General features: G+C 30.8%; 1 protein-coding gene across 1 annotated transcript; it reads left to right on the forward strand.

Annotated features, from left to right (window-relative positions):
* The first annotated feature begins 26,307 nt into the window (after nt 1–26,307).
* Nucleotides 26,308–112,559, forward strand: LOC113515634 (RYamide receptor-like). The gene is made up of 7 exons (XM_026899894.3): nt 26,308–26,572; nt 87,207–87,910; nt 88,898–89,093; nt 93,176–93,244; nt 96,345–96,503; nt 97,197–97,284; nt 112,114–112,559. Exons 2-7 carry the CDS (start codon nt 87,264–87,266, stop codon nt 112,314–112,316), a joined length of 1,362 nt encoding a protein of 453 aa, XP_026755695.2. The 5' UTR covers nt 26,308–26,572; nt 87,207–87,263; the 3' UTR covers nt 112,317–112,559.
* Nucleotides 112,560–144,179: the final 31,620 nt, after the last annotated feature.

Consider the following 144,179-nt stretch of genomic DNA (forward strand, 5'->3'; position numbering starts at 1 on the left):
GAACGGGCATAATGCGGTCAGCTATTGATGAAAGGGATTCTTTTTTTTTAGTAATTCACAATCATGGATCATACTTCTTTTGCGATTGCTCAGGACTTGGTCACATGTCTAGGTATTAGAAAAAAAAATTACAACTAAATTATAAGCCTTGATATTATAAATGTTATTTTAGTTACTAAATACTATCCGTAAATTGCTGTTCAATTTAACTTTCTTTTTGCTATATAAATTTTGTGTAAAAATCCACAAATAGAAACTTCACCGTAGATATTTAGGCTCTATCTATTGAATTTTATTTTAATGTATTGAAGTTAACAAACACTAATACAATATATAATGATAATAATTTTACATCTAAGTATAATTTATTGTACCACTAACAACGTTAACTATAAACTATTATACAAAAAGAAAATATATCAACATGCAAGAAAAGAAGGAAGTATTTAAATATATAGCTGTTTTATAATTTACCAATTAGTTATATGTATAACTAAACTCGGGAGGAGGTGCCTAATTTAGGACTAAAAATTTTTACCTAAAGTATATGTAATAGTGGCATTTGTTTAAAGTCAAATCTACAGTCATATCTATGTTCATGACCAACCAATTTTATTATAATATTGTAAATATAAATTTAATTATAACTCCAGGATACGTAAATGTAACTAATGCTCGTGACAATCCTTTAACTCGGCTAATGTGTTTTCCCACAATATGGCGTTTAAACTAATTTCATTTTGTTTTAGGAATGAAAATAAAAAATTGTTACAAACTGCGGTAGTCAAGTTATATTTATAAATTGTATTCAGAGCAAGACTAGCTTATTATTTGACGTACTCATTTTCAAAACAATATACTTAATTACAAATATCACTACTATTACATTTATGTGTCTCCATCTAAGACAAACACAGCCGATGTAAATTTAGTTCAGGGATAAGATTTACATTTATGTATGTCGTGTACCTACTTATATTACACTTGTAGGTTACGGCATTTAATTTTAGGGATTCAATTATAAACGGGCTAAAATTTACACCGAAGCGAAGACAAATGACTAATATAGAAGGTTGTGGAACTTCTGGTAGTAATTAGCGTCATTATCATATCAGAGGGAGACTTTGTACGAAAGTGGATTGCTTGGGTACCTCTGTCCCATTCGTGTTTCAACCGTAAAGCAGTTGTGTTTGCATGGCTGTGTTTCAGTTTGAAGGGTGGGATATGGTGTGAATTTACTGGGTACAGAGGAATAACACCTGAGTCCTCAGGAAGGGCAACGCATGGGGGGTATCAATGGGAGAAACAGTATACTCTGTTATGTCCATGGTACTGCTTATGTCTGTAGGCGACGGTTACCACTTTCCATCAGGAGGCCGTCAGCTTGTTTGCCATTCTAACTTGCATAAAAAAAAAGGTTAACTGTCCACTGCTGAACATAAGCTTCCCACATAAGGGGTCTTGCTAATAGTGGTCATATTGGGCAGGCGGGTTGGCAACTACAGCTAGGTTTTGGTGATGTTTTAAAAGGGACGCTGCTGCCAATCCAATGTTCAAGTTGCCTTAGTCGCCTTCTACGACAACCACGAGAAAGGAAGGGATTTATAATTTATGTTATAATTTAAATGTATGACTCTTTTGTATGATATAAATATAGTTTAGATATCCGTTGCTTCTCCTTCTAATAATATGCAATAGATCACAATACTCTGAATATAGCAAAATTGGACAAGTTCAGCTGTTGCAACATCTGACAACTGTCTAATTCTTCTAACTGCATAAGTAGCAGAGCTAAGTCTACCAACTATCTTTGCTATATGGAGTCTCCACAGTAAATTGATATCTATAGTGATAGCAAGAAAGGCGGCATTGTTAACAAAGTCTAATATTCGTCCACCTAGTAATATAAAAAAAATGCTCGTATTACTCTTTGTTAAATTTGGAAGTGAGATTTTAATGCATTTTTTTTTATTTATATTTAATAATAAATTGTTTGCTGTAAACCATTTTAAGATATAAGGCATAGAGAAAAATGTATTCAAATGCCTGACATCCAAATATAAGTGAGCAATATTAGGCATAATATCTCAGCATTTAGAACCGGTAATTAAAACCATAATAGAGTTTGTTAATGTTATTTTTATCAATTGATTTTATTATAGAATATAATAAATCAGTAAACTAACTTTTGAATTAATGTTGATTTTTTTCTTATGAAGATTAAAAGTAATACTAGAAATATTTGACAATATTTAAAATAAAATATAAGCTTGTAAGACCGGCTAGCGACAATTTATACTCAAAATTGAAAGGCAAGTCCATAGATAAGTGTTAAATAACATTATTGATCTTATGAGATTAACAATTTATAAAGCTTATTGGTGACTCAATAAATAAATAGTGAATCCAATCATCGCATTCTGTGGGAAGTATATATAAATCTCTGATTAATAGATAGGAATGCCAATAGTCGAATAGTTTCACACTACACGAATACTGGCAATATAAATATTTTGTAAAATATAGATATATTGATATCTAAATCCTGATCTACTCTACGCCCACACAATGATAGATGGACTAACATTTTTAACAATATCATAATATTTGTTCAGTGCAACTAAATATCTGATTTTGAAAGAAAATAAGTAATACGGTTTTTAAACTCATAAACTACAATATCTTGACGTTTATACCTATATAGTTGCCATAAAGCAAATTAATGTGACACATTTATATGTGAATAAAAAACATTAATTCTAAAGTTTTATTCGCGAGGTAAAAAGTATATATATAAATTACTAATAATATAAGATCGTCATATTATCACACTTTAAAAATATCCAATAGAGTGTGTAGAATATATTCATAAAAATTAGATTTTTCGTGATCAGATTTTCTTCATTGTATCTATGTAAAAAGTGTATAATGGAAAGTCAATTAGGCCTACATCTCCGGGTACAGATTTTAGATATTTCCACCTTCACGTTTGTGTTTTGATCCCATAGATAAGATAGTTAATCTATATTTATAAAATCGTTTGTCCCGACTTACTATCAATACATGGCCAAAATTACTAAGTTTAGAAAGTGCCCATGAAAAGCCGTGAGCAATACCTAGTCTCAAATTTGAGTTTTAATAATTTTTTAAAATGCACAGAACTTGATCTCCTGGAGTGGCAACGCGATAGTGGTAGTAAAACATACGACAATTGTGAAGAGCTGAATGCTATTATATAATTTATTGACTTTCATATTTAATCTCAGTAACATATTTTTATACACATTGATGACAGCACAGACTCAGACTGAGTCACTAACCTCTAGTTGTTTGATCATAGAGTAAGTTCGAGTAAAATATTTTAATAACTAGAGAGTTATCAAATGCCCAGTAGAGACTGGGCATTTAATTTTGCAGGTCATTCTTATCTTGAAATTTGCGGAATCGATGATTTTTAATTTTTGATTTGGGCTTCGTAAATTATATTCGTAATACAAAATTCGCATGCAGATCTACCTGGGTAAATTTGTGTATGAGAATAAAGACAATTTCATCATCATCATCATATCTGCCGTCAACTATCCACTGCTGAACATAGGCCTCCCTCATTAGGGAAGTTTTGCTAATGCTTAGCGAGCGGGTTGGCAACCGCAGTTAGGCTTTTGATTTTAAGATGGATGCTGCTGTCCATTCCTCGACCAATAAATTTCATTAGTCATCTCTTATGATACACACGGGAAAGGAAAGGGTGGCCCTATCTATGCCGAGACCACACGGCAATTTATTATAATAAAAATATAGGTCTATTTATTACTTTTATTTATGAGAAAACTTTGTATTGTACATAAAAGAAAGCCTTCTTTTCCTGGGAATATTTTCGGAGAAAAAGTTTATTTTTGAATAGGATATAGTAGTTCTATATACATTTAAATCTTCTTATCCATGTAGTTTTAAATTTGAGATCCCACTAATCTCGCAGAATGTTATGTTCTGATTTGATAGACTCAGTCATTTTCCAATTAACGTGAAAATAATCAATACACTTTTCATAAGACTATTTAAACATGATATTTCTGTAATAGGCAACATCACTATAAATTAAATCTTATGGTTTAGACAGTTCGTAAGTATGTCGTTGTTAAATAATAAATTATTTGATTATTATATATAGTTATAATAATATAATATAATAAATGTAGAGCATATTTCTTGTTACACTTATAAATCTAGACAAGCTTATTTAACTTGTATAAAATTTTCGTGAAAATTTTAATAAATCTATTTAAGTACTTTAAGGGACAAAGATAGAGACTCGTCATATATCAAACTTTTTATTAATTTTTACACATAAGGTGTACAGTTATTATATATACATTTTCTAGTAACCATTAAATTTGAACGAATTCTACTCAGTACTTGTAAGGTTCGCTCTTTCTAATGAAACAATAATAAGATGAAATACAAAACGGAATATGGAGTTATAATGGCATCACCATTTTAACTTCACTTCATATTTCACAATAATATAGTTACCTATTTATTTTATTTTAACAAAGATAGCTTTAAGTAATTTTTATGTATTCATTAATATGATCCAATAAAATGAACACCATATTTAATTGCCTTGGTGTGTTTGTATTGTGAATCATTATTGTGTTACAAGTGAATTCAAATATAGGGATCGTAAATATAGGCAGAACATACTCATACGACCCTATATTTACTTACTAACTTCCTTAATAATATCGAATACTATAAATGAATGTGGGTTTCTGTGTATTTATTTGTCTTACAGATAAGTTACGAAACCAATTCGGAAGAAAATAATTGGTCTTATGTCATTGGCATCGTTGTTATTTATTACTTAGTTATTTATTCAGGTTCTTTATACAAAGTCTGATCCGATATGTATTAAAATTTATCTTTTAGATGTTTAGTAGGTAGGTAAATAATCTTTATTTTTTTTTGTTAAAATATATTTTTTTTATCTAACTAGCTTTTACCCGCAACTTTGTTCGTGTGACCTGAACATGTTTACTAACCGGAATAAAAATGAGTTTATCTTTTTCTTCATCTATAATAGGTGTATATTAGATTTAATAGGTATTGGTTAAGTCGTCAAGGCGTTGAAAGGTAACAAACAAACTCACTTTCATATTTGGAAAAATCTCATTCCATAACCATAATATTTCGTGGCTTCGTCTTCCCTATTTAATACAATAATTTAAAATAAGCTCTATTTGCATTTATAAATTCGTTCAGTGAATACAATCAATTTTATTACAATATTTGTAAGTAGGATAAAGGAATTCCTAGTAGTCATAATTTTAACATAACGTCTTATTTACAAGAACATATTGGCATTTATCTGTTCTAATTAAGATAGTTATCATCACGAATTCTGAAGTTGTATTGTAATAAATTCTAATTAATTTCTTGGATACTAATGTTAAAGACGTCGGTATTTATTGAGTCATTATTTATAGAGATTTCTGGAAATGTAAGGAAATAATGATTATGGATACCTTTTATGAAATATTAATTTATAAGAAGACTATTAAGAAGTTACAGTAAGGCATTAGAAAAACTGTAAAATATAGTTAGTACCTACGTGTATACATATATATATTTTTTTGCCTTGGATACCTATTAAAAGTCTATTTAAAAAGTAACTAATACGTTGAACATCAAACTAAAATTATAACTTTCTGCGTGCCGTGTTGGACAATGTTGTCCGGCATTAGCGTGTTCCGGTGGAAACGTGAGGGACAATGCTCTCAGATAGGCAGGCCAAAATTCAAATATTCAAATCTCTATGTGTACCACCGCTCATTAGTTTAAAGCACTTTTACATGTAACGTATTAAACTTATTAAACCATAGTAAAGTATTTTGATATTTAAATAGTCTATTTATTTCAAAGAAAATTATTGCGTTTTAGAATTTTTTTCTTAGAAAATTAATAATTTCATTTCAGATGTTTAAAATGCGTATCTCTTCTTCCTTTTAGTATATATATACTTGAAAAATAGAAAAAGCCATTTTTGAACATTTTTACATGCTCTGGTGAATTAAGTATCGGATAGTATTGCCCGACAAGGTATTTAATGTGTTAAGTAGACGTTATATATTTATATACATTTTATTATTGTAAAATAATACCATGTATATCTCGGCATGGACTTGGTTACCCCTTCCTTTCTTATGTTGTCGTAAGAGGCTACTAATAGAGCTTATGGTTGAGGGATGGGCAGCAACGCCCCTCTTAAAACACTTCTAAAAGCCTAACTGCGGTTGCCAGCCCGCCTGCCAAGCGTGACAACTACTGTAAAACTCTCCTTATGAGATAAGCTTATATACAGTAGTCGACAATTAATGGCTCAAATAAAAATAACAATAAAAAAAAATTTGTCTTTGCTTTTAGTAAATTTTGCTCTGTTAAACTCTATCGCTTTTTTAGTGAGTCTTGGTCATCTTGATGATGATATGGTACCTGCTCTTGTAAAAGCTTCTTTTTAATCAGCTTTGTAAAGATGACGATATGAGTACGTCATTCGACATCTTTGCTAATTCTGATGATTCGTGTAAGTTTTGGACTTTTGTAATTTGGGGTTTTATAAATTCATATTCATGTATTGGTCCTGTCGTAATTTTGTTCCAGTTTTTATGCCGAAGTTTTTCTAGAGCCAATCTTAAATTACATTGTTATTCTGTTGTGATATAAAGAATTAAAGTACAACAGAAAAAAGGTCAGAACGAGGCTAGATTTTCGAAGACTGAAGATTTTCGAGGAGCGAAACTTGTTTTTAAGTTTTCAACCATTATTATCCGAGCCTAGTTTAGTTATAACGGTCCATGAACTTTTCAAGTACCAGTAGCCTAATTTACACTCAACTTAATAATAAAGTACAAAAGCGAGACTTTTCTTTTACGTGTGTAATATTAAAAAAAAATGGCTTTACAGAATTAACTTTTGAATTTGCTTTTACGTTTTGAATAACAATAGTATTTATAGTGTGTGAACAATGACGGAATAAGCTATTGTTAGCTTTTTATAAGATTTCTTACTAAAAATTTCATAAGTATTAATATGCCAATTTTTTATTGGTGCTGTTAGTAAAGAGTGGTTTTGAAATTGTTAACTAATTTAACCATTTTAGGAAATAAATTTTATGAAGATATTTTGGGTTTGTGTTTGAGAAATATGTCTTCACTTAGTTTGTGTTATTATATATATATATATATATATATAAATAAATCGCCAAATTTTATCTACAGATACATCATCTAAGAGTTACCTACTGCTCAAATTCATGAAATGAATTTGCGGACAAAAACTAGATTCTTTAAGAAATTTATGAAGTAAAAATAATATTAACAAGAAATAGATAATATTATAAAGAAATATTGAAGTGTGAACACTTGTTTAATTCTTATATATATATATATATATATATATATATATATATATATATATATATATATATATATATAGTGTAGATCCTTTATTAGTATACCCAAAAGATGAAAGCTGTTCTAAGGAACAATTTAGGTATAGGCATCAAATAGATATGACCCTGTACTTTATGATTGAAAATTTATCTATCTAAACTTACTCTTTATTATTACAATTTACTAGAGAAATTCAGCAAAAGTGGTCCTGTCTGTATAGATTTATATCTATGTACATAGGTAATTATTCCATTTTTTCCCATCGTTAATGATATTTGCACTTGATTGAATTGTATAAAGATGATTTGCTACAACGCTCTCTAGAGGCGAGATGCAATAAGAGTGCGTGGAAGTATTCTCCGTACTTCAGTATTTTTTATATTAATATTCATGCCGTTCGAATGAACTTTACCTTTTGATACGCTGCAGCATCATTTAGAATTTATATCAACAAAATGAATAGTATAAAAATATTAATATAAAATACGTTATATGTTATTGTGATCGATCATACATTTTTAGAGTTTATTATTTAAAAAAATAAGTAATTAGTTACAGATACATATATTAATAGACTAACATCCATTTTTATACTCGTATTATATACATTTTTTAATCTTTATAATTTGTGAATCGATTTATGTAAATCGATACAGAATATGAAGGTATAGGCCTTTTTTTTTTTTTTTTACAACACAGGTGGCAAACGAGCATGCGGCTCACCTGATGGTAAGTGACTACCGCCGCCCATGATCACCCACAACACCAGCGGCATTGCAGGTGTGCTGCCGGCCTTTTAAAAAGGAATATACTCTTTTCTTGAAGGTTATGTTGTCGTATCGGTTCGGAAATACTGCTGCTGGAAGTTGATTCCAAAGAATGGTTGTGCGTGGAAGAAAGTGCCTTGAAAAACGCACGGTGGAAGACCGCCACTCGTCCAGATGATTGGGATGAAACTTTAGTTTGTGGCGGGTTGTACGGTGGTGAAAATCAGCAGCAGGTATCAATCCGAACAATTCCTCAGAACACTCCCCATGATAAATTCGGTAGAAGATGCACAGAGATGCAACATCTCTGCGCAGTTTCAGTGGGTCGAGTCGGACAGTAAGGCGTTGACTATCGATAATTCGAGCCGCCCGACTTTGAATGCGGTCTAACGGAAGGAGTTGGTACTGTGGCGCTCCTGCCCACAGGTGAGAACAGTATTCCATATGCGGCCTGACTTGGGCTTTATATAATTTCAGGCGGTGTTCTGGCATGAAATATCGTCTCACCCTATTGAGTACTCCTAACTTTTTGGAAGCTATCTTAGCCTTCTCCTCCAGATGACCGCAAAACTGGACGTCGCAAGATATATCAACGCCCAGAATTCCTAGACTCGACTTTTTATCAAGGGAAGTGCCCTGAAAGTGAGGAGATACGACAAACGGCGTCTTTTTTGCGGTAAACGCGCAGACTTGTGTCTTTTTGGGGTTAAATTGGACAAGATTTTGTTCACCCCAGATCGAAACTTGATGGAGTGAAGTTTCGATTTCAGACACAAGTCTATTCCGGCACTCATCGGTATGTGCCCGCGAGATCTTTGCATGACCGGTATATAATGTATCTCCTGTACTGTCGTCTGCATAGCAATGAATATTACTTATCTGTAACATATCATTGATATGCAGAAGAAACAGAGTCGGAGATAGTACACAGCCTTGCGGGACACCAGCATTCAAAGGTTTTAAATCAGAGCATGCTCCGTCGACTACGACCTTAATGCTACGTTCCTTGAGAAAACTGGCGACCCAAATGCACAGTCTCGCAGGCAACCCAAATGAAGGTAGCTTTGAAAGCAGCGCTCTATGCCACACCCGATCAAAGGCCTTCGCGATATCCAGACTAACTGCTAAGGCCTCTCCCTTACTCTCGATTGCCACTGCCCATCGGTGTGTTAAGTAAGCTAAAAGATCACCAGCCGAACGTCCCTGTCGAAAGCCGTACTGGCGATCACAGATCAGCTGGTGCTCTTCTAGGTACCGGAGCAGTTGACGGTTAATGATGGATTCCATAACTTTCGAGAATAAGGAAGTGATAGCTATGGGCCTATAGTTAGCTGGATCTGAGCGATCTCCCTTTTTAGGGATCGGATGCACCAGAGCAGTCTTCCAAAACTTTGGGACTATGCCCGATGAGTATGAGTAGCTAAGCCGAAAAAGACGCGTAAGAACCGGAGCCAACTCTGGTGCGCACGTCCTAAGCACAATTGGAGGAATACCATCGGGCCCACTCGACTTATGGATTTCGAGGGAGAAAAGTGCTCTACGCACTGAGCTATGCGTGAATTTAATATCAGGCATAGAGCTCCTACAACACGTGATGGTCGGTGGTGATTTCATCCCGTCATCCAATGTCGAGTTTGACGCAAAGATGGATCCAAGAAGATCGGCCTTTTCCTTAGCGTTCTGGGCCAACGAGTCATCCTCCCTGCGCAATGGTGGAAAAGATGACTTACAGAAATTCCCTTGTGCAGCTTTGGCAAGAGACCAGAAAGCTCGAGTCCCAGAGGGCAAACTAGCCAATCTCTTGCCAATTCTACTGATATGCTCTGACTTCGCTGTGGCTATAACTCTTTTGAAAGACCTAGAGGCAGAGTTATACTTCTTTTTGAGAGCACTGGTGTTAGGATCTCGCGACGCCACACCTTTAGCCCAGGTTAGGAAGCACTCCTGTTTCAGACGAGATGCTGTTCTACAAGAGGCTCCATACCAGGGCTGGGATTTCCCGCCGACGGGCACCACAGAGTTAGGAATAAATAATTCCATTCCCTGAAGCACCACATCAGCAATGGAATCGGCAATGGCGTCAGGATCATCCAGTGTGAAGCAAACCCGCCTCCATGGGTAAGATGCGAAAAAAATCCGCATCTCATCCCAGTCCGCTGACCTGTAGTGCCAGACACGACGTCTACCCGTGGAACGTGGTGGAATCGGACTCATGAGAGGCACCTCGCTCCGCACCAGACTGTGATCCGACGATCCAAGCGGAGCTTCGACGGAAATCACATAGTTGTCTGGGTGGGTGGTCAGCAGAAGGTCCAACAGTGAAGGTGAATGGTCCAACACATCAGGTATTCGCGTAGGCGAGGAAACAAGCTGCGTCAGACCATAAGCCAAAGCAAAGTCATGAACAGATCTTCCCGCATAGTCGGTCTATTACCTAGGTAACGAGTAATCGAGTGACACTCAAGAAAAATAGCTTTTATTTTGTAAAGGACCTGATATCTATCACCCACACAATAGTTTTATATCGCAAGGACCCACTAAGGATCCTTATCAAGATAGATTATATCGTGTATCTAAGTGAGGTAATAAAAAAAGGTTTTAGTTTTATTATAATTTGTACTGAGTCGCTCTTTTATTATGATTAACTCAATTTGTTGCTAACGATTGCAGATACAGAATATTATCCTTATTTGTAGTAATTAAGATTCTTTTATTTAGTATTTTCACTTTTACGAATTAGATTAATCACGAGCTACCTTTAAAAAGTTACCTAAGTCCAACTTCATTTACCTACAAACAAGATTGTAGGTATATCTTTAATTACCTTTTTTAATATTCCTTTGTCTTCGTTAGAAATGTGATATTTTTTATATATTATGTATAATAAGTTTATGTAAGTACCTAAATACCTTATTTATTTCTTCAGTTAAGCAACAATACGTGAATTTTACCGTTTCAATCTGTACGGTAAAAGGGTCTACCGCTAGCAAACTGTCATAAAGGTAAAATATTATTTCATATTATTATTTTTATGACAGTTATTGATCAGGAAACGCAGATGGAGATGCTGTTTCAACAGATTTTCAATTTGACTATATTTTTTATTGTTACCTGATATTTTCGCCCGATATTTCAGTTCTGCAATGATTTGAATGATTCGTCTCGCAATTGGTAAGATTTGTTCCTGTTAGGACTGTACCAACTTTGGATAATCTATTAAGATGGATACATTTCATTAGTTCTACAGAATTACCTTTTATTCATAAAAACAATAATCTTCTATAAATTTTAACTGCTTATTACAATGTGTTTGTTATCCTTTTTTTTTTAATACAAAAAAAAACAACACCTATAATATATTTGTATAGTATTTGTTTTTTGTATTTTATACGTTCTATACGTGTATGTTGCCTTATACAACTTAATACGTGATTAGAGTAAAACGATGTATGAGATAAAAGTATTGAATATGTAGATATGTAGTTATTACTGTAATAAAAGGAAATTATAAAATCGTTGCCGTATGGTCCCGGCATAGAATAGGCCATCCCTTTCCTGCTCGTAGACGTCGTAAGAGGTGCTAAGGGGATAGTCGAGAGACGAGCAACAGCGTCCTTTTTAAAATATTACTAAAAACCAAATCGATGTTACCAACCCACTTGCCAAACGTGACAATTACTGGCAAAATCTCCATTTTGGGCAGACCTATGTTTAGCAGAGGACGGTTAAGGGACAACATGATGATGATAAAATCGTTTATCATGACTGATTTATCAACGCACAGTCAAAACTACAAAGTCTAGTAAGTTGAAATTTCTAATATAGGTTTACTAATTTATTACGTAAGTATCCGCTAAGAAAGAATTTTTGAAAATTTTCACTTAAAAGAGACGACACCACTTGCGCATAGTAACAGGCTACAACAAAATTCAAACATAAATTGGTTATTGTAACAACTAATTTGTAACATCTTACATTTACGGATCATGTGGAGCTTCCAAATAAACAGCTCCTTTGTCTGGGGCACTTTGATAACTGGAATTGTTGGTGAAAATCCTACCTTGTGAAATTATAAACATATTTCTTCTTTACATATAGTTGAAAAGAATATATTATATAACTAAATAATATACTTTTTAACATTTTTCTCTATTTGTATGTTAGTGTATCACGTAAAAACAGATTGCCTAGCAATAACACTATCATCATTCTCACCATATCAGCCTTTACTGTCCACTGCTGAACATCAGCCTCCTCCTTGGAGGGTTTTGTCAGTAGTTGCCACGCTTGGCAAGTGGATTTCCAACCGCAGTTTGGTTTTAGATGTTTTAAGAGGGACGCTACTGCCCATCATTCGCCCTCCCTTAGTTGCTACATTTGACACTAACGGGAAAGGAAAGGGATTTTTTTATGCCGGGATCATATGGAGATACTATACACTATTTTATTGAAAATTCTTCAAGAAGTCCTATGATATTGGTTTTAACGAAATTTAATTGGATATTTGTATAGAGTATATTAAATATGGGTTAGTATAATATATAAAATAGTAAAGTATAAAAAATGAGGGTATTTTTTAAACTTTACAGTTTTATATATTAATAAGAGGTCTCATTAAAATTAATAACAATTTCAAGTATTAATTCTATATGACAATAGTTAAATAATATGTGTCAAAAACTGTGGTATATTGTTATGTAAGATTTAATTATTAGTCAACTTGATTAGTAGTATTAGGTTAGGTTAGGTTATTGTCCTGTCTTTTACTTATAGCTTATTATTATAATAATAAGCTATAGGTAAAAGACAGGTTATGGGTTTTCATCATTTTTTCTTATTTACAGTTGTTTTCGATTAAACTTATATTTTATAGATAAGCACAAGTACAAGGAAGATGTTCCGTGAAAACAGGCTGTCGAATGTGGTTCTCGAAACGATCTTAATATAAATTATCTCGTAACTGGATACACAGTGGAGTTATTTTTCTTGCAATTAAATTGGAATTATATCGGAATCACATCGAATTGACGTCAATTGAGCGTTACTTTATATTTGACGTATATTCGATACGATTGTGATTTAATCATCTATTCGATTGCATTGGAAGTGACTCCGTAGACTTGTAGTTCCACATTCTGTTTTAATTTTAGTATAAAAAGTATTTGACGGTTTAGGAATTGCTAGCATCGTAGGTCTATTTAAAGGGAACCGCGTGGGTCGTGCCCACATGGTGCCCACCCCAGAATGCAAGTGGAACTTTTATTTATACGCAAAGTCATGTCTATAAGTATATAATTATGCCTGTTTTGGAGCCAGGCCCTTCTTGGAAAATATCCTTAAATACGCCAATGCCTAGCACTGAAAACATTATTAATATTCCCTGAGGTAGTCATGGTTGTGTGGGAGATTAGATAAAACTGTATTTCACATTTCATGGTTAATATTGATAAAAAGCTAATTTCGTAATTTAAGACTTTGTTACGTTTCAAAATCAGTTTTATTCAAGAAATAAAAATAATATCTTGGGACCAGGAATACAGGAATATCTAAACTCTATCAATTGTACATGAACGCAAAAAGCAACCTAATTGAAAAATTCCAAATTTTTGAAGTCGGTTGAAATTAATAAAATTCTATCATCACTTTTGTTTCCAACAGCAAGTGAAACCTCACCATTGAAAATAATACTCAAATATTGACTTGAAAATTGTATTACATTCAATTTATGGGGCATGATCTATTTCATTGCGATTTGTAAATAGAAAATTACTTGGAATTAATTTTCAATAAGTTCTTGGAATAAATATACAAATCGAAGCTGTATACTTATAAAGCTTTTAGAATTTTATTTCAGTTGAAAATATCTACTACTAGGAATTTCATAAAATGTTGATTGTTCTAAAATATTGATGTCATAATTAAAATATACTTTTAAAGTGTCAGAAATTATGTGAAAAACAATCAATACAAAGACGGTACAATCAATAAACAGAAATTATACTCGTTATAATAATCTATCTATCTATCTTATTTAAGAGCTGTGCTCTTGTCGATAGAGCTCTTTCCACTTACTACGATTTTCTGCGAATCGATACTACCACTTGATACGACATGGCACCAACTTTTCCCTTGTTTTGCCTGATGTAACTATGCCTTGGTTTCCCTCTTCCCCTGTTTCCATCTATCTTACCTTCTATTATAATGTTCATAAGTTCGTCGTAAATCAAGTGTCCTAATATTTTTTCCCTTTTGACCTCAATAGTTCTTATAATTTGTCTCTTTTTCTTAACCCTAAGCAGAACCTCCTTATTATTAATTCGATCTCTCCAGCACCATATTTCACGTTATAATAATAGATAGTAAAATCTAAAGAGTTTACTTTTACATTGTGAGTTGTGAAATTAACAATAAATTACATACAATAGCATATATATTTTTGTAACCTATTCCATGCTATCGCTTGATATGGACCTTATTAGGGTGCTCTGCTTTTTGCATCCATTTTCTTTCGATATCTTTGGAAGACCGTTAGTTTATCCAAAGCGAGTCGTTCTGCAAGATAATGATGATATATATTACTTATGCAGAGCGGAATGAGCGTGTGTATGTGTGTGTGCGTGCGTGAGTGCATGCGTGTGTTTTATATGTGTGTGTAACACATATGTAAAGTAACAATAAAAATTACAAAACAAATGCAATTTACTTTACGCATTTAAAATAAATATTCAAACATAAAATAATATTACAATGTGGAAAGATTTTTTTGTTTGTAATGGATAAACTCTAAAAATACTTAACTAATTGTATAAACTCTTTCATCTTTAGAAAGCTACATTATTAGCAAATAACAGACTGTATTCTATTTTAAAAAAAAACATGCTATGGTGAGGCTGATCGTTTGTTTAAATGTAGGATAATAGGAACGATCAGAATAATTACTTAATTTTGTTTGAAATTTGATAAATAATACAGATGTTGGCAGCCTTAGGGCAGCTCCCTAATATTGTGGTAAGTTGGTATTGAAAATATTTGGTTCGTCATTTTGTAGTCATGCATTTGCATTTTATTAACTTTTAGCTAGAATGCGTTAAAAGTTATTTTTTTAAATTCCATATTGCGTAGTTTTTTCTCATTATTAAAAGATGGAGAGTAATGATATTAATGTGTATGTTTGTAAGTATGCATGTATGTATATGTTTGAATTTTTGGAACAAAATCTACCATAAACCGATTAATTAACTTTTATAGATCTGTAAAGACAACCACCGCGTAATATTGCATTTTTTTATACAATTTAGAATGGCAAACAAGCTGACGGCTCACCTGATGGAAAGTGGTAACCGTCACCTATAGACATAAGCAGTACCATGGACATAACAGAGTATACTGTTTCGCCCATGATACCTCCCATGCGTTGCCATTCCTGAGGACTCAGATGTTATTCCTCTGTACCCTGTAAATTCACGCCATATCTTACCCTTAAAACTGAAACACAGCCATGTAAACACAATTGCTTTACAGTTGAAACACGAATGGACAGAGGTACCCAAGCAAACGACTTTTGTACAAAGTCTCCCTCTGGCTACTACTATGGCTATCTGGGTTTCGGTCTTTCATTGTGCATTTTTCAAGACACTTTCTTTTACTTACAACCAGCAGAAGTATTTTCTTGCGATATCGTAACCTTTGAGGAAAGAGCAATTTCCTATTTAAAAGGCCGGCAAAACACTTATAATTCCTTCGGTGTTGCGGGTACTCGTGGGTGGCGGTAGTCACTTACCATTAGGTGAACCTCATGCTCGTTTGCCCAGTGTGTTATAAAAAAAATTCGCCACATTCTCTATCTGAAACAACAGTTGTGTAATTGTATAATTTGTGACTTCGTCACGTTAATAAATATCAACATAGTTTTTAAATTATCAGGCTCTTTTAAACATAGATGAAAAATACTTTAATAATATAGTATTACATTTTATTATAAAAGCTTATAAGCTTTCATATCAGATACATTGGAAAGCAAGCAGAAGGATGTTATTACGTTATATGATTTGATTTCTTAGAAAATAAGTTTCATATAAACTTACGCAATGTATTTCAAGAATATGAAGATGATTTTCTGCAAATTAAAAAAAAGGTGTTGATAATTTTTTATATTTAAAACTTTGAACCATAATAACCCTTTGTCAAAAAGAATATAATTTTGATAAACGTGTAACAAATTCGAATAAAATAGTCATTTGGAAAAACATGTTGACCTAGCAGCTCTTTTGTTTACATAATTCCTTGCTAACGTTGTGTATGTATCCTTGTAATAAATACGACTTTTCAAAACATCAAAATCTGCTAAAATTGAAAGCTACAGAGGGTTCTGATTACCAATCTTCCGACTTTGTTATTAGATTACAGTCATTGTCTTCCTTACAACGAAACACCACAATAATATATACTGTGGTGTCTTGTTACCACAGTTTATATTTGCAGTATCTATTGTTCCGATTTGAATAAAGGACTTTTCAAAGACAGTCTAATTAGAGATCATGCCTATAAATCATTAACTAGGTATACCATATACTCATATTAGGCCAGTTATGTGTAAGTTTTAGTAACAAATATATTTATAAGTATCTTAAGTTGATAAAATTATTGAATGAATAATATATTTATGTCTATGTACATGCAAAAACATTGAGGCATACAATACGAAAAAAAAATGGCACGCAACAACATGGCCGTGACGCCATAATAGTCCTGAAAATGTTTACTAAATGAAGAACATTTCGTTTAAAAACTAAATTAAAAGTTATATTACGATCATTTGGCTAAAATTTATTTGTCACTGACATTATACATTATAATTATACCAAGCAAATAAAAACAACCTCTTTTTATTTTATTTATTTTTTGTATGTGACATGAAACAAAACACAAAAAAAATTTAACTGAACGTAGTATAAATTCTACAGTATTATTTAATACCAATTTTGAATGACACTAAAGGAAAAAGCGGGATATTGACGCTGCTAAATAATTATCTTACTGAAAGCTGTCATTTTATTTTTCCATTGACATTATCGTATTTAAGTAAGTAAGTACCTAAGAAAAATTCCGAAATCTTTGATAAATATGCTGAACTGGCAGGAGATATATATATTTTTTATTTAATTTTCTTTTTTCATAATATACTCTCCGGTGGTTATTTAGTGCGATTTAAAGCTTACTAACACAATCGTGACCATGAGTTCCCTTTTTACTTCTTGGCGGTTTTAGTAGAATAACGTGTCATATTTACTATACTTGGACTTTCTATATATACTACACACTTACTATATATACTTGGAATGATACTGACAATGATATTATAATAAAACCAAAAAATAATTGTTCGAATTCCATTAATCCATCAAAATGCTTAACATTCGCCAGGGTCACGTTAGATTATAATATGCTCGGCTAAATGTAAGTATGTTGAGTGTTACGTCCACTGTAAATGCATCAGAATAATTCATTAGGGATTATAGTTGGAAAAAGTTTTTATAATGCTTAACTTTCGACAGTGAATGGCTGTAATTATGAAGATATTATCGAATAAGTTATCCTTTTTTTACGTAAAGCTTGGAACAGAACAACTTTTCTAATTGCTTTTTTTTATATTTAGACACTATGAAAATATATTTTGAAACTACTCATAAATTTGTTTGGCAGAATTTATATAGAGAATAGGGTCTGAGTATACCTACCACATGTCTACATGATATTTTTCTAAAGTAGACCGCACAACGAATAAGTATATATTGCATTACTTTCAAAATGATGTTAGTTAAAGTCTTTGTGACTTTGTAATGGCAAGACAAACTTAAGTTTGTCTAGTTATTAGGGGTCAGGGCTTCAGCTTTTCTAGCCTGAACCCACAGCTGCTTAGGTTAGATATTTGGAAACTGTCGCCCTTTAACTTTAACTTGCATATTTGGAAAAGTTGAACAATCATGTGTATGTATGCGAGAAAAATTCCAATTTGATATTTGAATAAACGATTGTGAATATAATATTGCGATTTTTATAAATTAGTAAAAATATTACGCAACATAAGCATAAAAAAAATATACACGAATAAAGACAAGAGATTCTTTATTTTTCTTATGTATTATTTTTTGTTATTCTTTGTATTTCCTGTTTTATAAAATATTTAATAAAAAGGTGTACAGGTTTAATCGCCTCTTACAACATAGTCGAGGTGAATCATTCAGTAATTGACAGTATAATGAATAGGTATGAAATTAGTTTTTTGTACAGACTAAAAAAGAAGAGACTAAAAAAGAACTATCTGTTTTACAACCACCAGTCTTTCACTCCCAAACAAGTTGTGTCGAAAATAAGTATACCTAATATTTTAGAAAGTGAAATTGAAACCATTAGTATCCTGTCAAGGGAGTATTAAACCAGTGAAACGGAACATTTTCTCCAAACAAACATGGATGGAGAATCGATTTTAGTCTCCATACTACGAGTAACACGGCTCGTCCAACTGTTTTTTAATGTATGATAATAAAATGGTTATCCCGCCTTCACTATCGGTATACATTTTCGCCCTAATCTATCATCCCTCGGGGTACCAGCCCCGCCAGTACCATCGAGGGATGATAGATGAAGGTGAAACAGGTCAGTTGGCCCATCGTGACGAATACAACAATAAATCAATTACTATAATTTCCAGGATGAACCACATAGAGGTCAACCTAATAGGGCATATTGCTAGCAATAGGATTGCTAATCTCCATTACTAATAATCCTTTCTCCTCCTCACGTCAAACAGTCAAGTTAGTATAGGGGGTTCTTGATTTTGATTAATGGAATTTCTATCATAATACATTCTACAGCATGGGTAGATAGCGTGGTGTTAATTTTATCTACAGCTAACATTCATCAATTTCATTTTTTATTGTAGAATAACCAAAAGCATCAACAAGATTTTTTTTTAAATTTTAGCTATTGCTTCTGTCGCTATAAACATAGAGTGAAAATATATTTATATATATCTGTACATATATCATTTTTTTAAAGTAATATTTAACTCGAATTGCTAACCTAAAGACATAAAATATATGTAGATTATCATATTTTTTCTGAATGGCAAAATTTTGCGCCAACAAACATAAAATAGTTTTATTGGCGATTGGTCTGTTTGATCTTATACACTAGGCTCGTCTCGTCCATTACGATCACATATAGCGATAATAAATAGCTATGTTTATACCCGTACACACGTACGTGGTTGCGGTACGTGAAATGTAATGCGCCCTTACCGAGTGGATATTTTTATAACTTGTATATTCAGATACCATTTTATCTTACCAGTTGCTATGCCTAACAAGGTGCATGTTGTGTTATGTACTCTTATTTTGTAACGCCTATAAATTGTATCATAATGTGTAATGCAATTGTAATAAATGAATAAAATAAATAAAATATCTACTTCTATTGTTAAGTAGCTGTTATTGTTAGAGTTGACATGAAGAATGACAGTCGGAGCTATCTCTGATATTGATGACAAAACAGCTACACCTAGCATTTTACTCCTCTAAAGTGGTGTTAGGGAAAGCGCAGTATATATGGAGGCGATGTTTATTTATATCTATAAGCAGTTATTAGTTCTTATCATGGAGTGTATACATATATATAAAAGTATAATAATAGAAGTAATAATGCAAGTCATCAACATCCTATTAAGAGAGATTTATAACAATGAAACCAATTATATGGTGTAATTGGTTGGCACTATATATTATTTTTCCCAATGAACATGGATCTAAAAATTACAAAAGTTATAAACTATGTATATTAGGTTCAGATTATAGTGTAATATATAAGTTTTACTATTAAAATAAATCTCTTTCTCTCTCCCCCTCTATATATATATGACGTGACATTAAAAAATATGCTACACCATATAATTAACAAAGTCAATATTTGATTTTGAGTGATTTATTACTTCCTGAATATTAGCAAACAAATGAGAATAATAGCAATCAAGATAATTAGATAATTATTGTAATAGTAATTAGTATGTAGTACGTTCTTATGTAGGTGTATGTTACAAGTTGCAACAAGTTTTAAGTTGTACTATGAGTATATAGAGGAAATATTTTATTGTTAGTTTGTAATGGATAAATTTAAAAAAATTCTCAACCGGTTTTAAACATTTTCACAAACCGATTTCACATAAATGAAAGAATTTTCAAATTATTTTTTTTTTCTATAGAGAAAGATAGATACTCTTTATTGTTTCCTCCAAAAGATCACAAAGAAAGCTATATTATTAGCAAATAATGTAGGCTATATAGTAATTTCTACAATTCTATCTATTTGTGCAAAACCGAGCTGGATCTCTAGTGATATTAAAAAGTAACAGCAAAAATTTCTTTACTCTGTAATGATAATCCCCAAGTTTTATTGGGAAATAAATTATAAATAATTACGACAAAAGCGTACGACAAAATTGTTTGGCATCTCACATTAAATAAATTACTTTACTAATATCTCCATAACCATGACTGACTACTCCATTATACCGGTAATTATTCTTTTGAGATTGAAGAAGATTGGTAAGCCAATTTTACATTATACGTGATTCCAACGACGGAAGTCTTCTTATTCAAAGCGTATCCTAAGTGTTAAATTAAAAAAAGACTTACGCTTTTAGAATTAACAAGTGGTTCCATTGCGTATTATGTCGAAAAATTTAAATAGACATAATAACTTTTAGAATAATGAGAAACTGGCAAGATATTTTTATTATTTTTGTGTAATTCATCATTATTTCAGGCCATTAACCGTCCACTGCTGGACATAGGCCTCCTCTATAGACTGCCATAAAGAACGCTCCTGAGCCACCTGCATTCACTGACTCCCTGCAATGCATTTCAGGTCGTCACTCCATCTAGTGGGGGTCGTCCTACACTACGTTTACCTGTACGCGGTCGCCACCATTTGCCATTTAAATGTAATTATGTATCATAATTTGTTATTAAGCACTATTTTTTATTCGAAAACTAAACAGTAATAGTGATCTATATATGAGAATAGTACTATGTGCTTTATAGAATACGGTGCATGGTACACTTATAGCTTTATTGTGTTGACTGCGTACTATGTAATTTCACTGAAACAAAATAATAGAACAATAGTTGTTCACGGTAAAAACGAGCAGAACGGAAAACACTTATTTATTCACACAATTTTATATAATGTCGAAATAACGATGTCATAAGAGGTGTATAGGGGAACAAAGTATACTCGTACACTAAAATACTCATTTGTAAGAAATTCGAAATATTTTTTTTTTCACTGATTAAATTTTTCGCCAATATGGTTGGTAGTGACGTGGTAGGCCAATATCATCTTATTGAGATACGTATGCTTAGCAGAGGCATCTTAACGAGTTATACAGATAAAGATGATGTTTCAATATCTAATCATATAAGTCAGATGACTTACGACCATTATTTATAATAGTCTACGTATGAAGCTTATGTTCAGCAGTGAATGATAAATGGTTGAAACGCTGATGAATCATTTGAGAGTCTCTTGTTTTTCTATTTTTGCGTAGAACGTTCGTTTATTTAGTAAAAAAAAAAACTTCATAACGTATATTTGCTTCAACGTTTGTGAACAACTCGTTCATTTTCAATAATGTGGCATATATTTGAGAGATAAAACGTTAAAGTGTTCCGCTTCATAAATTTTGCATACCAAAACAGATAAACTTTTGTTCATTCAATATAAAGTAAAAAAGGTCTACAAATTCAATTTCTTGAAGTAACATCGTTTTTATCTAACTAGTCTAATGCAGTGCATTTGGCGGTAGATGGTGTTCACAACTTCACCAAGTGCATACAGGGACGAACGTTGATGGCATTCGAAATCCGTGGAGAAATCTTACGGAGCAATTGAAGGTGGATTCTAGTTTCATGGATATGACATCTTTTCCACTTTGGGTTGGCTGGAAGAGAACTCTTTTATAGTTAAACTCGCCTTTGTACATTTTATTACCTCTGTCATATTTTTATGTATAATTAGTTTGTACAATAAAGTATAAATATGGTATATAAATATATACGAGGTCTGTCCGGAAAGTTCGTATAAAAGTGTTCTGGAATGCGAGAAAGAGGAGTGGGGAGGCCAGGTAAGCGCAGGACCCCTTCCTTATGTCCCTAACAATGCTTCAGTTCTGGTCTGACCGCCGTGCGGTGCGAACTGGCTTGTCACGCCATCTGTGAAGTTACCTCTTAACGAAACCCCGTCGGCATGGAGCCCGCTTCCGTTGAAGAGCAGCGCGTCGTAATCAAGTTTCTCTCGAAACTCGGCAAGAATGGCCGTGAAAGCAAAGAGTGGAAGACATCCGGGGAACCACGAACAAAAAAATCAAGAAAATCCCGCTCAAATGTCAAGACAATGTTGATTGTTTTTTTCGATGTTCGGGGGATTGTCCATCAAGAATTCGTCCCTCCAGGCCAGACAGTTGATGGAAAATTCTACGTCGATGTGCTCAGACGCCTCAAAGCTCGTGTGGCACGAGTTCGTCCAGAATTGGCGCGAGAGGGGCGTTGGATTCTTCACCACGACAATGCCCCTGCCCACACCTCTCTTGTTGTCCGTGAGTTTTTGAGTAAAATTTCCATTACGGTGACCGAACACCCCCTCTATTCGCCGGATTTGGCCCCGTGTGACTTCTTCTTGTTCCCAAAAACCAAATTGGTACTTCGGGGGCGGCATTTGGGGGACATAAATGAGATAAAAAAAGCTACGACGGGGCAGCTGAGAAACCTACAACCAGAGGACTTTCAAGGAGCCTTCTCACAGTGGAAACGGCGTTGGCACAAGTGCATTATGTCACAGGGGGAGTACTTTGAAGGGGATAAAATTGATTTACCTGAATAATTGTAAAATAAAATTTTTAAAAAACTTTTATACGTACTTTCCGGACAAACCTCGTATAATATATGTACGCTTATTACTTGCAGGTTTTAATGCAGGAAAAAATTTAAAGCACTAGACTTTGCGGCAGAACAGTAATGAAATAAATGGATCAAGAATGCTTTAGATAGATACTTTTTCCTTTTGTGAACGTATCTATATAATAGTAATAAGAAAGAAATGGAACATACAGCAAAGCATACTACAACGGCACAGCACAATCTTATTGAACAAGAAGCATGACTAAAAGCAAAAATGTAGCAATTGAGAGGATGTGATATTGTCTTGGTAAAGAATACTATCAAGTATTAAGTTTCCTTATATTCCTACGACCTTCCTAGTGGGTTACTATATATAACTACATATACGTATACCCGCCTCCCATGAGGTTAGATAGAAACAACGGAATGCCAAACCTTGCTGGTTGAAATATGTAAATATGTTAAAATTGAATTTATATATTGAATATTTTATCAAAAGACTATTACCTGCATACTTACAATTTTTACAATATCTAAAGGTCTCTTTGCTTAAATCGACAAGTTTAGTATCGGTTCGCATTACTAAAATATACGTTCAAGAATGTTTCAGTAGAAATATGTAAATGGTGTTTCGTAGGTAAGTATTTGCTTTAAACAGGATTTAACTCGTAAAACACTCGCGTTCAAATTATATCTAGCTGCTGAAGCGCATAATACGAGTTTTTTTAGTAATGTAAACCTGCTGTATATTTTCGGTAATTAAAGTTGAATGCCTAAACAAATTAGCAGCAGTTTCTTAGAATATTATAAAGTTAAGTGTTACGAAGACACAGCAAGAATATTTTAGTCACTTTAATTTATAGTATACCTTCTAGATATGACGACATAAAACTTCATAAAATTCCTATGTAATATAAAATGTACCTTTATATAGATATCATAGATTATATAGACAGAGTGTCTCCATATAAATGCTTTGGAGAAAAGCGAATTAACTTTTTCATACAATTTTGCGTGATTAGTGTTTCCTTTATAACTTCTTTATTTATTTTGTTTTATAGTTTTTGCATCTTTTAATACGTAAAAACACATTTTATATATTAAATAATTAAATATAGATACGTCAAGATATATTATGTGCGTAAGAACACATGTTGACCCGTTTTTGAGATTCTATCTATATAATTTAAGATAGATATATAGATACGGTACTAAAATATATAGATTTAGTGCCCATTAAAAACATGGCATGAAAAAAAAATAATTTAGTAATTTTTGATGTGCGACCCTTCCTACTTCTGGCAGGGAGTACAGATGTGAATGATGTGAAAAATTAGTGCATTGAATATAAACATTAGCACATTTTTTAATCGTCTAGATAAATGTTCGTAATATCATTTTATAGTTTTATATTACATTATGTTTGGTGTTATTAAATTATATTGTTGTGTTATTGTATATCATATTTAGTTAATTCTGAAGCAAGTTTAAGTGTTCTATTTGCAATCGGTAGGGTTTACTCCTGTTAGTTTAAATCTAGTTTTAACGTGATTGGAGTTATCGGTAAGTATTAGTAAAAACATTTTAATAAAAAAATTCTCCAAAATTGTCCGCGTGATATATAATGAAATAAATGAATAGCTAAGTACCAAATGATACTAATTGACTGTCTCATATGAGTAGAACTTATAAATTTAAAAGTTTGTAAAATTGTTTGTGCATTTGTTACTCAATTACACTTAAATAGTTGAACAGATTTGAACGAAATTTGGTACACCGGTAGATTATAATGTAACAAAACACATATGATACTTTACAGATTGATACACGGCGGTAAAGCCGCGGGTTATTTCTAGTTTAATAATAAATCAACGATTCAGTTTACAAAAACAATAGGAAATACCACCAAGAATTCAATTTCAACAATTAATTTCGCTGTAGAGCCATTAACACTATGACAACAAGACAAAGATAAGTTAGCTATCACAGAGTATCTATATAATAATAAGTAAATATCTCACGGCCTTGACTATCTGCAATATGGTAAATAAGTTTTAATTAAATACATTTAAATTAAATAATGGATGATAATCGAATGATAACCCCGCCTGCGCTATTTATATACGCTAGTTGGACATTGTTTCGGTCATTATACCTTCTATGCGTTGTCATTCGTGAGGACTCAGGTGTTATTCCTCTGCACCCTGTAAATTCACTGCCATATTCCACCCTTCAAACTAAAACACAGTTATGCAAACACAACTGATTCACAGTAGAAACACGAATGGGACAAAGGTGTCCAAGCAAACGACTTTTGTACAAAGTCTCTGGTGAAAATTTAATAATTTATTTTAATAATTTAAATTTAATATAAATTAATATTGTATAAACTCCCGTGTGGCCCCGGCATAGAATAGGCCACCCCTTCCTTTCCCGTGGGTGTCGTAAGACGCGACTAAGGTAGGGCGAGGGATGTGCAGTAGTATCCCTCTTAAAAATTTCCAAAGTTAGACTTTGCGATTGCCAATCCGCCTGCCAAGCGTCTCAGTTACTGGTAAAACCCCCCTAGGCACAGGCTTATGTTCAACAGTGGGCAGTTAAAAGCTGATATGATGATGATGATGAATGTTGTATAAAAATTGTGTGAGTCCTGATGACCTCATTAAAGAATTTATTTGTTATTATTATAAGTAAATAAAATACTTAATTGTGTCTAAATCATTGACTAAAAAAAATTTGTAAACAGATTGCAAACGTCAATTACTCATTTTCATTTATATCCATGATATGTTGAAATTTCGCCTTGATTGATTTATTTTTGTCTCGGATTAATTTCATTCAATTCAAATTCAATGAAAAGTTTTACAATCCATCAAACATGAAAGGAGCCATCGCTTGGAAGCAATCGCGGCTGTCTCGACCGTTTATAATTTGTTTAGTTCTATTCCTTAGCTTTAATTAATCAATATTTTGGCATGAGAATAATGTTAGTTGAATAGTGTTAAATGATTCAAAACTCGATTAACTATATACTAAGATAGTTACGGCGGCGCGGTCGGTTCACGTTGATTTTTCTCGGCACAATTTGTGTATAGGCACAAGCTCGAGTCGTCGAATCGCAGCGCGCCGACCGCCCGCCTCGCGGAAAAAGCTGCTACCACTTTCCAGCAATATCGCTGAAACTCTCGGTTAGCTGACACTAATACCGTCACTTTAATACCCAACTTATTCAGTCGGGAATTTGTGCAAATTGTGGACGTTTCGACACTATCGAATATATTACGTTTAAGTTGTATTTCAAGATTTAAGTGTTGAACATAAGTGAAAATTGTTTGAAAGTAGCAATGGACTGATAACATTTACAAAGTTTTGTTTAAAAAGTTGTGGCAAATATTTGTCTAAGGTAAGTGATTTTTTAAAGGTATATAATATTTGCTAATAAGTTGGTCTTTGGTTAAATTTTGACAGTTTTAATTTTAAAACACTTCCTCTTATTAATATGTAGTAATCGAGAATGTTTTAAGTTAATTAATGCAAATTTATATTCAATCTAATCTAATGAACATATATAATGTTTAGTTAAGCAAACAAAATGATTATGATATGTACACTATTAAAACAATTCAGTATTTATATATCTTTTTATTTAGGTACACAATTTATATGTAAATTTAGAATTAATATTTCCGAAATTAAATATCCATCTCAATCGTGAATTAAGCATAATACCCTACTGCAAAATAAGGAAAACTTGAAATAAAGTCATGCATCCAATCACCTGGCAGCATACCAACATCATAATAAAATAAATATGCTCACGGTTGTAATTCTTAATAGGGTCAGAGGCACTTCTTTATTGGCTGTTACCATTATACGGTGATCGTAACCTGGACATGACTACATTTAATTTCATTTATATTAGTAAAATATGCATAATTCATATATAAGTATATAATAACTAGTAGGTTAATATTTCCTCCTCTAAAGATCTCCGTGCTTGTACCATGCAGTATTTACATATGTACAATAAAAAGCCAAAAACCATTATTACTTATATATCACTAATGTATCTGGTTGTTAAGTTATGGTCTCAAGGAGGAGTCAATTTGACTGTTTTGTATGTATTTATATGTCATATGTGAATTATAATAATAAATCATGATTATTTTGGTCTTATTATAATTATATGAATATTTATCATATTAGTTTGAAATTATGGCGATTTAGACGTTTGTTACCCAAAATACACAATTACAGGACTTTAAATGAAAATGATAACAGATGCAGATCATAATTTAATATAGGATCTATGTTCCGAGCGTTACAGTTTAATATAATCTTATTTTTACAGCAGTAATACCTAAAGATCTTTATGAACCTTTGTAATATATAATATGTATTACGAGGTATCAGTAAGGTATTCGATAAGGTAATGTATATCAAATGTATGAACGAAAATAAGGTATTAGGAACGCTGATAGTAATATCTAATTGCCGCAGATAAAATTAAGGATAACCTTAATCTATGGTTGAATAAATCTTATCAAGTGCAAGAGTGCAAGTAAAAATGTCCCGCGAGTTTTTCTATAAAATTAAGCGTCACTTTTGCAAGTCACAAGCGGGTCCGAGTGTTCTTAAATTGAAAAAGTTTATCTGTCCCTCTCTTTGCTTTTTTTTAGAATGCACGTGAAAATTTAAATTAATTAAATCGTAATGGTAGCTTTGGTCGCTTTTATTTTTTAAAGAATACAAAGTGACTTCACTTTGTATTAATTATTCTAGAAAAATACTGTGAAATGAGTTTCCTACCGAGGTTTTCTCTTGAGACCGCAATACGCGGTTCTTCAAAAAAGCCGTTTAAAGGATTTTTCAGGGTCGGCAATACGCACGTGACTTTCATGCTATTCTAGGAATCCATAAACATCAGTAATCGTTTGCAATTGACAGGTTGTATGATTATTTGTCACTTTTGTGATACGAGTATAAAGTGCATGTTTTGTATTTGACGTAGATTCTGTGCTTTTCACAAATAGTAGTAAGTAATAAAATTTTTATCGGTTTTTTAAATATTTTTTATTAAGTTTTTGAGCTTGTGCCATATATATATATATATATATATATATATATATATATATATATATATATATATACTAGTTGGCTCGGTAAACGTTGTTTTACCATATACATTATTTCTAGAACTATACATGAAAATATATCGTACTACAATTATAATATTCGATTGCCACCCTATTGCGGAATATAAAAATCGCGATTAAACAACAGGGGTTGATCGTAAAAGCATGAAAATTTGAATTTGTATGTATTTTTCAATGCTAAATCATAACAAAATAAAAATGTATCTCAAAAAAATAAAAAAAAATACTTAGGGTGGGTCACCCTTATGATAGAGGAGTATGAAAAATAGATGTTGGCCGATTCTCAGACCTACTCGATATGCACACAAAATTTCATAAAGAGGTTTTGGTATATATATATATATATATATATATATATATATATATATATATATATATATATATATATATATATATATATATATATATATATATATATATATATATATATATATATATATATATATATATATATATATATATATATATATATATATATATATATAGAGCATCTAGTTAAAAAACGGGTCAACTTTTTGTCAGTTAATTATCAAATTAACTGACAAAAACTTGACTTTTTTTTTATCAGTGTTTTATATATTAACGCACATAATGTATTTTGACGTATCTATATTTAAATATATAATAAATAAAATGAGTTTTAAGCATTAAAAGGTTGCAAAAATTATAAAAAATTAAACATAGAAGTTATAAAGGACACACTCAACTTTTTATCACGCACAATTGTATGAAAAAGTTGATCCGCTTTTCTCGAAGCTTGTGATGGTCCCTCCCTTTTGCACCCCTCATATAATAACTACCCTCTAAACTAAGCTACACATGGAAAACCTACAAAGCCTAAGAAACACCTACGAAGGCTTTACCTAATGAAATCTATGAAAATATAATGAAAATCTACCCTAAAGAAAGGCCTAACACCCTCAATATAGCCCATACCTATATTACCTTATACACCCTAAACATCTTATAAATCTAAAAAAAACCTTACAATAAACACATAATATTGAACAGATCTTTAGTAGAACACTTGATCATCTGGCCAGATAAATAAATGTGTGATCGTCTAGTAATGTAGGACCCATTGTGTGTGTAATAACCAAAAGGTTCTTTAATTGGTATATGATAGGAATTAAATAATGAAGATGATTGATAAATATTTAAGGATTAAGAATAATTAATGAATTATACTCATAATTCATGTAACTAGGAAGTTATGTTAATTTAATAGTAAATTACAGAACAACTGTAATAATAAAAAAAAATGGGGGAGCGGTCGGGCCCCTCACACGCCCGGACCAGTGGAAGACTTTCCAACTATCTATAACTCTTCCTCCTAAAAGGTAGGGAAGGGTATTACTATTTATTAATGCACTCTGATGGTAATAAGGGAATGAGTATTCTCAGTTCCAAACCAAACATAAGTACATTTACTTCAACATTACAGTGGCTCCACCAGCCCCACGATGCTTCCAGTATAAATTAGTGTTTGCCAGAGGCAAACGGATCGGAACTGAAATCCCAGGATCACTCCGACACGAGAGCTTACTCATGGGCGATGACCCTTTCAGTCCTATATGGCGACATAGAGATCACCCACTAACAGTACGAAACTGTTTCCCAGCGTCACCCTGTTACGAGCTTACTCAATGGGGTTTCCCTTCGGCTCCACAAGAGATCAGACCAAGAAGCGAGATCACCCAGACACCAGAACTTACTTTGTTGGGACATAACCCTTCGGCCCTATAATGTGACATTAGAGATCACCTGTGAAGACAGTCCGATAGAGATGAAGATTTGTGTGATAGGGGATACCTTCCACACCCTGGAATTGGCCAAGCCATATAATGTTGATAATTGCTATATCATAACATAGCATTGTCAATTTAATATTATTTACTTAATACCAAGAATACTCAAGGATCAAGTTAAATCTGTTGATTAAGCCGGAGCCTAAGAACGAGTAGTCCAACCCATAGGTCGAGAGCTACTAAAAGTAATGAGTGCTATTGAATGAACTATAAGTCCAGTCAATTATATATAATATTATTGTTGATTAACCACATTGTGAATTAACCAATTATTTATTCAGAGAGATATATCTAAAGGAACTATAAGTCCTTTAAAAGACACTGATTAATCACAAGTTAACAACGTCTCGTGAAATAACCAGTTGGGTTTTCTATAAGTTTGAGGACACTAAATCCAACAAGCTATTATTGTGTTGAGAGTAATAGAGATCTTTTGTAATATTTGTAGAGGTTTGATTAATCACATTGTGAAATAATCAGATTAAATAATTATGTAGCTTTATAGAGAGGACTATAAGTCCTAATAGGTTGTTGTCATAAGTACTGATAAATTACACATTAAAGTGCCAGGTCAATTATTATATATAGGTATATAGGAAGGACAATAAGTCCTATTTGTGTATGTTGTAGTAGTAGAGGCAATATATTGCATAATTATAATGTGAAAGATATAGATTAAATATATATTTGTATAGAAAGGCCAGTAAGTCCCATACAATTATTGTAGCTGTACTATAGTTATACTATATCTACTTCCTTTTAGTGTCTTAGTAAACCTATTTACTAAGAGGATTTCTCAGATAAACAAGTGTTTTAGTGTTTAAATCATCATGATTAAATCCCTAAGAAATTAGGTCTTTAAATAATTATCATATCATTTAAGTGAAATTTCTCATATAAATAATTCCAATATTTCCCCTACAGTTATTATAAAATAACAGAAAATTATATAAATTTTCTATAGACTTTGATATAGAATCATAACGTGTATAATCTCCTTTTGTTTGACATCTGTCACATTAATGACGTATTGAATGACGTATTGATGTATTGAATTGAATTTTGATTATCTATCACAACTGTCAACGTAACAAATACTAGCAAGTTTGTTTATTTGTATTTGTTTAATATAATTAAATATAAAATCATCATATATCAACCGTAATATACAACTAAATTATCAGTGACATAAATAATCATGGTTTACACCAGAAATAATTAATAGTATCCAGTAATGCTGCAGTTTTATATTCATATCAGTAGCCAAGCTTACTTTCAAATTCAAGAATGAACAGAAGATTAGAAGTTTAACATTCTTATTGCAATTGTATTTGCAATAATATATACATACAGTACTAATTATCAAGAACATTCCTCAAATACATGTGTGGTGAAGATTTCCTAATATGCTATCTATTTGATTCCTAACCTCTAATGTAAATTTATTAAAGAAGTGAATAATCAGTGTTAGTGTTTGCTTTATTAATATTTAAAGTAATTGTCCTAACTTGATATTAATAGGATAATATCTCCTTGGATACAGTCGGACATAAACATATAACTCAATAATTAAATTTATAAAATACTAATATTATATTTTACTACTTGTATATCTCCATACTATTCCCATAAAATATTCAAAACATGTATATTAAATATAAATCCAGTAAATATTCACTAATATTAACCCTGTCCGAACTTGTCTAGTCAATATAACATGAACAAACAACATACATACAAACCCCATCGCCAGGACAACTTCCTTTCTAAATATGAGCAAAATACATAGCCTCACAAATGTCATACAGTACCAATTTTATACTGAACCTCATACCTAGTTAAGAGTAACTATAGTCAGAGAATCTTTTAGTACTTTTATTACCATTAGGAAATAAATCCACACCTATAATATCAGCATAATTAAATATTATTAGTAATCAGTAATACACACAGAATTGTTATTATCAGCTTGCTTACTACAACAAAATCAATATTAAAGTTTATAATAAATCAAGACAAAATATCTATTTAAACAATACAGGCTTGTTTACCATAAACACCCCACAGTCACATGAATTTATCTAGTAACACAATTAATAATGTATTAAAAGTATTACATTCACATAATATCACTTGCAACAGTTAAGCTGTCTCTTTGTACATCTGGTGTAAAACAAATTCCCACATGTAGTCATGGATAATCAAATATAGACTAAGAATCATTAATCTGGTCGACCGAGTAGTGGTATAAAAACACTTCACCATGAAGCGTTAAGTATGAACAGATATTCTAAACCAACACTGTAATAGTGTAATAAATACAAATATTTCATCATCATCATCGTCTCAACCATCACCAACCCACGACTGAACACAGGCAATTTCCACCGACTGACACAAGGAACGGCCCCACAATACACATAAAACAGTCACTCCAAACAATGGAGGTAGCCTACACCGCACTTGCATTTACAGGGTCGCCACTCAATAACCCCTCTCTCTCATCAATGGCTGTTTCCCCAGCAATGAGACCAGACCATAGTCACTTTAGTCTATTATCCTCAATAAATAAATACTTTATAATAACTAGGTATGAAACTAGTTAGTATTGTAATAGTTCAATAGTTGATTCAATAAGTATTTTCCAAAACTGGACAATTAGAACATTGAATCAAATTGATGAAGTTCTATCAAACGACCATATAATTGGATTTTGTATATGAGTAGAATAACGTAAGTACGTAAATTATATTGATGTAAACTTTGTTCAAATGTGATTGCATTTAACGATATACGCATTACCTAAAGGTATATGGACTCGACTAAATACGTATTTTAATAGTTGTTGGGAAAAATATTAAGTATAGACTTTGCCTGTGATCACAGTCAAAAATCTAACTACGTAGTAATAAATGGAACAAGCTCACCGGATTCTCCAGTCTTCTATTGATTAATTTCACACACTTAATCCATAGTGACACACTAAGATCTCAAACCCCTTCATCGAACCAGTCCCTCCTAAATCTATATCCTAGTTATTTTTTTATTTTATTGCGCAGTTCCTTAAAACACGACTCCCGCGCCATTTTCCGTCCTTTTTTTTTTTTTTTTTTTTTTTCTTTTTCTTGCGCAATCCCTAAAAAGCGACTCCCGCGCGCCCGCCGATCTGCCGTCTCTCCTCCTTTTTTTTTTTTTTCTATTCTTTCTCTAATAACGTCATAGATTATGTCACCGAAGGGTAGATATTTCAATAATCAGATTTAGCCTATTATTCGAACTGAACTTTTCTTTAAATTCAATTTAATTATATATTAACGTATTTTGGTATTTTATATTAAATTGATTATCGAATTTATAAAACTTTAAAGACTCTCATAAACCTTATTAAACTGTGTTGTATGTATCTTTTTTTTTACACCTGATGATAAAAAGGTAAACTATAATTTGGTTATATATAAAATATAATATATTTTTGTTTAATTTATTTAATTTTCTTGTGACATCCACTACACTTTGGAAACACATCAAAGGAGTTTCCCTTCTGTGTCAATATTTCATATATGGTAACGTCTTCTCTGTACGCTATTGTGAACCTTGACTTTAAAGTTTGTTTATATTAAATAGCTCAGCTTTCGCAGCGGTTACCTATAGGAATCCCTGTTTCTTTTATGTACTTTTGGTATTAAACCTATTGTACTATAGGCGAACCGTCACAAGCTTTTGTATGGAAACACTCTATCCATATAATCTAAGTATAAAACATAATTCGAGCTTCAATTAAAAAGAAGAATTATTCAATTTGAATGTTTTTTTTTTTATGTAATACAGTCTTATATACGTGGATGATTATGGAACCCTATTTGCGTGTACACGAACCACTCTCCGTCGGTTTTTATTCTTTTAATTCTTTATGGAAATACAAAGAAAGGTACTTTAGCACTGCGAGTGCCCCTGACATCTTACATTATATAAATCATATTTTAACAGGCAGATCCTGTCTTTCTTTTATTCCTAACCAGACAATATCGTGACATTTTATGGTTCTGTATTTGTGAATTATAAACGGTCGTTGTCATGGTAACCATGTCTTTTAGGCTCGTCCATTTGTCAGAGTCTTTTAATACTTAGAAATTATAATAATATGTAAATCTTTCAGGTAGAGATGAAACTTCAACAGAATTAAGAAAAAAATGCGCAAAGAGGGTGCTCTTTTACATTTTTTGCAAAGTTTATCGCCTTCGTGTTAAAACTTGTTGGGTACACATAATTATTAGTTTGTAAATTATTTATTTCTTTTATGTGTATATATTTACTATTAAAAAGAATAAACGACATACGATATATTTGTTTCATCTTTTTAGCTTCGAAGTATTATGATGGAGGTAGTCGAGAATCATCAGTATAGTATATATAGATACATAGTTTTCATTTTTCATTCTTTTTCATTATTCATTACTTATTGCTGTTTAAACGCCTCAAACAATATATATTTATATTAAGTGGTATAAAGAGGAATATATTTTTGTTGTCAATCAATATATTCTGTAAAAGTCTCCTTAAAGCAATATATAGGTATACCAGTGTGTGGCTACTTTTTCGAAGGACCTTTCCTCTCTATTAATTCGAATGACGTAATATCCGAGGACTCATTTGATTACAGAATCCTGAAAGCTTTTTGAATCATTATACAGTTATTCGATGTGCTACTTTAGCAAATTTTCCTCACAGTAGATAAAAGGTTATCAAATTCGTCATTATTTCTTTTTTGTATATGCTATTCGATATTTTTACTGATTGTGAATGATAAGTTTCTTGAAAAAGTGGATGGTACTTTTAAGATAGTTTCATAAACTCAAGTCGGTTTTTTAAACATGACATAAAAGTCGCTAACATCAAAAGTGTCGAGGAGAATCATGGCGCGGGCGAATGTAGGAATATACAATGTACAAAAGTGTTGAGACGGAGGCGATTAGGCTTTGTGCTTTGTTTAAATGCAGTCGAGTTATCCTCATTTGAAGACAAAGGTAAGCTTGCGTTTGTACAAGTAGTCGTTTTGAATAGAAGAAACCGATTAACGATTCATCCATATTTAAATAAGTACATTTTCCTCCGTAAACAGAGATTTCAAATGTGAACATACACACCGTTAAGGAACGTGATATTTCGTGGATGGGTGATTTTCAGCAAGTGAATTTTTTATCTAATTTCAGTGAACTTTGTTGGCTACGAGTCTCTAAAGAGTTTATATTATTTATTAAATTATAAGAAAGTTATATTTTTCTTTTGTTTTATGATTCTGTATGATTTGTATTTTATGGTTCCTTTTATATTTCGGGGACACTGGTTTTTCCGGGGATTGAAAAGTTAAAAACAGACATTCATACAAAGGTCCACCGAAATTGGACAGCGGTCGCACTTGCTGAAAAGGACCAAAGTTGTTTGCTCGACAAATCCGCAGATTTAAGAAGCGTACGTGCATTCGCCATATCAGCATCTAGTTCGCGCCTCGATACCTTTAATCAGTGCAGACAAGATAATTTTGGAAGATAGATTAAGAATAGTATTTGGTATTCACTTTCTGTTGTTGAGAGCGATACGTATGACAGTTATCACAGATGGGCTTAATTGGCAACTATCAGTATTTTCTTTTGGGTTTTGATATTTAAGGAGAGAAATTAGCAACATCAAATGTAAATTAAAACGATACTTCTTGCATGATTTTAATACAATATAAAATAATTTGAATGTATTAAGTATTTATATAAATCTACGTAGTTTCTGAATGCTAATGTAACATAATTTCTGTAGCTTTGTATTTTTATTGATAATAATAAAAAAAAATCGGTTGTTAAACTTTCACAACACCTTTATTTTCATTTCTATCTACATCAGGAGTTTTCAAAGTGAGACAGGCACTTGTATTTACAGATATTCAAAGAGGGTGCTTCTTTCCTTGTTTTTCTTTGTGCGGTTAAGGCGCATAGGACAAACATTTGTACTCAGACTGAGATCAATACTGGTGTCACAGATTGATGTAATTCAATTATAGTGGTGAGAAATTAAATTAATGTAAATATACTTAAAATTTGAAACTGTATTAGTTACAACATACTTATATATACAATGGAGTCGTAAGAATTCCGGATCTAGATAGACAGAGAATAGATATGTTATTATTCATAAGACAAATGCGAATAAAAATAGCGTAGTAAGAACTTATAACACTATCGTACTACGACCTTCATTCATACAGAGCAAACAAACTTAATAACAAAGTTGCTTTTGTAGATACTATTCTTAAAGATATAAATAAAGACAAAATTATATTTACCAACTTTTACTTACAAAATTACAAAACTTACAACACAGTTACAAAACAAACTTAATTCTATACTGTCAAATTTATATCAGATTTTATTTAAAAGGACTATTTGACTGAGTTATCAACGTACAATCGAATCTGCTGGGCCTAACAATACGAAATGTGCAACGTTTCTAGTAGTAAGAAAGAGTTTTGGAAATTATTATAGAAACGGAATATTTAAATTTGTGTGGATGGAACTACGAGAATAGTTAATTATTAGTATAAATTGCAATAATAATATTAAAAAGAATATTTATATTTTGCTAATATAATAAAATGGTAAGGAGACGATTGTTGCAAAAATGTGCATCAAAAATAACATTATATATATGTATAGATATAAATAATCTAAAGGAAAAGTTAATAAAAATAATAGATTTATTGTATTAAAAGTCTAATATTAAATGTTTTTAAATAAGAAATTGTTTTTCTCTAGAACATGTTACAAGTAATGTCTACGATGACAAAGTTGTGGGATAATAATCATATATTTTTTAGGAATTATACGCTGTAAAGACAAATAAACACTGTTTATACAACATTTATGTATCTATATTTTTATACGTACGTCATATAAATGTTCAGGGATCGGCTTGAATAAGGTCCTTAAAAATATATTTGGATAAATTAAAAAATATCGTAGCAGTGATTATAGAGTAGCAGATATTTAACTTATTTACATTGCGAAAAACTTCACATACAATTGTATTAAAGTGATTTCAGTCACTAAAACAGTTGTATGTAAATTTTTCGCAATAACGAAATCGCTTTTGTATTTTGACAAAAATATATTATTGTTATTTCAAACCCTCTCTTGGGTTCTATCCATCTGTTAGTGGGGTGATTGTCTGCGCTGGTGTCACGTCTATCTCAACTAAAATCCGAGTGCGCAGTAAATGGGATTCGTTTTCAAGCGGAGCTATTTCTAAAGTCGTCTATAACGATGACCAACTCAAATTGGTAGACAAAGTAACATAAGCTTCGATATACATTCATGCTATTTGATAAATTTTCTTTATTTTAGAACAATATTATAGTAATTTATATGAGATAATAAAACTTTTTCATTAACGAATGTAATCACAAAGGTTTCATATTAAAGAAAAAGAAAAAATAACAATTTCTACAATAAGGTGATTTGCATTTTTCATTAACAGCATCTTTAACAGGAATTACTAATAGAATATTATTTTGCCTGGACCTTCTGTTTCAAGTGATGCGGCGAATATTTTTCCACATCAATACATTAACAATAACAAGAGAGTTTTCGCAGTTGAAGTGAATAGAATATATTTTATCTACTGCTTTTGTAGTAACACAGGGATTCGTAGTAATAAAATATTTAAGGAAGAGACTTTTTAATAAATTACATCGGTCTGATGAAACTGACGAACTACATACAAAGTCGATGTATATAAACCGTTGTATATGTATATATAGATTTTAAAGAACATACTGTGACATTTATGCATAGTATACCATATGTTGCCATTTTTGAGAACTAGGATGTTATATCTCGATACCTAGTAATGTTACTACCATATATCAACCTTATAACTGATATGCATCAATTAAATATAATAATTATAGTGAGTTTAAATTTAGTCTGGCAATACCGAGGCTAATATGTGAGTAAAGCCGATATAAATAATTACAAAAGGAAATGTAAATACAACCTTAACTACTTAGATTGATTAAGACTTAATATGTTATTTAGATTATATTAATTTAATCGGATTATGTCAGATTACATTAAGATTAATTAAACTCTGGATGTATATTATATTACATCACACATTTCATAAACTTAGCGCTCTTCTCTCCTAATTTCTGTGCCTAACAACGTGTATAATCTCACAAAGGACTATTGTGATATTATATTGGATTTTTATTTTAAAAGACTAATAGGAAATTCAATTTATTTCAGTTAAAAAGGTATAGACGATAAATTTCAATTAACTCACCCCATAATCTACCAAAATAGATATAATTTGAATCTTGTAGTCAATCTAAATTAATTTTAATTTTCAAAACAGCTATATATTTATGTATTTAACTATTTTGTCTCCAATTTCTCGTGGGTTAGGCAAAGAGTACGTCGACTGTCACAGGCTATCTTTACAATACATGCACTCCGAGTGGAGACTATAGAGTTTAAATATTACTGTAGTAGACAATTATTACTATACATTAGAATTTTTTATGTCAAAAAGGTGGTCTAATGGTAAACGGTTACTGAAGCTTATGGGTGCCTACAACACTAACGTGCGCGTTACCGACCCTGAAGAACCCTTAATATATCTTTTTGAAAAACCCCATACTGTAGTCTCTAGGAAAAGTCTCGGAAGGTAGCGCATTCTATAGAAAATTCCTTTGAAACCGCACAGTACGTGACCGTTTAGATTCAAGTGAGGATATACTCCCAGTCGATGGCAAGCAGTGCGATGATAAAGGGTGGCTATGGGCATCATTTCAAACAATTTCTCAGAACACAATCTGTTATACAAGCCGTAGAACACACATAGGGAGGCAGTCTCGCCTTAGACTTAAGAGCTCGATACCGCCTGTGGGCTTATCTCGAATAACCTTATTTAAAATTATTTGTTGAAAACTTTAGTGAACATAATTTTGCTACGACACAATATAATCCCTGAAATCCCCGAATTTCAGAGTTTTTTCTGCTTTTTCTTTCAGAATTGTTACTTTGGAAGAACAAGTAGTTTTTAGATCTCCGAAAGAGTAAAAAGGAACTCTTATGGCATGACATCGTCCACCTGTTTACTTTTTTTGTTTCCATAAAAAAAGTTTTTAGATTTTAATCGTAGCAAAATTAATATGGGACTGTCCCTATGGACTGCAAAAACACCTGATCAGATTTATTCATTCGTACTTGATCGTTTTAAGGATTTCGTATTTTTCCACGAATTCTCAATAGAATTTTATATTTTTTTGTTCAATATTTTTAGTTTTAAGTAATTAATTTTTATATATTAAATAAATATCCATTTTTAACAGCGTTGTTGCGTCAAGACAAGGGTTACGTTGACTTTGAAATTACAGAGATACGATCGCTTAACTTAAAGAACCGATATCCCTATCGCATCTCTCTAGGAATTAAAACCAGATCTCGAGATTTTCCTGACGACAATTTAAGAAAGGAGAAAAAATTCAAGGGTAGATATTTTTAGCTATAAGTGTTAACGTAAGAATGATTATGTTCGATTTTCTAATCATGAAACTATTGGGTTAGAGAGTTTACTTGCGGATCTCCGGATATTTTTTTTATGCAACTTAGAATAGAAAACAAGCTAACGGCCCACCTCATGGAAAGTGGTAATCGTTGTCTATAGACATGAGCAGTACTATGGATATAACAGAGTATACTGTTTCGTCCATCATACCAACTATGCGTTGCCATTCCTGAGGACTTAGGTGTTATTCCTCTGTACCCTGTAAATTCACTGTCATATCCCACTCTTCAAACCGAAACACAGCCATGTAAACACGATTGCTTCACGGTAGAAATGGGACAGAGGTGCCTAAGCAAACGACTTTTGTACAATCTCCCTCTGGTTACACTCCAGATACTGCAGTCTTACGTAATTACTCTTCTCCATCCAAAGGTTCCCTGGAAGAGATCGCTCTTAGCGACAAGGCCACCTATTGTCTTCTCATAGTAATCTTTTCTTATAATTATTTCTATTTATAATAATTTTACTAATGTGATCTTTTGGAAGAAACGATAAAAAATATCTATCTATCTATTTTTGTGCATAAATAATACGAGTAGGACTCAATTTCATGGTTAGTCACTAGTGTCATTTTCCTCAGATAATTATATTGCCGGATTTTTTTTACTAAGAACCATACTCAATGTCTTGTATAAAACAATTTATTATAATGTTCTTGTTATAGTAAAACACTTGTCATCATCATTGTTATATCAACCATTAACTGTCCACTGCTGAACATAGGCTTCCCCTATTTGGGGGGTTTTGCCAATAGTTGCCACGCTTGGTAGGCGGGTTGGCAACCGCAGTTAGGCTTTGGTGATGTTTGACTCGTATGCTGCTGTCCGATCCCTGACCATTAAGTAAACACTTGTACCCGTCTATAAAAAAGAATTAAAATATGTAAGTTCTAATAATAACAATATGTGTACAAAGTTCCACCAAGTACCGAAAATCACGACGATCAACATAGTAAGTTACTTAGTTTATACAGTGTAAAGAGGTTTCACAACACAGTGTATGATGGAAATTATTGTTAAGAAAGTACCCTATGACTGTATTTGAACATTTGTCTAAAGTAGTACAAAATAAGTGGCAAAAAAATAAAAAAGTTTCTTATACTAATTGGACAGCTGAACATAACATGACAATGAATGTTTTCTTAAAGAAACAAAATGACACAAAATCTCAAGGCATAAGTAACAAAATATTTGTCGTTTTCAACTGGTGTTTCTTTTGGGAAATATTCAGTTTCGCTACGCGGAACATTCTCCTAAAAAGATGTTCATGTTTTTAATAACTTCCAGTATACGACCAAAACTGTGATTCGCCATATAAATATATGTTTTAGTACACAGAGAGACGCTGTTTTCTGTACTTAAAAGATATGTCCCGCCCTCATCAAAAATGAAGGCAACGAGCTTTCATATCAATATTTTATCTTAACTCTGCTAGCATCCCACAAAATCACATCATGTTGAAAATAATCTCGGTATTTTTTTACACCCGATGAATTTTCGCCCATTTACATTTAAATGTTCTTACTATCTGACTTTTATTGAAATTATCGTAGGGGCCTATTTTTTCGTAGATAAGTGCCTATTTCTCGGGTATCGGTGCTAAATGTCCAAAAACTATGCATTAACATTTTTTAATGCTCCATTTTATATCTATTAATACTTATATAAAAACTATTATGTATGAATTTAAAAAATCACGGAAAATTTATATTTAATATCGTGTGGAAGAAATTGCGCGGTGAAGATTACTTTTGAAGTTTTGGTTTATATATATTATTGATATTTACCGACGTGTTAAATGCTTAGATATTCATAAGAAATACACGATATTTCAATTTTCGACAGAGGGAGTGGATAAAGTTAGCTAGAGCGAGAGGCAGGGAGTGACTGTACATAGTACACTATTATATGCCACTTATTATATGCCATCAATTTAATTTTTTACTAGACAGAATTGCTCGCTTTATGTTTTAAGTTTGGAAATTAATTATTGTATGTCTAGTAACATAGTTATTTTACTAAGAATACAAATAATAAATCATATTTACTCTTTTTTTGTATTTTTTAATATCTACCTTGTATAGTGGGTTCTTATTTTGCTCGTTGTGACAGATAAAATTTCGCTTCATTATTTGCTGTTAGAGTTACAAGTAGAATTTTCTTTTTAATAATGCAAATAGATTAGATCTAATTTGCGCTCTTTCTAGTTTGGGCTATGTTATTTAGTTGGTATAATTGATATAAGGGTTATACTTCAACTCCATTCAAAACTTCCCTTTGCCCTTCCAAGATCTCCAGAATATGATAAGATTTATAAAGGAACCATACCTATGAACTTCCAGGAACTATGAACTGTTCAAAACTATTACTTACTGCATTGTGGTGAGGTAAGTTACTGATAATGTAAATTATTTTAACAGAAAAAAAAAGTATAACACAGGTTTACATTGTTGAATGCAATAACTTGGCGACTGTTAATATTGAATGTAATTACATATACAATATGGAAAATAATGTAAACTAGATAAAGGCAGATAATAAATAATCTCTTTTCCAAAAAATTTAATAGTGTATAAACTTTGAAATTATAACAGCTTTAATAATTTAAAATAAACAGAGTAAAATAAATTTAATTATATTTTTTCGTACGTGTTCGTAAAGCATCTTATGTACCACTTGGAGGAAAGTTCAAATTCTCTATTCAACTGATTCGAAAACTTGGCTTTCGACTTTGGGATCAAATATTATATTCGTAGTAATCGGTTATTTTATCTCGGTGAATATAAAAAAAAAAATATGACCACGACTATAATTCCTAAAGTAGTAGTCAATTGCATTTGTCGATTGATAGCGTTACGGTGAATAAAATACTCGCCCTCTTATTCATAAAAATGCCAAATCTCTCATAAATCTACTTTAACTATTGAAGTAGTTTGTCTTTTTCTTTTACAATATTTTTTCAATTTGAAAGATAGATAGATAGATACTCTTTATTGTTTCCTCTAAAAGATTACAATAGTAAACTTATTATAAATATAAAGAATTACAAGAAATAGTCACCATAAGAAAACAAGAGACGACTTTATTGCTAAAAGCGATCCCTTTCAGGTAACTTTTGGATGGAAAGGAATAAACAATTAAAGGAATAAAAAAATATAAACAATTTGGTGGGAGGCATCATAAAAAATTCTGTTAATTCTAAATATGGAAATGTAATACATACATAAAATAAATAGATACATAAAAATATATAAATAATGCTTACGTATACATACGTAAAATACTTATAAAATTTTAAATGTCTGAAAAAAGATAGTGACAAAACATTGTGTTCTACAAACTTGCTTTACCTATAGTGTTTGTTTTTATAAATAAGGAGGTTTGTTTACTCAGTAAACATTATAGGATCTATTGTATATCATAACAGAGTAAACCTTATTACCTACCTACCTACTATTATTAGTACTTACTATTGCATATCCACAATTGTCTTATAATATCAGAGAATTATTACCATTATCCCATTATCTAGGAGTGTACGCACATCTAGGTATTAATTAGTTACAGGAAATTGTATCAATATGACGCAGTATGTCTGTTATCAGCATATTCCAATAGTTCTATTAGTACGAGCATCGCTAAACCACATCAAAGAATGGTGTGTTATATATAATAGAATTACTGAACACACTCAAATGTACATAAAGATTACAAAATACATTTGACTGTATACTTCTTTGAGATTGATTTTCTTGTTTGTGCAGTTGTTAGTTTTCTCTTAATTCACAATAGATCGGTCGTTTGATCGATCGATCGACCTTACAAGCAATTGAATTAATTTAAAATTTGGTACTTCAATTTTTTATCTTGATACACCATCTAAAAGTTGTCAATTTCTTTTACGTGTACGAAGTCGCAAACAGCATTTAGTTACATCTAACTAACCTATATCTGCAATTAAAATCTAACAAACACAAAGCTATAAATATTTTATGTCTTGAAAAATATTATGCTCACAACTATATTTATTTTCCGTGAACACATACACGAATATACATATAAATGGTAAGATTTTTATAGACAAATATTTTGAATATATTTAAATTTAGAGCGTTAACTTCATACGTCAATAAATTAATATAAAAATAACATTAAACTTTATTAAAAAAAGAAATATGAAAGTCCGTTTAGAGTTGGTGAATTAATCGAGAAACAAAAAATAGACGAATTGAGAATCTCATTCGTATGGAAGTCGCTTAAAAAGAAAATAATATTATCCACGTAGTCAGTTGAAAAGTAACTTACCTTCGCGTCGTTTATCAGTATTACTTGGCCATCAATCGAACTCGACATTAATGTTGGTGCTATTAAGTAGGCACTATACCTACATTCCGAGGTAATACACTTAATCATTATTCTAAATTAGGTATATATTTCATCCTACCCAACGTCTGCATCAAATTTGAGTACAAAATAAAACACCCTTTTTCATTATTAATATTTGGTATTTGTTATTAGTCTATTTTTTAAAGTATGCCATTGTTTAGCAATAGCCTCTTCTTTATACAGTCATATATGTTTGTTCTATGCAACTTATGGTAAATGAGTTGTCTTTCCACCTGATGGAAAATGGAATTTCTATTTCCGTTTAGAGTTGTCATGCGTATTCGAAAGTGTCAAAATTGTCACTCTAGCGCCGTCGTGTGTTCTTAGTTCGTCCATCCATGGAGGTCCATCTCGTAGCTTGTTTTAGCAATTGATCCATCCCTAAGTTGGAGTATGCATATTCACAAAATTCTATTAAAATCGGTTAAGCGGTTTAGGAGATGTTCACGCTCTTCCAAACCACTCAACCAAAACATTGTGGATTTTTATACATTAAAATTATGACTCCAGTAGAATAGACGGCCCATGTGCTGATCAATTGATTGGATCACATCATGCCCTAAAATACCGATATTAACTAGATATCAAGGTTTATTTATCGTTGTATGAGTTTTTGCGAGATTTTGTCAAATTACAAGTCTATGTTAGCAAACCAAACAATTACTGAACTCAAGGCCTAGTTCCAATGAATTTTATGGGAATCTCGTTTTATTGGAAGGTCATGTTTGCTTATATCTAGACTATTATGAAGAAGGTTCTCTATTATATGTGTATCTCAAGCATTTTCCATATATTCCTGTGTTTTTTTTTGCGTCAATTGATCCTATTCTTGATTATGGTTGGTATTTTGTAACAAACATGAACTTTTAACTAAACTTTATTCTATTTAATAATACTCAATATAAACACCTATTTTTAAATATCCAAATTACACCCATGATTATAATATTAGGGTAGTAAATTATATTTAGATTATATGCAATATATTGACTATTGCCAATATCTCTGGGTAAATTTTGATGACATTTGTTAGAGTAGTTGGTATTTAATTTATAATGAATAAAGTACAGTGGTGTATAAAGAAATCGATATGTAATTCGCAATGATTGCTCTGTACACTCAATATGAAGTCATATAAATTTTAAATTTTGTACTTTGTTTTCACATAAGTGTAATGAAAGAGTTTTCAGAAATTCTCATGGGATAAGCAGGAAACGATCTTTACGCAAGCAAACTCGCGAAGTTTTCTTCTATTACTACCACTCTAAGTTTTACCTGATATTTACTTTTGAAGACTTGTATAGGTAAATTTATTTTGTTCCGGGAAACGAAAGTTTCTTAACTTATAATCCACGGGAAAGAACTCGATGGTTGAAGTTAAGAGTTTATATTTTGTCCATAAGACCTGTTCGGAAAAAAAATTAAACGAGAACTATGTATGAGTTATTAATTTGTTTTGAATTTACAGGGCACAGAGGAATAACACCTGAGTTCTCAGGAATGGCAACGCATGGGGGGAATCATGGGCGTAACAGTATACTCTGTTAAGTCCATGGTACTGCTCATGTCTATAGGCGACGGTTACCACTTTCCATCAGGTGGGCCGTCAGCTTGTTTGCCATTCTAAGTTGTATAAAAAAAAACTAAATTATAATAAATAAAAAAAATAATACCTGAATGATTACAGAGATCTATCTAGTATAAAAACATAATAATAAACATATCTAAAGTTCAACCGAGTATCGAAGACACCGCAGTCTTCTAAAGATCGCTATGAAAATGTCGAACGACCGTAATCAAAAATGTTGCTACCTCATGATCATTCGATTAATCTCACACGTACGGCGTGATCAAATGCGACCATCGTTCTAAGGTGTATTGTTACAAAGTTAGCTTTCAGGGAAATCTGGCACACTTAACGTTATATTAAAAGTATCTATATGAACTAAGACTTTTATCAACTTTTGAATTTACGTAGCTATTTTTGTTGCCACTAACCTGAAAACACTACGTGTTCTGATGTATAGCCTAATCTCCTGTAGATCCATCACGCATTCACTCCTTTATTTTCGATTATATTTTGTATATGATAAAGTTACAATACGAGGTACGAGTACGAGGGTCATAATATGTATAGGTAGTTATATTCATTGAGTATTCTCCTGAATTACGATGTTTATTGTCCCTAAGCAGTTGTATCTACTATAACATGTAAATGCTCTTAGTGAATACGCACCTCTACATATTTAATATCTGATTATTAAGAATTAAAAAATGTTTAATTCAGACAGACGGATAAAGTGGCAGGTTAAAATTTAAAATTATTATTAGTATTGTCGTATAAAAAAGACCTTCGTCTATTTGCCTAATATTCTACTAGACTACTATTTTTCGCAATTGTTATAGGCGAAACATTTATATGGAAGCACTCTATCTACATAATCGAAGCTTTACACATAATATAAATTAATAGCGTATAGAAGTGTATAAGTTTAATATATATTTTTTAATTAGTGCTTAATAATGCCCATAATACTTAAAGCACTCGCAGTCAGTTTAAGCGCACGTTTCCTTTATAATAATAAGTCTATTGTATTTATTTATATACAAGTGAGGGACAAAAATTTGTCGATATCGATAAATATGGATAAATTTATTACGCGTTCTGTATCAATCTCGAACATCAATCCCTACTTTGAAAAGATTACGGGAATATGACGATCAGCAACAATGAAAAAGAATTTTCCTCCCATGAGTATTCTCACAGAATTCTACAATATCTGTCTTTAACCGTTTTAGAAATGTTACAGTAGATAATGCAAGTGCAATGCAATGAAGAAATTACACATACTACAAGAAAATTTTATACCAAGAAGAAGATGTACGGCCATATCGCACCCATTAATATGGAATTATCGTCCAAGTGGACACATAACTCAATCACAATAATGATTCAAAAATTTGATCAATGTTTTTATTTGGAAAAAAGATAAAAATAGGGTAAATATTCACTGTCATATTAATGCTTTTTAAACAGAAGCAATATTGTTTACGAGAAGACAGACAGTTCTTAAAAGACAAATGAATATAAATGGCATTTATATTCCCTATAGTTTCTCAGTTAAATATCTAGACGTGAAATTAACTAAGAAATTAGATTGGAATGATCATATTCATGATTTAAGTCTCAAAGGCTTTATAGCTATTATTGTATTGAATCGCGTCTTAAATAGTAGGTCACCTCTGAGTCCCCACATTAAATTACAAATATATTCAACTTAAATTCAATCCTGTATAACTTAGGTTTGCTGAATACGGTGCTTTTAAAATAGAAAAGTACAATCTGTTCAAAATAGAACTCTTAAAGACTTTTAATATATTATATATATTATACTTTCAATACACTATACTAATTTAGTTACGCTTTATTATTGAATTACTTACTGTTATATTATTAGACAATTTATTTATAACTTATCCAAAACAAAATCTTAAATGAAATATAAAACATAGCAATTCACTAATTAATAATATATATATATATATATATATATATATATATATATATATATATATATATAACACGATTCAGCAATTTACCTTTTATCGATAAATATAAAAGATATAAATTGCCGCATCGCTGGTTTCTGTACTATAATTACTCTATTTAGACACTGATATTATGGTCTATGGATGGAGTTATGACCTCAAATGCAATGCAGGGAGTCAGTGGATGCAGGTGGCTTAGAACCGTTTCTTGTAGCAATCTATGGGAGAGGCCTGTGTTCAGCAGTGGATGGATAATGGATGAGATGATGATGATAATTATGTTACGAGTTATGTTGTATTTATTTAAGTATCCTGACCACTATTTATACGGTGAGAGAATTGTCTGTTATATTAGTTGTTTTGTTTGAGGTAGAATGCTCTATTAGAGGGCATAGGGCAAGTAAGATAGATGACCTAAGACTATTACTGAAATAAGTGAGTGGTCAACCATCGATCGAGTAACCCTCGCTGACTTTTAGTCGCTCATTCAACGGTCGACCGCTTATCGGCTGTTAAGTGTGGCACGGGTACCTATAAGGGCGGAGTGGGGTTAAATTTCAAACAAATTTAAGCCAAAATTATTTATTTCATATTAGATTTTCAAATAACAATTTCAAATTAAAATGTTAATTATAACGATAGGTTTAGAGAAAGGTGCAACGGAACTGACTTCAGTATCTGTCTTTAAATACTTAGACATAAATAAGCTTATTTTCTTAAAATGTCTTTCTCAAAAGTGTATTAATATTGTTATTGGAGACATTTATGATAACAATAGAAAAATATTTATTTACATTTATTACATGATTAATATTACATATACTTTTAGACTTACGTATACTAAGTCAAGAGATTAAACATTTAAATGCCTATCCAGTATAAAAATAATAACACCATATGTCACGTGACTGCTTTTGACACTCGATGCGCCACTTAGATATAATATTATATAGTTACAGATAAACTTTGAAGTCCCAGTAATCACGTCCACAGTCAGAAATTCTGTAAAGTTCTGCGAAAGTGGTGCTATTGTATGACAACGTAAACAAGAGAAAATTGTTATTGCAAATATATTAAGAAATATTGAATTTTAAAAATTTATATTTATTAACGATAAAAATTCTTAATAACCGAAGTTCTTAGTAATTTATTTTTCCAATTAATAGCCACTAATTAATTCGCGCAGGTTAAATGAAGTTTGTTTACGTTCTAACACAATAGCGCCCCTAGCGGGATAAATTGGCATTAAATTAGCTAATTGTATTTTCTTTCGCACGATAGTGTTTTCTTATATTTTCGATGAATGTATAATACAACTTGTATATGGTTTCATCGCTTATGTTTTTTTATGATACTTAGAATGGCAAACAAGCTGATGGTTTTCCTGATGAATAACCACCACCTATATACATAGACAATACAAAATATACCCGAGAACTTATGTGTAATGCCTCCGTAACCTGTAACCTATATATATATATATATATATATATATATATATATATATATATATATATATATATATATATATATATATATATATATATATATATATATATATATATATATATATTCTTTATTGCACTTGTAAATTACATAGTTGTAAATGACAGAGACCTCTAATATATATACATATGTATAGGTTTTATGTTTTTATTCCTAGTTATATTTTACATAAGAAAGATTTTTAATTATCTATATGCTAAGCATACTTTTTATTTTAGTTTACTTTCATCACGTATTGGCATTCTTAATGTTATAATTCTATATTTTATTTTTAAATAAAGTATTTACTGTGGACTTCAAATTCGTGATCGAAACTATAATTTTCATTTAGACGTGCTATTACTTAGACCGTTATATTAAGCGTTATACATTTTATATGCTATATTTTCAACATTAAGTAGTTAGTTATAGTTAGTGCAGCCAAAAGCATTATATATAGGTACTTGATATATAATGCTTTTGGCTGCAATAGCTCAATAATGAATTTTCATACAAAATTGATTCCAACTTTTTTGCATTTGTAAATAACTACTATTAAATATTTTTTAAGTCAGTTACAAAGAGTGTATACTGATATATAACAGAACAAAGGAAATGATATCATTGAAATTATAATAGCATTGTGTTTGCTACAGAATTATTCGCTGCTTCACTTCAGTTCAGCTCAGTTCATTTTATTGATTTTTGAAAAAGAAAACACTGATATTTTACTGTACAACTTCTAATTTCTCTCTCAAAGCAAAATAGTAAGTATCTCTTTACTCAAATTTAAACATATTTACAGCGAGATGCAATTATATATGAAAATCTGTTATTAAGCAATGATAGTGTTAAAATCTATATAATATTTTCTATATTATTTAGATATATTTTTAAATTGTTTAAATAAAGTTAAATATCTAATTTTTTGCAAAAAGAAGCACAGTTCGTTAAATCAGTCTAGACTTGTTAAATTTATGATAATTATGTGATAAAATGTACATTCGATGCAAGTGAACGCAAGAAATTTGTTCGAAAATCGAAATTCGAAATCTTCTAATGGATAATACAAGTATATATATTTTTTAATAATTTTTAAGTGTTAAAATTTATTTAATAAATTAATTAAAAAAACGAATGAATTTTTTTACTAAAATGGACGGAAGACGAAATGGAAGAAAATACTTGAATAATGAATAATTAAATAATGAAGAATTCTCTATTCGATAAATTAAATATAAACAATACATACTATGTTGTTATAACAACTTTATATATACGTGTAAGTAGAATGAAATCAATAAAAACTGTATTCAGTTCTTAAATTATATGCTATCAAACGAAAGACTCATATTTTCCAGAATAAAAGGGAACGGAAACTACTATTCATGATTGTTAGAGCATGGAATAACAATAAATAACATTTCACAGGAGTTTTTGTCGAGTGAAAAAATATATTTTTATAGTAATAGAAATTAATTATTAATTTACTGGCCAACTAACTACTTCGACCGTGTAACCGCTGTTTTCTGGTCAGGATGAAGAGTAGCCTGTGTCCTTCTTCATCTCATATTGTAGGTATATTCCAAATTTTTATAGAATTCCAAATTATACATTAGTTAAACCAGTAGTTATTACATTTTAATGTAATAACTACTAGGTTTAACTAATGTGTAATTTGGTTGAAAAGCTCCACTAGTTTCGTGACCATTCGAGACTCTTAACCTTGAACAGCTATTACACGAGTGCGAGTCTGACTTTTAACAATAAAATTGATTGATTAAATCGTAAAGACGGTAAGAGGTAACAAACAAACACACTTGCTTGAATATTTATAATATTAGTAAAGATTCATTCAGGAAAATCATACTTCGGACACTTTATAATATGTATAAGATTCTGATCCACAAAAAGCACCGCGTCTCTAATTGTTACGTCATTTGTAAGAAACTACTATGGAGGTAAATTGAATTAATCTATCATAAAAAATATCATAATTAACAATTAAGTATCGGAGAATATATTACTTGTATTAGAAGAAAATACAAACGAATTAAAATCCTTCGAGTAAAAAATACAGAAAAATTACAATCTTCTTCTATTTGAAGAAATTTCAAAATTAAAATTATGTATTTATTTAAATTGCTAGGTGATGATAATGATGATGTAATAAAAATACAACGTATAATTACTTCTCTTCATGACCATGTCTTAAGAGGCGACTAGCGGAATAAAATGTCATAGATCAGTGCAAAAATATACGAAACAAACTTAGGAAATAAATAACCAGCCGGTTGTCATGCGTGACAGACATTAGTATGAACTATTCTTATATTTGTACATTAGATATGTAAGTCATACTAAGTCTATGATTTTTACCATAGACTCTATTGACGTCGTAAATATGACAGTTTGTCGTTGGACAAATATGGATGAAAGGAAAATGGATATATCCTACCTAAAAAAATACATTTTTATGTTATAATCGTATCATAAACTTACATATACAAATATATATTCTAAATAATAAATTTTATTCCAGTTTAGAAATCACATAATCGATTGATACTGTTGCGTGGTTACGAATTTAAAAGGAATATTGCAATGTGTCTAAGTATTTATAATAACGCCTAAACCTAATAATCTGTGTAGACGTATGTTTAAAACTGACGTCACTACTTTTTATTAGAAGAGTCGCTAGAATACCTAGACTTGAGCCAATTCAGTAAAGTATTTCTCCTAAATAGATTTTTTTTTTATACAACTTAGAATGGCAAACAAGCTGACGGCCCACCTGATGGAAAGTGGTAACCGTCGCCTATAGACATGAGCAGTACCAGATTTAACGGGAAATCGAACCCGAGACCTTATTTACCCAAAATTCACCATGGCGGTATGGGATTTGTCAAAAAATATTACTATCTAAATCATAAAATTCTTATTAATATTATAAACGTTGAAGTAAGTTCTCTTTGCGTTTTAATGGTTGAATCAATCATCATAATATTTAGCAATTACATATTATTTTGTTTGATGTAGAAAATATGCTATTTTTTAACATTCGATTGTATTTTTTTATGTTCGTCATCTTCTGCGTCAGTTTTACTGATTTGGAAAATATTTTTTTTTATCTGAAAGGATATACTTATAGATTGGCTCCGTAGAAATTTTATAAAAATCGATTCAGTAATTCCGTTTTTAAATTAAAATGACTGGTTTTGCAATAATTGGAGTAGATTTTTTGTGGAACTCAATCTTTAATTATTTTTCGGTCATTCAATATACCCCGGTCACGCGAATGAAGTTGCAGGTAAAAACTAGTGAATGACAAAATGAAAACATAAACTCAAAATAGATTCCTGTTTTCTTTTTACACGAAATAGAATTTCTGAGAAGAGGACGAGAATGACGCTCACTTCCTTTTTTATGTTATTATTCTAGGCTGCTTTAGTTCTTATTCTAAGGCACCTTTAAACTAAATGACTTTCTATATATCTATAGTGTAAAAATAGGTACGTTTTTTGTAAAAATAAAGTCTGCATTGAAGCAATGTCGGATATAAGATTGGCTAAATTGGTGGAGTTTGGACGTTTGTTTTGCCAGGGAATATTACAAATGTTGTTGTTAGATGTACTTACTTTTTAAATTAATTCTCACTTAAAATAAATATACAAATATTTACTGTAAGTAAGAAGTTATATTACAGTTAAATAAAAATTTGAGAAATTAATTAGGAACTTCATAATTTTTTTTAATTCATAATTTTTTAAGTAAATCTGCAACATGAACTATGTATATAAATAGTAATCGCAACTGTCAGACAAGAATAAATTCTACAAAAATAATTCCCAATTTGTACGCAACGAAATTGTATTGTATTGCTGATATCCATATCACTGTTATTAGTGTCATATCTAAGCCCAGGATTACAGGTTTACCTTGTTTGAAACATGATTTAATACGATTTACCATTACGAACAAAACTAATAAGTCTTGTTTCATCTATTTATTTGGAGAGCTGATAATACCCACGTCAATAGATCGCACTTTTGCGTTGAAAAACAACGATATATCAATATAATCGTAACAACAATACGAGTATAGTGACTGCGTTCCAACAAGATACTGAATTCTACCCACGTATATTGTAAATCATGGGTCGTACTTTGTAGAGTAATATAGGAGAGACGATGGATAGTTTGTAATGATGATGAGCATATTATAAATTAGCCTGATAGATGTTGTTTTTTTTTCTAATAATATTTTTTTTTTATATTCTCACAAATCACAATTAAACAATTAGGTGCAATAAATAAATTATCAAGTCGTTTTCGATACGTTTTAAAACGAATAGTCTTTAATTTTTATTTATATAAATGCAAAAGTTTATTAATCAATCACGTTTAAACAGCTGTTAAAACGTGATTGATTAACAAACAACAGATTCGTCGAAAACCAAACATCTTAACAAACTTTCACGTTGAACCTACCAATATTATAAATGTGCAAGTTTGTAAACATATTTGGATGTTTGTTACTTAATCACGTTTAAGTCACCAAACGGATTTGAATAAAACTTGGTACATGAACAGATTATATTATAACTTAAACGACAGGCTACTTTATACACGCATTCTCGCAGAAATACGAGATATCGCTAGTAATGTGTATTAATGGAATTTTAGCACAATATAAAAAAAGTAGGTATAGGTATGAATTTTAACTATAATATTTTATATATATGCGTTTTTATATACAGATAAATGTATATCTTTAAATGGAAATATATAAGTTAGTTTATATTTAGGTAAGCATATTTATTATTTCTTGGTAGAAACAACCATAAAGTTTCCACTTCTTATTGTACGCACACTACCCGCTGTAATTAATACTCCTTTCCACTCAGAGTTTGCTGGAAGAGAACCCTTACAGAGTTAAGTGCGCCTGTTGTATATCTTTATTACAATGTAATTTTTGTGTACAATAAAGTATAAATAATAAAATAAAAATAATATTGACTCTAACATATTTAATAAAGTTATAATATATAGCATTCATTCCTACATGTCAAACTAGCGCGATTGATTTGAATTAAAAAAAATGTATCAGAATAAAATTGAATTAGCCAAACATCAAATTAGCTAACAAAATTTGGACCCATTTTTTATACTAGATGCTCTGTCTATATAATCTAAGATTTTTTTATGCAACTTAGAATTAGGCAAACAAGCTGACGGCCCACCTGAAGGAAAATGGTAACCGTCGCCTATAGACAAGAGCAGTACAATGGATAAAACAAAGTACTGTTTCGCCCATGATACCCCCCATGCGTTGCCATTCCTAAGGACTCCGGTGTTGTTCCTATGTACCCTGTAAATTCACTGCCATATCCCACCCTTCAAATCGAAACACAGCCATGCAAACACAACTGCTTCACGGTAGAAACACGAGTAGGACAGAGGTGCTCAAGCAAACAATTTTTGTACAAAGTCTCCTGGTACTATAAGTATGCACATAAATATATAAATGCCACGTCAAAATATTGTTTGTTAACAATTTAAACTTATTGTATTCTTTGATAGAATTGTTTTAACAGAAACGAGGAAGAAACACGTTTCGTTGCAAAGTTTAGTAACGTTGTCAACAAAGTTTGTTTACTTATTTATTAAAATTGTACGAAAGGCACAGGTAAACACGATATCTTGTCTAATTATGTACAATGTTTCTATGAATTTTCATTATCTCGTGCGGTGTAAATAAACTTTAAAGTAATACACTGTTATATTATAATGAACATATTCTAAAGGATTTACATACATACATGCAAATTAATGAGGTATTTTATCTAATTTCTAATTTGTTATAAAATTACTTATTAGATATTTTCGAAAAACAGGTAAACAAAATGTTGTAATAAAATAGGTATTTCGTAAAAAAGGGAATTCGTAGAATTAAATAATACTAGGGATCCGGCCCGGCTACGCACGGGTAGAGTGAATTTTCGACAAAAATATATAGCTTTCCTTAATAATATAGCTATCTATAAATGATTTTTTTTTAAATCGGATGACTGGTTTTTGAGTTTATTTATTACAAACAAAGAAATAGCCAAGTCTTTCCTCTTTCTAATATAGGAATAGATAATAATTCAATAGTTAATATGCAGGACTAATATAATATTTTTTTATAAACATGTGTTAAAAACGTTATATCTTGTCTCTTATAATGGTTTTATTTCAGTTTATTAATAATAGATAAAAGGGGGCAAAAGAGGCAGAAGAAGATCGAGAAATAACTATATGAGACAGATAAAGAAAACACTAGGTGTCTAGTCGTATAGAGAGTTTAAAGATATGGCCTGGGATAGAGCTGGCTGGAAGAAAAAACTTGAATTAGTTGCACCAACAAGAGGAAACTCTTAAATGATAAGAGAGATAAAAAAAAAAAATGAAATTTCCCATGACTGTAATACCTAAAGGATGGCAGAAATAATTGTCGACTGTTACCATTGAGGTGAACATAACACTTGGCATGCCCATATTTTGCGACAGATACAATTATTATTAGAATCCAATATAGTTGGGAGCGATTCTACCGCCGTCAATTAGTTTGTTCCCAGTATTTTCCATCATCGTACAGTTAGTCGAGAATTTAAATTGATATAAAAAGTCTCTTTTATCGGCCAGACATTAATTCGGTCATAAATTGTCATCAGAAACTCATGAAGTTTTTAAAATAAATTAAGAAACAGACTTACTCCAAAAAAAATGTAATAAGCAGTTGCAATTTTGTATGGAGTTTTTTATTTATTTAAATTTGAATTACAAGCAAGCGTCAGGGAAAGTAGTAATCATCGCCCATAGATATAAATAGCACCATGAACATCACAGAACAGATAACTTTAAATCTCCATACTTTAAATTTCCATACTTAGAAAAGTACATATAATAGAAAATGACAAAAAATTTAATATATTATTGTAATAAATAATAATATACGCCAATCGAATCAAGGTTATGTTATTATTAAATTTCCATAATATTTATTAAATATAAAATATACATGTTAACTATGTACAGAAACCTTTTTTATGGCTATCCATCCTTTCTCACGTGAGTAGTTATGTTACAACCCTCCCATCTTCTTATTGAAATACCTATTAAGATAAATTTCGCTTAGAGACGTAGATTGATGATCCCTAAATGGGATAAGATTTTAACAGAATGTTTTTTTTATATACGGAATTTGAAATATGGAATAAGAAATAATTTTAAGCACCATACAAATAATTATATTACGGAAATGGCATAATTACATTATTGGATTTTCTTCAAATGCCCTAAAATAATATTATTGCGGTATACGGTAAAGCCGCAACGCTCATGGTTTGTTTAATATTTAACATAATATTGTATTGTACAGTGAAAAAATAAATAAAAAGTGGAATTTTAGAAATGTCACATATTTATATAATTAGAAGAAACCAAATAATATTTATGTAATGATAGTAATATTTGATTAAAATATGTACACTATTGCAGAAATTAATATAAATTTTTTCACAAATAGAAAGTTAGAATACTGTACCTAAATATTAACCCTCTACATTATGGTGTGTCAAATTAAATGACCAATGTTTAATGAATAGTTTTAATTATAAGATGTAACGATGACCAAACCTTATAAAATGTAAATGAAATAGAAAGATTAAAAAGCTACAAAAAAGTAAATTTAAAAAAGGCACTCCTAGTAGATCCGACATATGCTATAAAATTAGCTGTAGACAGTAAATGAATTCATGAAATTGAGGAACTTTTTCCTATAAGACAAAAGGGTCGAAATATGTAAATATTTACCTAATTTTATTTTCCCGCCTTAACTATAACGCGGTAGTATCTCCTTCGAAATGACGACAATAAAATCTATATATACATTATTATATAAATTTGAATATTATAAAAAAAATGAATCATCAAAGACTAAACGAGTAAAAAAGCAATTTCAACCGAATTATGTATTAATTTCTAATCACAAGTAACATTTGTTGTGAAATATGTCGAAATGTTCTCATAAATTTCATAAAAATATAACGACTAAACGCATAGTTTCGTATTTTATTTTCTTTGAGTAGAATAATATATGATCTCACTGAGATCATATCCTATAACTAATTTTTTTTATTATTACTGATACGTGATATCATGTGCATTACTTATATCTTGTTTTTATTTGTAAAAACCTGTAATTGGCTTTTTCTCTTTAATGTTTCTTTTTTTTTATTATGAAATTATCTAGGTTTTTCTTTAAGAAATAAATAAACAAAAAATAAAATACTTTTAAAGTTTTGTATATAAATAGTAATTGTGTTTATTACATCGATGTTTACAAATTGTTAATCGTTCATATCAAACGTGCGACCGCGTGATCGATTTGGATTTTCATAGCTCAGCTGAGGTAAACGGGATCAATTGAGGTAATCGCATTACCTGATAACATTGTCATATTGTGATGTGAATTTCTGTTTTCCTGGTACCCACGCACAAAAGTTATATAGAAACAATCGTTTTGATGTTATTTATAGATACTTAAATCCTACTTCTTACTAATATTATAAATGTGAAAGCTTTAAAGACATTTATATGTTTAGATGTTTGTAGATTTGTTACTCAATCATACTTAAATGGCTAAACAATTTAGATAAAACTTGGTGCCTGGACAAGTTATATTCTAACTTAACATAATACGAGTATGATACACGCGGACGAAGCTGATGGAAATTGCTAAGAACCTAATAATATAAGGATTAGTTGAGACAAAATGCAAGCATAATTTATATTTACAATAATTAGTACTAAAGTATGGCTGTTTATTTCTCGATCTAATTTTGATTGCCCTTCTTGTTTCCCTCCTCTTCACACCAAATATGATTCAAATGTGATATTTCCAAAAAAATAGTAAGGTTTCTGAAACACGAAATAGAGGATACTCGTGGATCTTAGAAATTTTTTCTCTATTCACTGAATCATATTCAATTCCCTGATGGGTTTACGTTTTCCTCTTGTTCCATCGATATATTATATAGCTACACATTGCTTATTGACTTTACTTTTTCAATTTACAGGTATATTGGATATTTTCTAACTCATTCTCGTTTTGAAAACCTTTTCTTTATTTAAATAATTTGGAAGTACTTATATTAAGAATGGAATAAAAAATAAAGAACGGGCAGGATAATTTGATTTCAGCAATTCATTAATTAAAACAATTCAGTATCTTCAAAGAAATTATCTGATTCGAACACGATTTTCTTCTTAGCTTATCTATAACTTTTTTTAATTTGTAGGATTTGTAGTATCTAACACAATTTTAGATATAAATTGTGATGTTTGATAAGTATGATATTATTGGAGTCGATTCTGTAATATTATCTCCTTATTCATAAAAACGTTAAATCTTTCATAAACCCTTTGTCGTTGTGTTTTTTTTTGCACAAAATTTCCTATTTGAAAGTAAAATGGCAAAATAGTGTAGATAAATAGATACATAATAGTAAACTTATTATAAATATAAACAATTACAAGAAATGATTATAGTGAAAAAACAATGGCCGACCTTATAATTAAAAGCAATTTCTTCCAGGCAACCTTTGGATGCAGAGGAGTAAATATAAACAGTTTGATCGGAGGCATGATGAAAATTCTATCATTTCTAAATATGGAGATACAATACATGTAATAATGTAAATATATCCCTACTCATTATCATAAAGTTACAAAAATTTTAGATTTGTGAAAAAATAAGTATGTTAACCAGACAAATAAATAAATTAAGAAGATAACAACTTGTTGAAATAAAAATTCTTAAGTTAAGTTAGTTTTAACTAGGCAGACATTATATATTTCGTATAGAAACTGATAAGCTATACCATAGTCGTACAACTTACACCGTGAACGATTTGTCGTAAAAACTAGAAAAATGTACTGGCGTCTTCAGTGGAAGGCTCTCAAAGACCTTAGATAAAAATAAATAAACTAATATAGATAAAAAACGTTTATAGATTTTAATTTTTGTGAAGAAGGAGAATATTGTTCATACCTGTTAAAATAAAAATTAGGTAGTGAATAGTAGTGAATAATGTTACTTTAAAATTTATATTCGATGTTTTGAATAGAATATATTAATATAGGTATTAGCAATTTATTGAGCATAAAATGGTGGGAGGATTATGGCAAAATATCACCAAATCTCATTTTCAGAGAGGCAAAATTATTGAAAAAAATCATGCCAACTTTTTTTTTTTTTACTGAATTCATAAAAAAATATTAATTGTTTAAAATCTCACGTAAAGGAAGGGGCGGAGGGGGTCCAGACTTTCAGAGTAATGCCTTGCGTAATTAATGAACGTCTCTTAAATATTTCAACAACAAAATTATTATTCAACATTGAGACGAACGGAAATGAAAATTTTAAATGTTTCAGGAACATAGTAATGAGCTTAGCTGAGTTTGAACTATCTGATAATAATCACGAAGCACTTTTTGCACTTGCTTTTAAGCTACATATTTGATAAAACGAATTTCGTTCTATTAACATTTTGTAGGTTTGTGTAATTATAGATTCTTCTTAGATTATAGATTACTTCTCAAATACATTTGAGAAGTAAATATGAGCCTCTATTCAACCATCTGTTAGTATCAACAATACTTTTTACTACACTACTTTTTATAAAACAATTGACAAGCTTATTATATTTTTTCTAAGTTGTAGACTAAACTGTAAATATATTATTTAAATGCTTGGTATTTTGTAAGTATTTAATATACAAATATTTTAGTATAATTTACTGGGAATACTATTCAATTGATTGTTTAGAAATTTCCGAATTGTTGAGCTAGTGATTAGATTTTGGAACTACGTATAATAGAAAGATAATCTTGTAATTTAGATGTCTATTAAATTATAAATACATAATATTTTCAATAAAAGCAAGAATCAGACTCATAATTATTATGAAGGAAGATATAGGCTGTTCAAAGATGAACTGAGTTATTTCAAGAAATGGGTGGGCGGCGAAGCTTGCGCGATTGCTCATTTATAATTGTCATATTCTAGATATGGCAGCATTGAATTATACAAATTTTCAGTATAAAAATATGTCCTTAAATTATCATTTTTATTTGAGACATAAATCATTTAAAAATTGATTGAATTCATGCTCATGCAAGTTAAAGTTGTAAAAAAATTAGCATATAACGGAGATTTTTAGTAATGGAAACTATTTCTATAACTAGCAGTATACTCTGTCAGGTCGATTTCCACGCGGTCCTCTTAGTAACCATCATAGTTAATTCCTGGTGAATTCGTTGTGATAATCTGTCTACATCCTCATCTATTGTACTGCATTAGATTTACACAATCATTATTGTACTGTACAAACTTTTTCCAGGAGGGTTGATCCCTTAAAATAGAATCTTAAAAAAGAAGAAAAGTTTCGTTTGCATTCTGGAGTGGGTATCAGGCAAATCTGAGGTGGGCTCAGCCCATTTGGCCTCTTAAATATCTATTCATTTTACAAAATATAGCTAGTTAGCCAGACTACAAATTTTGCTTTTATACCAGACTTACAAAGGCATACATAAGTGGAAATGCAATCTAATTAAGAATCCTTTGAATATTCATAGTCAAATTTAATATTTTATTTTGTATTTGTTACAAATTATTTTAATATTTTTTAACCTGAGTCATGTCTGACTACTGACTAAAGGTATCTCCTTTGATATTATCTATATATTATGATTAGAATAATTCTTTTAGCTGTTACTTTTTCCCGTGTTAGTCCTCTCTTCCCTCCCTTCTCTTTAATCTCTTTAGTTTTATGTTGATTGAAGCTGTTGTTTTTCTTTGCGAAAAAAAAAATGTACATACTGTTTAATGGGAAAATTAAAAATTGCAATTGAAGATTTGTCTTAGTATATAGTAATAGAAAATGTAATAAGGATAGAGGAGGTCTTTACCCAGTAATAAGCTATAAATTATAATTACTAAGCTATATTAGCAGCGAGTAATATAGATTATATATTAGTTTCGAAAAATCTGTCTACATTTTCCATGCCAGGCCGAGTTGTTAGGGTTAACAATATACCCAGTTAGAATGAAAAGAAAAATCCCATACTGAAAGGCACTTTATCCTTACTTAAATTATATTTAGAGACTTTCGTCAAACTTTTACGCGGTAACATCACAAAACCAAAAAGAAAATTTATAAGTATAGACTTCAAGTTGTTTGGTAAACTTTGAAGATGAGGCTGAACTATTATTTTTTCGTACCACTATGCTAAGTATGAGGAAAAAATGATGTAACGTAAAGTTATAACAACCAATTAAAGTTTCACTACCAGTATGGATTATATCTCCATGTTCCAGAATTTATAGTTTTTCCTACTGGCCAACTGATGTCGATCTTATATAAGCATTTTGCTAAAAATGTTCTTTTGAAAAAGGCTTCATTTTTGAACGAATTCCAGGAGAAGGAGATTTTTAATTAGCTTGTATTTTTTTTGTATCTATGTTACCATAATAACATCACTGCCAATTTAGATAATAATTCAGTTTTTAGGTTTTTCATAATTCTATTTATAATCGACAGGCTTTAATCCCGTATTGATTCCATATTAGTTTTGCTGTAAGTGACGCCGCTATTACTTTTTTTTTTTTGAGAAATAATATCTCGTTTATCGTATCTACGAAAACTAGACATGATATTGAATTAAAATAATTATAAAAAAAAAAAAAAAAATTATCTCGTCGTCCACCCATATTAATAGGTTTATATATTAATAGGTTTTACAGAGTAAAACTTGGGGTTTAAAATACTAAGTACATAGGATTATATATATATATATATATATATATATATATATATATATAAATATATATATATATATATATTTATAAGGAAAATAGAAAATATATATTTTTTCTATATTCTTACACTTTTCTGTGATGTTTTCTGATCTTCACATATAATTTTTTTATATATCTTAGAAAAAAAAAGTATAAAAATATATGAAATATTTTAGTAATTGACCAATAAAGATTGACTTCAAACATCTTTCAGTTCTTTCAGTATATTGACAAAGTTACAGGGCCTCTTTGAATCTTTATTAAATTCCCAGTAGCACGGGTATCTTAAAACATTTTAATTATAATTAGAATACGCGTAACATCACTCTTTACTTTGGTATATTAGGTAGATGAATAAATTTTAATAATCACGAACTTTCTGTTTAGTTATTTCAAATAAATCGGGCAGCGGATGTTCTTTGATATTTAAATACGCTTTATTACTAATTTGTTATTATGTTAATTATGAACTCATATATTTACGTGGATATATTTTTAAATTTGTATATACACGTAATAGTTTTATGTTTACATTTACATTTAAATATAACAACGCATAAAATAATAATTTCTACCTTGCGAATCGACGTATCTAATTATAATTTCGTAAAGCGGGCATTTTCTATGATCTTGTGATATTTTTTACTCAATTCTACTGATTCTTCTCCTACTATATATTATATTACCTAGCTGTATTCTTTAATCAGACTTGTATTGATGTAGACTAGCCTAGACTAGTAACATTCTTCAGGAAATGAGCTCTGTATTTAGAATCTAGCTCGGAAATGAGAATCTGGATTTACTGGGAGGTACGTATAACATACCCCAAGCATATATATATATATATATATATATATATATATATATACATGATGTGCTGGTTCACCTGCCTCCTGGGTTTGCTGCCTTTCTCCACGGCGCAGTTATGGATCCTCACGCACAAATGTTGTATTAGAATAGGGTGGCGTGATGTCGGGTACTTCACATGTCCATGACACAGATATCAGTTTTTCCATTAATAGAAACTTAGTCTTATTATGAAATATAACAAGTTGCACACAAAATCACGTCGTAGCAAACTATGAATTTTACTTTGATGTCCTTTATTGTAAAATAAATACACAAAACAGAGCGTATGCTGCTAACAACCCACCATCATTTTTTCGCGCCAACGCCATATTACTTTTTTTTATCAATCTGAACATAGTTGCGTTCAGGTGCGATGCGACAGCAGTCTTGTCTAAAAGGCGGTAAAAGTAACAAACAAATACACTTTCTTATTTATACCATTAGTAAGGATTTTAATAGTCACTATAAAAATTTTAAAAGATTAATCTTTTTGTTATGAAAATGTCAACCGACTATTTATTGACTATCATGATAGAGGAATTTTGTGCGAAGGATGTCAATTTCCGAGGTTTCCGAAACGCAGACACTTGACATCGCGCATCATGTATCGTAAAAACCATGTGTGAATGTAGTAGGTTGATGATTCAGGGATTTAGTTAATATTTTACTAGCTATTAAGTGTGGCTTTGTGTACATAATTGAGGTATATTGATTTATTAAGATAAAAAGTAGTCTACTTTCATATTAGTAGTCTGGTTTCATGGTCCCAAATACTATGAGTACGTGCATATTAAAGTTTATGATGATATTTTAAGTCATAAGGTATCAAGATATAAACAAAGAACACATTTATACACATAAAATTAATAAAGTTTAATGTATAGAAATAATAAGTATCACATCTACATAATCTGAGGATAGAATACCCACCTTGTGTTAAAAGAATCCAGACAGTTAACGTATGGGAATACAGCTCTTTAATAAAATTGCCCGATCGAGAATCGAACATGGGATGTCATGGACAAAGGAACGTGCTTACTTCTGTACATTGGATGTATTTATTTCTTATTATTTAGACTGAGACAACATTGTATGCTTGATGCACTGAATATAATGGTAGGTACTTTGATTCAATTTATGTGTTACTCAGATCTTACAGTTTATAAAGTTTTTTTTTCTAATATAGTAAAACGATTTAAAAACACAACGTGTTTTCATTACAGTTTTAATAGAGACGTCAGATTCAGTTTAGTTTAAAAAATTGACAATTTTATATCCACTATCATTTTTTAGTACCGCGATCAAGGTTTAAAGCTAAAAGATTTTCAGTGCAGCGTTATTATGATCAGTTTGTTACTAAAGATAAATGTTTTCGACGATATTTCGCAATATATTTATTTTGTTCAGTGGTTACATACAATACGAGTATGAAGTCATAATATATCTATAGGTAATAAAAAAGAACGATAGGTGGTAATGGTTATATGGGTCGTTGACCTCTTAGGACTAGGAAATAGTTTATTTTTGTACCTACAAACAAAGAGCTGAATATAATTATATGGAACACAGAATTACAGAGTGTATAGAATGGATATTGGGAGCAGGGCTATATTACAGGGCACGTAAACGCCTTTCATTTCGTAATTATATGCTTGTGGAATAACACCATCCAGATATTGCGTATAACTAGCAAATGTAGGTAGAATACTTTTATCTCGTTTAAATAATTGAAAAACTGATTTCTAAAATAGGCGCTGAGATAAATTGTTCAAAAATAGTATATCAAGTTGAATACGTTTTTTTTATATCTTTATTTCAGTTTATATTAGGAAAAAGATATATTTTTGAATTTGTTTATTTAATAGTTATGGTAATCTAACAGGAGGTTCGTATAATCAATCATGGTTTTTATACAGTCGGTGTAAAAGCTATATAACAGCAAGTAGTACAGTCCTTGCAGGCAATTGTCGTCCTCCGTGGCGCAGCGGTCAACACGCCTGCCTGCGACGTGGAGGCCCTGGGTTCGATCCCCGGCCAGGTCATGATGGAAAACGATCTTTTCCTGATTGTCCTGGGTCTTGGATGTTTATCTATATATATGTATCTATTATAAATATAGTACCGTTGAGTTAGTATCCCATAACACAAGTCTCGAACTTACTTTGGGGCTAGCTCAATCTGTGTGATTTGTCCGTATATATATATATATATATATATTAATAGGCTGATGAATGGGATAATAAAATGTTTCGCGTATTTTTATTGATTCTGCAGTGCCCACGTTTTTATTGTTCTTCATACCTTTAATAGCAACACTGACCTTTCTTTCGGTTATAGGGTCAACGCTTTCTTCGTAATAATGAAATATGATATCTATTACTCCAACTTTAAATTGAGAATTATATGAATATATTTTTGATAAATATATCTATTAATATATCTATTTTTGTACTTTCATTATTACATGTAGTGTAGATGTCCCAGCGTATTCGGTGCGATTTCATTAGGATGTCGACATTGGGACATTAACGCCAGATTTCCTTTGCGTCTGTACTGTGGGCGTTTACGGCCATGCGGTTACTAAACTTGCTAGAGATATCAGAGGAGAGGGTTTAGAGTTAGCAATGTGTATGGTGACCGCAGATCTGCTTAGCGTACCTCCATATATAGGCTATATATGGTAACCACTAGAATGCTTTATGACGAAATGGGCTGTTTATTGGTAACTATGTTGTATGTAAATAAAACTAATATAATTTATCTACCATAGTGTTATAATTTCCATAAAACTATTTATAAATAGTAAAGAGATTTTAATCTGTCAAATGAAATTCTTAAAGTCGAAACAGGTCCTTCCTTACTAAGGTTAAATTTATCAATTCAGTATATAAAATTTTCAAAAACGATTTTGAAATGTTTTCAAGTATATTTTTAGTTAGTACAGGGCTAAGTTGCGAAATTTGAATACCTAGTTACAACATTTTGTGTAAGTCACATTTCATAGCTCCCAATTACTGGAGAGCTTGAAATTTTATTGAAATTCCATTCTGCTATTAACACGGATTATACAAATTCCAATACACAAATTCCAATTGATTTGAATTTTCCACCGTAAAATTACAAAATGTGACATACAGAGAAGCACCTAAATATCTATATATTTATAACATATAATATATAATTACAATACCAAATCGAAATCGTTTGCAACCTTTTGAGGGTAAGGTTATATGTGAAATTGAACATTATTTCCAAAAAAACGAGCTGGAAGATGAAAAATAAAATATTTTGAGTATATATATACTCGAAACCTGAACGTGCCGTGTTTGTATGGGACTAAGAGAGACGGGATATTTTTGTCGTAGTATAGAGAAGAACGCCCTTAAAAAGATTCTTCAACATTTTATTAGTATTTTACATAAAAAATGCATCTAAATCAAGTAATTCCCTATCTCAATCGTTTAGGGGTAGAATTAAAAAAAAACACTGAAAAACGTTTTGTTTTTAGTTTTTAAAAAGTAGTAAAATAGATAAATAAAAAAAGAATAGATTGTTTGAACCAAGAGTATAGATCTAAAATTTTATGTAAACTTCAAAACTGACAAAATTCCATAAACTTTCAATCCCCGTTTTACCACCTTAAGGGTTGAATTTTAAAGAACCTATTTGCAAAATTTTTAGATCCTAGATTCAACGGTTTCGGCTGTACGTTGATATATATCTATCAGCATTCTCTTTTATACTCATATATATAGATCATGTTGATTGTAGTTAGAGATTTGCACGGCCATTTAGCTATATTACTTGCGCACGACTTACGACCAAATAAAAGTCGCATAGATTATGTCTAAAAATAGCTATTCCACAGTATTAGAGCAAACCCACGTATACCATTATCGTCATATCAGCCGTTAACCGTCCACTGCTGAACATAGGCCTTCCTCTTGAGGGGATTTGCCTGTAGTTGCCATGGTTTGTAGGCAGATTAGTAACCGCAGTTATGTTCCGGTGATTTTTTAGGAAAGATGCTGATGCCCATCCTTCGAGCCTTAAATTCCCTTAGTCGCCTAAGGGGGTGGCCCATTCTATGCTAAGACTACACAGCGAATGAAATCAATATTCATTAATTCATTTTTAATCTTATATATTTTGTAAAGAGATTTACATTATTACTTTATTTACGCTAGTAGATGTCAAACCCGTACGTAGTTAAGTTTATGTAAGCTAACGTAGCGGAATAAAATGAGCCTGAAAAAGGTCTAAAAAGGTTTGGATTATGGAAACTTTGTCTACTTGTGCTACGATATCTACATACTATCGTCACTAGGTAAAATTATACATGTAAAAGTTTATAAAATTTTGATATTTATTGCTTTGTCACGCTTAAAAAGTTGAATAGACTTGCGATATATGATAACTTTCTTTTCTAATATGTTTTAAAACCCATATGTGTACAAGATAAGATGAAGGAGAAAAATACACAAAAGTAAATTAAATTTCTGATTTAGATTGTATTAAATAAAATATTATCTCCGATTGTAACTAATTTTTTTTTTATTTATTATCAAAGAATTTACTTCTGTGTTAGTAGAAGTTGCATGTTTTTCCTTAAGTTTACTTAATAAAAAGTAATTTACAGTTTAAGAAGAAGATTACAAAATTATGTCTACCTATTGTTTACTGTTATTTAAATTATTAAATAATGTTTGATGTTAACATAACTTAGATAACTTTTTCATAATAAACAAAGACTTTTACGTTTTTACGATCTATATCAAGAAATAATCAAATTATATTTTATTATGTATTTATTTGTCCAAATTTGGTAAATCATACAATTTCGTTGAACATTTATTCTTATGGTTTGTTTGTCAATAAGGTAACAAATAGATATTATAATTTTATTTTATTTTATATTATAGATAATAATATATAGTAGTAGATATACTAATGTTATTGTGTTGTGTTACTTTAATTATTACATTACACTATTTTTAATAGAAACGTATTAGGTTTTTATATTAAAATCTATGGATTCTCAGAGTTGAGGGAGACTTTGTACAAAAGTCGATTGCTTGGGTACCTCTGTCCCATTCGTGTTTTAACCTTGAAGAAGTTGTGTTTGCATGGCTGTGTTTCGGTTTGAAGGGTGGGATGTGGCGTGAATTTACTGGGTACAGAGGAATAACACCTGAGTCCTCAGGAATGGCAACGCATCGGGGTTATCATGGGCGAAACAGTATACTCTGTTATGTCCATGGTACTGCTCATGTCTATAAGTGACGGTTACCACTTCCCATCAGGTGGACCGTCAGCTTGTTTGCCATCCTAAGTTGTATAAAAAAAAATGTCAAATAAATTTAGATATGCTAAAGAACCTACATATTCTATATATCATAGGAGGATAAATAATAAAGTGATATCAAAGTGCACAAAGTTCTCGCAATGTGAATACTACACACGCTATTTATGGAAAGTCGAATAGTAGATATAATACTTACTCGTCTCTACAAACGTTGTAAAGTCAACATAAATAAATGAAATGATCGTGTAAATGCTACCTCTTAAGAGTACACAGAAACAGCAATTCAGGGACTGTAACTGTATATTCTTTTTCATCTTTGCTATTTTATAGATTGGCACGCTGCTGTAGAATATTTTATACGCAATCTTTCAGAGGAAATGGATTGTATTTTTTAAAATATTTCTATTTAATCCTTTAAAGTAAAATATATATTTTGATTCCAGTTCATTCAATAAATAGCAAAGTAAACTCTTTGATACAAACAGCAATAATATATCACTGTTATTACTTAGTACAGGTGGACTATAAATATCATCGTCGTTCGTGCAGACGCACGCCAACGAACAGTCCCCGTTAATACTCGATACTAAATTTCAAACATATGAATAATAATATTACACACACATGGTACGCATATTGTGTCTTTTTTATTTATATTTTTCTTTCATTATCAGTACATCGGTAGATGGAGCCAACATATAACGCTTGTCACGTTTAAAAAAGTGGTTGAAAGATTGGTCAACAGCTCGTATTCCTTCCGTATCTACTTTCATTCAAAACAGCGAATAACAGTGAGAATTCCATTAAATGGAGATATCTGAAACTAAATTTTTTAACCTATTGTTTAAAATGAACAAATGTTGGGTTATGCATTTTAAAATATTTTTATATAGTCACATATTTAATTCAACATTTAATGATATCCGTATAATTGAACCAAAGTCCTCATGAAATCTTTCATTTTTATTAAAATAACATATACGAGTAAGTCATATAAAATATTTATGTAAATATAAGATTCGGCGACATATTTCGTTTTTGTTAAAAGCTACGTAACATTTATTTAAGATCCCGGTAATATTTATCTGGTTGAGAAGTATTCGGAATCTTTCCTTTACATAAATGCCAAATTTAACGTATGTACTTATAATTGAAATATCGCAAATATTCTTGGAAAAATACTTCATATCTTAAAATATATATATATAAAATTCGTTTGTTCTTAAATTTGTTTCCAATTTGAATTCTTTTTTTATCTAAAATTAGTTCAGTAGTTTATGTTTTAGATACAAATAACTGCTTTTGTCACAATTAAAGTCGGTTTTTTTTTGTGGGATACAATACATGTTACAAAATGATTCTTTTTTGAGATTAAAAACTAATGTAATGTTCTTTCGTAAGTACAGAATCCAGAATTTTTTTTTCATAACATTTGAAAAATGCTTTTTATACATAAATACATACATAAAAATAATATATGATTTTTCTATTGATATAAAAATGTGTTTTATTCGTATATCAATGGAAATATCATAGAACGTCATTAATGTTAATCAATCACTATGATATCCATATTGATTTCTCTTTATGTAGACTAATTTAAATAATAAAAGCTATCTACAATGCTTGTTTACACGAAAGATTTATGTTAGTATATAATTTATAAAAGTGTCATATATTTATTTAATGAGTTGTCACGGATTTTGTCAATTCAGAAAAAAATGCCACTTGAAATATTACTTTCATAAGTTCTACATGAACAATTATAAGTAACACTTTTGACGGCTTCAATTTAATTTCCTTCAAATACTTAGTATCTTTCTGTTTTATTTTAAAACCACTTGCTGGCGTCCTATTGTGCTGAAATTTAGCGTACTTATACGAGTATAAATTTGGTGACAATATTATATTATGGTACTATCGATTTGGTTTGCTAATGAAGACAGAAGGGTAAACTACGCATAATAATTCCGTCATTTTTAAGGTTGTTTGATTTATCTTGACAAAAACTCGTGTGGTGCCCCGAATCTAATGAGGTATAAAAGTGTTTTAAATATGTTTTCAAACATATTTGTTTATGATAATGTAATAGTAGGGTTTTTTTATACTATTGAGGTAACAAACAAGCATACGGCCCACCTGACGGTAAGCAGTTACCGTAAACTATGAATGCCTGCAACACCAGAGGCATTACGCGTGCGTTGCTTACCCTGCAGAAATCTCTTTACCCCTTTTTTGAAGAACCCCTGCTGAAGAACCTCTTGGAAAAAAACTCGACAGGGAAAATTGAATGTTGTACGTAATATCACATACCAGCGGAATCACTCCAATCCAACGAAATCAAACTGTCTTGGTCCTCAAACAAAGTTACTCAATGTGAATAAGATTATAACCGTCTGAAGGACCCAGAACATTTAGACCTTAGTCAATTTAGGTAGGTCCGTTTTCTAGATTGCAATGCTAGACAATCTAAGTATTTACCTACGGCTACGCTAAGGGATCGGTACAAGTTTCAGGCATGAACGTTTCTGAATACTACGAGTAATTTAAGATTTTACATTTGCTTCTATCATTTTATAAATATGAATAGATTGCTGTAATGATAAGTCTGTCCTTATACTACTACGTACTTTATTATACTAAAATTATCTTTGTTATATATATATATATATATATATATATATATATATATATATATATATATATATATATATATATATATATATATATATATATATATATATATATTTGTATCAATGTTAGAAATATAGATAAATATAAGAAAAAATCGAGATAAAATCTTATAGTTCGCCTGGCCAATTTCATAATACTAAGCTTAATATCTTAATATTTTTTGGTGTACAGCTAGTATTTGAGTATAAAAGATGGTTTTGATTTATTTTCAATCAAAACATCTAGGTCATGCGGACGGTATAATCCTAACTACCTAACTGCTATAAAGGCGAAATTTTCTGAGGATGGGTAAATCTCTGTTACTCTTTCACCCAAAAACTACTAAACGGATTTCAACGAGGTTCATATCTGTTTAAATTATATTCTAATATAACATATACATATGTACAAATATTTATCTATTGACTTATTTACGTATTTATTTATTTATTTATTCCCAATTTGTGTTTGTTTGTTGTATTTACATTATTTTTACCGGTACCTTTCCTGCACTGGATTATCCAAATTATTTTCTCTCTAACTACACTAGGTTGACTAGAAGAGATCTCTTTCAGAGATAAGCCCTCCCTTGCTAACAAGTTGTTAAACTAATCGCTATATGTATTGTTTAAGTGCAATAAAGATATATATATATATATATATATATATATATATAAGATACTTTATATATTGATTCTCTCGTAACTTATGGTTGGATTAAAGAAATATTTTTTTCAATTGAAAAATGGTCCCATTAATATTAAGATTGGGTCTAATGCCCATCATCCATGGGGATTCTTTGAAACTCGTCAACTTTTAATTGACTTCACAAAAAGGAAGCGGATCTCAATTCTTTTGAATTGTGAGTTGTGACCCTGTTTCCTTTCTTGAAGCATTCTTTGTACCCTAGTCCTGGCCCGCGGCGTTTCTACATCTCGTTTTCCAGTGATCGTTATAATAAGATATTTTTGTGCACATTTTTGTATATCAATTCGTGTTAATAACTTGACCTCACATTAAAATTTCTTATAATTTATATGGGATATAAGAACACCTATATCTTCTCAAGTAAAAGCAGTCATATGTATCTAAGAATATTATAAAAATGTTTATCGACCTGACCAACATCGGTCTTTTAGGGCACCATCAAAGGTTTATTTAAAAGAAAGTAATAATGTGCATCCAGGAGGGAAATTGGAAGATTAAAACATATTTTTTTTAAAAGAATATATAAGTTATTTCTGATTTATATTTAATATGAATTCAATTTTAATTATTAAGTATATTAACATATTATAGGTACCCATATAATATTGGTACTTACCAAATTATATGTATGCCTATAATTTGTTCTAAGGTATTTTAGTACAAAGGGTTTTGATTTTCGAGTAAGCTTAAAAAGAAAGAGGTTATCGATTTGGTTTTTTATTATTATTTTCTTTATTGTACAATAAAACTTTGTACAAATGTCGAGTTAAATATCATATGGCATTCTCTACTAGCAAACCATTAGATAAAAACAGAAAGCGTATGAAAAGCATAAGTGGTGAAAACTATGTGGCAAATAATTATGATCTGTTTTTTAAAAATCCTTTAGTTTTATCCATAGTTTATTTTGCGACAAAATTATCAATTCAATTAAATTTTTTATACAATCAAATATAGTATAAAAAAGTGCAAAGACATTTTGTGATTATCAATTCTGTTTCATACACTACTATAACTATAACATAATTTTTCTAATCCAATGCTAATCTTTTTTTTAATAGAAAAAACTGCAATTCCAACCGCAATAATATTAATATGGAACCGACAATGGCATAAACCTTTTCAATTGGGTCTTCACATTCATTTCGGTGGATGCTGTACGCAGGGTTGAACAGTACACTAATATTAAGACTGCTAGATTATTTTAGTTATTTTCATAGTATACAGTTCTATGGAATATTATTATGGGGCAAAACAGCCGACATCCTAGCATATTTGTGCTATTCGCGCGATTTATTCTATAAAAAGTTGTGAATCATCAAGAATCATTAAGAGAAAATTTTAACATCACATTACAAATATTTTATATATACTCAGGAATTTTTTGAAACCAACGATTTTAATCTTAATACTAGTTTCAAATTTAAACTTGCTGTTCCAAAAAAACTTAGTCCAGTTTAACCCCGCTAAGACAAGCTTGCGCGTTCACCGCTAAGAAAACCCTATTTGCTGTGGCTCCACAGTTCCAAGGCACGTCTCTTACTATCTCTAAAAGCATTGGGATTCTTGGTGTCGACATCTCTAGTGATGTACAGTTCCGAGGCCACCTCGAAGATAAGGTGAAGCTGGCATCTAAAAAACTCGGTGTGCTCAATAGAGCGAAGCATTACTTCACGCCGGATCAGTGATTAATGCTGTACAAATCGCATGTCCGGCCCCACATGGAGTATTGCTGTCACTTATGGGCCGGAGCACCTAAATACCAGCTTGAACCTTTTGATTCGTTGCAACGACGAGCTATGAGAATTGTCGATGATCCCAGGCTCACAGGCGGTATCGAACCCTTAAATCTTAGGAGAGATTTTGCCTCACTCTGCGTGTTCTACCGCCTGTACAATGGATTGTGCTCAGAGGAATTGTTCAATATGATGCCCACAGCCACTTTCTACCATCGTACGGCTCGCCATCGACAGGGAGTTCATCCTCATGTCCTACAGCCTCAATGGTCGCGTACTGCGCGGTTTCAGAGATGTTTCCTCCCACGAATACTCAGGTTGTGGAATGAGCTCCCTGCCGAGATTTTCCCAAGAGACTACAGCATGGGGTTCTTCAAAAGAGGGGTAAAGAGGTTTCTTCAGGGTCGGCAACGCACGCTTAATACCTCTGGTATTGCAGGTGTTCATAGGCTACGGTAACCACTTACCATCAGGTGTACCGTGTGCTTGTTTGCCACCTCAGTGGTATAAAAAAAAAGTATCGTTTAGAAAAATTTATTAAGCATTAAATTTTATAATAAGATCACAGTAGAAAGACACTAGACTTATGTCCTTCGTCATCCTTAATTAGTACACGAATATGAAATATCATGGCAATTGGATAAGTCATTAAAGCGCTAAACAGTAACAAACACTTTCACATTTACAATATAAATATAAATTATGAACAAACATAATTTCTTAACAACATGGCGTTGGCGGCAACTAATTTCCTGCGTCAGTTTTTTTGATGAATAATTTCTATGAGTTTACGCACAAAATTTAACCTTGGTCGATACGTGTGTTGAATAACAATAACTGTGAATTGGTACAAAAGATATTTATATATCGAAGAAGAATCGAAAGAGAAATACATATTTGGTAGACATAATCTAGTACTTATAAAGAGTAATGCTTATTGAATATTTACGTACATCACCGTTATTTAAACCGTATTTTCGTATTAACTAAATAATTCAATTTTATAGTAATTTAATATTGTATCCAACGTCTATTCTTTGCATTTGCATAATCCATGCTTTTATGGTTAATAAATTATTTTTAAGCAACATTCAAAATACGATTTCCCTGTTCGCCTGTAATAATAATTTATAATGATTTTCATAATTCTCTTTGAAATAGATAGGGTCTACTCCAGTGTTGGTCCCATATTAATTTTGTCATGATTAAAGTCTGTTATTTTGTGGAACAAAATTATAAATTATTTATTACAGGCTTTTTGTTGACATTAGAATTCATCTCGTATGTATTTTTGTATTAGCTAATGCAACGACTTCGTCTAACTTTGTGTGACCTAAATCTTTCTTCACCCCAAATAATAAGTATATATCAAATTTCACATATATAATATTGGTAAGGAGTAAGAATTTTTCACCTTTCAGGGTTGTAATGAAAAGCATCTACTATAAAAATAAATCTATTTAAATCTTTTTTTAATAATCCTTGAATAACGGCAACCAGACATTAATAATCATCATAACTGTCCACTGCTGAACATACACCTCCCCTAGGGGGGTTTTGTCAGTTGTTGCCACGCTTGGCAGGCAAATTGGCAACCACAGTTAGGCTTTGGAGATGTTTTAAGAACATCCCTCGTCCTCCCTTAGTTGATTCTAATGACATCCACGGGAAAGGAAGGGGTGGTCTTTTCTATGCCGGGACCACACGGAAAAATTAATAATATAAACAAGTAAAATTGATAGTTTACTTACTTGGAAAACTGCCTACTGAAAAAAAAACTGGTTGTCACCGTGTGTGCCCCGGCATAGAATGGGCCATCCCTTCCCTTCCCCTGGATGTCGTAAGAGGCGACTAAGGTAGGGCGAAGGATAAGCTGCAGCGTCCTTCTTAAAACATCTCTAAAAGCCTAACTGTGGTTGCCAACCCGCCTGCCAAGCGTGGCAACTACTGGCAAAACTCCCATTATGGGGACGGTTTATGTCCAGCAGTGGACAGGTAACGGTTGAAGTAATAATAAATTACCTGGAAAAATCATTATAGAGACCCACGTTTTGGCGGAGACACTGTATACTGTCGGTCGTCTACCGGTTAAAATCTCACCGTGTTTCACCTGATTACTATAAAATCAGACATATTTATACAAAAGGGCCACTTTCCAATTACACTGTGCTAATGTCCGCCCGCGGATGTGCTCTTCCTGTTTATGTGGGGTTAATTCATCTCGGTTATACAATCTGTGCCGCACACAGGGAGTTTCCACTCTTAAAATCGACATACGACGCTCCAACGACTCATCACGAAGATAAAGGGTCCAACAATAAGCAGAGCACACCTGGAGATTTGCCGACCCGCATCTAAAATGGATTATGTCATGCCATTAATTCGTAATCCGCAGGTTAAGGCACAGCTTAAGCTACGCCACGCACATCGCAAATGCACATCTTACCAGTATCTTCCGGTTGCCGCTTAATTTGTACAGAGACCAGCTACAATTATGTTTAGTACTTGAAAAACACGTCCAAACCAATTTAGATAAAATAACATCTAAGTAAAATAAGCATTACTTTTAAATATAATAAGTTAGAATTCCTTGATATATTACACCATACATGTTGATATATGTATGCACCTTCAGAGTAACAAGTTGTAAACAGTTTAGCCCTTTCGTAACATTGGCTGGACCGATCTAATATTACGTAGGAAATGAAAAGCATCAACTATCGCTCACATTAGTGAGGTTCATGTTTAAAGGGAACATTGTAAAATACGCCAAATTGTATTCCGCTTACTGATACTGTTTAAGTAACTTCATGAAAATGTACGCATATAGAGTTTAGGATGGAAATATATTTAAACTATTTTTGTTTGTCTTAATTAATCAACATATTTAGTCACTCGGATCAAATGACGGTTATAAATTAGTAGTATTAAAACTAGTTACATTCTTCTCCATCCCAAATACTATGTACCTATATATATTTTAAGTATATTAACAAATTTCATGATAATTAGTAGTCTTTAATTCGCTGAGGGATAACAAACAAACTCCCTTTCACATTTATATTTAATGTTAGTAAGGATATATAATGTGCTGCCTATTCTGTAGTATATATAGAGAGCTTAAAGTCGTCCAGACGAAATGAATTATTGTTGGCCCTATCTGGACAGGGACAATGTAGTAATTTAGGTTCAAGTTTTAGAGACGTGTGCTTTACAACTTGGTACGTGTGCACAGAATATCTAAATAATATTCTTTCTAATACGTTGCTACCTACCATTTTGTTTTTTTAAATCTGTACAGTATGTACTTGAATTGTATTTGGATAATTGCTTTATATGAATTTCAACAAAACGTATTGTATGTGTTAATCTAGGATGTATTCGTCTATTCGTGTGACGAGTTTTATGCAAATCCTTTCAGTAGCCATTTTAAAAAATAAAATTCTTAATACGATCTATTTTGTGTTTAGATTTTGTTGATTTTTTTCATGATTATGATGGTTTAATATAATATTGTTACGACAAAAATTTTTTGTGAACAATGATTTGTGTACATTTTGCTTCCTATACTAATATAGCATATGTGAAAATTTGGAAGTTCAGATGTTTAAATGTTTGGTACTTAGTAACACTAAACAATTTTGTTTTTTAAAACTGTTGATTTAGTTTGAACTAAATTTGGTTCAGAAATAGATTGTATTTTAGTTAAATAGTATACTTTTTAATATCTAGAGCAAAGTTAGTTTTTAATATACTAATGAATATAACATCAATCCTAGTAATATTATAAATACGAAAAACAACTCAATACATTTGAATTTATATATGGGATAGTTTATATACTTTATATACAGCAAACAATAATAACATGTATTGAATACTAATTATAATAAAAGAAAATATTCCCTTGTAACATAAACTTTTATCCAAGTAGTAAATAAAGTTAAATAACTAGTCGGTACATTATTATCGACTAGTTATTTAACTTCATTAGAAATATAAATATCTAATGAATTTAATCGCATCATAATTTTAGATAAACTAAGCTATTATCCCTTCTTCGTATTAGGTGCCTGTTTGCCTCTGAGCTCATTATCCCTGAGGGCAGTTTAGCAATAATTAAACCTAACTCCGTATTTCTATAGCGAATACAAGTGCTTTAACCTGCCAGTTGAGGGAATAATGGATTGTTAGTAATGGGATCAACAGTCCCATTGCTAACAATATACCCTATCAGGTCTCCTCTACGCGCTTCCCATTAAAACCCATCGTTGTTAATTATTGTTGAATTCGTTACGATGCTTCATCCTCACCTATTATCTCTCACTGGATTACTATTTCATATTCACTCATTACGTGCCAGTTGAATTATCATCATCATGTCAGCCATCTATTTTCTACTCCTAAATATAGGTCTTTCCCAAAAGGAAGGATTTTGCCAGTAGTTAGCGTGCTTTGTCGGCGAATTAGTAACAGAAGTTAGATTGATGATGTTCTATGAGTGACGCCCATGCCTCGATTATTAAGTTGCTGGCACTACACGGCCAGTTGAATATACAATCCAAAATGTTTATATGATATGTTGCCTTTTAGCTAACTAAGAGTAAGCGATAAAACAACATTTTGATCCCTATTTTCGATAACGTCATACACAAATTGAATACCTATATTGTAATATGTTACATCGTATATGACAGATTTACAACCACCGTTCAGCGAGAGTGAATAATTTAACAATATCGTCACAAAAATGATGCTAACGGTAATACTTTGCTCCCAATACGGCGGCTCGTAAATGCGACAACCATTTTTCGACGCGTCATCTCGTAAAAAAGTCGAAATACCTAGTAATACGGATGAAACTTTTGTCGCTTCGGGAGCGTTTATGATGTCTATAACTATGTCGTTGATATTAACAATTGATTTACCTTTAATGTTAAATTGAATACGTCGAAACTTTCATAAAAAGAACGTCGCCCTCATTAATTGGCAATATTCAAAAAGATACAAATAAAAAAAAAATTGGCTTAATTAATGTTGGTATTAACACAACAAAATATTAGATACCCTTTGATAATAAGTCGTCTTAATAGGTACTTAACGTAGACCTATTGTAAGTTTAACTTTTTAGTATATATCCGTGTATGTTTACAGCATTTGTTTACTTTTTTGTATTGTACATACTCGACATTAGGACATTAAAAAGATTTAATATACAATGGTGAACTTGTGATGTGTTAGGGGAAGAAGAAGCAAATGTCTCGATGAACAGATTCAAACTGAGCTACTTACAAACTTAATTTTCTTTCAGTATTTAATAGGGATGTTTGGAGAGTACTATGTGTGTGGTTTACCATAAATAAAATTATATGTGTTCGTTGGCAAGAGCATCACTGATGATCCAAAATACTAACAATTATATTGCAAGAAATGGAGAAGTTAGACCCCTTTACTAACAATTCCTTCCCTAATCCATTCGGTATATAGTATAATTTAAAAAAAATATTAAGTAGAAAATGCGTAGGTATATATTATGTCTATATATTATTTACTTTATATGGGCGACGAGCTTACCACTAATCGCCAAGCATGATGTAACAAATTGCTGACCATAGCTTTTGGAAAACTGCAACTAATGGGAAAGAAAAGTATACGAATGGCGACACTTTATCATGCAACCCAACGCACTATACAGCGACCTATTAGATAGAATGACTGCCTGAAATGTTTTGCAAGGAATCGATAGCTGTATATGGCTCAAGACTATATTATATAAAAATATGGAAGTATTTCTTACAATGATTATATATATGAGTTATGAAATCATAAATTTGAATAATATTATTACTATATTAAAGATGATATAAAATTACATTGATGAATAATAAAAATACGTAATTAAGAATATGAACTCAAGTAAACTTTATTATTATGCATTATTTAATATTTTTTTTATTATACCGATCAGTTCAGAATGCAGTATCAGTTGAGAAATCGGCAACAAATTCTTATACAGTGTACTGAAATATACTGTCTTGAATCACAGCACAAGCAAATGCATTCTCGTATAATCTACATTCGAAACAAAAGCATCAAACTATTTCCTAAACACCTAAACCTTATTTCCTACTAATACCTATTAGGTAAACTTTGCAAAGATATTGGAGTCTTCAGATGTTTGGATGTTCACTAAACAAACAACTTTGTTTGTTACTTATTCACGCTTGAACGGCTGGACGGATTTCAATGAAATTTGGTACACAGATGTACTATACTCAAGATTAACATAATTAAAATTTATTTTCTAATCTAATTCCTGGGTGCAAACTGAAGTTATAACTATTCTTAAACAAATGTAATAAAAGTTCAACTATGGAACTATGTAAATTACCACAGACACTTATTTTGATCTACGGAACTGCCAACGGAAAGCTCAACACACGCTTGACCAGTATTTTTTATAGCATTGATAAGTTGACCCTGACAAGTTTACTACTTACATAGCCTAGATTAGATTAAAGAACAAATTAATTAATTGATGGCTAAAGTTGCGTGATATCTTACTATAACATATGTAAGAGTTTTGTCAATTGAATATTGATATATTGGGTTTTTAAGAAGACCAAAATTAATGAGTAGTTACATTATATTAATAGGTACTATAGGTGATGTTGCCATGTAGTCTCGGCATAGAATAGGTCATCCCTTACTTTTCCGCTTGTGTTGTAAGAGGTGATTAAGGTAGGGCGAGCGTTGGACAACAGCGTCCCTCTTAAAACATCTCCAAACCCTAACTGCGGTTGCCAACTCGCCTGTCAAGCTTTGTAACTACTGCCAAAACTCCCCAAGAAGGAGGATTATGTTTAGCCGTGGATAGTTAAAGGCTGATATGACGATGATGATAGGTGATAACATTATTTTACTTAATCAAATATGAAATGCCAAATTAAATAATTTTTTAGCGACATCTACAAGAAGAAGTTCTTGATACTTTAAGTTTGTATACATTTTTATGTATATACCATGATCACGTCGCTGATAATAATTAGTAACCACTTAATTTTTACAATCGATAAAATTTTCTCGCCTGTCAGTTATTATATATTAATGTTGTCACGACTGAAGCTGACGTTTTTCTTTAGGGAACAGTATTTTACTACATAGACATATAATTTAGCCTTTTAAAATGAAATCTTTTAAATATAATATGTCTGTGAAACATTCTGTTGTTCTTTGACATATTTTATTTGTTTTAAAATAAAAATAATGGGATTACTGATCAATATTATTTTGCTTACATTGAAGTCACTGATTGTTTGCAGAGCAAAATCTATTTTCTTAATTTGTAATCGTGGCACATGCACTCATGGCACAGTTTGAGGGTGAACTAATTAATGGCTGTGATTATCTGGGACTTCTATCTATATTATATACCTTTAGGATTATATAGCTTCGTTAAGGCAGGGTTCTTTATGGGCGACCATGTAAAAAGTGAGTTAGGCATATTATTCTAAGCGGAAAATCATCCTATACTGTGTTTACCCGTACGCGGTCGCCACTCAAGAACCTTTCTTCCGCTTTATTTTTCTCTTACTCACTGAAGAATTACTTTCTTGAATATATATATATATTGGGTATGGCCCTAAAAATATATAATAAATCACTACTTTCTATTATAGTTAACCTAGCTCCGCCCAGAAGCACAGAAGCTTCCTGGGATCTTTACAGGTCTCACGGAGCGACCTCACCATTCCGAGGATTTCTAAACGTTGATGGGCCACAACTTCACATTCCAGGATTACGTAAGCAGCCGTTTCTTCGGCGTCGAAACAGCCTCGACATAGAGGGCTGTCTGTGGCTCCTATTGCGTATAAATGTTTGTTTAATGGACAATGGTCCGTTATTGTCCCTATCATTATTTTGAGGTTTTTCCTATCTAGATGTAATAAACGTTTTGATAGTCGTTGATTCAACGTAGGCATAATCAATTTTGATTGTCTACAATCAGTAGCTTGGTTTTACAGGCATTTACCATTAGACATGCTTATTTACCACCTTTGTGGTATAAAAAAAATGTAATCCACGCGATAAATAAATTTCACTTGCAATAATGCATGAATAAATATTATTATTGTATATAATAATAATTGGATAATGATATTACTAAAAATTCGAATGTACTCGTAATATACAATATATTTATTTAAATTATATTTTAAATTTTAAGTACCTTATGATCTACCCATATGGTGTGTAAAAATGCGGCATGTGCTTTTATTATTTCTATATTGTAACATCATAATAACCTGTATTTCTTGCAAATAAAGAATTTGATTTGATCTAATAAAATAAAATTGTAACTATCCGATGTCCTATATATGGAAGATATTAAGGAAAAATTTATACATGAGGTCTTAATTAGAGTAATGGAAGACAAAATGATAATATAGATAGAGATAAGTCCACCCTTGCTCACAACATTTATAAATAGATTATTTTATATGTAACTTACAAGTGCAATAAAGAATATATATCTAGAATTATTTCTCTCTGTCGCAAAATTACTACAGAAATTGAATGCAGTTTTTCAATTGTGTTTCCAAAGGTCTAACCTAAAATTAAATGTATTATATTTCATTTTATAACGCCGTCTGGAAGTAGCTATCTAATACTAATCTTAGCGTATGAAGTTTGCGAGGAAAAGCTAATTATTAATACGAATGATACTTAAAAAATACCCCAAGTTCATATGGCAACCATAGGCTATAATAATTAAAAATCCATTTAAATATGATTTGATAAATATTATATAACCGCTATACTACATGGTAGTGCAGTGGGACCACTAGTACCTAATATTCATAGTGATAGACACTAAGCGTACTTAGTTTATGTAAAGTTTAATTGACGATTGTTCGTAACTTTATCCGAAGTCAAGATTCCACCTTAATATCTTATTTGTTTCTGACTATAATTTAATCTGTCTAGACAGGTTGGTAGATTTTATCAATTACTTATAGCGGCGGAATGGGATTGTTATTAAGTGGGGAGAAGGGATTGTTAGTAATGGAAATTAGCAATCCTATTGCTTGCAATATACCCTAATAGGTCGACCTCCATACGGTTTCTTCCTGGAAGCCATCGTGATTGATTTATTGTTGAATTCGTCACTATGGGTCAACTGACCTACTTCATTGTATATCATCCCTCACTGGTATCCCGCCAGTGTATATCGATAGAGCAGGCGGGGTAACCATTTTATTACTATCCATTAAAAATGGGATTGTTAGTAATGAGGTCTAAAAGTCCCATTGCTAACTATATAGCCTATTGTGTGTACCACTAAGCAGATTCTCTTACTATTACTATCGTAATTAATTCTTATTGAATTCATTACGATGACATAACTGATGTGCTTTCAATCTCATCTTTACTATTATTTTTATCTCCCAATGGTGTTCTGCTAGCGTTTTTCGACAGTACAGGCGCGGTTACCATTCTATTAAAAAACTACTGGGTAGTTTATATTTTCAATATCTTAATCTCTAAAAATTTCGCAATTATTTATAATATTAGCGGGATTAAATTAAATAAGCTAATTTATTTATTAAATACTCTTAAATTTACCGCCTTAATATGTACATTCCAACGCCGTTAACAAGATATTTTTAGCTTTTCTCCTAGGAGGATATTATCAACCTTATTGGGTTTATGTTATGGTTTACTTTTTAATAACAAAGCTAATTACGGATATATTTTTTAAAAAATTTCGTCGTATTTTATCTAAAATAATTTAACGTTAAAATGTTTATTTTATTAAATGCTATTAATAAGGGATTTTCTTGAGATTTTTTTTAAGAATTGTTGAAATTTTTTTTGAAATAAGTAATTATACTTATATTTTAAATATACCAAATAAATAAAGTCTTATAAACTTTTCGTAAAAAAAAACAGTGTAATTACTTGGACTTATACTGTGATAGAAATGCATAGCATTGTCTAATGAAAATTATACAAAGATAGGTAGTTAGTAAAACATAGTAGAGATTATACTTATATTATATAATATTAAGAATAAGAATTCTATAATTGGGGAATTAATCATCAGGTTTATTGGCGTTTCGACAAAATCGTCTAGTGGATATCGTTGATCGAAGAGTATTATACTTTTTATATTTGCAAAATTCACCTAAATAAAATCACTTTAGAAGTTTATAATAATGTCAGCCCATGTATCTTGATAAAAGGATCTGGAAGTGGCAGCTGTGAAATAGTAAAAGAATTTTTATAATATAAGTAATTTATTTTTAAATCATATGTAGACAAGTATAAGAGTGAATTACGACTTTGATTTGGATTTTTCCTTAAAAAGTAAATTATTGTGGTGTTTTTTTTTAAATAATTTTATAATAAAATAAGGTTTAAGACTAATATGTTAGTCTTATATTATACCGATATTAATATTAACGATTCCATTTTCGGTGTATTATATAAACGGTTACTTTAGCATATAAATGCCTGCAATACTCGGGGTGTCACGTGCGTGTTATAGACCTTGAAGAAACCTTAATATACTCTTTTTGAAGAAACTCATATTGTAGTCTCGGGGAAAAACATCGGCATGGAGCTCATTCCATAGCCTAAACGTTCGCGGGAAAAAATCTTTTAAAACTGCACTGTATGTGATTTTTTTTAAGTTCTAACGTGTGAGGATGAATTTCCTGTCATGATGGCGAGCGATGCGATGATAAAATGTGGATGTAGGTATCATTTCAAACGATTCCTTAGAACATAATCCGTTATACAAGCAATAGAAGTTACAAAGGGAGGAAAAATTTCGCCTTACACTTAAGGGCTTGATACCGCCTAAGAGCTTAAAATCGTCGACAATTCTGTTAGCCCGTCTTTGAAGGAAGTCAAGACATACTATGTTTTCTGTTTTGGTATATCACAATTTTATAGCTATAAAAAAATGAAGCAAAATTTTGTAATAATATGAAAATTCTTTTATTTTCTGTAGACGTTTGTAGTACATGGTAAAAGCACAATGTATCCCCATGGCCTAATTTCGTAATGATATTGAGGTACAAACCAACAAATTAAGTTTCATGTATATGTCGAGGAATCAAAGTATAATCAACCATTATAGATCCTAGGCAATCATCACACAATAGCATAGAATTTTGAATTAATATTATTATTAGTTGGTGCGTGCCTGTAGTCGCCCATTATGGGACATTATGTAGACGGCCCATTAGTAGGGAACCAAAGATTTAAATTTGTTCCATTGTATTTTTGTTGTGAATAAATAAAACAAAAACTTTCTACTTTCTTTAACGAAAGAGATATTTTTATGGGCATATCTCAATCTTAAAATTACTTAGAGCCTTGTCGATGCTATTTATGTAGTGTTATTAAGTAAGCTAGGTTAGAACATAAGATCTCAAATATGCATGTATTATATATAAAGGGGCAAGTGTCAAAATACGACCCAAAAAATTGTCAGCAAATTATGGGTTGTCGCTTAATTTCTCTGTATTCAATGTTCAGCCTATTGTTAGGGCGTATGAAAGTCTGAAAGTATAAAAATATCTTACATTAAAAAATCAGTTATCAAAACATTCTCTGCATAAATTTGTATCTATGCAAAATAGACCTATTTTATGTACTGAGTTAAAATATACCTATATACTAAATTTCATTCTAATCTTTTCATGCCTATGAATGAATAAAAACATATAAACATATTTAGGAACTTTTATTTATTTATTTAACACTTTATTGCACCAACATAACATGATTTGTTAAAACAATTTTCAATACGTATAGTGTAGTACAAAAGGCGGTCTTATTGCTAAGCAATCTCTTCCAGACAACCTTTGGGTAGAAAGAATTAAAGCATAAGTAGGTAGGTGGCGCGTTAAAAAAGATAGATTTGTAAAAAATAATATCTGTGACAGGATAGTCATATACATATACATACATAAATAAACACATACAACCAAACATATACATATATATACATACACATACACATATAAATATATATACATACATATACATATATACGCATAAATACATACAAATATACCATATTAATACACATATATATAACACACATAAAACTGGAAATCCGTAGGACTAAGTGATTATAAGGATAGGTAGTGGGCTTTAACTAAGTTTTTTAATTCCACTTTTATAATATTAATATGATGTAAAAGTGGGTTTATTTGTTATGCCTTGGCTTGTTAATAGTTCAAAAAACCATCACAAAATTTGACATTCATTGAAATGGAGAAGGACATGGCCATTTTTAATCCGGGTCACACGGACGAAGTTGTCAATGAAGATTAGTAAGTAATATTGATATAGCTTGTAAGAGAGAAAATATTATTAATTACTTCTTTAATTCTCGGGATTATACTCGTACCTATCTCAAAGTCACAAAGAACGTGACTTCTAAATATAGTATGTCGCTTACAAAGACATTTAATAACCTTTATTTGCTGTCTGTGGTTTTATGATAAGTCTTTTGTTAGAATCAGAATGCTCTAAACTGTTTTAGATAAATTATAAATAGTAAAGTTTAGACCGTCACTAGATGGAGCGACGACCTCAAATACATTGCAGGGAGACAATGCGTGCAGGTGGTTTAGGAAATTTCCTTGTGGCAATCTATGGGGAGGTCTATGTTCAGCAGGGGACGAATCACGGCTGTTATATCAGTATTAATTTATAATAAAGTACCATCAAATATAAAAAATGAAACTAAATTTAGTAAATATCATAGATAATTAAAAAAGCTTCTACAAAATAAGGCCTATTACATTATAAAAGATTTTCTTAGTGACAAAAACCCTAGTTCTATCCTAATAGGATGTCTATATCCCATATAGGTAATATACAAAAAAAAATATATATAATATGTAAAAACGGAATACGATGCACAAAGGCTCAGTTAGTTGTTTGCTTGATAAGCAAACCTCTGATTTTCAGTTATTGCCTGGAAGGCTTCCCAAAGGTATATGCAACGATACCATTGTGTTCGACACATTTTGATAGAAAACATTAACTTTTATAAAACTACAGAAAAAATACGAATGCCGAAGGTCAATTAATGGGGTATAATATCCTTTGATATTAGAAAATTATAGTAACTATAAAACATTTATAACTTATATTAAAACAAGATGTAGGTATACAAGAATATAATGTTTATTTTACTTTCACAGTCCATTATAGTCTCATTAGTAGGTATCAGCCACAAAAAACTACATTTCCTCCTCTTTTATTGATGTATTATGCTTGGTTCCCTTAACCATCGCTTAGTTACTCTACACAATTACTTAATCTTAGGCACTGGGATTATAAGTAAGTATAATAATTAATTCCGTGGATGAAAAGAAGCAAAGACAATTTGTATTCTGACATCACATTTATAGTTATATATAGATTCTTACCTATTAATATTTGTTATTATATATATAGGAATTTCTTTAATTAAATAATATTGTATACCTATTGATCCAACAGGATATACTCGTACTTACTATTCACAGACTATTCTTGTTATGTTTACGTTCGACAGCAAATACGAATATCAGGTGTTTGCTGGCCACATAAATAGTGGCAAATTACGACTGCTTTACCTCATAATGTTTATGCGAGAGCTAACGTACCGTTCTGGTGCGAACGAATTTCCACAACCTTAGATGATTTATGATTAAACTCTTTCATTATTAACTACTATTATGGATTTATAAACATTAAAGATGTGTGCAGAGATTTTATGCTAAAATCCTTTAAAATATGATTGCCCATAAATTTTAACCGTAACTATTAACAGACTTTATATCTTGTTACAGATAAATCGACAGCGGGCCGATCATTTTTGATGATGTAATGACGGAATTTAACACACGATGCTGGACATCACCGAAATAAAGTTTGATGATTATGAAACCACAACATTTTATACTGAACCACAGAATTGTACGTCGAATTGTGAAGAGGATTTGAATAAAACGTTTCCCACAAATTCAACATGGCCGGATTACGATTCCGTGTGTGCGGCAGTTCAAACAGGGGACTTTTTAACGTCACCTTTATTTCAATCGTGTGTTTATTTGATGTATTGTACAGTTTTTATTGTGGCGCTTTTGGGAAACGGACTAGTTTGTTTTGTAGTACAGACATCACCCCGCATGAAAACGGTTACGAATTATTTCATAGTGAATCTTGCTGTAGGTGATATATTGATGACACTGTTTTGCATTCCGTTTTCTTTCGTATCCATGTTAGTACTAAGATATTGGCCGTTCGGTGCCGTAATGTGTAAAGTGGTGAACTACTCTCAGGCGGTGTCAGTGCTAGTTAGTGCTTATACGTTACTCGCCATCTCTATAGATAGGTATATGGCAATTATGCGTCCATTGCGACCGCGGCTTGGGAAAGCAGCCGCCAAATTTGTGGTGGCAGTAGTATGGGGTGGCGCTCTAGCGACTGCAGCACCAATTCCCATAGTGTCACAAGTGCAGCGACCCACGGATTGGCATCGGTTCTGCCAAGCGTAAGTGTATGTATAGCCCATTAATTTTGTACGCGGCACTTCTTAGTTAATCTACAGGGCGTGTTAGCATAACGATGGAGATTATGGTTACAACGAAAACATCTACGAGTTTGTGCACGAGTATTGTTCGTACAATCCCACGCCTCACACTTACCAGAAATATTTATAATGTTATATCTGTCACCTTGTAAGTTTGTCCCCTTTCCCCCAAGGGTGCCATGTACAAAGTTGAAGGGCTATTGAAAAAATACATGCGTTAAAGGTTTTATTTTATATTATTTATGGAGATTCTTGAACATTTTATTGCTTTTTAAGTTAACATAATTTTCTTTTCAAAGACATTAATCCTTTTTTTTTTATATGAAGATTAATCTAATTTACAAAATGTTTATTGCAGTTGATTTGCTTCTTGCTATTTTAGATTATAACATGTTCAGTGAAATATATCTGACTAAATTGGACGACACGTTCAATACAATAGCAACAATGAACGAGACTATTCTAAATCCCATTTATTTATATCCGTTTTGTAAAAATTATAAAGTAGAAATATCAAGAATCTTGACTATTTCATATACATTAATAATCAATTCAATCTGATGTTGGTAAGATTGTTTCAATAGATATTTGTATATAGATTTGTGGAATTTTATTTATTTTCTAAAAATTGTTTTGACATGGGCTTTATATTTTGATTGTAGTCGTGTGAAATAAAGTCGAGTTGAGCCGTAATATTTCTTGTCGTATCTACGCACCTCGCCTAAGGTACTGTGTATTTATATGTAGATAAGGGTGAAATAAAATCGTCTAATATGCTAATGTAAGAATAATAACAAACCTGTCGCATATGGAGTGATATTTTAGTTGCGTGTGAAGATTTTTAAATAACTTTCTGTCTGATTTGTTACTTTGAAAAACTATTAAAGTCTATCTTAAACTGAGTTTTTCTCAACTAAAAAACTTATATATGCTACAAAATGTTCACAGAGATATTTGCCTCGAACAGTGGGAACGCGAGCAAAGCGAGCAGTACACATGCGCGCTGCTTGCGCTTCAGTTCGTGCTGCCGCTAAGCGCTCTTGTATGCACGTACGCGCGCATAGCGCACGTCGTGTGGGGCGGCCGTCCACCTGGAGAGGCGCAAACTGTACGCGACTCACGCATGCAACGTTCTAAAAGAAAGGTAATGTATATATTCGTTAAATATACGAATATTGAATTATCTATATCACAATAACATGACAGATATGTACATACATTTCATAATAAAATCAAAGCAATGAAATATACGACACAATAGTCACGACTAATAATAATAGTAAATGTTTATTTCACTCTTTGTTACAATATAGTGTGAAGTCCCTAACTCCAGAGGTAGGTATGAAAAAATCTGTATCAGGAGTTAGTGCCCACTTCCATATGTTGATGTATAACCTTTTTAGAAGGCTATAATCATTGTATATATATATGAAATGGTCCCAATAGGCGAGGCGTAATAAGAAATTAGTTCATATAGTTGGCCCAATGTGATGCTCATCTCCCATCGATTCATTAAGAATTAACCAAGATTCTTGTCGAATCATTTTGAGGGGGTATATTGCGATGGGTAGTTCCATTACTAAATTGCGCTTCAGTTAAATTGAAGTTAAGCATTTGTTTCATTAATAAATAAATGTGAAAGCTTGAATATTAATAAATAAATGTAAGTTATGCAAATAGCATACTTTAAATCTTAATTGAAAGCTACAGTGTACAAATAATAAGATAATAACAATAATAAAAAGTTATTTGTTTTTGTAATGTGAGATTACTATATCACAAATTGCATTAATAAAATTGTCTTAACAAGCACTAAGAAAAATTAACTCCGCACCTTACTAACTGCATTAATTTCAAACTCGACAGGTGTTTATGCATTTCTTTCAAGAGGAATATGTGCTTGGTTCTGATCGTTTACTTTAGTATGTAAATAGGTGCATAGATGTATTAGATTTTTAAAAAATGAATATCCAGTGACCTTTATTACTTATAGTTTTTTATTGAATCGTATATTATATAGGCATTTATATCTACGTCTGTTATGTTAACAAATTACACTATTCAAAAGTAAAAAAAGTACAGATGTATCTTACATAAAAAAAAAAACAAATATTTGGTTTTCTGGGTTTTGGCACAAAATCTACGATAGTTTGTATAACATTTGACACAACAATTTAATTATAAAGGTAATTTTCGGCGGATAAATTATATAACTCGGTCCTTATCAATTCTCATTAAAACAAATTGAAACTGGCTGTTTTGTAACTGTGGAATTACTATTTGACAGGTCTGGTTAAATACGTTATTAGTTAACTAACTTGACTAATTTTACTAGAACTGTCAAATGGTACAGTTATTTGACAGTTGTCAAATGGTAAAACAAGAATAGTTACCATTAAGTTAGATATTTCGGCCACAGGTGTAAAATGCATAAGGGATGACCTTCAAAGCGTTAAACTCTGTGATGCTTATGGTGTTCTGGTATATGATTAATACTTTACATCAAAAAGAACATCTGTTTGTTAGCAATATAAAAAAAGAAAACGGCGCAAGCGATGCTGCGGGGTATCCTTATATATTTAATAAAACTATAAGTAAGCTACACTTAGCATTATAATTAAAATATATTATGTGATATGAAATAAGGTCGTCTGTTTATATCTGACAGCTGTACTTTCTGTATGATAATAATATTCGAGACGACTCTCGTAACTTTTTATATTGCTTCACATTTAGTATTTGACTCTATAAAATATTACTTTATGACTATAATATTAGGAAAACCCCTTCAATTATACAGGGTAAAAGTACGTTATAAACACACTAGTTTTACTTGATAAATTCTATTAAAATATCATATGAAATATTATCTCCCAGACTAAGTCCATTAATTAACATTTAATTGTAAAGATAAATTATAAACTTCGTTGATTTCGAGTTTGTTTTTTTTTTTTTGCAAGTCCGACTCGCACTTGTTTTTTTAAATTAATTAATTTATATATTCATTAGACTATCAAGCACTGGGAATGCTTTCTGCCTTTGACAAAATCTGCCCCAACCAATTTAGCATTCAAGCATTAACTGTGTTGTTTTTATTTAGAATCCATATAATCGTAAAATGTTTTAGATACTTTGCTTTGTCTGATGCCGGTGTTTTCCTTGTATATGAGTAATTTTTCGACCGATATTATTTATGTAATATATATGTATAATGTAGGTAATCATTTTTATGCAACTTAGAATGGCAAACAAGCTGACGGCCCACCTGATGGAAAGTGGTAACTGTAGTCGTCGCGATGATAGACACGAGCAGTACCATGGACATAACAGGGTATACTGTTTCACCCATGATATCCCCCGTGCATTGCCATTCCTGAGGACTCAGGTGTTATTTCTCTGTGCCATGTAAATTCACTGTCATATCCCACCCTTCACACCAAAACACAGCCATGCAAACACAACTGCTTCGCGGTAGTAATACGAATGGGACAGACGTGCCCAAGCAAACGACTTTTGTACAAAGTCTCTCTCTCTCTCTGGTATAATAATAATATGAGTATTATATGTATTTTATTTTTGAATTATTGTTATAATTTAATATTATTCATTATGTTATACCGTCAAATTCATTTTCTGTTATTCCTATCTACGATCGACTGGTAGATAACGCCATATGGTGTTTAGTCTGCCATTTACACTTTCTAGGTATATTAAAGTTTAATAAACAAAAAATGAATATTAAAATGTCTTCAATCTACCAAATTACATTTAACCGCATAACAAATGTCTAATATCTTTACAAACTTTTATATTTATAGTATCATGAGGATATACGCAAAGTGGTTTCCGTGTAGGACGATAAATAAAAAAAAAAGTGTCGTAAGTGGTCGTATTATCCTACATATTAGATAGCTTTTTGATTTATTTGAATTCCTTGGATGAAGTTGTGCAGAATAAAGGAGAACCATAGACTAAGAATATATATTTTATTCTAAGCGGGAAACAGATAGTAAACAATGAAGGTACGTTATTTAGATAATTAGTCAAAGAGCCGACGTATTGTTTACAACATCCTCTAGATATAAATAACAAGCCCTAAAATAATTTATTTATATTATATACATACGGTGTTTAAAATATACTTCACTTTAACAATACACCTACTACAAAACATTAAAGAAGTATAATATAAAGATTACAATCTTTTTTTAGATTATTTCTAAGTTAATATTATAAATAAGAATTTATTGTTTTTTTTTTTTCGTTCTGTTTAAACTTAAAAGATAGTCAAATTTTGTTTTTACTAATATAAAGCTATATTGTTAACGAACCACTTGGGCTGTATTATATAAAAAAAAGATACTATGCACAGCCAAAGCAAGCCGCTAGTATATTATCTCTATTGTAAAATTATCATTGATGATGATGTATTAATTAAGAATTGGTGATCAGTGAGCCATTTACTAGCCCATGGTGATGACAAAGGTTTAAAAAATTAAGTAAAAATATATATTTTTTAAATTCAATTTTACTACCTAATAATAATATTAGAAAGGTAGGTTTATCATTTTTATGTTTAATTTAAAATATTATTCGAATTGAATTTAATAAAATAAATTGAAGTAGGTAAAATATATCAGTCCTTCGGTATTTTAAATCTAGAATAAATTATGTTTGATTTGAGTACTAAATTTCATTCAAACCCGTTCAGAGCTTAAACGAGTTTTAATGAAATTCGGTGTGCATGACTGAACTTCAAATAAATATTTAAACTAATTGAGTAAATGACGAAGATATATAAATAGTTATTAACAGTTTTTAATTATATGTAATGTAATATTAGTAATACTAACGAAACTAAAAAAAGAAATAAACAAAAATTTGGAATTTTTTTTTTAATATATAATACTTCCTAAGTGCCTTCTTCCTAAGTTTGGTCTCGGCATACTCGTAGAATATGCCACCCGTTCCTCTCGCGTTGGTGTCATAAGAGGTGACTAAGGAACTTAATGGTCGAGGGATGGGCAGTAGCGTACCTCTTAAAACATTATCAAAGCCAACCCGCCTGCCAAGCATAGAAGCTACTGGCAAAATTCCCCAAGGGGGAGGCTTATGTGCAGTGGATGATTAATTGTTGTATCATCATCGTCACTTCATAAGTATTTTAATTTATGTAAAGCGCTATTAAAACTAAATGGCTTTACTAATACATTTTACTTGTTTCAGATGATAAAAATGATGGTGACCGTTGTTGCAGTCTTCACAGTCTGCTGGCTACCTCTCAACGTATTCATTGCGAGTACACGTTATTATTAATTACTTATTATATATACAATTTATTAAATATAATTTCACAATATAAATCCTAAAAAGAATAATAACCTAAAATAAATCACACAAGAGAAAAACAATGTAGGTGAGTAGGTATTTTGATAAGCTTTTGAAGTTAGATATCGCGTGGAAACAATCCCGGGGTGAGATAAACGTAATACGTTGGACCGAACTAGGTATGTAGTTGCGTAGCTAACTCACCTCAAAATGTAAAGGGTGGTTCACATTTAATACAACTATAGATGCCTTAACACTTTACAGAGAAGGCAAGGGATTGTTAATAACGGGGACTCGTGGTCTCATTAGTTGCAATATCTGTCAGGCCGTATGGTCCCTTTTGAAGACTATCGTGGTAAATTCCTATCGAATTTGTCACGGTGGCCTAACTGACTTGTTTTCATCCTTAAAAAAAGATTACATAAAACACAGTATCAACTTTATAAATAAAATAATGTAATAAAGATTTCAAATAATATGATATACTTTACTTGATATATATAATAATATACTTGAGTTACTATAGAAAAGGTTTCCAAATACAAGAGTATTCTTAATATGCATGTTACCCGCAATATTTTTTTTTTTTATTATTTTTGTCGGCATGAATACTTTCTCCTTTCGAAAATTTCCTAAAAGGTTTGATGATATCAGGCATCCACTGTCTATTGCTGAATATAGGTTTTCCCCTTGAGTGATTTTGCCATGCCTGGTAGGCAGGTTGGTAACCACAGTTAGGCTTTGGTGATATTTTAAAAAGTACACCGCTGCCCATCCCTCAATTATAAAGTTCCCTTAGTCGCCTCTTACGACACTCACGAGAAAGGAAGGGTTGGCCCGTTCTATGCCAGGACGGTTAATAAATATGTAATAATCTGTGTATGCTAAATTTAATTTACAAAAATAAAAAATAAAAACTCTTCTAAACCTACCCTTTAAAACCTACTTAATGTAATAGCTGATGTAAAGTCCTATTCCATCACAGAACCACTTGATCGAAAAAGTTTTAAAAGTTTACTTGCTATATAAAAGAATTCTTTCGTTGCTTTTCACTTCTCTGGTTAATAATTTTAATATTCAGTTAAAAATAATTATTTTGATTGGGAGTAAATTTTATTTCAACTATGTTTTTTTTTTATACAGCTTAGCATGGCAAACAAGCTGACGGCCCACCTGGTGTAAAGTGGTAACCGTCGCCTATAGACATGAGCAATACCATGGACATAATAGAGTATACTGTTCCGCCCATGATACCCCCCATGCGTTGCCATTCCTGAGGACTCAGGTGTTATTCCTCTGTACCCAGTAAATTCACGCCGTATCCCACCCTTCAAACCGAAACACAGCCATGCAAACACAACTGCTTCACGTTTGAAACATGAATGGGACAGAGGTACCCAACCAATCGATATAGGTAGTGCGGATTAAGATTTTCATATTCGATGATGATGAAACCAAATAAAATTATACTTTTTAATAAGTTACTATTTTTAGATGGGAAATTATTATTATATTCCTGATAAAGTTAGATGAAAACAAGAAACAACTAATCCGACCTGAAGGAAAAATCAAACAAAAGAAATACGTAACTACATTATATACCAACGCTATATTTATCGTATAAACGAAAGATTTATTGAAATAATAGACTGTAGCTTCAGATATCGTATTGAAATAACAAATCAGTTGTTTTGTCTATTAACTTCCAGTCGTCGATTTTCCTTTTTCTGTAACGATATAACACAGATATATTTTATATGTAAGCAATAAAATCGACGTAATAAATATAAAAATTGAAAAAACCATTCAAATAAATTTATTACCAATTTATGTATTGATACAACGTCACCTAGCTGTGGTTGTCAACCTGCCTGCCAAACGTGGCAACTACTGGAAAAACCCTTTTATGAAGAAAGTCTACGTAATGGAGGACAGTTAAAACCTAACATGATGATGATATATGATGAGAGCGTTGATTGTTGATCTTTGGGAGAATTTTGATTAATAGTTATATATAAATGGGCGATGGATATATTAAATTGTTGAGAAGTATTATGTCGTTAATTATTTTGAATACTTACTCGTATTACACAAGGCTTTGTTCTTGATCGAGTTAATTTGTGAGACAAACTTTTCTATACTTATATTGAGACGATATTTAAAGAATAATATAATTTCTTTAGTATACTTTTTATTAACTTACTAGTGACCTGTCTCGGCTTTGCACAGGTGCAGTGCTGATACTAAATAGCTCCACCGGCCCCCCATTACATTAGAAACCTTTAAAATTATCAGTGTTTCTTTACTACATTATTATTATTATTATTTAACTCTTTATTGCACCATAAATAAAAATATACAATGACAAGTGAATAATTAAAATGAAATACAGTAACATAAATACAGATTGAAATATACACATAAAGGTACAAAAGGCGATCTTATCGCTAGGGCAATCTCTTACATTATTCCATCTTGAATCATTGTATCTACTCGTATTAAAAAAAACCACTTCAAAATCCGTTACATACATACACGTCCGTCTTAAAGATCTAAGCATACATAGAGGCAGACAGATAGAATCGACTTTGTTTTATACTATGTAATGATTCAGATAAAATTGTTAGCATGTTTTGAAATAAATAGTTTCAATCGCAAATTCTGTAAATATGTATGAATTTGAAAAAAAATTTTGTGACTTTTCCAGCTATTAGAACTAACCGAAATATATACCTAACCATAATTTAAGTTGAGTTTTATATTATAATCATAAAGTATGGCAATTTAAAAGAGCTTATAAAAGTCTATATTAATAAAATAGTTTGGTATATTCTATTCTAATATCATTGATTGGGAATTCAATTTCTGTGTACATTTTAAAAATTATTAAATAATTATTAAATTATTTTAATTTTTACTAACTATAATTTTTCACTGACTTTATATTTCAATTATTATTAGGTAAATTTTGATAATACGTCATTATATATGAAATAATATCTTGAATTCAAGAATTTAACTAATGAATTTCAGAGTCAGCACCATTATTTATGTATTTTTGAACTAGGTGTTATGGACTATCCACGAGGACGATGAGAGCTGGGCAGCGTGGCCTGGCATGCCGTACGTGTGGTTCGCGAGCCACTGGCTGGCGATGTCGCACTCGTGCTATAACCCCATCATATACTGTTATATGAACGCGCGCTATCGACGTGGTTTCAAACAGGTGGGTAACATTTTGTATTATAGTAGAAAATTTTGTATATATATATATATATATATATATATATATATATATATATATATATATATATATATATATATATATATATATATATATACCTGTATTCAATGAAAGATGTATGAGGAAGACAAGCGATTTAAAGTGTAGCTTGATATGCCATATGTACGATTCGCGAGCTACTGGCTGGTAGTGTCATACTTACGCTACAACTCTATGTGTATGCTACAACCCTCTGTATTATTATAAAAGTCGACAGCATTCCTTTACAATATTATTTATAGGGCTGCATATCGGTTTAAGGAATAGGATTTGACAGAGAAATTACAGTTTACGAAGATATAACGTCTTAGTTCTGAGAAATGAGGACTATTATAGGTATGTTGGTATGGTATAAGGTGTGTTGTTTGCATCCTTATATGACAGTTACAATTGTCCATTAGGTGAGCTGTCATATTTGCGTTTAAAAGTATATTTGCCAGAGCAAAAGTTCTTTTGATTGTTTTTGGTAACCTACTTTTAATTGATATAATAATCTAAAGATCTACAGACATATTCAAGGAAGTTTTATTAATAAACATTTTTTTTAATTTAATAAATGTTACTCGTACACCTAAATTTACTTCTATTTTAATTGTAGAATTATATATCCATATTAATATTTCAGTACTTTTTTAGGCCTTATGTTGTTTGCTGCGCATGCGACTGGATCCACCATCGAGGTCATATCATCGCTCTAGTATGTGTGATGGAGTGCCAATGTCGGGTAAGAATTCTCTACTCATCATCTTTATATGATTTGTTTTTAAATCTTTGTACCTAGGAAATAGTAAACTATTATGGGGTTTCTATCAATATGTTGTACTAGCTTGTACAGAAGAATAATACCAGAGTCCTCAGAAACGACAACGCATGGGGGGTATCATGGGCGAAACAGTATACTCTGTTATGTCCATGGTACTGCTCATGTCTATAGGTGACGATTACCACTTTCCATCAGGTGTGCCGTCAGCTTGTTTACCACTCTATGTTGTGTAAAAAAAAAGTTCGTAGTAAATTTTATTATTAATATTTGACTTCCGACTTACCTAATTAATTCTGCCGTTAAGCAGCTGCGTCAACATGGTTATGTTTTAATTTGAAGGATGGAATAATATGAGAAATAAAAAAATCGGCTACCGAGACTTAACACCCTAATCGTTAAGTATAACAATGCACATAGGATAACAGTGTGTGCTATGATGAATGTTCATTGTATTGCTCAGCCATTAATTGTCATCTGCAGGACATAGGCTTCCCCCATAAGGGAAGTTCTGCCAATAGTTGCCACGCTTAGCGAATGGGTTGGCCACCGCAGTTAGGCTTTGATGCTGTTTTAAGAGAGACGCTGCTGCTCATCCCTCGACCATTAAATTATCTTAGTCGCCTCTTACAACACCCACAGGATAGTAAGAGGTGGTCCATTCTATGCCGGGACTGCCGTGTAGATCGCAGAATGGGCACTATCAATGCTCATGTTACTGTTAATGTCTTTAATAGACAAAGTAACAAAAATATTTATAGTAAATTCTGTTTTTGAATACTCTATATAAAAGCAATATCAAATTATTATATAGTACGGACACCTACTATTTTAATCTTATTACTATGAATTATATTAGACGCAAAGACAGCAACATCAATTAACAAGTTGTAAGTCAAATGCAATAAAGATCAATGCGGTCGAAGTTTTCCTAAGTACCTATATATCATTCCTTTAGGGAGCACCACAAAAACGGTTATATGCCTACCAACATTTATCAACTTACCCTGTAATTTGTCAGTAGAAGTTCCAAGGGGAAAAAATAAATTTCAACTATGGGTGCGTATACTTACTCTAAATAAAGTAATATAAATATTAAATAAAATAAATAAATTCCACTGGACAGATTTTTCATTTTTTTTATATTATATTAAAAGGTTCAATGCAGATTTTATCTATAGATATATTTTTACGTATTGTCATAAAATGATTAAAATTCAGTCGTATAATTGCTGTAATTTTAATTATTATTTGTAACAAGTGCAATGAATATTAATATTGAAATCTACAAAGGGAACTACTTTGGATAAATTTCATTCGATTGTATTCCATTTGAGTAAACTCAACCGCAAAATATATAATCCACTTGATTAAAATTAACGATATTGTCCATATTTCATTATATCATATAATTTTGGTTCATTAATTAGTTCATTAAATAATAACAATTTTTTCCATTCCTATTTAGATGAAGGTTTAGAGAAAATTTTACGGAGTGTTTGCATACGCTTTTTACCAGAAATACTTAATACAAAAGTCATGTGGAAGTGTTTTCGTTTGAAATATGAAATATGACTATGAAATTATGGGGTGTGTGACACTTTAATAGCATGGTATAGCACTTTGATGAGGAGTAATGTCACCACAGAATGCCGTTTACGTCTATAGGTGACAGTATCCACCACTTCACGTCTATAGTTGACCACTTTTCATCAGGATCATCAGCCTATTTGCCATTACATTTTCCATAAAAACCCGTCTTGGCCGGCAATGGTGAAGAATTTGATTGTAACAATTAAAACAAGTGGTTGCTTTTTTGCTCTATATCACAAAGATAAGTAGAGAGTTAAAGTTCAGCAAATATAGAAATTATTATCTGAAAGATTTTTACTTACTAGCTCAACAGGTGGCAAATTTTTGTATTTTCTTTCGAGAACGTGGTAACAAATATGTTTTATACCGATCACCATTACGAACATTTTATTTTTGCTATGATTACTTGTATTTGCATAGTTGTGTTTGGATTTAAAGGGATATGACAGTGAAATTGCAGGTTACAGAAACATAACACCTTAGTTATCAGGAATGGAAACGCGTGAAGTATATGCGACATAGTATACTCGGTTATGCTCATGATACTATTCATGTTTATATACAGTCAGCTTGTTTGTCATTCTAAGTTACATAAAGAACCATTACGACTACTCAGATCCTAATTATCCATAACAAGTCTTATGGTAAACAGTTATATTAGCCTATAGTACTAATACCATATCACATGTACATAGAGCTCAAATTCGAGAAACTCGTTCAGACAACTCAGGATATTTCTGTTCATAATAACTAAATCCAGGTCCTTTCTAGTGTTTTTATTTATCACGAAAATGTATGTATCTTTCGCTTTAGTGCTCATTTAATATATTCAAAAAACAATACCTTGTCTTTCATTTTTCGTAGACGTTGCTTTAAATCGCTCGCAAGCGAAGCCACGCCTGTGAGCAATTTTAGAGAAATGTAACATTACATAGAAGGGCGTGCGGGCATAATGCATAGTAAAGTAGATGTCAGCATTTCAAAGAGCTTAGATTATCTGGAGCCCTAGTCGGATATCAATCATTCTCTTGGCGCCCGTTTCTGACCGCATTTTTTGTCAGCGACACAAATGACACACAAGTTTATAATTTTCTTTATAACAATCTGTATTTTATTTAATTTTTATTGATATTATAAAAAATAAAATTATTTTTTCATGTAACTTAGAATGTCAAACAAACTAACGACTATATATAAAATAAAGGACAAATTTGAATTTATCACTCTTTAATGTCTGACCTTTGCGTACACAGATTGAAGGTTACTGTAATGCAGTGTTTATATTTTTATATCCATTGCTTATTCGTAATTTGGGCTTCAAAATTACTTAATATATAAAAATCCCCTATCACGATATTCGTTTACTCTAATCTCCGAAATAGATTTAATTTATTAAATTAATTTGAATTTTATTAATGTGTATTTTTTTTATCAAACTTGAGAAATAAGAAATTTATTTAGGTAAGAAAAACTGGACCCAGTAGGTAGCGGTAGGGCAAGGGAAGACAACGTTTATCAGTTCAGCTAGTACGTAATTGTTATTAAATTAACATACAATATTTATAAATTGTTGCAAACTGTTGAATATCTGTAAACATTTTCATATAAGTAAAGAAGTAAGTTTATTTATATAATAAATATGAGAGTTTATTTATTTGTTTTTTTTTTAAATATTTTTTAAGGGCTTTTACCATCTTCAGGTATATCAGTCCTATCGTATCCTGAATTGATTTCTCAAATAAAGCTTTACCTACTTTCCCTAGAGATGTTAAAAAAATTCTGATTTGGGTTCAGCTAATATAGATTGAATAAGACCAATATTAAATTTATTTAAGTTAAAGTGGCACATGAATTCTCTTCTCTTTTCTTCGTGTTTATTCGACACTAATAGTATATGTTGTACATCATCGATGGTATCACAAGTTTGACACATTCGTTAGTTTATTACCTCTTTCATAGAATGTATAATAATAATTTAATATCTATAAGAATAATTTGAGTAAAATATTCAGAGTTAGGAAGTTTTCTTGACCGCAGAACTTTAATTATTAACACCATTATACTACAGAATTATAATGGTACTCGTACATAGATTGTCAGTTTTATTCCCGATAAAATTCACAATCAAGGGTCACTATTTTATTTTCATCAAAAATCAGTATTTTTTTCGATTTAAAGGAGAGTTCCTCTTTTAGGTGTAAAATTTAATTTAATTACATACTTATAAGCGATTTCAAAAACAATTAAGATTCGATTGTGTTTATAAGTATTCTATATGATATTTTTTCAATCGATGGAGCTTAATCCCGTCCCCATATAAATAATATTATGATTGAAACTTTCTTTTTTGCAGACAAAAATCTACAATTATCTTTTTATCTTTTTCCTCTAGAGTCAGTGTACTCGAGATACTGGCATCAGAGGGATACCTCTAGGATACATATTTACTTTCTGCGCAAAGTATTTACCAGCTCTCGAGTCACTGCTAACCGCATAAATTATTCACAGAATGCTAAAATCTTAAGTAAATTATACTAGGTATATAGACTAATTCTTGCTCACGACTTCACTTATGACAATTCAGTTACAGCACTAACTGAAAGCAATTAACCCGACTGTACCTTATTTCTTCTCTATGAATACCGTTTCACTTATACCGATAATTAACACCATAATACACCATTACCATTTAACTTGTACTTTATTGAATGAGATGTCGTTACACCATTGTTCTCACTAAACATACATCATGTTATATGCGTAAAACAGTATATTATGTTATAAAACCACAGATAATAATACCGTAATACTTATATTAAGAAGTACATCGGATGTTTTAATAAAATGTTAATGAAATAATTTAATTAAGAAATTCATATTGAGCAAAGCCTAAACGATTTCTTAGAAGGTGTATGTACTTGACGTTAGTAGATCTTGTATGGGATATTAAATATTTAATTTATTAGACATAATGGCTAATATGTATGCGGGTGTATACCTACATAATTATTATATAAATAGAGACAGAATTTGAAAAGGGTAATGTCAAGTTTCATTTGGGATAACAACAACCTACAGTTTGGTATAAAAACTTATTAACATGTCATAAATGAAGATTATATTTATTTTTTCAAACAATCGATAAAATGATAGTTACATATCCTTGTGGTGTAGTAAATCAACATTATATTCCGCAAAAGAACAGATTTCAATTATGCCAATTTCAGTTTATTTGATTTAAAAACGAAACTACTAAAACGAAATTTTTAGTTTGGTTTTTAAATCATTTCGTTATTTCTTTCAGATAAATAATTCGGTTTATAACTGATGGTGTAATAAAATAAAAACACACAAAAAATCCTCTCCTTTTTTTGAAGTCGGCTTAAAACAACAACAACAAATAACGATTTGACAACGAGTTCTGAAACAAATTATTTTTCTTTTTAAAACATTTTTTTGCTTGTAAATATCCGTTTTCACAATCGCACATGTTACAAACACGACATATTTTACAATATGCATTTAATGGAAATGCGCAGATTCATCTTTATTATAACCAGTGCTGTATAAACAACAGTATAACATTGACCATAAAGTGTTTATTACTTGTAAAAATAACAGTGGTGTTTTATATAATAATAACTGTATCCTGCGGCTTCATTCGTGTGAATCAGTACACAAAATATCCTATGTGCTAAGCTAGAACCTACCCGTGTACAAAATTTCATTCAAATACATTCATTTTGCGTGAATTAGTAACAACATCTACCCATCCATCAATCATAAAAAACTATCGCATTTATAATATTAATAGGATTAGGGTCGATTGTGAGGTACGCACTTATTTCAAAAATTATATTTTTTATATTAAAACAACATATTATGATACGATGTATCAGTAATTAATTATAACACAGTTGTGATGCAATTTCACAAAAAAAAATATATATAAAAATTGAGAATTAGTTACTTTCGCGTTGTTTAAACGTCGGCAATAATGAAACCGGTATGATAGGTGCTATTCACGTGTAAAAGTTTTTACATCGCGTTAAGTCCCGATTGTGTATTTAAAATAAATTGAGAATAGTGCTTCAAATTATACTACTAATTGTAATTGTTTTTTGAAATATAATATTAAGTAACTTATATGTTATACTGTTAATATTTTGTATATAGTGTACGTAGTAAGACCTGTACACTGTACTTGTAATATATTGTCACTGCTATGTTTTATATCTAAGATATTATAGGATATAAATTTGGGACACAAATCATAGAACACCAGTGAATACGATTTTTATACCGTATCGCGTACTTTATCGGATTTTTTTTTTTGCTGGGTGAAAATAGTATGGTAACTCCGCCTGCGCTAACGGGATACGCTGGCGGAGCATCAGTGAAGGGTGATAGATGAGAATGAAAACAGGCCAGTTAGCCCATCATGATGAATTCATTAGGAATTAACCATGATAGTTTCCAGGGAGAACCGCGAGGAGGTCGACCTGGTTGGGTATATTGCTAGCAATAGAATTCTTAGTCTCCATTACTAACAATCCCTTTCCCCTACTTTATCGGATTAGAGAATAGATTTTCTGAACTTTCTATCTAGTCTAGGTACGATGTTTGCCTACATAATATACATACACTGGTTAAATACAGCTCTAGTTTCTTTGAAGTAGAATGAACATAATAGAGTCATGTTCACTTATTAGATTAGTTCTTTGTTGAATTATGTGTGACTTGCCTAGTTCACTATTTGTAGAGTTATATACCTATATAAATTTAAATAGATGCCACATGCTATTTATATATCTATTCCTAAATCTAAATTGGGCTTAATAAAGTTTAATGGATTCCGACTAAATTTCAATTCGGAGTTCGTAGATATTTACATCCAAAAATGTTGAGAGAATTGAAAAATCAGTATCGCAGGTAATATTTTAGAAAGAGTTTAGTTTGATATCAATAGATAGCTTCAAAATTATGTAAAAACATATAGTAATACCACAGAATAAATGTTATAGATAATATTAGTTATATTGTTACATATTCGATTTATAATTATTTAATAATATTTGATTCTACAAAAAAAAAAAAACTTCAATAATAATATACGAGTATGAGATAAAAACAGATGTAAGTAAATTGCCAATAATCAAATAATCATTTAAATCGGTTTAAGATTAGCAAGGATATTGCGAAACATAATACGAAAGTTATAATATAAAAAGGTACTATTAACATTAAAATATCAGTCGTTAAATTCGTTTATAATAATAAAAAAATATATTTTACCCTCAGAATATATATTTTATTTGTTCTTGAATATATTTGCAACTTACCAAATATAATGTATAACATACATATCACCGTGTGTGCCCCGGCATAGAATGAGCCTTCCTTTCCCGTAGGTGTTATAAGAGGCGACTAAGGATGGACGAGGGATGGGCAGCAGCGTCCTTCTTAAAATATCTCTAAAAGCCTAACTGTGGTTGCCAAGCCGATTGCCAACGATTACTGGAAAAACTCCCCTTATGGGGTAGGCTTATGTCCGGTAAGGGACAGTTAATGGCTGATATGATGATGATGATTAAATGTACTCATATAAAAAGATATTGTTTACAAATTGTATGTATTTATTGCCATACTAACTTATCTCAGTGTAATAATTTAATAATAATAAAATAATAAAAAAAATATACATATCCCAGAAGTAAAGTTTTCTCTTCAATAAAAGGTGAAACCACCCGCATACTATTATATTAAATTGTGTATTGTTGCCAAATTTATTCCATAAATATGAAAGTTTGTAAAAACTTGTTTGTGTGTTTGTTACTCAATCATGCTGTTATGGTTAAAATACATTAAACGATCTTCTTGTGATGACATAACAAACTGAACGAAGTTTGTAAAAACTTGTTTGTGTGTAGATATCATTTTTTTTTTATTTTATTATATTAATGCCGTGTGGTCTCGCGGCATAGAATAGGCCACCCTTCCTTTCCCGTAAGTGTCGTAAGAGGCGACCAAGTGAATTTAATGAGTGAGGGATGGGTACCAGCGTCCCTCTTAAAACAACACCAAAGCCTAACTGCAGTTGCCAAACCGCCTGCTAAGCTTGGCAATTATTGTCTAAACCTCCCAAAAGAGAGAGGCCTGTACTCAGTAGTAAATATCAACTGATGGCTGATATGATGATGATTTTATTTACACTGGTAGATTATGTTGTAACTTAATGCATAGGATACTTTATATTCCGATTCACACAGGCACCACCACAGGATAGAACTAGTTTGAAATAAAATATAATTCATAGACTTTTCTATATTTATAATTCTATTATGCATATATATAGAATCGGTTGAGTGAATTAAACAGATTGACTTTCGTAATAGGTATATATATAGAAATAAATAAAACAGCTTTGCAATTCCAAGTATAAGGTTCTTTTTTAATGCTCTCTAATAATACAATATTAGTACATGAATAATAACTATTTAGGGAATATTGTTGACGTTATTACTTACTGTCATTAAACTGAGCAATACAGACTGCGATGAAGATTGTATCTAATATTAAAGCTCATAATTCAGTACAGTTTAACAATGTAATCAAGTCTCACCTCAGGCAATGGAGAATCGGAGATGTTAATAAGTATTCTAATTTTAAAAGAAAAAATATCTGTTTAAATTATTTTAAAAAGTATTTTTGGATTTCTATAAAACTATTTTAGGAGATGAATTTAATGATATTCAAGACCATTTTGTTTTGAGAGTTTAGAAAAATATTTAGTCCTAAAATTAGTTTATTTATTTATGGGATTTATAAAAATCTTTCTTATACAATCCAGAGAATTGTCAAACTACTATAATTAACGTAATATTTTTCTTCTTAGAAATATTTTTCTAAAAATTTGCCAACACACGATTACTACAAACAACAATAAAGTTCACTAGCGTCTAAACTATTTTTCATATATATATATATATATATATATATATATATATATATATATATTTAGTGTATAGTGGTCCATATCAGTTCAATCGATTCCAATCGATACGAATTTAGTACCTAGAGACCTTAACGATCCAGAGGAATGAGAAAATACACAATTAATGAATCACTGGGGTCAATTTTGAGGTGTCATTTTTCTAAACCTATATCTTAATCTAATATTTGTAATTAATATTTTATGGGTCATCATAAACTCAAGTTATAATAATTTTGATTTAAATCTAAAAAAGTAAAAGGTATAGTTAAAAGATCATTCATAAATATGATGTTAGTATTGTGGATATATTATCACATTAATTAAATCCTTTTTAGGATTCCATACCAAAAAAGGACAAAGAAATTCTTATGGTGCGACTTTGTCCGTTCGTCCGTCTATCAGTATGTCTTATCGCATTATATTTCAGCATCTACTAATGCGATCAACTTAAAATTTAGAATAGCATAACATAATGTTGATCCATACATATAACAATGGAAACAGTTTATATTTATTTATATTTTCAGATATATTTTGCCAGAGGGTCCAAATACGGTACTCAAAATTTCAAAATGAATTTATAAATCCAAGTGGGGTATTATATAAAAAGGCGTCATTTGTACATATTAAAACTAAATATTTAAATATTATTGAGAATTATGATCGAAAATATGAGAATAAACCATCTCTTCCCTTATCTTCGAAATTTGTGAACAGAAAAATCTGAAATAATTACAGTTTATAAAGGTACATATACAACAATAATTGTAAATATTACAAGAAAAATATAACAAAGTTGACACTTTGTAGTATATAGTAAGCAGTTAACTAGCACCCTTTTTGAAAAATTATCAGACAATCTCAAAAAACAAACTTAGTTGTGTAGTCTAGGTTTTAACCTCAATTATGGGGGGTGGGGGGAAGCGATTGTTAGTAATGGAGATTTACCAGCTCCATTACTAGCAATATACTTTATCAGGCCAACCTCCACGCGGTTCCCCCTGGAAACCATTGTAGTTAATTCTTGTGGAATTTATCACGATAGGCTAACTGACCTGCTTTCATCCCTCACCTATCATCCCTCACTGGTGCCTCGCCAGCGTATACCGATAGCGCAGGCGGAGTTACCATTCCATTATCATCTCATAAAAAAAAATTCAATTATAACCTAATATAAGAAATCATAATTTATAGTATTAATAAATATTAAATATCTATTTCGTAGGACAAATGCTATAAATGAACTGGTTGAACTGAATGAGTATGAGTTCAACTCGCGCCTGACCGGTTTTATTTGTCTTTTCTTAGTCTGACCTAATAACTACATAATTTCGTTAACTAAATGATGTCCCTTGTTAATACGGTATTAAGGGAAACGTGCACATTCAAAAGGTGATAATGATTATTTAGTCCAATGTATAGAACCAAACGGATTTATGTCTTTACGATCTTATAGCAGCGACTTCGTCTGCGTGCCCGGGATACTCTAATTAACTGGGATAAAATGTAATAACCTTCTCTATTCCAAATACATGTAGGTAACATACAAACAAACTCATTTTCATATTTATAATATCACTAGCAATCCGACCCGATTTCGCAAAGGGAAATAGAATTTTCAATAATAGTATATAGCCTGTTTGTTACTAATCGATAATGTATGTTGGTGCAAGAATTGTTAAAATAGGTTAAGTCATTTTTGAGTTTTTCTATTACAAATAAATCTTTCCTCTTTATAATATTAGTATAAATTATAGTAAGGATATCACCGGTTATTATTATCACCATCATCATTATAATTATTATCATATTTTCAGTTATTAATTACCTTAATAATATACTTACATATAGTATGAAAGACTACGAGGTTTAGGACTTTCAAATTTTGAATATATTTCTATTCCTATATCTCGTTCTATTATCACTTAGGAAATTATATTAAAATTAGGACATAAATGTATAAGCATAGATCAAAGCCTTAATAATCAGCTAGTATCTATATAATAAAAAAAATAGTAACGAAACCATGTTGGTTTATTTAAAAATAGAATATCAAAACACATATTTTCGAATACTTGATAGTGCGTTAAAAAACTTTATGTATTTCATTATGCACATAGAAATATACAAAAATTGGATACACAAGCGACAGTCAGAGTATAGATAGTGTTATAATAATAAAATGATTGAATCACTTAACTCAAAGGACCGATTTTCTAAGAACAAAAAACGCTCTTGGGAATATTAGTGATCTGTAGTGGTCCGATTTTTGTGGAAAGGATGATAAGTGAAGCGATAATTTCAGAATAGAGTAGCTTTTATCCAAAATTTGGTATATTACAAGTAGATTTACGATACAGTTGGTTTGGTGTGATAATACAAGTCGACTTTCTTTCTTAACAACAACAAAATACAACAGTCGAATTGAAAACCTTTTCCTTTACGAAGTTTCTTAAAAAGCCTTTGAAGTTCTTAGTTTATACTTTTGAGCGATAGCGTCATGAAATAATATCGGATCCATTACTCGTAATTGAAGTTTTCAGAACACACAAGATGATAAATAAACACGAATGTAAAATATTGTATACAATATCATTAGCTTACGCGATTCCGATCATTACCAGACAAAGTTGTTTCTCAAATGTTCTGAGAGAAATTTATTTTTGTACCCGAGTAGTACAACTCCAATATTTCTTGTATATTATTTTATTATCACCAACGCGACAATTTGAAATTCACTTTTACCAAAACAAGGTCGTCGTTTTCAAGTAGTTACAAAAAGCAGAAAATTCTTAAATTCATCTAGTTTTTTTATCTACTATATGTGAATATTTGAAGTACGAAAGAAAACGAATGAATATAAAGAGGAATACAGTTGTGAAAACCGCATCCAATTTGATGCAGTACTTTTTGCATAATATCAAAACAAACATACAGATAGACAGACAAAACTTCTAAAAATAATTGTTATGGAATTTATTGGTCTTATTAAGGTCCCTTATATAATTTTTTTTTAAATATTTTCTAAATTCTACAAAAATCGATACCAGTAGTAGATTCCCTCTATTAGAAACAAATGGTTCTAAAATAAAATTTGAAAAAATCGGGTAAATTGTTTATTACAATATTTGAGTTTTTTTTATAACATAAAGATAGAATAGTAATCTCGCCTGTGCTGTTGGTGTATTTGGCAGGTTATCAGAGTGATAATAGACAAGAATGAAATCAGGTCAAATGGTCCATCGTAATAAAATTATTAGGAATCAGTTACGAAGGTTTGTACTGCGGATCGCGTGGAGATCTACCTAACAGGATATATTGTTAGTAATAAATCCAGTAGACCCCATTACTTATCAATTCTCTTTTTCCAATATTTATATTTGTAGATACAATCCAAATGGGTATGCCAAATGTCATAAGCATTGGTTAAGTGGTTAAGGTTTCAGTAGGTAACAACCAAATATGCAAACTCTTTCTAACTCTTTCGACTCATTTACCATATTAGTAAGGATTTTGTCATCTGATATGTACATATCATGCTTACTAAATAGCTCTGAGTGCTTCCATGAGCCGGATAGTTTCGCAAATTGTTTGAATACGCTAATGAGTGGTTCATACGTCATTCTACTGAATAGGTGCCGCCTGGGGGACGAATCCACTCTTGTTGTTTAACTCAGTAATTTATTAACTCGTCAAGCAAATTAGCCAAAAGTTGTACATAAAGGTCGACAAGAAATACTATAAATAATATATTATAGATATAACAGGCAAACATGATTCAGACAATCTCATTGTCTAATCCTTGAGCTAAAATACTATTTAAAATACCTACAACACTACAAGACATTAATCTTTTTAAGCGCATGTTTTAAAGACATGAGCGCTGGAGAGCTTAAAAAATTTAAATTACAATTTTGGTTCATAGGCGATGGATACTGTTTTCCATCAGGTGCATAAGCGTATTTAGGGGTGTGAGCTCGTGTGGGCCGTGTCTGTTTTATTATGTTGGGTTTGCTGGAAACGAACTCTTATAGAGTTAAGCTCGTCTATTGAACATCTTTATTTAATACTATCTTTCGCCCGCGGCTTCGCCCGCGTGGTTATCGCAATATGCAGTTTTTGGAAAAACTCGATAGATTTATTTGGATAAGGATTAATACTGGAATATGAAAATACCACCCAGACGGCAACCAGCGTGGTTATTCGTAATTTTAGAAAGAAAAGTGATTACTGTGACCTAACTTAACTGGTGTGAATTTACTGCGTACAGAGGTATAACACCTGAGTCCTCAGGAATGGCAACGCATGGGGGGCATCATGGGCGAAACAGTATACTCTGTTATGTCCATGGTACTGCTGATAAAATTTCTAAACTAGTAACTAGCATTGTTGCTGTCACGTTTATCCTCTTGTATATATGCAGATATTAAATTTATTCAACCTACATCAACCTCCTTTTTATCACGCCACTTATAATGGTCCTGTAGTGACCTTATCCATTGCTTTCTCGCTATCCACACTATGTCATCCGACCCTCGGATTGATGGTTTACCGGCTATGAACAAAAAAGATATATTGAGACTGTTATGGTACATATTAGTTTTTATCTACGTGATTGATATAAGTTGATTGACCGAGATTTTTTATCTCGGTAACCTATGATCTTTCCCAGGCATATCAAATTTCATGATGATTCGTTGAACTTAGGTAGATGCCAAGAGGTAAGAACACACACTTTCACTGTTTCATTATAATATTAGTAAATATACGCAATACTAAATATAGTCTTGTGCATTCATATTAATTTTAATTTTTTATAGACAATTCGTAAAGTTATTGCCAATGCTGGTAAAGTAATACTAGGTAGTTAATTCATACTTTTTTTAAATAAATACTAGATTTCACACTCTTTGGCTTTGACTTTCTTGTTGCTATTAATTAAAATTTAAATCAAATGTTGTTAGATATCTATTTAAGATATAATGGATGAGATATATTGCATCCTACTTACCCATCGTGTTTACTTTTTCTTATCAATGTAAAAAATATAATATCTTTCAAGTTGGAATAAACAACACACATTAATAAAATTTAATTAAAATCGTTTGAGAAATTTAATAGATTTAACGTGGAATAGCCCCTCCCTAATAGGGAAGGCTTATGTTTAGCAGTGGATAGTTAAAAGCTGGTGTGATGATGATGATGATGAATGTGAAAGAATATCGTGACACGGTATTTTTATATATGAAGGTATGGATATATGTATAGGAATATCTATAGTTTTACTGAATATACAATTATTCATATTGTTACTCAGCGTAATGCATTTATTTTTTCATTGGCATAAAGGGCTTTGGATGAATTTTCGTATAGTCATTAAAACACAAAATTTTAATTAGGGTACCCCAGATTCAATTAATTTTTTATTAGGTATGCGTTGTCATTAAAATTAATAAACAGTTTATTAATTTTACAAGGGTAATGTAAATAGATGAAGCAAATAAAAAACCTGAGGTAGGCATTTTATATTTATTTGACTGCGCATAATTTAGTTGACTACGCTGCTACATATCCTATGAGGATTGTTGTTGAATTTTACATAACAATTTGCTTACTTTGAACAAAAAAGACTATGTTTATTTTATATCCATAGCACAAAAGTAAGAACAAAGTATGCAGGAATAACAAAAATATTAAATGAAAAACTAATACCATTGACACAAATATTGGTGTAGCAGCACAAAGAGTAAAAATAAATTTATTATCTGTAATAAAATATCATGATAACACTTCATTTATCTAGTGATTTGAGCACAAATTCGAATTTTCAGATTTTGGATTTGATCATCTTTTTATAAATAAAGAAAAAAAAATTTATTCGATCGATTGTAATTTATATCAGTCTGTGTTCACAACTTTGTTCACATGATTTGTTTATTATACCATTTATTTTTGACTAGAATAAAGTAGCAATTATCTTTTGGTGATTCGAATAGTTGGTTCACTCTCAGTGAAATTCTGTACATATATAATCCCCTAGGTGAGCCGGTTATATATTATAAGTACTGATAAATTTTTGTGTTTCTATCTGCCTTAATCTACCAAAATGGCAATGGATTACTTATTTAGTAATTTGTATTACGCTGTTTGAATTATTTTATTCTGTCTTTTACATAAATATATTAATTCCTATATTATTTTTACAGAATTGGTGGGCCTAAATGGTATAACACGTAGAGGCACTACCAGCAGCTATGGGAGTCGGTTGCAGCGAGCGCCAACCTGTTCATCCTGCACGTCGATCAGACGAGGCACCTTAGCAGTCGGGAATAGCATCGGTGGTCCAACACTTCGAGTCTCCAATAACCCACCAGTTCGAGCGGTTTCTGTTCGCACACATTTCAATTAATCTAGTCATGGAAGACTTAATCATAATTAACATAATAAATCATCTAGTCTTAGAAAGTCAGTAATGGTGGTCAATGACCCTATTGCTAGAAATATATCGTATCAGGTCGATCTCTATGGGATCTCCCCGAGCAATCGTTGTGATTAATTCCTAGCGAATTATTAATAGCTAGATTCATCCTCACCTATTGTCCCTTACTGGTTTCCCATCAGCGTATGTCAATAGCGCAGAGAGAGTTATCATTTCATTTCATTCAATTACAACAAATAGTTTATAATTTGAGAAACTTGGCTATCAGGAAAGTTAGTTTATTCATGCCAACTGTCCAAGTAGAAAGGGATAATAATTTTCTTTAGATATTTAAATAACTAAATGAATCATTGAGTACCAAAAATGTCCCAAAACACATTCAATCAGCTAATGACGGCTAATGTATAAACCATAGTGCATGAAAATACATTATATACAATTACGATTTGTGTGATAAAAGTTGCCAATTACAAATACAATTTTGTACCTAAATACTTTACGTAAAGCGACATTTACGTAAAGTATGTATGACATTTAAAAAAATACAGTGTGTTTGATGAAGAATTTTTAGATTAAATTACTGTATTATAGATCTAAGGATTTCATTTACAATATCATGGTGCTGAACGATAGATGTCATTCGATATTTACAATACTGATATATGAGTAAGTATTTTTATCTTTTCTCCTTATTACTGTATTAGAGTAGTGGCATTAAATACGAATTCCTTCAGATAATTATATGAAGCACATATTTAGTAAATTCTATGATACTATGTTTAGATCTCTATGTATTTGAACATAAATATCCTAGATTTACTATTTTATATATTCTGTTGAATTTACGAAGTAATAAAATATGTACCGTGTGTAATATATTACACATTTTTCATCATAAAATATTTATTCTGTACATACGAAAACCAAATTAACATAATTGAAAAAAAAAACAAAAAGGATGATTTTTTACTATTATCATGATACATCGATCTGGTAACAAATACTTAGGTATATATGTATATTTTCAGTATTCGTAATATGATAAGTCCTAATAATTATAAACTCTAACTAAATTGTTCAATAAAATCTGCAATAAAGTATTAAAAAAAAGTTACTTGACATACATACAGTCTTATAAATACTTGGAAATTTTATTCTTGGCAGTAGAATCAATATGACGTTATCTATTTAATTTTTTTTGTCTATTTTTTTTAAACTTTTCTTTTGATAAAAAAAATAGGTACTTGTATATAATTAATAATGTTCAGTTTACAAATCCGTCATGAAAACGTAGAGATTATACCAATATCTATATATATCAATATATATATATATATATATATATATTGATGAAGTGTGATACGAATAAGTTGACAGTCGCCAGTCATCTGTTAATCACCAATTATCGCCAGTTAGTTAATTATTTTAGATATTGGTATAATCTCTACGTTTTCATAGCGGATTTGTATCACACTTCACCAATATAATTATATATATATATATATATATATATATATATATATATATATATATATATATATATATATATATATATATATATATATATATATATATAGCGAAACTAAATTTCACTACATCACTTCATCATCATCATATCAGCTATTATCTGTCCACTGCTGAACATAGACCTTCTCCATAAGTCTTGCCAGTAGCTGCCACGCTTGGCAGGCGAGTGGGCAACCGCAATTAGCCTTGGTGATTTAAGAGGGATGCTACTACCCATCTCTCGATGATTAAGTTCCCTTAGTTGCCTTTACAATAAAGATTTCGCTGTGATATCAAATTATAATTTAATTTCCGAAATAAGTTTAAAGAAAGGACATTTCAGAATCGACCCCAGTGTCATATACTACTATTAATGTCATGTGAATGAAGTCGCAAGCATAGCTAGTTTACAATATCTAATTATGTTACTATATTTAAATCAAAAGAACATAGTACCAGGTTCACTTAAGTGGAAATTTCGTCGAGTATGCTCGATTAACTCTGAGACCGTCAAGGTCAACCTTTTTTCACGTGTAACTATGCCGTTATTGAAAACCAGACAATAATTGTTTGACAATTATTCTAGTAATTTTCAAAAGAAAGTTTTTAATTCATAATTTTTTTTGTAGCTAGTTTTTGTGATTATGTTACCAATTCTAAAACGATTTTGAAATTCTTTTTGCAATCGATAGAGTTCACTATCGTTTTTATTATTTGTGAATTATAAAACTGCTTATTGCGAAATATATGTCTTCTTGTAAACACGATTTTACGTTATTAATGTATCTTAAAATATTTCCAATCTAATGTGTCTACGATACATCCTGTCATTTACAGATAAACTCGCTTATATTTTGTGAGTAAAATTTAAATAAGCTCCATATTTGCGATACTATTCATAACTAATGCTAATATCCTATACATGCTAAAATTCAGTCTTCAGTTTTAATAAGCTAATACACTTACAGAAAATCATAGAACAACGTCACTGGAGTCATGGATTTCTATTTCAATGTATACTTATTTCGCATACGCTATCCGGAACAGTAACATTGAAATGATGCAACAACAAAAGGGTTGGGCTAAACGATTTTAACGACTCCAGATGTATTTCCGTATATGCCCTCGGAGAATATATATGTGAGACATTTAAAAATAGCAGAGAAAAAGTAATAACATTTACAAGAAATATTGTCTTTTTTTATGCTTCGATTTTGTGTTTATTCTTATTTTTATTCATTTCAATTCATTGATTCTTTATTAGACGATACAAATAAATGATAATTTAGTTAGATTTTCCACATTTTAAAATAATATGGGTAAAATCTAAACTCGACAGTTGAATGGAAGAATTATATTTTATTTTTCGAATTATAATGGTGTTAGCCGCAGATAGCTTTTACAGCTTCACGGGAAATAGAGGGACGAGTGCAGATGGCACTCCAAACCCGCGGAAGGACTTACGAAGTGGTCTTTCGCTGTCTGCTGTCTAAGAATTATAATGCACTCCTTCGATATTTAGGACTCGGATTATTTTTATCTAAACACTTATTAATAATTTCGAATAAGAAACAAAAACAATTGCAATCGAATTTTCTGAAGGGAACCTCTTTTAGAGATAAGATTGCCCTTGTGTACCATTATGTATTATTGCAATTTTGTTATAATACCTTTTGTATACAATAAGGAATAAAGAACACATTATGGAATAAGTCCGCCATTGTATTATATATTAAATCATTTATCAGTATTCAATGTGAATTATGTACAATAAAGATTTTACAACACAATACATTAAAAATAATAAGGCAAAATATGTAAAACTAGTTTTTACTCGCGATTTAATTCGCGTCATGCAGATATTTCGATTGGTCAGTATACATTTTAGTCCTGTCTTTCTCTATGTCAAACAGTATGTACGTATATACCAAATTTTATGATATAATCGAGCTATTTAGGCTTCAAGAGATAACAAACAAATTAATTTTGTAAATAATATTACAAAGTGTTTATTACAAATATCATATTGAAACTCTAGTAGTATCAGCCCTTATCCGTCCACTGCTGAACATAGGCTTCCCCTGAGTATAAACTACCATAAGGAATGGTCGTCAGCCACGTGCATCTATTGACATCTTTACAAGATATTTGATATCGTCACTACACCTACACATTTGCCCGTACATCGCTACTTGAAAACCTTTATTCCCCATCGGTTATCGGTTCTTCAAACTATAAACTAAACCAGCTACTACTAAACCAGCCCATTGCTACTTTAGCTCGCTTATCCTTCTGGCTATATCGGCCTCTTTGGTTCTTTTACGGATATCCTCATTTCAGATTCCGTCATGCAAAGAAACTCCGAGACTTCCTTCTTCATAGCTCGCTTAGTAACTTGGTGCTTTATGTATATATGTGTGCGAGCATATGTAGGACCATGTTGGAATCAGTATCAGTATGAACGACCGAATATGGGATAGAGTTCAATTATGCATAACGTATCTCTTTGTAATCTCGTATTAAGTAACTTAATTTAATTGAATGCATGCAAGTATACTTAATTTTATTTATGTAACAATCAAACCAATTATTAAATTAATAACTAATAAACTATTCTTGAACATTATTTTATCTCTTTTCATTTCGACTTCAAAATACTCATGTTATTTTCAAATCATCGTTCTTCATTAAGTATAAAATTTCTTTATAATAACTCACTTAATAATATCTATATGTTTATATTGATTTATTAACCCAAATATGCTATCAATTTATTGTTAATAAACAAAGACGACTTCGTAGAGAATGCATTAGTATTTCGACTCTTTATAAATACCTTAAACTGATATTCCTACATAGTAGTATATCACTGTTTATTTCTAGCTTTTATATAGAAATTGTTTTTCTTTTCTTTATTATTATTTTCTTACTAATATAATAAAATTGATAAGAGCTATAGAAGCTAAAATAATATTTTTAGAACTTTTGACAATCTATACGAGTATGTTTGATTCGGTATCACACAAAAACAGTTTTTTCACAGTTTTCCTAAAGAAATATTTTCAAATCTGGTGTATCTTGTTTTAATAATGATGTTATTAATAATGGTTTTTACAATGCTTTGTAGATCTGCTGATCCTAAAATTTTTTTTGGTGTCATATTATAATATGACGCCAAAGAAAAATTAAATTATCTTTTTTTTTGTATTTTTATGTAATCATACATTTATTTGAGGGAAAAGAGACTTTATTTATTCATTACAATTTAGCATTAATATAAAATGTTTTTTTTTTCGACTGACACTACTCGTATTTGTTATTAATGTGATGTTCATTCATTTCAGTTTAGTATTCATATAGTAACCATTATACTATTTAAATATTAAAAAAAAAATTAAGTTGTGTATTATAGTATACTAAATAATACCAATGATTTTAATTATGTATTAAACGTAATGTGTATATGTTTATACGGGAAAGAATACACGCGCCTTTGACACACTTTCGTAACTTTCTCTACCTATGTACAGGATTAATATGCCTTTGATCGATGTAATAGATTCTTTGAAGATATCTCTAATAACAACTTTTTCAACAATATATCACAACTATAATTTAATATTTACTTTAAATTTAATATTTACTTACCATATTATTTTGAGAAAGACTTTTTGAATCGGTTCAGTAGCTCCATAAATTCTGGTCCAACGTCTTATCTTTTACAAGCTGTATGCTTTTGCAGTTTGCTCGCGTGAATTTGAATAAAAGATCAGATTAAAATAACATGTAAACATTACGATTTTATTTATATTCGTAGATTTTTTTGTTTGATAACTTCTGCATGGTTACATACAGTTTATCACTAATTTATCTCTCTCTCTCTATTATGGTATCTTTTTTTCTGTCAAACAAATAAACGAGTTTAGATCCTATTTCGTTTCTACAATATTTAACACATGCTTATAGACCCACAAACTACAATGAGTACTCAATATAGTCTCAAAGAGGTCGACACCGACGGTCTCACCATCTCCCTAGTGTCCTGTAGTTCTATACATAACTAACGAGCAGGTTGGATGTAACTCCAGCAAAATAACACTTTGTTGGCAGACTCGAGAGCTAAGGGACCAAGGTTTGTACTACGGCGACCTCTGTCCTCGTACCCAAATTTATGTATTTATATCATTGGAATAACATTAAAGACGATTAAAACACTTAAAGGTAGATTTATATCTCGTTAGTTAATGTTGGCCCTTCTTCTACTTATTTTTTAACTTCCAGAAGTTAAAAAATAAGTAATATATCTTTTTTTCTTAAATCTTCGCCGTTTATTGTTATAGCTATGTTGTGGCCAGATCTTAGAATGTATCACTTGTTGATATTATCTACCATTTTATAAAATGGTAATATTTCATAGTAAGAAAGATATCCGCTGTCCACATCATGATATGGTCTAACCAGATCAATGAATAATCATCACTTGATGATATGAAAAGTTAAACGCACAGCTACTTCATAATATGGTCAATCAGTAAAATAGTTACATTATCCAATATTAGAGGCGTTGATATTGTTTTATTTATGTAAGATATTATATCATGGCAGCAGTTAATTATTCTGATAAAAAAGTTAATAATAATGTACTAATTCATGATAAAAAAGAAATAAAAATAATTACGACAAACCAAAATTACTTGAATTTTACGAACATCATTTATATGTCATAGAACTCTACATTAGTGATATGTACAAACGTGGATTAACATGCCATCAGACGTTTATTTATTTATTTATTTAACTCTTTATTGCACCATAAATAAAAATATACAATGACAAGTGAATAATTCAAATTAAATACAGTAACATAAATACAGATTGAAATATACACATAAAGGTACAAAAGGCGGTCTTATCGCTAGGGCAATCTCTTACAGACAACCTTTAGTTAAGGGAGAACAGATAGAAAAGGGCAGGTGGCGCAAGAGTGAATTAATAATTTTCGTGCATAAAATACAAAAACATGTAATGCACAAAAATATCAACGTTGCTGTTTGTTTTAGCTGGTCATATCATGAACATTACATGAAATGGTCAACCACGTCATGAAATGATCTATTCTATTTATTCTGATTATATTATTCTGATTCTATTCTAAGACCTGGCTACGACAGCTAAATTACATCGGTTTAAACTAGTTTTGAAAATTCTTTTCGTATTAGACAGAATTTACTACTACCTTTGTCTCATATTAATGTTGTGACGATTGAAGCAGCTAATTGTCTTTGCTAAACAATAACAACTGCTTATTCTGAAGCAAAGTAAAAAGTAAACATTTGTAGAACATACAGATTTAAACTAATTTTGCATATACGTAGAAATGTTCAACAGTTTTTTTTTTAATAACAGCGATCTCAATAATCTTAATATTAGATATAAATTCAAACTTGCTGTTTAAAAATATCGTTTAGAAAAAGTTAATAGGTCACTTATGGGAATGAGTATTAAATGTTATAACAATATACCAAAGAACATTTTGGATCTACATTTTAAAATTGCTATTAAAAAACATTTATGGAACAAAACCACACACACACTAAACGTTTACTTGAATGACAAATGTGCATTTTGTTAGTCGATCATGCACGGGCTTATAATGTCCATATAATTTTAAACATAGGATATTTAAATACAACACATAATACAAAGATATAGTTTTAACAGAGATTTAAAAGAGTAACTGTTGAGTTTCTTGTGGGCTCTTATTAACAGACAACTTTCCGAACCCTACATTCATAAAAAAATTACAATTTAAAATTTTTTGTAAATAAGTTTGTTTTAATCAAAATTTGAATTTGAGTTTATTTAAAATATTTTTTATCTAATATGTCTAGACGATTAGAATGGCGAATGACACCTTTACTTAAACCCGCAATGCGTATTTGAATGTTAATAGTCATAATAAAATTAAATAAATTTATTTGTTAGAATGTGTGTGAAAAATATATTACCTTTATATTTCGGCCTCTGTGAGAGCCGAGCGTGGAGATTGTTTGCAGCCATTTCAGTGTTAATTGTAATTACAATCATTACGTACTTACCTATGTTTTTACATTACATTATAGCCTAAGATTCCGCGCCACTGAATTCTAGACATATAAAACTTTTTAATGAAACTGGGTTTAAATGAAAGACGATCGCAAATATAATATAATACATCTGGATTGCCTGCTCTCAATTAGCCAAGTTACCATCCCTGCATTTCTATTTTTGAGGACTACGAAGTTATGCTTTCGTACCCTCTAATTTCACTGCCGTATCACACAGACTTCTAACTAAAACACAAGTGAAACAGAGGTAGCCACACAGATGACTTTTGTACAAGGTTTCGTAATCAAAAACTACGAGGTATATTCGTTGCAGCGAACGTTTCCAATTCGAAATTTGAATAAATTTCAGAGAATAATAAATACAAGTCAACGTAGCAGTTATTGTCAGTGTCTCCGTTACTGTTGCAGCGTTGATTGAACGTAGCATCCTATGTTTGCTTTTTGTGTAGTATATTTATTTTGATTCGATAGTCACGTACGATGTTTTATAAAATAGTTATCGAAAATATTTCGACAACCTGATTCAAACTGACAATTATAACGATCCTTTAGACTATGGCGCTTTTGCAACTAACGGCGACGTGACTATTTTCTGTCTACATTACTTACTCGTATCTTTTATGTAAAATATGAACATAAGTCGCTCTTCGTCGTTAATAATTTGTTGTCAGTTCACAGGGAATTTAATGTCGTAATGTTAAGTATTCACAAATAAGAACAATAATACTGTTTGTAAATAGAATTAATTAAAAATTCATTCGTATTCATACTTTATTTAAATAGCTTGAGTTTGTTCCGTTAAAACTCCAACGTTTTGTTTCTGTTATATCTACCTAATTAATTTTTTTGTTAAACAAACATGGAATACTTCCCCTTTTTTATTATGAATCAATAATAAAAATGATTTCGTTTTGTATATAGAAACCATAAATATGGATTTAAGTAGATGTCGCAACAGCATACAATTGCGAGGCATTTTTCAGCCCTAAGTTAAGATTGAAACAAATTTAACGATTAAATTCTACTTACTTTCGATTTCGATTCCATTAATGATTTTGTTACATAGCAGTATAGTAAAAAAAATAAGATATCGCTCTGCAATTACAGAATATAAAGATTTAACACCTAAGTTATCTGGAATGGCAGCATTTGAGATGGGTATCACAGTATATTTTGTGATGTCCATAGTTCTATTCACACTTCCTACTCACTTTCCATAAAGTGAGTCGTAAGCTTGTTAGCCGTTGTGAGTTTAAAAAAAAAATATAACGTTTATATCGGAAAATTTTACAAATAAACATCATACGTTGGCATTTTTGAAATGGTTCAGTGTGGAAGGAATATATAGTATAGTTTTATAAATAGAGGCATTTGCGACATTCACCTCTAACTATATAAAAAAATGTATAAATATATCTATCTCTCTAATGTTTATGATATTTAGTGTATGAATCTACTAAGTATATGTATATTTCCAAAAGGAAATATTAATTTTCTTTACAATAATAACTGCTTATATGTAAAAATTATAGAAACGTAAATATTGATGATATAAATATAGAAACTGGATTTAATAAACTTATAATTGATATATATTTAATTTTAAGTGAATGTATTGATTCAATATATATGGTTATTCATTGTATTAATTCATGTTTTAAGGTTATAAGTATTTAAATATATATTTATAATTTAGAATAAATACAGACATACTTATTTACTGTTGGTCATTATAATATAAGCCGTTTAAGAAGCTGTAAGCGTAAGACTGAATCGAATATTAAATTTTTAAATGTGATGTAATTATGTGTCTTATTTGAATTGTCTACCTTCTTTCCATCACTCAGCTCGATCAAGCTTTTTACTGCTATGGGCAAAATTAAATATTTACATATATAATAAAATGGCAATGCGGCCCAGTTTCGCATAGGTTGATAAAAATTTAGAAAATAATAATATAGCCTATATTTTTCGCTAATAATGTAGCTTATTATAGGTGAAGGAATTTTTAAAATCGGTTAAGTATTTAATAAGTTTATTCATTAGTAACAAACAATCAAATCTTTCCTCTTTATTATATTATTAGTATAGAGAATTACTTACCTTTCAGAGTACTTATTCTACAGCACTGAGTAATTGCCTGGCTGACATCACCTTAGATCAGGTCTAACCACCGTAAAAACTCTATACCAATATCAAGGTTTGAAATTACTCCGTGGTATTCATACATTCGAGGTTTCTCAGTGTGTTCTCTAAAGAAAAGCAACACAAGATAATGACATATACAAGGGAATATAATTTTGGGCTAAGTATTCTATATCTTATAGGGGCAACAATAAAACCTAATTATTAGAAGAAAAACCAAATAAAGACTTAAATTAAAAGATAACAATTAAATCAATTAACAATTTAAAAAAATATTTCATATATAATAAAGACTGCCTAGAAATTTTTAATACCAGAGGGCGCTACGATTACATGAAAAGTAGGAGTGTCAAAGGAAAACGGGTCAGTAGGATGGAATGATATAATTACGCTTAACAGTTGAACGACATTTTCAAGTGTCTTCACAGATGGCGCTATTTGTACTTAAAACTGAAAATAGACTTGCAATATAGACTAGCTACTTGTAATTTAGTATGAAAATAAAGTTATTTAACTAAAATTGTCATAATAATCTATTAATATCATAAATACAAAAGTTTGGATTTTTATTTGTTTGTTACTGCATCGCATCACATAAACAGCTGAATCGATTTAATATAGAGATAGGCTATGTCTTCTGGTGATACAAAGTAATTTAAACATATATGGTATAAGCAGCTAGTTACAATTATTATTTATTTACAAAAATGTTGATATAAATAAGAAAATTTGTACAATTGTTTGAATGTTTGTTAATCATACTTTAGCAACTGAAAACTGATTTTGATAAAACTTGTTATGCAGACGATCGATATTCCATTTTAACAGTTTTCGTTATTTTACTAAATTTATGACACTTGATATCGTACTAGTTGATATTTTTGCCCTATAAGCACAAAAGCCATAATATACTAGTATCATAACTATAAATAACACGTGAATAAAAATTGCTCTATATGTTATTGTCAGTTATGATCAATCTGTTTACCTACTAAATTTCATTCGTTCAGTGTAACATAATATACTAGCTGTATTCTGCGACTTTACCCACGTAAATCAGTAACATTATAAATTATCCTATGTGGTAAGTTTTGGTATAACTGCGGGAGAAAGGGATTGTTAACAGTGGAGAGGTTAATCTCGGTTGCTATCAATGTACCCTATCGGGTCGACGTCCACGCGGTTCCCTCTTGAAACTGTCGTGACTAATATATAATTGAATTCGTTATGATAGGCCTTTTCATCCTCACCTATTACCTCTTACTGCTGCCCCGCTAGTGTATGCCGATGGCTCAGAGGATGTTGCCATGCCATTTTCACCCATGAGAAAAAAAAGCCTATACACTGCATTTCATTTAAATCGGTTTAGTAGTTGCTGCGTGAAAAGTTAACAAATTATCCATCTATACATCTATAGTCACAAACGTTCGCATTTATTACATTAATAGAATTATCACAGGTTAATTTTAAACTTTCGTTTTATTGACACCTATTTTAAATACACTACAGGGACTTAACGCGATGAAAAATTGCAAGTAAATAGTACCAACATACTTGATTTTTATTGTCAATGTTTCGATGTGGTGCAATCCGCGTAGTATATTTATTATAGATATTTATATAAACATTCAAATATTTTCCTTCATATTTCCAAATTTAAAATATTACAATAAAACTATATTTTTAAAGACTAAAGCTTAAATTGGTAAGTAAATTAATAGACTACTTATGTACTCAAAGTATATGTAACATACGCCCTGGGCATATACAACATGGGCGTATGTTACATATACTTTATATGTAACATACGCCCATGAAGAGTTAAGAATGTTTGTATTCAACAATGAAATAAAAATGGTTTTAAACTATCGCTTTGTTTTTATAATCTGTAAAATATTTTTCAGAAATGCTTGCTTATTTGCTTTATTTCCTGAAGAAGCTTTCTACGTAATCTATAGCATTTTTCCTCAAAAAGACATAGAAGCTTCTTCGGTTGTTTACATTAATCAGACTATCCACTTCATAAGCTTTTACGTGCTTATGGCTTGAGTCACTCAACTTACAACAAAATCAAGTAAATACTTAAATATTGATTGCCATTGATATACAAAAACTCTAGATTTACAACAAAAACAAAAAATAGAAAATTTTCTACATAAGTTCATAGTCAAATTGTGGGGAACTAGACAAATCAGGAAAACATACATATAAACACATATGTATTATTTTATGACATATACATAATGTATGCATGCAAGAATGTAGCAAGCGAGACTTAACTTAAAAAGTATAGTAAGAATATTATCGTATGAAAATTTATTTTCCTTATAAAACACAAATGTTCCAAAATATTTTAATATATTTTTTAAGAATATCACGTTTGAACATGGAGTTTCATGGCCGTGTCTTACGACAACTATTTTTTTTTAAACGTGATGCAAATTTTAGTGCAACTCTGTATAGAATGGAAATTTGGAGTATTACGAGTATTTATCAATACTTATAGCAAATATATATTTTTTTCCTCTAGTATACTTACTACCTTAACCTAAATAGGCATTTTTCTGTGAAGTATTTTATAACATAATGTTACTTTTTATAGATTCTAGGAAAACGTTATTTCTGAGATTGCCCCTCAGGAGTCATTCGACGATAAAAATAGATAAATAAAAGGAAAATATATACGATAACTGTATAGTGTGGATTCCATTAGGTAGATTTGTCACCATTCCACCAGTAAAGTAGCGAAGATTTAACATACCTACTTTTTAAGCTAAGCAAGTACCATCAAACCCTTTTTAGAGGCTTTTGTTTGGTTTAATGAGATTATGTAAATTACAACTTCCCGGATCTTTTGCTAAAGCTGTGACTAGGAAAATAGTTAATTTCAATGTTACGCTTTTCTTTATTCATATTTAGATTTATTTTCGGAACGCAACGCGATTAAAGATATCTAAATCACAAAGCATATAAGTATATTATCCCTTTAAGGCGTAAGTCTACCTGCGTACATTTTCATTATAACCTTTTATCTATATTAAAATGAATAAACAACACCAAGTAAATGAATGAATGAATGAATGAATAAGTAAATAAGAAAATAAGTAGGAAAATAGGTAAATGAATGAGTAAATAAGTAAATAAATAAAGTACTTAATGTACTATGGATACCGTATGAGCACTGGGTAATGTGAATATAGACGATAATAGTGGAATTTGAAATATTCGAAAATAATTTCAATGCATAATACTGAATTTGGAAATTTTAACTTATTAACAAGTTAATATTTTAACTATCACAATTTAGAAATGGATAACATATTTTACTATAGATGAGTCAAAATTCATTTCAAGGTGAATTTCTCAACTTATTAATAATTTAAGGAGTAAAATGAGAGGGGCAAAGGAGGCCGCGCGGACTGTTGGAAGGCGACTCTACTCACTGCAATTCTACTGTCACTATGACGTTGACGATTCATGTCATAACACCGGCAATAATTAAGTAAAATAAATTTAAATTTTAGGCAGATAAATTAGAAATGTATCTAAACAGAATGCATAAATATAATCTTATTAATATAATAAAATTGTAACTAGATGATGTCTGTATATGGGAAATTAATAAGAAAAAACGATACGTAGAGTAAGAGTAATAGAAGCCAAAATAATATTTTGTAGAAATTTTCTGTCTTTCTGTATGTTTGTTTCGATAGCACGCATAAATTACCGCACTAAATTAATGCTGTTTTTATAGTTATAATTCGGAAGGTTTAACTTAAAAATTTAATTTTTTCTTGATAGGTCATCATTGAATTTGTCCATTTCATTGATTTTCCTGCGTCTGAAATCAACAGGAAATACGAAGTAGCGGGCAAAAAACTAGTTTGTTATCATCATCATATCAGCCCTTAGCTGTCCACTGCTGAGCATAAGCTTCCCCTATTAGGAAGATTTTGCCAGTAGTTGCCACTTTTGACAGGCGGGTTGGGAACCGCAGTTAGGCTTTGGTGTTATTTTAAGACACCCATAGAAAGACATAGAATAGGACACCCCTTCGTCCTATTCTATGTCGGGACCACTCTGCATAAAATATTTTTTTGTTAATTGAAAATATAACACACACAAATAAAAACTAATACATATAAAGTAAATAAATAGCAATGCTTGAACAAGTCCTTTTTGTTTCACTATCTGTTAAGAAAAGTTTTTTGACAGTATTAAAAAGATTGGTAAAACTGATGTACATGCAGTATTTTATTATATTAGCTTAGGGTACAAACGTTTTACGCCTACTGCCTCATACGGGGTCCATTTTTATTTTGTCAGTATAAAATGAATGAATGATCTTTCAAGATAGAGCAAACAATACACATTTACACAATTTCATTAAAATCGGATGAGCGCTTCCGGAGATTAACGCGAATGAACATCGTGACACGGGGTTTTTATATGTTAAGATTAATTTCCTATTATCTCCTACTTCATCCACGTGCCGTTCATTACGATGACGTCATTTATCCCGTGTCTGTTCTCGAGTGATGAACCTTTTATTTATTATACGTGTCGGTATACGCAACGAGCTTAATGCCAAATGGCATTCATTCTATATCTTACCTAAACAGAAAAAATAAAAGGCTATACGCCGTAATAGAAATATTTACAAAACATATATTTGTCTACTAGCTGGGCGCCACAGTTCCGCCCGCGTGAATCAGTACGTAAAATATCCTTTGTACTAAATTAAGATATAACTTACCCGTGTACTGAATTTCATTCAAATCCATTCAGTAGTTTTTACGTGAAAGATTAAGAAACATCCATCCATTTATCTGTTGTTACTTATTATCTTGTTTGGTATTTACAGAGTAGACTGCGTAAAATCTAAGCATTTTTTTTTTTAATGGGATAAAAATTATACGTTTATCAGTATTCGCTATGAAGTGAGGATAAAATCAGCTCCCTTAGACATGGTACACACAAATCTATCTATAGAATTGTTTCCGTTATAATTCGCATGAGAAAAAACAACATACCTTGTTCTCATTCTATCTCATGTATTCGTTAGCGATATCGATTCTACAAATAGATTCGTTTGTACTATGACTAGAGAAGAAAGAGGAAAGAACTGATTAGTTGGTTCCTTGTCACTTGAACTAGGAATTATCCATGATAGTTTCCGGGGAGAACAATGCGGAGTTTAACCTGACAGAGTATATTTATAGCAACTCCTTCCTCCCGTTTTTATCCTTTTATTTTCTATTGATGGGAATAGTTAGATGCATAAAGCTTGCCACTATACTATATCAATAAGAGGTCTATATGCCTAGCACTGTATAACGATGTTGATAGATAGGACACCTATATGGTAAATTAAATTTTTAAAATTATTATTATATACTACTTACTTAAGTATTCTACTTGGGATAAAAGTATAGGCGAAATACACAAAGCTTCAAATATATCGTACAGATTTATTTGATGTTTTATGTGTATTTATTATTACGTAATTCATGTTTTATATCAACTGGCGCTCTCTACATTCAAAACAAATCTCAGTCGCATCAAAGTCTAACTGTTTATGTTACTGTAATTTATTTCTGTTACTATGTGTGCTTTATTTAGAGTCATTCAGTAAATCGTATTAGTCTGTTCGTGAAATGAAAAATGAATACTCGCAGACATGTAATATAAACGACTGTGTATTTTGATTATACTAACTCGTACAAACCTTTTGATGTTACGTTCAATTGTATATGCAAACTTTTGTCACTTCTCACGTTGGGTATATATTTAATATTTGGTATAAAATAAATGGAAGATTTGATTCATTTTATACTGAAACCATACAACGAGGTAGGTGTCGTAAAAGGTGATTAAGAGAACTTAATAGTCAAGAGACGGGCAGCAGCGCTCCTTTCAAAATATCACCAAAGCCTAACCGCTCTTGTCGATCGACCTGCCAATCAAGGCAATTACTGACACAATATTATGGGAGAAGCCTATCTTCAATATTTGAACAGCTTAAAAATGAAAAGCTTAAATGAATAGTTGGTTAGTGTAATTTAATATAAATAATGACGTTCTATAAATTTTTGCATCACCAAAGGGATTCATTGATTCCGTGCAATATTTTGTAATATGTCGCTTCATCTCGTGCGAAGATTCATTATCTAATTTGTTTTCGTATCAGTATAGGGTCGCTCCTGAAAGCTTTTTCCCTAAACAGGTTACGGGTTCCTCGAACTATGTGATACGGCATATCGGTTACTTTAGTCTAATAAATTGAATCCAATACTAGCTTACTCGACATGTGTTCTGTCAAAGTTACAGTGTGGTAGTTTGTTTATACGCGGCAAATTGTTAGGAAAAAATATAGGTAAATACGATTTTTACGTTTTTCCAGAAATTAATTTCAATTATATTTCACAAGGACTTCAAAGAATATTGGGCAATGAGTGAAGTTGGCAGAGAGTAAAACACACACGGTGATGGTTGTAAACTGATGTACTTCACATTTACATGATGAATAATCTCGTCTTAACTAGTTACAATGTCCTTATATATTAACTGTTACGTGCTTATTAGGTATACAACTATAGGAAGTTATTTAACATTCCATATATTTTGATATGTTCATGGAACATGCCATAAGTCACGTTACCATATTACAATTTAAAAGAAAGTTAGTGAGTCCAGCTGTTCGTCAATTTTGCGCTTAGTAATACATTTTGAGATTTATTATTAATTATACAGATTGATTAGCGATATGCCCTAGTATCTCATGGGTAGATAAGTAGAATATCTCTATTTATTTTTTAATATAATACAGCCCACCTTACTCGTTGATAATGTAAGTAGCTTTCCATAGATCATGTATTTTTTCAGATCAGTTAAGACATATACATATTTCATGAGCTTATCCATAACACACAAAAATTCTCAGTCTGTCTTATATAATATTAGTGTACATTAAAACATAAGTAAAAAGTCAAATAGCGTAATTTCAATATTCCAAGATGTGCTTCACTGCCTACATCACATTTTTTTCAAGATTAAAATAATTAGGGTGAGATATAAGTAGAAAGGGCCACCCCTTCCTTTCCTGTGAATGTTGTAAGAGGCGATTAAGGCAACACAATGGTCGAGTCATGAGTAGCAGCATCCCTCTTAAAACATCACCAAAGCCTAACTGCGGTTACCAACCCACTTGCCAAATGTGGTTATTATTAGTAAAATCCCTCAAGGAGGAAGCCTATGTTTATCAGTGGACAGTTAACGGCTGATAGGATGACGATGATGATGATGAAGTTGTTAGCCTTGTCATTACTTGTCTATAATATAATTTTATTGAGAAATACAACAATTATAACACATTTGATAATCGCTAGTTCAATCCAAGCAAATGAATGCAGCCTAAATGGTCACGTAGAGTGTGGTTTCAGATAAATTTTCTCCCAAAAACGCTCAAGCTAACACACGCATGACACTCCTAGTATCGCAGGCGTTCATAGGCTACAGGTTCGTTTACCATCAGAGGGACTGTATGCTTATTTGCCACTATTGAAATGATATAGATTTTTCTAAGAAAAATCTAAGAAAATATACTAAAAAGTCAAATTACATCACCGTCAAATTACATTTTTTTATGCAACTTAGAATGGCAAACAAGCTGACGGTCCATTTAATGGAAAGTGGTAACCGTTGTCATAGACATGAGTTGTACTATGGACATAACAGAGTATACTGTTTCGCCCATGATAACCCCTTCATATGTTGCCATTCCTGAGGACTAAGGTCCTACCCTTCAAACCGAAACAAAGCCATGCAAACACAACTGCTTCGCGGTTGAAACACGAATGGGACAGAGGTACCCAATCAAACGACTTTTGTACAAAGTCTCTCTTATATTTATTTGATTCCATAACACAGTAGATATATACAACCTTCACCTTTATATATAATATATATATATATATATATATATATATATATATATATATATATATATATATATATATATATATATATATATATATTCGCTAGACATACGAACTTAGTGATTTAACGATTTATTACACAGATTCACCTTCCGATGGTCGCGCAATTGATTCTTGAACGATACAATCTCATTCGTATTCATAAGTATATCAGTTTGTATCGGTCTCAGTTTTTTCTATGTATAATATATATTTATAAAAAAAAGTTTTTAAGTAAGTCTTAATTTGGAACTAGCTGGCATTTTGTGGCTTACTTTACTTTGACTCTAGTGAAATTTATAATGAAATTATTGTCAAAATTAGAAAAATAACCTTAGTAATAATACGACATTGTTCCTGTTTTGATGTTATTGTATAAACGCAGGTGCCAACCGAAATATTAAGAACCCGACAATATTCCCACGGGCCGCCGTTTGGCCTTTAACCATCCGTGTTAACTTTGCCGCTGATTCTAGGACACAGGAAACGCGGAGGATAGAATTCTTAATGAGGTCCCGTGGGAAAATTCGCGAACGCATTTCTCACTGTTGAAATCACAGGAATTATTATTCCATGTAGTATAATAATAATAAAAATATTTATAAATGTTTTATATATATTTATAATAAATGGAAAATGTTTTTTTAATTAAAATCTTTGAATGCCATACTCGTATGTCTCACGATCGTTATTATTCACCATGCGACTACTTCCGTGGGACCGGGATATGTTTACTGATCGGGATAAAAATAAACTATATCTTTCTTCATCTTATATTATACGTGTATACCGAATTTCATAGTGATTGGTTAAGCTACTAAAGCCCTATAAAGTAACAAATAAGCTCTTTTTCACATTTATAATATTTGTATTGATTTTATTACTTAATAGCATAAGTTAAGATAAAAAGTTCAAAAGTTGCCTTGTGGTTTCGGTATAGAATGGCCACCGCTTTTTCTCCCGTGGATGTCGTAAGAGACGATAAAGGGAATTTAATGGCCTGAAAGTAAAAGCATCTCTTTTAAAACATTGCCAAAACACAAACTGCGGTCACCAATCCGCCTGCCAAGAGAGGCAACTGGTAAAATCTCCTTAATGGTAAACTGCCATAAGGAACAGCGCCGGATCTATGAGGAAGGCTTATGTTTAGCAGTAGACAAGTAACAGCTATGATGATGATGATAAAGATAAAAGTTATTAAGTTATTTTACAGTAAAATCTTAAATTTCTGAATATGTTATATATTGTTAGTAAAATGTTCTAAATCAAATAGCAAGAACAAAATGCCTAAACAAATGCAACTCTAAATTTAAAAAAGCCTCGTTGCTAGCAATGTATCCTATCAGGTTGACCTCCACGCGGTATCCCTTAAAAATATCGGTTAATGTTGTTGATTTCTTAACGATGAACTGACTGATCTGCTTTCATCCTCACTTATCATCTCTCACTGTTACCCCGCCAGGGTATACCAATAACGCGGGTAGGGCTTCCATTCCATTTTCATCCATTAAAAGAAAAGAATAATAGTAGAGGTATTATTGTAACTGAGTAGTAAACATCCAAAGACAAAACAATATATTCGTAAGATTCATGAATACTTTTAGGCAAAATGAGAGAATCTAGATATTATATTGCGATTAAAATTATGTCTTAGATTAGCAGTTGATATTACAATGCTACGAAATTTGACCATATTTTTATCTTCGTGATTTTTAGCAAGTATAACCCTTGTCCAACTTCGGTGGACTTTTCAATTGTGTTTTCAACTTCGAGTCTCCAGAAACGCCGACTTCCTCGAAATATAGAAGGGAATATGTATTTTAATAAATACTTTCTAGGAACATCAACTTTATTGGAAATTTGAAACTAAAAATGTACACCGAGATTAGACAGAAATTGCACTTGCTGAAAATCACCTATCTTAGCCTGAGTATATATATATATATATATATATATTACGGTTATGAACGTCTGCAAGACCGGAGGTATTACGCGCGCGTTGCCGACCCTGAAGAAACCTCTTTACCCTCCTTTTGAAGAACTCCATGTAGTAGCCTCTTGGGAAAACCTCAGTAGGGAGGTTATTCCATAACCTAAGTGTTCGTCTTTGAAACCGCGTTGTACGCGACCATCTAGGCGGTAGGGTATGAGGGTGAATTCCCTGTCGATGGCGAGCCTTACCATAGTAAATAGTGGCCATGGGCATCATATTGAAAAAATCCTCTGAGCACAACCCGTTTTTTAAAAATATCTCTATACAAATATATTTTAAAGCATTACTCGTTGTTGAGCAATTTTTAAAGGATAATATTGTGCTAACATGAGAGAAATCGCTAATCGAAGAACAATCAATTCGTCTGTATTTTTTCTGTGGTTCTATTACGATATTACATCAATTCTGTACTGTTTTCGATATCTTTTTTTTGTCAAAATCTTTTACTCTTCTGTCTCGTGGTTTGTGAAAATTGAATCTGCCAATTTTGGTTGCGAAGCAAAACTTGTTAAGAAGCACAATCTACTTAAACAAGGAGGAATCACCTGATTTCTTTTTGTTATTTATAGAGATATATCTAATAAATATATAAAACATTATTTATAGATATTTTGTTACGATTAAATTTATTTACTTGCGGAATAAAATAGAGTTAGGAAAATAGAGTCGCAATATATTGTTAATGATATCGCGTAATATAAACATAAATTATGGTTGATCTGAAATATTTCTCCTTTTTAAAATCAAATAAAAACGAGGAAACTTAATATAATGTTTTTTTTTTGTTATTTTTTTTTAATATACACACCTACAACTTTATATGTATACCAAACAATATAAAACAATAAATATTTTTAAAAATAATTAGATGGAATACAGGAAAACACAATAACAACGGAGCTATTGTCTAGGTAACAATAGCATTTTCCCGGAATTGTCTTGTACGGATATTATAGTATTACATAGGTTAAATTAAACCAATAGTAAAACTGAACATTTTCATCAAATAAGTGTACCTATAGATCGAAAAACTACAGAAAATTTTGAGCCCCCTTTGTATTGAATCTAAACAACAAACTGTTTCTACGATTATTTCATACAAATTATTTTATTAAAACTTTATTTATTGCTTTCCTTTTAGCAATTGGAAATGGTAAATAAGCTCATAGTTTGAAGGAAAATGGAACCCATCACCTACAGACATGAACGGCATCGTGATCTCAGAAGGTAAATACCAATGGTATATTCTAGATCTTTAGATTTTTATAGCCTTGCAACAGAAAAACGAGTGGAACAGAAGTACCCAGTCTAATAGTTACCGTTTATTTTTATTATAAAAAAGAAAACAAATTAAATCTGAAACAACAGGAAAGTGATTAGGGTTCATCGACCTCAAGCATTTCAAAAAGTTTCTTAGCAATAAGGTAGGTAACAAGTTGGGACAAAATTATCTCCACAAGAGACAGACAACAGATGCGGCGTATAATGGAAGCATTAAGTAAACATTTCTACACAACATGTGGTACAAAATAAAACTATTTGGAAGTCTGTTTGACAGTAGTTGTGACTGATAATTGCAATTGTAATGCATTATAAAGAATAACTATTGTTTAGTCTAATTTCTTGTAGATACATTATAGCCTTAGATTATATAGATAGAGCATGGAGTCTCAAAAACGGGTCAACTTTTTATAAGCTAATTATCAAATTAGCTGAGTAATTTTTTTATAACTGTTCTATATCCATACAATGTGTATACAAAGTATCTTGACGTATCTGTATTTAAATATTGAATAAATAAAATAAGTTTGTGTGCATTAAAAAGATGCTAAATTTTTAAGACAAAATAAATATATATTAAAAGTTATAAAGGAATCACTCATAATTATTTATCACGCAAAATTGTATAAAAAAGTTGACCCGCTTTTTTCAAAGCATTTGCATGGAGACTCTCTAGCTATATAATCTAAGAGTATAATGTACTTAATTACCAGTTATTTACAGATCTGAATGCGATAACAGAGGTGAGACAAAAAGCAATACACCAAATGCTTTTGAGTATACAATAAATGTAATGTAAATACATGCATGTGACATTTCTGAATTTGAAACGCACTGAAATTATTACTACTCGTATTTTAGCAGTGGGAAACTTTATACAAAAGTCGTCTGCTTGGATACCTCTATCCCATTCTGTTTTTACCTTGAAGCAGTTGTGTTGTGTGCATATGGCAATGAAATTACAGGGTACAAAGGCATAACACTTCAGTCCTCCAGAATGACAACGCATGAAGTGTATCATAGGCGACGCAATATACTTTGTTATGTTCATGATACTGTTCATATCTAAAGAAGACGGTTGCCACTTTTCATCAGGTAGTCTGTCAGTTTGTTTGCCATTCTAAGTTGCATATATTTTTTTATCTCTTTAGTAAATAATTATTTAATTCATTAAGTAGTAGATACATGAACTAAATTCAATAATTATTTCTAGCAACTCTTGTTCCTTTAAACATGTAATTATAGTAGGTATTACATTTAAAAAGCTAAATGTTCAATGTGTAGTTACGTGAAAAATATATAATTCAGTGGGTTTTCTTTATAATTTATATTATATTCAGGTATTGCACATGTAACTCTAACCATATTTAAGTAAACCTAATTAAGTACACTTAATAACATGTAAATAATTAGAATTTGTTTCATTTATAATTCTCGCCCTTTGTCAACCTCCAAGTATGCTAGGGTTTAGTGTGCTAAAATAATGGGAGGAGGGGATACATATATGTGAATGAACTATGCTGCTCCGACGTACATGTTATATAATTTTTGTTTCTCTTTCAAGATTCTATATATTTTTTATCTATACATATAATTTTATTTTAAAAATTAACTGTTTCCTGTGACTGTATCTGTGTAAAACAATCCATAAAGTGTCCTGTGTAGTACACATATTTGGATTATTTAGGATATAATTTACCTGTGTACCAAATTTCTTTTAAATCTATTCAGTAATTTTTGTGTGAAATAGTAACAAACATCCATCTGCCTTTACGTTCATTGTCTAAAAATAAAAATCAGATGTCGTAAAGGAGTTATGTTTGAAATTTCCAAAGTGTAGGACTAATGGAATATAGAAACAAACGATTACGACGGGAATGGACTGAAATACGGTCTACTTATTACAATAGATGATTTACGAGCTAACATTGGGCACTTCTAAAATAACTTTTACTTTACCAAGAATTTACTGCGGTGAATATAAACTCTAGTATTCGGTAGATATTATTCTTGATATATATAATTTCAATCCCTTTGATCGAATATTATAGTATTGCGCTCTTAAAACTTGAGACAAGATATGATAGGCACTATATGTTGCCTAAGTACCAATATTATATTGGCATATTCAGTAGTATAACTTAGATATTGACAATTCACTATTACTAAGTAGATATCACATAGCTATGCCTTGTAACACATTACAATTATTTAAACGTTTATGAATAGAGTACCTTTTCCTCTAAATGTTTGGTTATTGAATTATATAGAAAATTTATATATTCAACAATTCTAGCTAGAAGCAGGGAAAAATTAAAGTAATATGAATAAATGATAACTTTATGTACTTGAATGCAAATTATTACGTTAGAAGTATTGAATATTAAAAACAGAATATCTTTGTATTCAACCGTGTAGCGTGCAAATATTTAGTTTAAAACTTGTTCTAAAAACTTTCAATCGAAGAAAAACATTTCTCAATTAACCGATTGTAAGGTTTTCATTATATTTTTATTCCTGTCAGAGTTTTTTTATTCTGTTGGTAATTCATTAAATATTTTAACTGTCATATAGTAACAGTTTTTGTTGTACAATGCTAATCTAAGTCGAGCTACTAAAAGTGGTTTCATGTGACCTTCATCCTCAACAAATTTAGTATTAATTAGAAGTCTAGAAACAATTAGAAAACATTAAACACTCTTGGTTTTTGTTCATTAATAGTAATTAGGTACATTTTATAAACAGTGAGACTCGCTGAAGAATTTCCGATATTTATTTATATTTTATTGTATACAAAAACTACATATTTATTAATTTATTAAACTGTAATACACCTAAAAAGTGGAAATGGCAGTCTTGACACCATATAGTATCTACCAGTGGACCGTAACCATGAATTTATTTAGTATTTTATTTATTATTTTTTATGTTTTTTTTTTTTTTTACAACACAGGGGGCAAACGAGCATGCGGCTCACCTGATGGTAAGTGACTACCGCCGCCCATGATCACCCACAACACCAGCGGCATTGCAGGTGTGCTGCCGGCCTTTTAAAAAGGAATATACTCTTTTCTTGAAGGTTATGTTGTCGTATCGGTTCGGAAATACTGCTGCTGGAAGTTGATTCCAAAGAATGGTTGTGCGTGAAATGAAAAAAAAAATGCGCGGAAGAAAGTGCCTTGAAAAACGCACGGTGGAAGACCGCCACTCGTCCAGATGATTGGGATGAAACTTTAGTTTGTGGCGGGTTGTACGGTGGTGAAAATCAGCAGCAGGTATCAATCCGAACAATTCCTCAGAACACTCCCCATGATAAATTCGGTAGAAGATGCACAGAGACGCAACATCTCTGCGCAGTTTCAATGGGTCAAGTCGGACAGTAAGGCGTTGACTATCGATAATTCGAGCCGCCCGACTTTGAATGCGGTCTAACGGAAGGAGTTGGTACTGTGGCGCTCCTGCCCACAGGTGAGAACAGTATTCCATATGCGGCCTGACTTGGGCTTTATATAATTTCAGGCGGTGTTCTGGCATGAAATATCGTCTCACCCTATTGAGCACTCCTAACTTTTTGGAAGCTATCTTAGCCTTCTCCTCCAGATGACCGCAAAACTGGACGTCGCAAGATATATCAACGCCCAGAATTCCTAGACTTGACTTATTATCAAGGGAAGTGCCCTGAAAGTGAGGAGAAAGTAACTTGAATTATAAACAAACTGACCGCCCACTTGATGGAAAATAGAGTTATTTATCTAGACTCGTAATTTTTCACCATAGTTAAGTTACGCGAATAACTCCTATGAGTACTTTTAAATCAATGCAATAGAACGACCTTTACAATATTGTTTAATTTTTAACATTAAAAAATAGTTATATATTTTCAAAATACTTATTTTCTGTACAATATTATTTTAATAAGCTATTCAATATAGAATAGTAAGAATTCTAGTAACGAACATAATCGGATTTATAGATTTGAAAAAGATAAACTCTAACATTTATTATAGTTCATTGTGGTATAATTGATAATAGTAACATATAAATCAGAGACAGATCTCTAAGTCATATATCTAGACAGCGTCGAGTATGGAAAAGTCAAAACGTCAACTAACTGTTGGCCGACACATAGTTTTTATACCTACTACCGTTTTTATACCTAAGTTTTTATACTAAGTGACCGTACAAAAATATAAATAAAGAAAAATTAGATGATGTATTTAATAAATATATACTCGCTTTTTATAATTATTATTTAAAGTAAAATTGGTAAATAACTGATAGTTGGTTATGTACTTCATTTCAGTTGAATCTGTGGTAAGGGAGCTAAGGAAATTAGCCTTCTATCTATTCAGCTCTGTAGTTGTAGAGATAGTAGTGTAGGTAATTTCCTGTGTGCTTTCTAGGATTAGGTACGTACACTAATTCACAAACCAAAGAACACATATAAACTAGAGTTTACTTCTTATTCCTATTGTGCAAAACTCTACGACAAAATAACAAGTTTCTTGACTATAGTATACATATATATATTGTACGTAAGTATAAGGTTTCTTTAAATAAGTATTCCTGAATACTCTAAACGAAATTAGGAGGAATTCTAGTTTTTGTGTATTATTGCTGTTGGCGTAAACATAATAATCGATTTCACAAAGTACATACGAAGTAGATAAAAAAGAAAATAAATATTTTTCTTTTATCTACGCCAAGAGCCAAGCTGGTAGAAGATACTATTATCTAAGTAGACGTTATATTTACCAATAATCTGTTGACTACAGCGACAGTAGCAGCAAATGTAGCATTACGATGCTTTAGAGAACTTCTATTTATTTCTTACTTGACTGAGTGTAAATATTACGGCAGATAACTTCGAACATAAGTTGTCTATTTTCTTGAAGTATTTTACTCCCACAGGATACTCAAGCTTTAACAATTTGTATCTTAGTTCGTTTTATTACATTAAAATATTTTTTTTATTTATACTGTTCCTTTTGATACCTCTGGAAGCTCTTACTAAATACATTTAGGAATGTTTAGACTAACCTCAACAATAGGGACTCACATTGAAATAACAAATCACAGAAGAAGATTAAATTGTTGAGGCTTTTGTAATTTGTTGACTTAATGTAAAGGTTTTAAGCTCGGTTTTTCCTTATTTTGTTCGTATTGTTGTTGTTTAAATTATTCTAATTAAAGAGAATATGATAATAGTTATTCCTTTAAATTTTCTATTTGAAAACAAAATAATATTTACGTATTTTAGTTTCATACAGAAAATTTAAACGAGTTATCATTTTCTTCCAATAATTACCTAGGTGTATTCATAAGTAATTCTTATTTTTATATGATAAATGACATACTTGATAATTTTTTTTAGAACGACATTAAATTATTAAAATAATATATTTTTTATAATATAGTTATATATTTAGTTACTTACTCGTATAATATAAGTTTTTTATATAGATATTTATAATAGCTATTTAAGTATTTTTATTTAAGTTTTTCAAATTGACCTGTGCAAAATTTTATAATTTAAAAAACAGCAGTTAAGTATTAATACGTTTCATCTTTAATATATCAATAAGACTAATCATATAATGAGATTAATGTTTAATTTTTTTTTTTAAATTGTACATACTTTATGTTATCTGAAAAGCTCAAACATTACAATTCTTGTTAATTAGTCTTATCTGTTTGTATACATATTATCCAAAAAGTAAGTGCTGGATATATTCTTATAAAATTCAAGGTCAATTAGTTACATTTAATTGTAAGAAATTTTTTTTTCCATGTGAAAACTGGTTCGAATAAAATTACTTAGAAATATAATAATATACCCTGTTATTTTACAGATTTGAATTAAACTTGGCATTTTGCAGTATGTAGCAGAACATTTTAGCTCGGTAATGTGTTCCAGTGGGATGCTGACTGCGTCGCTTTATTTCAATGCTAATTTTTATTTGGTTGACAATAATTCGAGTGTAGTTCTAAAGTTAAATGTAGTTATGAAGAGAGAGAGATTCATAAATGAAACAATCATTATACTTAAGGCATTAATTTCTGTTTTATTAACTGTTTATAGAAAATTTTAATGTTTTTTCATACTTCATTTTGTTAAATAATCTCTTCAGTCATTATTCTAATTTTCCTTTCTAAATGCAGACTATGACTTCTCAAGTTCGGCCACTTTTATTAACTACAACTAACTAACTACGTTATCTTAAAAAGTTCAAAGAAAATTATACGATTTAATTTCATTATTTGAAAAGTAGCCCTGTTACTAAAACTTTTATTATGAAATAAGATTTAATTAAAATTGAAACATTTTAAATAGGTAATTGATTGATAATGAAACCTGTTAACAATATTTAAAGCAAAATTATAAAATAAATACTTTTTTACACTAGAGCTCTTTTCCTACCTGCTTGTAAAATACATTAATAGTCCAAATTGCCCAAAAAATTATTTGGCCTTTTCACACCATATTTAAAAGGTAAAAAAAATATTATTTAAGCGATTTACACTCTGGTCTAAATAATACGTGTTTTAAAAATTATTTAAAAATATGTAAAATTCATTAATATTTAAAGACTGGAGAGTGTCCAATCAAGACCGACGGAATAATAAAGTTATTTATGAGCACTACTGGACTGTAAGAAAGTTTAACTCAAATTACAGGTACATATTAGAATATTGAATCTCATAAATAAATGCAAGAGTATTTTGAATTTTTATTAGGAAAACTGGAACATTTTATGTAGATTTAATAATCGGTAAACGTACAATGCACCTTAAATAGATTGATCAATAAAAATGTGTACAGACAATTGATTAATCACTACATAGTATAAAACAAAGTCACTTCCCTCTGTCTGTCCTTATGTATACTTAGATTTTTAAAACTATCGTGCTACGATACTAGATGGGGGATTTTAGTAAATAGAATGATTCAAAAGACTCTCCAGTCTTTAAAGATTTATATGTGTAATACATACATGTATAATATAATAGAGAAATAATGATAAATTTAGAGGTTTCTAATGTGATGTCGTAAATAAATAAATTTTTTAGCATTTCACCCTTACGAAGCCAGGGCGGTTTGCTAGTATATTAATATAGATAAAACTGTTTTTATTATGGTAATTGATAACAGATATATTAAATATAATATGCACGGATACCTATACTGACATATTTTCTATATCAATCCTACACATTGCACTTTGGTAACTATATAGTGTTTAATACACTTGAAAGCGTCTGCATCCATTAGCAACCAGGAGGTTTATTATAAAAGATACATCCGAAGCTTGGACTGTTTTTTTCTACAAAAAATTTCATTGAAGTTAGTGCTCGGTCTAGTTATTTTGCCGTTTCGGGCAAAATATATTTTTCGCTGGCCTTTTCTGTGCTATTTGACTGGTTTGTCCGATTGGTTTCGGGCGTTCGGTATAGACTTTATACTCGCTTGGACTGAATTATATGAAAATCCTTTCTCCAAATTAAATTGAATCGATAATTTGAAATATACAAAAGCAATAAACAATTTATTCGGGTATCCTTGAGAGCCTAATATTCGAATCGGCAATTTCTTAATAGGCCTCCTATTGTCTAGCCAACGTAATATATATTTTTTTTAAATAAAGGTTTTGATGTAAAGTAACCTATTACTCATTGAACTTTTTAACATAAGTTAATCTAGTTTCGCTATGAAGACCAAACTTATGGCAATAAGAAGACCCGCGCGGATTATTGTTTCTCTCTATTTTAGAGTGGACACGCGGACAGGTTCAACCGACATTCTCGCGAAATTATTATACTACTTGTGGGACGTGTTTGTTCTGTTTGTCAATACTCATATAAGTAATTTATTAATTTAAATCCGATACTATAACCTCAGTTGGTTGTCACGTTATTCACTCAAAAATTTAAATTAAATACTAAGATGACGTACCATAAAAGTTTGATCGTACCTGTTTACAATCGGCCGATGCATTTCTTACATTTTAATACATACTTTTTTTTTTATACAGATTTACTTTTAGAATGTTTTGATTTGTAATTTCTATTTTGTATCTTTTGACAACGTCTGTTCTTTGTTGCTTGTTCGCTGTACAATACATTTTTTTCTGCTAAAATCCGTGCCTTTATCATTTATCACCTCATCACAGCCCATCGCTCTCTATAAGTATTTGTATACATAATATTGTTTTGATCGAATAAAATGTGGCTGTTTGATTGTTGAAAAGATGGCTAATATATAAACAGAATATTTGTTCCAATTCATGCGAGTAACGTTTTAGGTTATAACTAGTTTATATAGTAGAAAAAATCTATAAGAAATAATAGAGCTAAATAATATTTATTCAAATTATTCACAAAGTGCCAGTGAAATGAGAAATTCTTTTCTTAATAAATGTTTATTTATAGCTACGTATATAACGTATTAAGGAATTCTTGATATAAATAGCTACAAATAAAAGCTAAACAAAGGAAACAGTATAAGTAGTCAATGTAGACGCCATATTCTAATCTATGGGATCCAGTCACATTGCTGGCAATATAACATTATCATGCCGACCTTCACACGGTCGCTCTGGAAATAATTATAGTTAGTACTAAGTGAAATTATCACGATTGGACAATTTACTTACGACAGTATCTTGCTGATATAAATCACAATCTCTAGCGGGATCACCATTTTATTTTCATCAATTAAAACATATCCAACGATTGCTGCGTCATTAACAAAATGATTATTACATACACAACAAACATCTAAAAAATTTCACACATTATATTAGTGAAATTTGATATATTTAGGTGCTATTAATATCTTCATATTTGTATTGCATTAAACACGAACGTAGGCGAAAAATCTAAAATTTGTTGGTATATAATTTAGTATGTAGCATTTAATGTGATCCTAGCATAGAATAATCCACTCCTTCCTTTCCCGTGGGTGTCCTTTCCCGTAGAGACGACTAAGGGAAGGCGAGGGATGGCAGCGTTTCTCTTAAAACGTCTCTAAAGTCTAACTGCGGTTGCCAATCCGCCTACCAAGCGTGACAACTACTGGCCAAACAGTTACTTACGTACAGTAGTAAACAGGTAAAGGCTGACATGATAATGATGTAGCATCAAATGTTTGATATTAAACTCAAACATATATATAACTTAGTAGATATTATATATGTAACTTGATTCGAATATTTGTATAAAGTATTTACGAAATAATATGTGAATATAAAGAGAAAATGTGATTTATAAAACAAAATATAATGTGAAAACACGGGATTGAGATGACAAAGAAAATAATATTCAAAAATAAGGAAGCAAATTTAAAATATTGTATGTTCGATGAACGCCTTGTTGTCGATTGCTCAAATTATCATATATCGAATAATATTTTTTGATATTCGACGTTACTTTGTTCTGCTTTGATATACTAAGTCTGATCTGCTACATAGAATATAAATTTATTTATAAATGACTATGTGACCTAAAAAAAAAACAAGTTAAAATATAGTAAACCAATCTAAACAAGAGTAGGTAACGTGTATTACCAATCTGCCTGCCAAGCGTGGTCACTGCTGGCAAACCTTCCCCCCTCCCCCTATTCAGCAGTGGACAGTTACAGGCTGATATGATGATTAAAATGTGTATTATAATAATTTTATTTAATCCCTAAATGCATTAAAAATATTGTTTACAAATTGTATGAAATTGTTGCTACACTAACAGTATTTATCTCGGTATAACCCGCACCAATTAAAATAAAAAAGTATCTAGTGAATTTTCGGGTAAAATCTATCCTCCTTATTCATAAAAACCTCAAACCTGTTATAATCCTATTTTAGCTAATGGAGTCCTTTGTCCTTTTCTTTTGCATTAATTGCTCAATTTGAAAGACAATGACAAAATAATAGTTAAAATATGTAGGACGTTTTAAACTAAATGAATAAAAGGGTACGTGTATCTTTCCGTTGATTGAGTAACTAACGCATCCATACATCTAAAACAAACTTTTTTATTCAATAAAAGGAAGAATAGAATGATTAGGGATTTACAGGTAAGTACTAATACGAGAAATCACAGAGATGTTAATTCATAATACAATAAAATCTGCTTCACAAAACACAGAACTGAACATAGCTATAGTATTCAGAAGTGTTCTGAAGGTTAAGATGACCTATAAAATATATAGTCTTTGATATAAGAGGCATAATATCTTGGGCCTTCGGGATGATATTGCAGAATCAGTGCTATGAGTGACACAGGTATGTTCTATAACTAGTTTTTATCCGCGAGTTTGCGGAATATGTTTATTGACTGATATTAAAAGTATAAATAATTTTCTTCTCCAATCCATTTTGTGCATGTTTTCGAAATTCAATAGTGATTGGTTAAGTCGTTAAGGCGCTATGAGGTAACATACAAATTCATTTTCATATTTATTATATTGTTAAGAATATTAACGAAATTGTCACAAACTTGAATAAAGAAAGATTATCAAGAGTAGGTATTAATAATACAATTTAGTAAAACATTAGGTAATTTAGATCATTTAAAAGGAAAAGGCATATACGATAAATACGTTCACAATATTTCATAATCTCTTCCAAATTGCAAAATGTGTGAGCTCTGATAATTATGATTGGTTCAAAAATCTAAAGAAAGGTTATTAAATTTATAACCTTTCAAATAATCATTTAAAAGACTAAGGTATATTTTTTTCATTGATAAGCAGAAATTTTATTGAGTAAATCGCAATAATTAACACTGAAACTTCTTAAGATACTCTTAAAAATATCTTAATTTTGCA

This window comes from Galleria mellonella, unplaced genomic scaffold (genome assembly GCF_026898425.1).
Source record: "Galleria mellonella isolate WM207_F2 unplaced genomic scaffold, CSIRO_AGI_GalMel_v1 utg173, whole genome shotgun sequence".
Classification (NCBI taxonomy): Eukaryota; Metazoa; Arthropoda; class Insecta; order Lepidoptera; family Pyralidae; genus Galleria; species Galleria mellonella.

Coding starts and splice junctions, on each gene's coding strand:
- LOC113515634 (XM_026899894.3), top strand. CDS start 87,264: ATGCTGGACATCACCGAAATAAAGTTTGATGATTATGAAACCACAACA. Junction 89,094..93,175: donor TGCAACGTTCTAAAAGAAAG/GTAATGTATATA, acceptor TACTTGTTTCAG/ATGATAAAAATGATGGTGAC. Junction 93,245..96,344: donor TACCTCTCAACGTATTCATT/GCGAGTACACGT, acceptor TTTTTGAACTAG/GTGTTATGGACTATCCACGA.